The 144,179-nt window shown below is 35.8% G+C and overlaps 9 protein-coding genes, 1 long non-coding RNA gene and 1 pseudogene across 16 annotated transcripts; 7 read left to right on the top strand and 4 right to left on the bottom strand.

Annotated features, from left to right (window-relative positions):
- Window positions 1–48,477: 48,477 nt before the first annotated feature.
- LOC110710586 lies at window positions 48,478–53,661 on the top strand. Of its 6 annotated transcripts, XM_021888916.1 has the most exons (10): window positions 48,478–49,334; window positions 50,809–50,945; window positions 51,060–51,161; window positions 51,652–51,757; window positions 51,853–52,447; window positions 52,525–52,698; window positions 52,790–52,894; window positions 53,130–53,228; window positions 53,332–53,412; window positions 53,443–53,661. In XM_021888916.1, exons 5-9 carry the CDS (start codon window positions 52,095–52,097, stop codon window positions 53,369–53,371), a joined length of 771 nt encoding a protein of 256 aa, XP_021744608.1. In that variant the 5' UTR covers window positions 48,478–49,334; window positions 50,809–50,945; window positions 51,060–51,161; window positions 51,652–51,757; window positions 51,853–52,094; the 3' UTR covers window positions 53,372–53,412; window positions 53,443–53,661. The 6 variants fall into 6 exon arrangements, with proteins under 6 accessions (XP_021744608.1, XP_021744604.1, XP_021744603.1 ...); XM_021888912.1 differs by having other exon boundaries at window positions 48,480–49,334; window positions 50,809–50,885; window positions 53,332–53,661; XM_021888911.1 differs by having other exon boundaries at window positions 48,480–49,334; window positions 53,332–53,661.
- Window positions 53,662–57,997: 4,336 nt separating this feature from the next.
- Window positions 57,998–63,063, bottom strand: LOC110710616. Its single transcript, XM_021888942.1, has 10 exons — window positions 62,806–63,063; window positions 61,851–61,906; window positions 61,678–61,755; window positions 60,903–61,592; window positions 60,681–60,821; window positions 60,282–60,574; window positions 60,155–60,203; window positions 59,991–60,053; window positions 59,728–59,838; window positions 57,998–59,650 (listed from the first exon to the last, which is right to left on the bottom strand). Exons 4-10 carry the CDS (start codon window positions 61,098–61,100, stop codon window positions 59,513–59,515), a joined length of 993 nt encoding a protein of 330 aa, XP_021744634.1. The 5' UTR covers window positions 61,101–61,592; window positions 61,678–61,755; window positions 61,851–61,906; window positions 62,806–63,063; the 3' UTR covers window positions 57,998–59,512.
- A 1,480-nt stretch (window positions 63,064–64,543) lies between these two features.
- LOC110710671 (sulfoquinovosidase-like) lies at window positions 64,544–80,688 on the bottom strand. Its single transcript, XM_021889001.1, has 8 exons — window positions 78,337–80,688; window positions 67,144–67,276; window positions 66,815–67,030; window positions 66,371–66,526; window positions 65,939–66,191; window positions 65,404–65,804; window positions 65,135–65,251; window positions 64,544–65,049 (listed from the first exon to the last, which is right to left on the bottom strand). Exons 1-8 carry the CDS (start codon window positions 79,281–79,283, stop codon window positions 64,708–64,710), a joined length of 2,565 nt encoding a protein of 854 aa, XP_021744693.1. The 5' UTR covers window positions 79,284–80,688; the 3' UTR covers window positions 64,544–64,707.
- Window positions 65,746–66,820, top strand: LOC110710672. Its single transcript, XR_002509190.1, has 3 exons — window positions 65,746–65,836; window positions 66,024–66,101; window positions 66,691–66,820. It is a non-coding gene; the product is annotated as an uncharacterized LOC110710672 (long non-coding RNA).
- A 2,248-nt stretch (window positions 80,689–82,936) lies between the features above and the next one.
- On the bottom strand, window positions 82,937–88,050 carry LOC110710491 (pentatricopeptide repeat-containing protein At1g80270, mitochondrial-like). The gene is made up of 3 exons (XM_021888796.1): window positions 87,809–88,050; window positions 86,436–87,015; window positions 82,937–84,604 (listed from the first exon to the last, which is right to left on the bottom strand). Exons 1-3 carry the CDS (start codon window positions 87,844–87,846, stop codon window positions 83,354–83,356), a joined length of 1,869 nt encoding a protein of 622 aa, XP_021744488.1. The 5' UTR covers window positions 87,847–88,050; the 3' UTR covers window positions 82,937–83,353.
- Window positions 88,051–89,569: 1,519 nt separating this feature from the next.
- LOC110710493 (arginine/serine-rich coiled-coil protein 2-like) lies at window positions 89,570–96,636 on the top strand. 2 transcript variants are annotated; one of them, XM_021888801.1, is made up of 7 exons: window positions 89,570–89,715; window positions 91,707–91,866; window positions 94,028–94,663; window positions 94,748–94,888; window positions 95,397–95,488; window positions 95,988–96,056; window positions 96,211–96,636. In XM_021888801.1, exons 2-7 carry the CDS (start codon window positions 91,734–91,736, stop codon window positions 96,610–96,612), a joined length of 1,473 nt encoding a protein of 490 aa, XP_021744493.1. In that variant the 5' UTR covers window positions 89,570–89,715; window positions 91,707–91,733; the 3' UTR covers window positions 96,613–96,636. The 2 variants fall into 2 exon arrangements, with proteins under 2 accessions (XP_021744493.1, XP_021744494.1); XM_021888802.1 differs by having other exon boundaries at window positions 96,248–96,527.
- Window positions 96,637–101,165: 4,529 nt separating this feature from the next.
- On the top strand, window positions 101,166–104,971 carry LOC110710536 (F-box protein At2g26850-like). Its single transcript, XM_021888859.1, has 5 exons — window positions 101,166–102,699; window positions 102,835–102,914; window positions 103,057–103,229; window positions 103,356–103,430; window positions 104,491–104,971. The coding sequence occupies exons 1-5, from the start codon at window positions 102,049–102,051 to the stop codon at window positions 104,676–104,678; spliced, it is 1,167 nt and encodes a 388-aa protein (XP_021744551.1). The 5' UTR covers window positions 101,166–102,048; the 3' UTR covers window positions 104,679–104,971.
- A 1,403-nt stretch (window positions 104,972–106,374) lies between these two features.
- Window positions 106,375–114,110, top strand: LOC110710670 (rhomboid-like protein 20). The gene is made up of 8 exons (XM_021889000.1): window positions 106,375–106,609; window positions 106,754–106,854; window positions 107,244–107,384; window positions 107,853–107,919; window positions 111,240–111,388; window positions 111,547–111,648; window positions 111,928–112,053; window positions 113,515–114,110. The coding sequence occupies exons 1-8, from the start codon at window positions 106,585–106,587 to the stop codon at window positions 113,680–113,682; spliced, it is 879 nt and encodes a 292-aa protein (XP_021744692.1). The 5' UTR covers window positions 106,375–106,584; the 3' UTR covers window positions 113,683–114,110.
- A 352-nt stretch (window positions 114,111–114,462) lies between these two features.
- LOC110710669 (dual specificity protein phosphatase 12-like) lies at window positions 114,463–121,339 on the bottom strand. Its single transcript, XM_021888998.1, has 7 exons — window positions 121,071–121,339; window positions 120,541–120,975; window positions 117,679–117,731; window positions 117,499–117,563; window positions 117,303–117,381; window positions 115,988–116,296; window positions 114,463–114,980 (listed from the first exon to the last, which is right to left on the bottom strand). The coding sequence occupies exons 2-7, from the start codon at window positions 120,954–120,956 to the stop codon at window positions 114,826–114,828; spliced, it is 1,077 nt and encodes a 358-aa protein (XP_021744690.1). The 5' UTR covers window positions 120,957–120,975; window positions 121,071–121,339; the 3' UTR covers window positions 114,463–114,825.
- A 6,640-nt stretch (window positions 121,340–127,979) lies between these two features.
- On the top strand, window positions 127,980–132,576 carry LOC110710571 (annotated as a pseudogene).
- A 3,919-nt stretch (window positions 132,577–136,495) lies between these two features.
- Window positions 136,496–139,786, top strand: LOC110710555 (probable auxin efflux carrier component 1b). The gene is made up of 6 exons (XM_021888881.1): window positions 136,496–137,614; window positions 137,929–138,202; window positions 138,581–138,666; window positions 138,794–138,951; window positions 139,042–139,118; window positions 139,499–139,786. The coding sequence occupies exons 1-6, from the start codon at window positions 136,555–136,557 to the stop codon at window positions 139,572–139,574; spliced, it is 1,731 nt and encodes a 576-aa protein (XP_021744573.1). The 5' UTR covers window positions 136,496–136,554; the 3' UTR covers window positions 139,575–139,786.
- Window positions 139,787–144,179: the final 4,393 nt, after the last annotated feature.

The following is a 144,179-nucleotide window of genomic DNA, read 5'->3' as shown; positions in this document are numbered from 1 at the left end:
GGTGGCGTCCAAAAGGGAAGAAGATAGGGCAAAAGAGTCGCCAACAAGTTTTTTTAGGAACTTGTAAACCGTTCACGAGGTGAAGGTTACACCCCTTAACGATCCAAGAGATCATCAACTCCATAAGGTCTTGAACCAAATAGGGTTCGGGGATAAAGGTACAAATCCAACCTAAAAGAGATTGAACTTACCCTAATAATAGGCCTCTACTTTATTCTGATCGTATTCATGTGCGCTTTCTGACTGACATGCAATCAATAAGATTACCCTAAACCTGTTTAATCTATGTTGGTTGAATATTAACGCACAAATAAATCTATTATTGGCGATCACTTGAATTATAATCATATTAACCCTAAACAAGATTATTAATTATCTTATTAAGCGTGATTACAAGTACAAATTCCCTTGCTTTAAACATGCATAAAAAGGGTGATCAAGCAATAAATAATAAATATCAAGCAACATAATAATAATCATAATAATAACAACTATAATCATAACAATCATAATTAAAATAATCACATCAACGTTAAAAAATAATACTAGCAAGATCCTAGGCATGATACTAACAATCATAAATATTAGGAAGAACATAGGAAGCATCATAACAATCATACTTGATATTAAAATTGCCCTAGACATGATACTAGGAATTATAATAACAACTTAAGCATGATTTCTATATCATAATATCAATAAAAACCATCAAAATACTTACTTGGATGCCTTGTACCTCTTTCTAATAACAAAATACACACGTTAGTAACTTCAAGAAAAATAATAATTAAAACAATTAAATCAAATAATTGAAAGGACCAAACCCTCAGAAATTAAACCTTTCACGTCTAGGGCGAAGGCAACTTCGAATATGGCTAGGTGTATCTAGATCTAATGAATGCGGAATTTTGTATTTGAGAGAAACTAGTTTAGAAAAGAGAGAGAGAAAAAGAAATCAAGAATATCTTGATGAGAGTTGGTGAGAATAGAGAGAATCGGTGATTGTAGGTGATTGTGGATTGTTGATGAGAATTAGTGAATGAAAACGGAGTTTTTACGACGTTATTTATAAAGAAAATCAGCTAAAAGATAAAATATCAAAACAGAGTTCTGGCGCAGATAAAATTGAATTAGTGCCAACGCTGGCTATTGGCGCCAGACGCCAACATTAGGCCAGGCGCCAATGCTAGCACCAGGCGCTACAGCTGGCGTTTGGCGCTGATTCAGAAATTCACGCGTTTTCTTAAAATCAGATAAAAATTGTCGTACAGGAGGATAAAATCGTATTTTTCCTCAAAAATGCTTTTTGATTTTAATTAAAACTCTGAAAAGTCAACAAAAGTCAATTTATCAATGCTAATTGAATTAGGAATGAAAAGAATCTCCCCTAGATCATTAGGCCGCATATAAGGCTCAAACCGGGCCCAGTTCAGTAAATTGGCCATAACTTCCTCAATATTCATCAGAATTGGGCTTATAATATATCGTTGGAAAGCTCTTTTCAAGCCCCATCGAACTGCAGTACGATTGGACCCATATCATGGACCAACCAAACTGGATTGGCTGTTTTCTTAAAATAAGTTTTCAAAAAAACAGAGAAAAGAGAAAAGAAATTAAAACTATCCGCAACACTAAACCTTCCACACTTTCACTTCATTCGATTATGATTCAACGTGAAAGGTACTCATCACTGGGTTTGGTTTTGGGGAGACACAAATGGGTGTCTACAGAAGCCCCCACTTTGACTGAGTTTGGAGAAACGCAAGTTTCGAAAACAAAAGTCAAAGTATCGATAGGGACAGAGAATGATTCAGAACGTTCTGCGATCCTAAATCATTCTTGTAATGCCGATACCTGCAAAACTAGCGTTAGTTAAACAGATAAAAGAGTTAAGAAACCTGTATCTTGCACCGTCAAGCACACGTCTCTGAAAGTAACCGATTTGTTGCCGTATTGCTGTTGTTTTGATGACCTCCTGCCAAGAGAATGCCATCCCGCTTGAAAACCGCTACGCTTGTAACTGCTTCCAATATTGAAGACTGCTTCGCTTGAAACGATCCTCCTCCGCTTTGATAATATTCCACGTCCAAGGGAATACCATCGAAGATTGCTTCGCTTGTAACAATCCTCTTCCGCATTGATAATATTCCACGTCCAAGGGAATACTATCGAAGATTGCTTCGCTTGGAACAATCCTCTTCCGCTATGATAATACTCCACATCCAAGGGAATATAATTGCTTCGCTTGGAACAATCCCATTCCGCTTTATGACCATCTTCGACGTCTAAGGGAACACGATCGAAGACAACTTCGCCTGAAATCACCTTCGGTTGCTTTTTGACAACTTTCCACAATCTATGGAACGCCATCTTGCTGTTTTGATGTTCACTCGTCTATGAACAAAGAGCTTTTGGATATGTTCACGCGCCTCTGAACAAAAGAGCTTGATGATACGTCCACGCGTCTCTGAACAAAGAGCTTGATAATAGGATGCCCACGCGTCTCTGAACAAAGAGATTTTGATTGATATGTCCCCGCGTCTCTGGAGAAAAAGAGCTTTGAATGATATGTCCACGCGTCTCTGAACAAAGAGCTTTTGATTGATATGCCCACGCGTCTCTGGAGCAAAAGAGCTTGATGATATGTCCACGCGTCTCTGGAGCAAAAGAGCTTGATGATATGTCCACGCGTCTCTAAACAAAGATCTTTTGATTAACATGTCCACGCGTCTCTGAACAATAGAGCTTAAAAATAGGATGCCCACGCGTCTCTGAGCAAAAGAGCTTGAAAGAAATGTCCACGCGTCTCTGAACAAAAGAGCTTTGATACTTGAACGTTTGTTGCGATAATATTCTGAAGAAAAATTTCCGAAGACCAACGCCTGTCGATCCCTAAATCTCGCTTGAACTTTGCTTCCGCTATGCCAGTACGTCGGCGGTTTGCTGCTTGTGAACCATTATGTTCGTGATAAGCCAACGCTTAGGCGCTTTAAGCTAAGTGAGACGATCTTTCATCAGGTCGATCACTTATTGTGACTGTAATCAAACCGACTACTTAATCATGTCAAATTGCTTATAGGGGCTAACTGGCGTACCAAGGAACCCGAAATTGTTGTATGAGGTCGAAATCACCTTTTTGAGAGGCTTCGAGCTCTGTCGCTGCTGAAATATCTCTGGCGCCAAGACTTGACTCTGTCGCCAGACGCTGGGATCTAACGCCAGGCGCTAAAACCTGCTGCCATACGCTAGATGTTGTCATCTGGCGCTGGAGTAGGGTCTTCCCTATTTTGCTGCACCTGTATTTATTTTTTACCATAGAACTTTGCTAATATCTTTAATCATCTTAGGGTTGACCTAAGGTTGCTTAACTCATTGACTTGACACAACTCAAGGCATAAACTTGACTCACTGTGATTGACTCGAGGTTGACTCGACTCAAAGTGTTTTTGACACATGTGTTAGACTCAAATCAAGGTGATATGACACGACATGACTCAATTGTACATGACTCGTGTGTGCATCGTAATGTGATCGTGGGACTCGAAAATGAAAAAAAGCAAAAAAATTCCGTCATTTTTGTGGAGGGTACCGACTTTCTCCCGAAAAATAAAGACGCGAAAAAGAAAGAAGCGAAGTTTTTGAAGGTTCATGTTGAATGAGCTTAATTCGTTAACGTTGTCTCTCACAGTACAAGGATTGTAACATCTTAGACTATCATAGTTGACTCGATAATGAAAGTATTTAGGTAACTTAGGCACGGAGGCTAAGCACTTCATACTTCGATGCAATGATGATTATGATTGATGAGTGATTTTGACATGACAAGGCATGCTTCAGTGTTGTGTTAAGATTCCACGACAAAGGGTTCCTAAGGGGAGTATGCGTGATGTGTGTGAAAGTGATACTAAAGTTAGGCCGCAAAGGCTAAGTGTGTGAAAAATATATTAAAAAGAGTCAAATAATGGTGACTCTTAGGCTGGGTAAGCTAATGATGTAAGGATCAAGCCCCAAAGTCTAGCTCTAAGTGAATAGGGATGAGCACAGGGATCCCTTGATATGATCAATTGTGAATGTAAATATGAATGCATTTTATTATGGCCACACCTCGATGTGAGGTTGCCTACGTATCCGTTAGGAATCAGGCCGAATGTAGCTCTAGCCGAACCTCGCACAAGTATGTGTATACCTCAGAAAGGTCTTTTTAAGGGTTTTAACGTGGTTAGGCTAAAAGGTTATAGAAGAAGGGGATAAAGGCTCAAGACCCTAAATAAGCCCCCAAGGTGTGCAATTTTGCTTTTGAATCTTTATATTTTTATGCTTGAGGTTTCTCACTCTTTTTTATTTCTTTTTGCTTTAGCATTTATTTTATTTTTATAATAAGTGTGGGCAATCTCGATCATGTGGTCTATCACTCACTTGGCATTCATGTTTCTCAGGCACGGTACCGAGCACTCGATAAGAGATGCAATCTGAGACGTGTTCATATCAAAGTCATTTTCATGTCAAAGACATTGGAACACTTACCCTTTTGTACACTTTTATTTATTAATCTTTTTTTTTCTTTTTTGCTATTGCTTTCTATTTATTTTGATCTTTTGAAATCACTCAAGCTTTTTAGAATTGCATAAGTTGCACATTATCCCATCTCAAGGTTAGGTAGATATGGGTTGGAAAATGAAAGGTCTATCGTTAAACGAGGCTCAAAGTGGTTTATGAAGAAAGGATTGTATATTTGAAAGGTGAAAGGAAATATGATGTGGCTACAAGGGGTGCCTCAAATCATTGGTATACCTTGTGTTTAGTTCGACATGGATTTCTTTTTTTTTTTTTATGCAATGCAATGTGATGATCATATGTAATAGAATAAATGCTCATTTTATTAAAAAGGGAAAAAGAAAGAATCTACAAAATTAATCTAAGGGAGAAGAAAGGTGCCTATGCTAGACTTATTGGGGAAAGGATAAATAAAGAAAAAGAAAAAAGATGTCATGAAATCTCGTCGTTTGAAGCTCTCCTTATGTCTTGTATTGTTTGCTTTATCATCACTCGCTCTTCTTGTTAACTGGAGGTATGGGAAGCTTGTTATTATCAATCAAATGTTGCATAGCCTCCTTTAGCTTCCAACAGCTCTCAGTAGCATGACCCTACCTTGATGGTACTTGCAGCGCACATTTGGATTCCAACTAGGCACTCTCTTCTCAAGTGGGGGATCTTTTAGAGGCCCAATAGGAGTAATGATTCCCTTGGCATGGAGTCGATCGAAAGCATCATCGTAGCTAATTCCAATAGGGGTAAAATCCCTTTTTTGTTGCTTTCTAAATCCTCGATTATCCATGGCTAAGATTTCATTAAGGTCGAAAGTACCAACACTGTTACTAGAGTAGGTGTTTTCGGAAGAAGAAGGATAGTCGTTCTTCTTCCCTTTACAGCCACTGTTACCATTGTTACTAATCTTGGCCTTCTTGTCGCGTGGAGGAACATGAAGGAGATTTGAATCAATGAAGTCTTGAACACGATCCTTGAGGGCGAGACACTTTTCAGTAGTGTGACCGCGACCTCTATGGTATCGACAATAGGAATTTGGATCCCAATTGGGAAAACGCTTTTCAGATGGAGGGTCTTGACTGGGACCAATGGAGTGAATATGACCTTGATCGTGAAGACAGTCAAAAGCTTCATTGTAAGTAATTCCTATTGGTGTGTACTCTCAATGGTCCGTTTTTCCAGTGGCTTAGGAGCATTGAGTTCTTCATTAAACCCTTGGCGAGAATTTTATTCGATGACCATCACCCGATTTGCTAATCCTTCTACCATATTCAAGAGCATGGCAATGACATCTTGCAGTTTTCGAACGTCCTCTTTTAGACTTGACGAGTTTTCCCTGGTATTATCTAAGAAAAGACTTTCATCCTCCTCAATCATGGCCACTTCATCAAGAGAGGTTATATAAGCTGTCTCGATCATGGGTTCTCCTACAGGTGTGTTAAGAAGTGATGGATCGAAGGATGTTTGATCTTCTTCGATGGCTAGTGTAGACACCCATTTGTGTCTCCCCAAAACCAAACCCAGTGATGAGTACATTTCACGTCGAATCATAATCGAATGAAGCGAAAGTGTGGACAGTTTAGTGTTGCGGATAGTTTTAATTTCTTTTCTCTTCTCTCTGTTTTTGAAAACTTATTTTAAGAAAACAGCCAATCCAGTTTGGTTGGTCCATAATATGGGTCCAATAGTAGTGTAGTTGGATGGGTATTGACAAGAGCTTTCCAACGATATATTATAAGCCCAATTCCGATGAATATTGAGGAAGTTATGGTCAATGTACTGAACTGGGCCCGATTTGAACCTTATATGCGGCCCAATGATCTAGAGGAGGGCCTAATATGATTTATCATTCCTAATGCAATTAGGAATGGTTTTAGTCTTCTAGATTCTTCTAGAAGGTTCTTTTCATTCCTAATTCAATTAACATTGATAAATTGACTTTTGTTGACTTTTCAGAGTTTTAATTAAAATCAAAGAACATTTTTGAGGAAAATACGATTTTGTCGTCCTGTACGGTAATTTTTATCTGATTTTAGGAAACGCGTGAATTTCTGAAATCAGCGCCAAACACCAGCTGTAGCGCCTGGCGCTACGCTTGGCGCCTGGCGCTACGCTTGGCGCCTGGCGCTACGCTTGGCGCCTGGCGCTACGCTTGGCGCCTGGCGCTACGCTTGGCGCCTGGCGCTACGCTTGGCGCCTGGCGCTACGCTTGGCGCCTGGCGCTACGCTTGGCGCCTGGCGCCAATAGCCAGCGTTGGCGTTGATATTTTATCTTTTGGCTGATTTTCTTTATAAATAACATCGTAAAAACTCCGTTTTCATGTCTAGGGCGAAGGCAACTTCGAATATGGCTAGGTGTATCTAGATCTAATGAATGCGGAATTTTGTATTTGAGAGAAGCTAGTTTAGAAAAGAGAGAGAGAAAAAGAAATCAAGAATATCTTGATGAGAGTTGGTGAGAATAGAGAGAATCGGTGATTGTAGGTGATTGTGGATTGTTGATGAGAATTGGTGAATGAAAACGGAGTTTTTACGATGTTATTTATAAAGAAAATCAGCCAAAAGATAAAATATCAACGCCAACGCTGGCTATTGGCGCCAGACGCCAACATTAGCGCCAGGCGCCAAGCGTAGCGCCAGGCGCTACAGCTGGCGTTTGGCGCTAATTCAGAAATTCACGTGTTTTCTTAAAATCAGATAAAAATTGCCGTACAGGAGGATAAAATCGTATTTTTCCTCAAAAATGCTTTTTGATTTTAATTAAAACTCTCAAAAGTCAACAAAAGTCAATTTATCAATGCTAATTGAATTAGGAATGAAAAGAACCTTCTAGAAGAATCTAGAAGACTAAAACCATTCTTAATTGCATTAGGAATGATAAATCTATATTAGGCCCTCCCCTAGATCATTAGGCCGCATATAAGGCTCAAACCGGGCCCAGTTCAGTAAATTGGCCATAACTTCCTCAATATTCATCGGAATTGGGCTTATAATATATCGTTGGAAAGCTCTTTTCAAGCCCCATACAACTACACTACTATTGGACCCATATCATAGACCAACCAAACTGGATTGGCTGTTTTCTTAAAATAAGTTTTCAAAAAACAGAGAGAAAAGAAAAGAAATTAAAACTATCTGCAACACTAAACCTTCCACACTTTCACTTCATTCGATTATGATTCGACGTGAAAGGTACTCATCACCGGGTTTGGTTTTGGGGAGACACAAATGGGTGTCTACACCCTATATCTTGGAAGACTAAGAAGCAGGACACTGTGGCTAAGTCTTCTGCAGAGGCCGAATTTCGTTCAATGTTTAAAACCACTGATGAGTTGAAGTGGTTGAAGGCTCTCCTTCATAGTTTGGGAGTCTTGCATCCCCGCGCAATGAGTTCTTTTTGTGATAGTCAATCTTCATTGTATATTGCGCGGAATCCGGTCTTCCATGAGCGTACTAAACACATTGAGGTTGACTGTTATTATGTCCGTGATGCGATTCAGGATGGTATCATTAGTCCGTCGTATGTGAAAACGACGGATCAACTTGCGGATATTTTCACTAAGGCATTGAACAAACAACAATTTTTGTATCTTCTTGGCAAGTTGGGCATTTGTGATTTGCTTGCTCCAACTTGAGGGGGGGTGTTAGGCCATATAATATGTATAGCTAATGGGACGTTGTTATGTTACGAGCCCTAATCTCTCTAGGTTGTATATATATACTTGTGCATACGCTAATACGAACACAACACTCTATTCTCTCTAATCTATCTATTATTGACACAACAAAACCAAAGAAATCAGCAATTTCAAGGAGAGACAAGGATTTTGACAGGAATATATGGGTTAAGGCTTCGACCATTTTCATGAGGTCTTTGAAACAAGAACATTTCAAGAAGGATCCTACTTTCAATTTCAAATTTGTAAGTGTTTTTTTTTTTAAATGAATTCAGGGTGTAATTTTGTTTTGTATTTTCCTATTTATCAAAGAATTTGGAGACCTACGATGCCGCATTGCATAAATTTGTGATTATTCGATCTCAATGATGATGTAAGTAATTTTGCGTAACATGATTAGGGCCTGTTCACATTTACTTAATTTCAGTTCAGCTCCAATCAGTTCACACTACAAAAAAACAGCAAACTTGCGACGGAAAAAATTCGTCGGAACTTATGCAATATCCGTCGAAAAGAAGGTTTCCGTCAGAACCGTTCGTCGAAAAACACTTTGTAGGAAATTGGTCATTTTCCGACGGAATTTCCGTCGTAAACCTACTTTCCGACGGAATTTACGACGGAAATAACTTCATCGGAATTGAAATTGACCTTAACTGACGGTCCGTCGCAATTTTCCGACGGAAAAACATCCATCGCAAACTAAAAATTCCGACGAAATTTTCTATTGGAAAATATAATTTCCGACGGAATTTTTCGTCGCAAAATATATTTTCCGACGGAAAATTCCGTCGGAATTTTTTGTTTGCGAGGAAAATTTCCATCGGAAATTATATTTTCCAACAGAAAATTCCGTCGGAATTTTTAGTTTGCGACAAAATATTCCGTCGGAATTTTAAGTTTGTGAGGAACTATTCCGTCGGAATGTTTAGTTTGTGAGGAAATATTCCGTCGGAATTTTTTGTTTGCAAGGAAAAATTCCGTCGGAAAGACCTTCCAGCCCGCCAGAAATTTCTGTAAAAAAAATGCATTTTGATGGGCGTAGGAACGGTCGTACATTCCACACTCAATCAAACACATTTATTAACAAACACCTTACAAACCAAGGATAATGACAAGTAAGAGTTCGGTCCACAAGGAACGGGATATGATTGCCAAAGATCTTTACACTTAAGCTAACTCGAAGTCAATTGGTGAATTGGGGCTCGTCAAGAAGACAAACAAACTATGGTTCTAAATCAATGAATTAAAGATACTAGGGAATGAGATCCACTCAACCAAGGCAAATAGGCAAACGGGGAGTAAAATAGACAAGATATAGCAAGGACTATATGTAAAATCAACCTCATGCAATTAGAAAACAACTCACACTACTAAACTTAGATTCCTCATTAGTTTAGCAATAGATGATACATAATCAAATTACAATAAGTAATGACGTACTCAATTTACACTTCCATGTCAAATTAGGCATATCATACTATCAAGCTCCTTAGTCAAGGGTAGCTAAACCTATCATGAGGAACTAACAAGCAATCTCATATAATCAATTTAATTGCAATTCAAACATCAATGCTTCTCCCACATTTGCATAGTTAACCCAAAAGGTCGAGCTTCACCCAACCCCTAGCAAGAAGACTACTCACAACTCATGTTTATCAACATGCAATCAAGAATTAGGGTTCTAAATACTTCAATATTTGGGGAAAAGTGGTTAACAATTGAAATAACTATCATCCAATAACAAATTACCAAGAACTAGGAAGAATTAAATAACATGCAAATACCAAATAAAATCTGAAATTAAAAGGAAGAAGGTTGGAGAAATTACTAATTGAAGCTTCAAATGTTGAATACAAATTGCCAAACTTTGAGAATAATTCTTGAATTTCACTAATACAATGATTTGATTTGATGAAATTAAGCTAAATTAATCCTAAGGAATGTTTCAAACTAAGAGAGGTTTTTGAAAACTAGGCTAATGTCCCCCTTTTCTAAATGAGCTAAAGGGGAAGTATTTATACTCCCCGAAACACATAGGGAAATCCGTCAAAAGAAAACGGATTCCCAGCGAGGAGCGCCCGCTCCACAATGAGGAGCGCCCGCTCCTAAGCTGGGAGCGCCCGCTCCTTTCGGCTGCACGCCCTCTCCAGAATGCTTCAATGAAGGATCAGATTTGAAAGTGTCAGGGAGGAGCGCCCGCTCCTCACATGATGCACGCCCGCTCCCCTGTTCCAGCAGCATGGGCAGATTCAATCTTCAAAGGGAGGAGCGCCCGCTCCATGAGAGGTGCACGCCCGCTCCTAACAGCACCTGAACTTGGGCAGAATGTAGCTAGAGTCGAGGAGCGCCCGCTCCATGAGAGGGGCACGCCCGCTCCCCTGGAGCGCCCTCTCCAATCTTCAATCCTCTTGTCTTAAACACGATTCATGCACCGAAAGCCTGCCTAATTGAGCTCATAGACCTGCAAAACATGGACAAACACAAACCAAGAGGGGGGGGGAAAGCCGAGAAAAAACATTTTCATTCAAAATTGGGTTAGAAAGGGGGGAAATGATCGCAAAATCGGGTTTAAATTTACACAATAAGTGGTCAAATAAACCACTTATCAAATCCCCCCAAGCTAGCCAAATGCTTGTCCTCAAGCAATTCACATTGCCCAAAAACAAACCCAAAGATCAATTTGCTCAAAGAAAAGCACATGCATAGATATGAGAATCCTTAAGCAATAAAACTCGAGCATGAGGTATATGCCTAAGATCAACCACGGTCATGACTAGCCGAGGCCTAGCTAACATTCCCGAATGTACTCAACTTTGGTCCATTCAACCAATCTTACCGCGTCCCCAACACAAAGTTCAAATTCCCCCTAATGGTAATGTCTCATGACTCCTCGAAGGAGCCGAAAGAAAAATAGACCCAAGAAGGTTTAGAGCACTCGACATCTCAATGATAAATACCCTCTCCATATGCTTGTGAACCAACTCCCTCCACCGTCTATGGCTTCAACTATTCTACTAACATTACAAGACTCAAGGAATACGACACAAAGTTAAGGCATAGAGAAAACTAGAAGTGCTTCGCAATTAAAGTCAAGCTAAGATATATAGCACTAAGAGCAAACCTAAAGAGGTTTCTAACTTTGACCCAAAATACAAACTATGAATAAACTTGAAACAAAAACGCACCCCCAAGCTTGTTTCATCGCTAGGGTGGTGGCTATTCATTACTTCTTTCCTTTTTTTTTTTTTTTTTTTTTTTTTTTTTTTTTTTTTTTTTTTTTTTTTCAAACTTGGGTATTTACATCACAAACTATTATTTATAACAACTTAAAGATTGAACTAAGGAAACAAGAATGACATGCCTTAACTTTGTGCGAATGAACAATACATAACAACTTCATATTACTAAGAGTAGTTTAGGCCGCGATCTTGGGAGTCAGGACTCAAGTTCTCGATCTAGGTACTAAATCAAAGAGGATCCTTGCCACTCATTCAAAATGTAGTAGGCTTGAAAAAATAATATTACAACCTCACTTTTGGGAACAATGTGGGATCAATTACTACCTTTCGGGGTTCAAATTCCTTTGATATGGGCGACTCCATCTTACCACAAACCTAGACTTTAAGTTTCGCACATTCGGGAAGGTTATTCTCACACTAGCCTAAACTAACCAATTCTATGTTCCACCAAGGGCATCTAAACCATGCTCGAAATTTTATTACGAAAAGAAAACAAACATCCACCACATACAATTCAATATCATCATTGCAAACCGATCAAAGGCAAACAAAATCCTTTTTTAATTTTTTTTTTTTTTTTTTTTTTTTTTTTTTTTTTTTTTTTTTTTGGAAAAAGGTTGAAAACGGGGGAAAGAGAGACTAATTAAAGAATTGGATATTAGGGATTTGGATATTAGGGGATTTGGATGTTAGAGGGGTTAGAGGATAAGAAAAAGAAATTTGGATATTAAGGGAAATCATCATCAAAATTCACCATCAAGCAAGACCAAGAACAATGCCAATCAACCATGATACCAACCAACAATCAAACCAACCAAAGTATGATCATATCAAAGCCCTAGATAAGATGCTCCAAATAGCACACACATAAAGAGAAGTGAGACAAAAACATCAATATGCAATTGTTCTAGCCTAGGCATGCCATAAAAACGTGAAAAGGGGTAACAACCAACCTAATATAGGCATGCAAACTAGAACATAATACCTTATGAATCCTACCACAAGTCCTAAAGGCTAGACTAAGCCTTTCATGCCAAACATTCCACATACAATCTCAAATTTCTCCATACATAGCACAAAAGGCATCACAAGAAAGCACATTTCCTACCAAAAACCGAAAACTACCCTAGACACAACGACCCCAAGACTTCCCCCAAGCTAGACATTTGATTACCGTTCCCACGATAGATGGACACAATGAGAAACATCTCCCCCCCAAGCTTGAACTCGACACCGGCCTCGGTGTTACACATGATGGGAAAAGAAGAGAAGGGAACGGTAAAAACAAATGTCTAAAGGCTACTCCCGATCATCCTCCCTAGGCGGTGATGGCATGTAGTTATAGTTGAGGTCTACATCGCCGGAAAAGGAAGGTTGATCCACGTATGGAGGAAGATCATAGTTGGGGCTACTACGATAGTGACCGTAGTCCGGTGCATTACTAGTGCCCCACCCACCATCATACCCGGGTGGAAACCCGAAGTATCCCCTTAAGGGGTGGTTATCGATTTCCTCGGGAGTCATATTACCACATGTCTCGGGGACGTGGTAATAAGATGGGTCCCCCCTAAAATCACAACCCCCGGGTTGTGAATAATCGTAGGGAGGAAAGGATCGTAGCTCCGAAACGGAGCTACGAGGTCCTTGCCAATAAGAGTAGGTGGGTTGGTTGTTGTTCCAACCCGCAACCGGCCCCTCTTGAACGGGGCGGTTAGGATAGTTGACATAGGGGAGAAAGTCTCCCCTCTCAACTTGGCTTTGATATGTCATTTGAGACACATAACTTTGATATTCATTTTCTTGGAGGATTCTTTGGTTGGAAAGATTTAGGCGGTGAAAAGCCGATTCAAGGTCGAAGGAGGAAGAAGGAGAAGAAGAGGAGCCGCCGAAAAACCTAGGAGCGGTAGAAATACTATGGCGACGAGGTTGAGATGGTTGGTCAGGGATGGGAACATTCGCGGGGAGTGGCTCAAATGGCACTTGCCAAGTGTTCCCCACGGTGTTCATTACCGCCGCATTAGGGAGAAAGCAACGGTGCTTACCCTTGACCAACCAAGAGTATGTGGTGACATTGCCACGGACCTCCACAAGCATTTGCATTGAGGCAAGTCCGGCAAGGTCAAGGACATTGGACCCGTTCACCGGGGTTAATTGCTCAACCCAATTAGTGAAACCCAAAGCCTTGGCAATTATTGTGATCATGCCACCACATTTTATCTCCCCTCTAAACTCTGAATTCCTCTTAATCTCAAGGCACCTTTGGATAAACAAGTATCCCATGTTCACATTACCCTCAAGGTCCCCCTCAAATCGGGAAGCTATAAAGAGGCATTTGATCTCCTCTTTTGTTAGCTTCCCGAGATCTTGTTTCGAGAAACAAGCGTACCCCATAATTCTCATGAATATACGGAGTACGGGGTGGACAATGTGGCTAGCGTGGCTAGACCGGGTGGTGAAATTAGGATACTCCGCGATAGTATTCCACCAATTTCGCTCTTCGTAGCTAGAAAGGTAGAAACTATCGGGGTTGTCTATTTGATTATACACGGGCCACTCAAATATTTCATTGAGGCGAGTTAAGGTTAGAGTCTTTTCTTGATTGAAAAGTCTAAACTTAATTTCGCACTCAAGAGGCTCTCCCTCACCATTGATTCGGCGCATGGTTAAGGTTGAAAGGAACTCGAGAGTGATCGATTCGTAGGTTAGCTCCCTCTTCTTGAGGTAGTTTAACCATCCGAAATTATCGGCCACTCGCCGAATTCCTTCATCTATCCCTAAAAGATGGCAAGTTGATTGGTCGTAAAATCTTGTTGGAAGGATTTTTCGTTTTGAAAGCTCGGAGTGATACTTTTTAAATTTTTCGGGGATTCTAATGGGAGGAGGAGCATTGTCTTGGTTTTGAGTTTGGTTTTGGTTTTGGTTTTCGGATATTTGGATGCTGGAAGTCTTTCTTTTCTTTCCTCCCGCACCTCCAAATAATCTTAGCACCATCTTGACAAAATTTGGAAAAAAGAGTAAAAAGGGTTCACTCAAAACTCCTCACACAAGCACCAAAATTCAACAAACACAACCTCCTTAACTTCAAATCCCCCAAATTAAACCAAGGTACCTGCTCACAATTCAATAATAATTCCACACAACCAACCAACAATCTTAACACAACAATTCTCACACAAAAATTCACAAATTCACAAATTATAATTAAGTTTTCATGCACAAGCCATTCCCTTACTCCACAATTATCCACAAAAACCAACAATTTAATTATCAAAGGCAAGAAAATTTGTTTAAATCACCTAATCATGCAACTAATTACACAACAATCATGAAATAAACAAATTGAGAGAAATATTGAAGAAAAACCCTTAGGTTTGAGAGGGAAAGTGAAGTAAGGAAGAAAATTATACCACTTTGAGTATGAAAATACTCTAAAATCCTCCAATTTCCTCAAATTCCTCCTTTACTAGCAAGCTTGCCCCTTTCCCTATTGATTTTCTTCAATTCCCACTTGTGGGTCTTCGAAATTTTTGCCCAAATTTTTGTAAAATTATGGTTTTTGGAGAGAGAATTTGATGTAGATTAAGAATTTGTGAATTTCGGTTGAAGAAAGTTGAGATTTGATAATGAAAATGAAGAGAGAAGTTGGAGAATATGAGGTTTTTAGAGAGGGAAGTAGATGGGAAGGAGGAGAGAGAGTATGAATGTTTGAATGAGTGGTGAGAAATGATGGGTAAAGTGATAAAAAAGAGAGATAAGTTCCACTTTTTTTTTACCCGGACAGGTAGGAGCGGGCGTGCAGTTGGGTAGGAGCGCCCGCTCCTAACTGAGAAAGAGTTTCTGCCTGTTTAAAACCGTTTTGGAGCGGGCGTGCAGAGATGTTGGAGCGCCCGCTCCAAGCCGAAGTTGAGAATCTGACTTTCTGACCCAGCAAGGAGCGGGCGTGCAGGTGAGTTAGAGCGCCCGCTCCTTAAATCAATTTTGGCTACGGCATTTGACAGGAGCGGGCGTGCAATGATGTTGGAGCGCCCGCTCCAAGCCGTAGTTGAGAAACTGAATTTCTGACCCAGCAAGGAGCGGGCGTGCAGTTGAGTTGGAGCGCCCGCTCCTTAAATCAATTTTGGCTACGGCATTTGACAGGAGCGGGCGTGCAATGATAGTGGAGCGCCCGCTCTAATGCTATGATTGAAACCTGTTTGCTAACCCAGACAGGAGCGGGCGTGCAGTTGAGTTGGAGCGCCCGCTCCTACCAGTCTTGAAGCCTACTGTTTCGTACATTGAGCTTGGAGCGGGCTTGCAGTTGTGTTGGAGTGCCCGCTCCTAGCTGTTGACAGCTTCCTGTTTTGTTTTCTTCGGCTCTTTTTGCTTCAAGTACCTATATTAAAACCACAAGAACAAAATTCAACAATATTGGCCAAAATCAGATATTCCCAACACTCATATTCTTTTCTTCTCTCATTCATTGTTTTATTTTTCACTCCTTTTATTTTCTTGACTCTCTCTTCTCTCTCTTTTTTTTTCTTTTTTTTTTACTCGGGTTGCCTCCCGGAAGCGCTTCTTTAACGTCAATAGCTTGACGACCTCCACACTCAGGAGGTAAGATTACATTGAGTTGATTCTAAAACACCCACATGAGCACCCTCGTAGTAAAGCTTGAGGCGATGCCCATTCACCTTGAAAGATCTCTTGCCGTCCATATCCCAAACTTCCACGGCTCCATGAGGAAACACTTCCTTGACAACAAAAGGTCCACTCCACCTTGATAAAAGTTTCCCGGGAAACAATTTCATCCTAGAATTGTAGAGGAGTACCTTATCGCCTTTTAGAAATGCTTTCTTTTCAATGTTCCGGTCGTGGCAATCCTTAGTGCGATTCTTATAGTTGCTAGCACACTCATAGGCTTCCAACCTTAGCTCTTCAAGCTCATGCAAATCAAGCCATCTTTGCTCTCCCGCGCTAGCCAAGTCGAAATTAATCTTCTTGATCGCCCATTGGGTCCGGTGCTCAAGCTCCACCGGTAGATGACAAGATTTTCCATACACTAGACGATATGGAGTTGTGCCTATTGGGGTCTTGTACGCCGTTCTATATGCCCATAGAGCGTCATCAAGCTTTTCTGACCAATCCTTCCTGTTCTTAGCAAGCGTCTTCTCGAGGATTAGCTTTATTTGACGGTTAGACACTTCCGCTTGTCCACTTGTTTGTGGATGATAGGTAAGGCCGAATCTTTGGTGGACCCCGTGCTTTCTTAGCATCTTTTGAAAAGCACTATGAACAAAATGTGAACCATTGTCACTCACCACCGCCCTTGGAATACCGAATCTTGGAAATATGACTTTTTTGAACATCTTCATGACAACCTTGTGGTCATTAGTTGGGGAGGCAATGGCTTCCACCCATTTTGATACATAGTCGACCGCCACAAGGATGTATTGATTCCCATGAGAATTTGGGAATGGCCCCATGAAATCCATACCCCATACATCAAATACCTCAAGCTCAAGAATCGGTTGTTGGGGCATCTCATTGCGCTTGGATATGTTGCCGGTTCGTTGACACCGGTCACAAGTCTTCACAAATCCCCAAGCGTCCTTGAAGATGTGAGGCCACCACAAACCGCTATGCAAGATTTTCAATGCAGTTTTGTTGGCTCCCATATGCCCTCCACATGGATCGGAATGGCACATCTTGAGCACTCCTTGCACTTGTTCATCCGGGACACACCTACGGAGCAAACCGTCTACTCCTCGTTTGTAGAGAATGGGATCATCCCATACATAATGTCTTGCTTCCCTTTTTAGCTTCTTCCTTTGATTCTTGGAGAAATTGGGTGGGCATTCTCCACAAGCCAAGTAGTTTACCAAGTCGGCGAACCAAGGAAGCTCCTTTTCATTCAAGATGTAAAGCATATCATCTCTCAATTCATCACATATAGGGATTTCATCATCACTAGCTTGCACATTCTCTAGTCGGGAAAGATGGTCCGCAACCACATTCTCGGCCCCCTTTTTATCACGGATTTCAACATCAAATTGTTGGAGAGATAGGACCCACCGAAGAAGACGTGGCTTGGATTCTTTCTTTGCAATAAGGTACCTAATGGCTGCGTGATCGGTATAAACAATAGTTTTGGAACCAATGAGGTAGTTCCAAAACTTCTCAAAAGCATGAACCACGGCAAGAAACTCTTTCTCCGTTGTGGTGTAGTTCCGTTGAGCTTCATTCAAAGTCTTAGACATGTAGTAAATCACGTGAAGCCTCTTCTCTATCCTTTGCCCCAATACTCCTCCAATCGCAACATCACTTGCATCGCACATAAGTTCAAATGGCAAATCCCATCTTGGCCCTTGCACAATTGGAGTTGAGATTAAAGCCTCCTTTAATTTGTTGAAAGCTTGGAGACACTCTTCATCGAAAATAAAGATGGCATCTTTTTGAAGAAGAGCATTTAGGGGTCTAGCAATTTGTGAGAAATCCTTGATGAATCTCCTATAGAACCCGGCATGCCCCAAAAATGACCTTACTCCTCTCACATTGATTGGTGGCGGAAGCTTTTCTATCACTTCAACCTTGGCCTTGTCAACCTCAATCCCTTTGCTTGAAATCTTATGACCAAGGACAATTCCCTCTTCCACCATAAAGTGACATTTCTCCCAATTCAAAACCAAATTGACCTTCTCACATCTTGTCAAGCACTTGCCCAAGTTGGACAAACAATCCTCGAACGAAAGGCCCCCTACCGAGAAATCATCCATGAAAACTTCCATTTCGGCTTCAAGCATGTCCCCAAAAATACTCATCATGCATCTTTGGAAGGTTGCCGGTGCGTTGCAAAGCCCGAAGGGCATCCTCCTATATGCAAAAGTTCCATAGGGACAAGTAAAAGTTGTTTTCTCTTGGTCATCCGGGTTTATAGGGATTTGAAAGAAACCCGAATAACCATCAAGAAAGCAATAATACTTGTGCTTGGTTAGTCTTTCAAGCATTTGGTCGATAAAAGGGAGAGGAAAATGATCCTTGTTGGTGGATGCATTTAGACGTCTATAGTCTATGCACATCCTCCAACCGGTCACCGTTCTAGTTGAAATGAGATTACCATTCTCATTTTCAACTACGGTCATTCCTCCCTTTTTAGGGACCACATGAACGGGGGAAACCCATCTAGAACTCGAAATGGGGAAGATGATGCCGGCATCAAGGAGTTTGGTGATTTCTTTCTTCACCACCTCCCCCATTTGAGGATTGAGTTTCCTTTGCCTCTCAATGGAAGGCTTAGCACCCTCCTCAAGTGTTATGTGGTGCATACATAAAGCGGGGCTAATACCTTTGAGGTTATCTATGGTATATCCTAAAGCACCTTGGTGATCTCTCAAAACACCACATAACATTTGAGTTTGGCACTCGTTCAAAGAAGAATTCACAATAACCGGAAAAGTTGAATTGGGGCCCAAAAACTCATACCTTAGGTGTGATGGTAGAGGTTTCAACTCTACCATTGGAACACCCTTACCTTCTCTTGAGGTAGCTACTTCTAATGCATCATGTGTTGTGATTCCCATGCACACTTGCTCATTGCTTGGTTCCGTACTTCCTTCAAGCATCTCTTCATACAATGCCATCTCTTTGCTTTGGTCACCTATCTTTTCCTTGTTCAAAAGGACATTCTCAAAGGCATCGTTAGTAGTGAGCAAGTGCTCATGCATAGAAGTTACAATAGAATCAATAGTATCAATCATCATGCAATTATCAAGACTAGAGCTTGGATATTTCATGCTCTCATTCAAATCAAATTCTATCACCTCATCTCCTACTTTTAGTGAAATTTTAGCACTTTGAACATCTATCAAAGCACCCGAAGTAGCAAGAAAAGGTCTTCCTAGAATTATTGGAATGTTAACATCTTCATCCATCTCTAACACAACAAAATCCACCGGGATTACAAACTTCCCCACCCTTAGAGGAACATCCTCTACCTTACCCTTTGGGAATTTAATAGAGCGATCGGCCAATTGTAGGGTGATGTTGGTGGGTAGAAGTTCCCCTATCCCAAGTCTTTGGTATACCGAGTATGGCATTAGGCTAACACTAGCCCCTAGGTCACACAAAGCATTATCAATTTGCATCTTGTATATTGCACATGGGATAGAAAAGTTACCGGGGTCTTTTAATTTGGGTGGCATCTTGTTCATGATAATTGCACTACAATTCTCGGTGAGACTCACCGTTTCAACCAATTCACACTTTCTCCTTCCACTCAAAATATCTTTCAAAAACCTAGCATAGTTAGGCATTTGCTTAATAGCATCGGTAAAAGGAATTGAAAGGTGAATTTGTTTCAATGTTTCAAGAAATTTTCCAAATTGCACATCTAATTTGTTTCTAACAAATTTGTGAGGATATGGTAGTTTTTGCAATTGTTTTGTTTCTCTCTCTTTTTCTCTTCTCTCTTCACTCTCTTTTTCAAAATCTTTCTCTTTCTCAAATTCTTTTTCTTTCTCACATTCTTTCTCCTTTTCATTCTCATGGTTTTGCTCTCTCTCTTGTTTAGAATCACTTTTAAAGGGAGGCTCACTCATGTTTATTCTCTCATTGCTTTTTTTAGGAACACTTTCTTCCAAAACTTTACCACTCCTTGTTGATATAACATTTACAGGCCTCTTAGGATCTAGTCCTTGGGGTGGTAGTTTAGAAGTGCTAGTCCCTTCCTTCAAAGCATTGGCCAATTGTGAAATTTGTGTCTCTAGCATTTTATTATGGGTCATCACTTCACTAAATTTCTTTTCACTTGAGGCCATGAAAGAATTGAACATTTTAGTTTGATTTTCCATCATTTCCTCCAAGCTAGACCTACTATGTGGTGCTTGTGCATAGTGGTTGTCTTGGGAAGCCCTATTACCTCTAACATTCGAATTGGACGCATTTTGATTTGAAGAACCTCTATTATTATTGTTGTTCCAATTGTTCCGATTATTAGAGTTTCCTCCTTGGTGAAATTGCCCTTGATTCCCATAGTTTCCTTGATTATTATGATTATGGTTACCATAACCACCTTGTTGGTTGTAGTTACCTTGGGGATTTTGGTCCCTTTGGTTCCTATTTCCACATTGATTTTGATTATGGTAATCGTAATCATTTCCTCTTTGGTTATAGGAATTCCCCCCTTGTTCTCTTCTATTTGGTGGTAAGTATCTTTGATTATCATTCCTATGTCTATTATCATAAGACAAGGCATTGACTTGTTCATTTTCATTTTCATTTTCATTACCATCTTCGTATTGGGGTTGGGGTTGGAAATCATAATTACAAGAAGAGGTATCATGGTCATAAGACCCACAATTTTCACAAAACAAACATCCATGAGGCATGTTATTAGAAGTAGAGGGAGAAGAGTTAGAATTCATACCTCTCCCCTTAGATTGGGAGGGATGCTCTTGTGTTGAACTAGAGGTCTCTAGTTTTGCCTTAATGGACGTCATCTCCTTTCCAAGGTTGGCGATTTGGGAGGTCAAATTGTTGATGGCATTAAGGTGATCAACGGAGTAAACCGCATTTCCTCCCTTGTTTAGAGAATCTCTCTCTCCTTCTTGCCAATCCATGTGGTGCCTCACCACATCCTCAATTATCTCTATGACTTGCTCCTCCGTCTTGTTCATAATCGGGCCACCCGCTCCTGCATCCAAGCTAGTCTTTCCTTGTGGGCTCAAGCCCCCATAGAAAATTTGAAGCACTTGATATGACGGAATGCCATGATGAGGGCACTCCCTTTGATATTCCTTGTATCGTTCCCATGCTTCATAAATGGTTTCACTAGCTTTTTGACGGAAACCTTGGATCAAAGCTCTTGCCTCGGCCGTCTTCTTTTGGGAATAGAATCTTCCTAAGAAAGCCGTGGTGACCTCGTCCCAAGTTCTCAAGGAGTTAGGCCTCACCTCCTTCTCAAGCCATTCAAGAGCCCTTCCTATCAAAGAAAAAGGAAACAACTTTAGTCTCACAAACTCTTGAGTTACCCCATTTACCTTGATCGTGTTGCAATATTTTTCGAACTCGTTCAAGTGTGCAAGAGGGCTCTCATGTTTTGCTCCACTATATTGCCTCCTTTCAATCAAATTAATCATTGCGGGCCGAATCTCGAAGTCATTGGCTTGAGTAACGGGTGGAGCAATGCCGCTTGAAGCTCTATAAGCTCCCGGAGTTCCCAACTCCTTTAAAGGTCTTTGAGGTGGTGGTTCCGCGTCACCCATTTGATCTCGATCCTCCTCGAAATTGGTCTCTCTAGCTGGGGGAGTAGTAAACGGCCTAAAACCGGCTCTTTTTCTCCTTCTATAAGTTTGCTCAATCTCGGGATCGTAAGGTACCAAGATCCTGTTATGAGTTCTGCGCATACACTCTCAACAAACGCAATTAGTACCAAGGCTACAAGTGTAGCCAAAAAGAAACAATCTTTTTGAAATTTTTTTTATGGTGAACTAGACTCAAGTAATCAATTAGCTATCAACAACACCGTTCCCCGGCAACGGCGCCATTTTGATGGGCGTAGGAACGGTCGTACATTCCACACTCAATCAAACACATTTATTAACAAACACCTTACAAACCAAGCATAATGACAAGTAAGAGTTCGGTCCACAAGGAACGGGATATGATTGCCAAAGATCTTTACACTTAAGCTAACTCGAAGTCAATTGGTGAATTGGGGCTCGTCAAGAAGACAAACAAACTATGGTTCTAAATCAATGAATTAAAGATACTAGGGAATGAGATCCACTCAACCAAGGCAAATAGGCAAACGGGGAGTAAAATAGACAAGATATAGCAAGGACTATATGTAAAATCAACCTCATGCAATTAGAAAACAACTCACACTACTAAACTTAGATTCCTCATTAGTTTAGCAATAGATGATACATAATCAAATTACAATAAGTAATGACGTACTCAATTTACACTTCCATGTCAAATTAGGCATATCATACTATCAAGCTCCTTAGTCAAGGGTAGCTAAACCTATCATGAGGAACTAACAAGCAATCTCATATAATCAATTTAATTGCAATTCAAACATCAATGCTTCTCCCACATTTGCATAGTTAACCCAAAAGGTCGAGCTTCACCCAACCCCTAGCAAGAAGACTACTCACAACTCATGTTTATCAACATGCAATCAAGAATTAGGGTTCTAAATACTTCAATATTTGGGGAAAAGTGGTTAACAATTGAAATAACTATCATCCAATAACAAATTACCAAGAACTAGGAAGAATTAAATAACATGCAAATACCAAATAAAATCTGAAATTAAAAGGAAGAAGGTTGGAGAAATTACTAATTGAAGCTTCAAATGTTGAATACAAATTGCCAAACTTTGAGAATAATTCTTGAATTTCACTAATACAATGATTTGATTTGATGAAATTAAGCTAAATTAATCCTAAGGAATGTTTCAAACTAAGAGAGGTTTTTGAAAACTAGGCTAATGTCCCCCTTTTCTAAATGAGCTAAAGGGGAAGTATTTATACTCCCCGAAACACATAGGGAAATCCGTCAAAAGAAAACGGATTCCCAGCGAGGAGCGCCCGCTCCACAATGAGGAGCGCCCGCTCCTTTCGGCTGCACGCCCTCTCCAGAATGCTTCAATGAAGGATCAGATTTGAAAGTGTCAGGGAGGAGCGCCCGCTCCTCACATGATGCACGCCCGCTCCCCTGTTCCAGCAGCATGGGCAGATTCAATCTTCAAAGGGAGGAGCGCCCGCTCCATGAGAGGTGCACGCCCGCTCCTAACAGCACCTGAACTTGGGCAGAATGTAGCTAGAGTCGAGGAGCGCCCGCTCCATGAGAGGGGCACTCCCGCTCCCCTGGAGCGCCCTCTCCAATCTTCAATCCTCTTGTCTTAAACACGATTCATGCACCGAAAGCCTGCCTAATTGAGCTCATAGACCTGCAAAACATGGACAAACACAAACCAAGAGGGGGGGGAAAGCCGAGAAAAAAACATTTTCATTCAAAATTGGGTTAGAAAGGGGGGAAATGATCGCAAAATCGGGTTTAAATTTACACAATAAGTGGTCAAATAAACCACTTATCACATTTCCAAACCTGAATTTTGTTTATAATAAATCGACAAAAAAAAAATGCATTTCAAAACCTGAAATTGTTATTTTAAAAAAATTAATTACCGACCTACGAAATTATATTTATTTACATATATATAATAATTATGTCCTAGTACAAAAGATAGTCCATATTTTCGTATCTATACCAAACAAAAGCTATGTTAGAGTGAATCTTTGCTAGACTAAAGCTAAGCTACGCAATCGCCATTAATCACATTAGTCACAAAGCACAATATATATTCATTACATATCAAAGTGTTATGGAAATGCAAATGAGAAGAGAAATGATTTCCAAGGGTCCTTATCACTCCAACCTAACCCATCCTTGGACGTTCAATCTCACTAGTGAATGTATGCCAGGATTTCAATTCTATGGAAAATCCGGCAGCATTTCCCTACAGTTCTCCAAGTGCACAATATAGGCGATTAGAAACACCTATATATGTACCTAGAGAACATTGTAGAGAAATGACAAGCAAGGATCTTCCTTAGAATTAAAAAAAAGGAATACATTCACCACCTAAGTGAGAATAAACGTACAAGGACAATCCCAACCGAGGACTATTCAAGACATACTCCTAATGTGTATGCTTTGAACGGGTATCTAGGCATATGATTATGCAAATGATTTATTTAAAGATATTAAAACTAAACTAACATACAAAATATTATACAAATATATAATAATTAAACTTAACATAAACAAACATATCATAAAACCATAACATTAATATAAACAAATCAAACCAAACAAAACCAAACTAAACTAACATATCATAATATTAAATCTAGTAACATGCATTATATAAAATTAAACTTAAGTAAGAAACATTATATTAAACTAAACAAAACTAAACTAGATTATAATGAACTAAAGTAATCTAACATACATCATATTAAACAAAACGAACAAAACCTAACTAAAGTTTCATAATATTAAACTAATCTAATATACTTTAGTAAAACTAAACTAAATTAAACCACATTATATTAAAATAAACTATATAAACTAAACTAACATACTTACAAAAAAGTAAACTAAACTAAACTAACATACTTACAAAAAAAAAAAGTAACTAAACTAAACTAAAACACATTATATTAGAATAAACTTAACTAAACTAAGTTATGTTAAACAAAACCAAACCAAACTAACATACATACATTATATTAGGGTTTGTAATGTGACTAACCTTTAGATCTGCACTTCTTTTTGACAATAAAACCATCTAATTGTACAAATCCTACATACAAAATATTAAAAAAAAATAATTAAACTAAATAAATAAGGTTTTATTATTAAAAATAAAAAAAATAAAAAAAGTGGGGGAAAGGACACCTTACCAGAAAGAGATGAAAACTGCCTTCCTATACTGCTTTAGCCACGGCGAGGGAAGGGAGGAGGCCAGAGGCCGGAGGCTGCAGTTGTGGTGGTCAAGGATGAAAGTCATATTTGAATGTCATTAAAAAAAACGAAAACAAAAAAAAAGTTGTTAACTGACCTAGACGCGGCGTCGGCAACAACCAGCAGCATCAACGGAGGCTCGACGGAAAACAAGCCTCCCCTTCAACCGTCGTTGTCTTTCTCTTTCTCCTTCTCGTCTTCTTTCTCTTTCTCCTTTTCGTCCTCTTTCTCTATTACATTGTCTGCGGTGTTTTGGTCTTCGTCAGAGGCGGATGCGTGACGAACGGCGGCGAAAGCGTGACAGACGGCGGCGGTATGTGTAGACACCCATTTGTGTCTCCCCAAAACCAAACCCAGTGATGAGTGCCTTTCACGTCGAATCATAATCGAATGAAACAAAAGTGTGGAAAGGTCTAGTGTTGCGGAAAGTTTTATTTCTTTTCTCTTATCCCTGTTTTTGAAAACTTTATTTTAAGAAAACAGCCAATCCAGTTTGGTTGGTCCATGATATGGGTCCAATAGTGGTGTAGTTGGATGGGGCTTGCAAAGACATTTCCAACGATATATTATAAGCCCAATTCCGATGAATATTGAGGAAGTTATGGCCAATTTACTAAACTGGGCCCGGTTTGAGCTTTATGTACGGCCTAATGATCTAGGGGAGGGCCTAATATAATTTATCATTCCTAATGTAATTAGGAATGGTTTTAGTCTTCTAGAACATTCTATAAGGTTCTCATCATTTCTAATTCAATTAGGACTCTTCAGAGTTTTAATTAAGATCAAATAGCATTTTCGATGGAATTATATTATTTTATCTTCCAGTATGGGAAATTTATCAGATTTTCGAAAACGCGTTGAAAACCACTTTGGCGTCCAACCCCAGGCCTTGGCGCCTGAAACCAGGCTTGGCGCCAGGCGCTAGCCATTGGCGCCTGGCGCTAGCCACTAGTGCCTGGCGCCAGTTAGCCAGGGTTGGCGCCAATGTGTTTCTTGATCTTCAGACTCTGTTTTGTTAAATTATCTTTTTTGGATGATTTTCTCTATAAATATCATATCAAAAACTCCGTTTTCATCATCAATTACCATTCATTAATTCTCTTCATTCATCATCTACATATATCATTCACCAATTCTCTTTATTCTTAAGTTTTAATCAACTCTCTTCATTCATCAACAAGCATCAATCATTCATCAAATTCTTTTCATTCATTCTTCATCTTTCTTTCATCAACTTTCAATAATATTAATTCTTTAATATTTCTTTCTAAACTTTGCTTTTTCACACAAAATTCCTCATTCGCAAGATCTTGAAACACCTAGCCATATTCGAAGTTGCCTTCGCCCTAGACGTGAAAGGTTTTAATTTCTGAGGGTTTGGTCCCAAATCTCTCTTTCAATTATTTAATTTAATTGATTTGATTATTATTTTCCTTGAAGTTACTAACGTGTGTATTTTGTTATTAGAAAGAGGTATGAGGCATCCAAGTAAGTACTTTATTGATTAATTGATATTATGATGTAGAAATCATGTTTAGATTGTTATTATGATTCCTAGTATCATGTCTAGGGTAATCTTAATATTAAATATGATTGTTAAGATGCTTCCTATGTTCTTCCTAATATTTATGATTGTTAGTATCATGTTAGGGCTAAAGATTTGATTTTTATTGCTTAGTGACATGCTAGGATTTGTTATTAATCTTGTTAGTATCATGCCTAGGGTCTTGCTATGCTTTAACATGATTATGATTATGATGATTATAATTATTATTCATGATATTGATTATTTATTATGTTGCTTGACATTTATTTTATTGCTTGATCACACCTTTTTATGCATGTTTAAAGGGAATTGGTACTTGTAATCACGCTTAATAAGATAATTAATAATCTTGTTAGGTTAATTATGATTATAATTCAAGTGATCGCCAATAATAGTTTATGTGTGCATTAATATTCAACCAACATAGATTAAACAGGTTTAGGGTTAATCCTATTGATTGCATGTTAATTAAAAAGCGCACATGAATACGAGCAGAATAAAGTAGAGGCCTATTATTAGGGCAGGTTCAATCTCTTTTAGGTTGGATTTGTACCATCATCCCCGAACCCTTATTTGGTTCATGACCTTATGGAGTTGACGATCTCTTGGATCGTTAAGGGGTGTAACCTTCACCTCATGAACGGTTTACAAGTTCCTTAAAAATTTGTTGGAGACTCTTTTGCTCTCTCTTTTTCCCTTTTGGACGCCACCGTACTTTAGTGTATGATCACAGTGGGGTTCAAGCTAGTGGGATTTAAAGGCTTGAAATTATTCCCTACAGTATGTGGTCCCCTTTTTCTCTTTCCCTCTCTCTTTCTCTCTCCTTCTCTATCTTTTGTGCGTTGCAACGTCCTTTCACCTTCTTTTTTTAGGTTAAATCAATTTGGGTATTTTTTTAAAAAAGGCTTTTATTTTCCGACGGAAATTATTTCCGTCGTATTTCCCTTTTCCGACGGAATTTTTCGTCGCAAAACTATTTTCGACGATGTCGGAAAAAGAAAATCACGACGGAAAATATTTCCGTCGGAATAATTATGACGGAAAATTCGTCAAAACAAGTTAAATCCGTCGATATATTGCGACGAAATATATTACGTCGGAATTTTTTAATTTTGCGACGGAAAATAAGGTCCGTCGGAACCGATCCGTCGCTATTTAGCCTATTTCTAGTAGTGTCAGTTCAGCTCCTAATCTTCATTTCTCATAAAATATTCATTTCATCTCAGTTCAATTCAGCTCCAATCAGTTCAGTTCAATTCCAATCAGTTCAGTTCAACATATAAATGTGAACAGACCCTTAGTTGAGTTTTATTTAGTTAAGTTGAGATGTCATATGTTGTTATTATTTCAATATTTTTCATGACAAAGCTCCATATATTGGCGAGGCCATGAGAATCTACCTGGATGATTGTGCCAAGAATTTGAAAATATTTAAAGAGGGAATTTATTAGACAATTTGATTTGGTTTGATTTCTTAGTTTTTCTCCACTTTGAATCTTGTAGACTTTGTAGCTCAAAACTGTCAAAAAGACTTTATGTTGTGTTTAGTCTTTGTGTGCGTGCGTGTGCTCGTATATATTTGTTTCTGTTAAAATTCAATACTTAGTTTTTCTCCACTAGTGTTGGTTGTTTTTGCTGAACTGATGGCAAACTAGGAATAGGTAAGGTATGGTTCAAAAAAAAGGAACAGGTAAGGTAAACTAGCATCAGTGTAATATTGGATATTTTAGCTAAACTCATGTATTAGCACTTTGATTAAGTAATGCTATTTTTACTTTTATTTTGTAGTTTCTCGAAAATATACTATTTGAATTGTAGAAATTAGAATACTAATTGTGTCCAATTTATAATGTGTAAAAATGAATACCTCATATTATTTATCATTAAAATAATAAGGTAGTCATATTTCAAACGACCGTTATAGAAACATTCGTGTAGTGTTGGTTGTTTTTGCCGAACTGATGGTAAACTAGGAACAGGGAAGGTAAACAAGCAACATTGTAATAATTAATATTTTAGCTGAACTTATGTATTAGTACTTTGATTAAGTAATGCTATTTTTCCTTTAAAAAAAAAAAGAACACTTGGACAAGACCTAATATCCTATATAATTGTTGATCTCCCTTTGATTTTTTTTATCAAGTAAATAAATGAAAGTCTAACTGGCTAATACAAGAGGGGGGGTGAATTGTATTTGAGGTGAAATCTAAAAACTTTTTGCGGAATTTAACTAAATGAAATAATGACGAGAGAAGATATAGGCTTTTCTAAATTTCCACTATGTAATCAAACTCTGTACAAGTGAAGATTCAAACCCGTTAACAAGTTCCCCAAATTAGGAACTTGTTCCCAACTCTCACAGAAGACTTCAGCAACGAAGCTTCCTTAACCTCACCTTACAAACTCACAATCCCAACCCCAAAGTACTTGTATACAATCTGTGATTACAAATACCTATTGCACTCAAGAATATATGAAGGAAAATAACTCTCTTTATGTTATTAGATGGCTACTGGAATTTTTATGCTTAAGAGTTATATTTTGCTGAGATAGTTTGCATGAGTATTTATAGAGAAGGCTTAGTCATTAACCTCCACTATAATCACGTCCACATGCCAACAACCCACTAACAACTTGTGGAGTTATCTTGACAGATGGTAATCATGAAGAGGTTTCCTAGCCTTATCTAATTAGTCCACTATCTTAATCAACTTGATAATCATTAGCCGTATAAAGATTTTCACACAGAAAAACCGCTTGCTATCCTTATCAAATATTTGTTTAAAAAGATTATCAAAAGTTTGTTTAAAAAGATTTTATTTGAAAAGATAAATTTATTATTTATTAAAACAACTAGATAATTATCTTCGATAATTATCTTTATTAAAACTTTTACAAATTATCTTTTCTTTAAGAAATTATCTTTTAAAACTAACTTTTATTCCAGTAGTCTTTTTAACATAAGTCATTGAGTTCCTTTCCGACTTTATAATATTGAGTGCTCACAATTAAAACTAGAACGTGAGATTTGCACGAGGCTTTTTAGAGAATGCTACTCCGCATCCAAGTTCCTACTCCGGAACGAACTTTGCTTGAATCCTTTATTCACCAAAGACTCAAAACATTCATTAGTCGAGTTTGTCAATTTGTCCATCAAAACCAAAAGGCTCAACAAATTCCCCCTTTTTGATGATGACAAACATTGACAAACTTAGGTAAATAAAATCATCCAGGCATGCAACAAAAATTTAAAGTAAGACATGAAAACAAAAAAAGAGTAATTAAAGAACTTAGAAAAATACTAAAAAATATTTATTTAAAAAAAAACTGAGCAAAAGAAAAATTAACAAAGACTTTAACAACTTAGATTACTAGGACTGAACTTAGCAAAAGTTTGTACCTTCGATGTGTGAGTTCCTTGGTAAACACCTTAGCCGCCATGAAGTTTGTCTTTTCCCCCTTTTGGCATTATCAAAAGATTGAAAAAAAACATTTTGCTATACTCCCACTAGACTACGTAGGGAATAGTGAGCTCAAATAATGCAAGGAAAAAATAAGTTAGGTACTAAATCATCAGCAAACACACACAATCATATGAAAAATACGAGCCAAGTTCCCATAGACGAAAATCAAAAGCAGGAAAGAGTAGCAAAAGTTATGAGGTACAAACTGAAATCCGAATGGAACAAGCAAAAACAAAAGAAGGAAAAGTGACAAGTTTGAAATTGCAATTATGGTGAGTAAGTAGGTTCATCAGCTGGGGTTTTGGGGTCATTGGAAGCTTCCTCCACCTCTTCAAAAGCCACCCTGTTAATCGTCTCCAATATCTCCTGAGTGCTGTGCAGTATGTTCTTCTCAGCAGCATCAACTTTGTTCTCCATCCCAGTAAAACTGGTTGCCTGAGCATCTGCCACAGCCTGCACTTGGCGTTGAAGAGAAGCCAGCTGCTTTGCCATGTCCTCCAGCTTTGTGCACACCATCTTTATCAGCTTCTCCATATCTGCTTTCACCTGTTGAATATCAAAAACAGAAGCATTTGTTCCAGAGAAGGCAGCAAAGCCTGTAGGCTGTGATGTAGGAAAAGCTGGGGAGGGAGAGGGAGAAGTCTGTTTTGGGGAAACAGGAGGGGAAGAGTGTTTAGCTTGGTTTGTGGGAGAGGCAGGAACAGAAGATGGCTCGGAGGCAAAAGGAACTTGTGTAGGGGTGAAATCAGGGTCTGAGTGATCAGAAGAGCTAATGTCTTCAATGATCACAGGCTTTAGAGTAGAAGTAGCAGGTTTGACAATTTTCCTCTTACTCCGCCTTAGTCCTCCTGTATAAGGGAGGTCGAGACTCTCACTTTCTGAGCTAGATTCCCCCTCACTCTGAGTCTCCTCTTCTTCCTCAGAATCTGCCTCCTGAGGTTCCCCCTCAGAAATTGCTTCCTCTCCTTTTTCTTCCTCTCCTTTTTCTTTATTTTCCTCTTTTTCAGACTCACTTTCCTCCTCTTCTGACTCACTTGTATCTCCCTCTACAACCTGTGTTTTCCCTTTTCCACGATTTTTCTCCTCACTTCCTCTCGTCAAGAAAGTAAGTATCCCACTCTCAAGTTTAAGGCTCAGGCGAAGCAAAGATTGCTCCGAGAGAATGTTCTCAGGTTTAATATAAGTGGGTGACTCACTTTCAACATCAATCCCAAAAGACTTAAACAACACAGTGAGGAGAGATCCATATGGAATAGTAGATTTATTTGCATAGAAAGCCAAATGTTCAATCATCAATTTTGGAAAGTTTATTTTTATTTTTCGAGCAAGACAAAAGATGATGGTTGCATCTAGTAGGGATACTGTGCTACGTTTTTGCAAACGAGGAACAATGCCTCTCCATGTGAAATTGAACAATAATTTGTGAAGAGGGGTGAGTATGTTATGATGTGAAGTCTTGCTTTTCGGGTTTCCACCGATAAATTTAATAACCCTATTCTCATCATAATGCCCAATTTGCACAATTTGCTTGTGTTTTAGGTATGAACTATAGCCAGAGGTGGGGACTTGAAACAAGTTCCCTAAATATGCAATATCAAAATGAATGTGAGTATCTTTGACCGTAGCCGTGCAAACACCATTGTTGTGTTTGAAAGTATTTTTGAATTCAAACAAAAGCTTAGGGTAAATTGGATAGTGAGAACAATTTTGGAACAAATGCACCCATTCTTGATAATCAATTAAGGATATGAATTCGGAGAACTTACTTGCCGTACACCAGTCATAATTGATGTGATAACCGTGAGTGTAATTCCAAGATGGAGACGTTTGAGAGCTTCGCCTCTTTCTGTCACCTCCTTTCACGGTTGTAGCCTTTCTCTTTGTCGAAGCTTGAGGGTGAACAACGGCAAGTGGGACTGGTTCAGGGGAGCCGCCAGCAGAGGAAGGCTTCCGGGTTTTTGGTTGTTTCGGGGTTGAGGTTAGGTTGGTTTTCATGGTTATGAGGATGAATTGAAAGGAAGGAGAAGATGAATAGTGTGAATAGGGAGGAGAGAGAGTGAGGCCGGTTATGGAAGTTTATGGGGAGTTTAATTGATTTGATGGGTGAAGGTGGAGTGTTAAAGAAAAAATTTAATTGGGAAGGGTGAGAAAAAGTGACGGTTTGTATGGTAAGGTAGTAGGGTAGTTTTAGGGGTAGTATGGGTTTAATTGGGTGTAATAATTGCATCTTTCAAACGTATCACAATAATAAGATAGATAAAAATACGGAAGTTAAGGAGTAGTGAATATGTTAGCTCCTTATCTTACGTGAAAAAAAAAAATCTTTTTGTATTTTTGAATTTTATGAGGAATAGAAAAATTGATCATGGAAAAATAAGGAAGGAAAAAGAGAAGAATAAAAAATAAGATAGAAATAAAAGATAAGAAAGAAAATAACAAGAAGAAAAACAGATAAATAAAAAATGAAAAAGATAAATAAGAGCAAATTGATTGTAAATTATGATGATAATTTACGTGATCATGATACAGAGAGTAAAGAATGATGAAAAGGGAACTTGAAACAACATGGCTCAATATTTTTAACATATTAAAAGTATGTATACGTGACTTTTCAATACTTCACAAATCTTTCCCCTGGGTAATTTCAGCTGTGTTATGCACACAAGATTGAGCATAGCATCGTTAGTTACATCCGATTTTACCTTAGGGGTTCCAAACAAAAATCACTTGAGCCGTAGCATCCCCAATTCCACACGCATCTTTTCAAACTTGTCTCTGCTTAAAGGCTTAGTTAAAATGTCAGCAATTTGAAATTCAGTAGAAATAAAATCTAGCTTAATTAAGCCCTTTTCAACATTATCTTTCAAAAAGTGATGCCTTACATGTATATGCTTAACTTTAGAGTGTTGTACTGGATCTTTAGAAATGCAAATGGCACTTGTGTTATCACAATGAATAGGAACGCACTCTAAAATAATGCCATAGTCATGCAACTGTTGTTTTATCCATAGCAATTGAGAGCAGCATGCAGCAGCAGCCACATATTCTGCTTCGGCAGTGGATAGAGCAACAGTGTTTTGTTTCTTGGAACTCCAAGAAACCATGCAAGAGCCTAAGAATTGGACCATACCTGACGTGCTTTTACGATTTACCAAATCTCCTGCATAGTCAGCATCAGCATATCCTCTTAGGTCAAACGAGTCACTTTTTGGATAGAACAGACACAAGTCTTCCGTCCCTTTTAAGTATCGTAGAATCCTTTTGACGGCTGTTAGATGCGATTCCTTTGGATCCGATTGAAATCTTGCACAAAGACCTACACTAAACGAAATGTCAGGTCTGCTAGCAGTTAAATATAACAAGGAACCAATCATACCTCTGTATTTTGTTTGATCCACACGAGTTCCCTTGGGGTCTTGGTCCAACCTTGTGGTTGTTCCCATGGGAGTGTGGTTTATCTTTGTGCTTTCCATACTGTATTTTTTTAATAACTCCTTCACATATTTCTGCTGATGGATCATTATTCCTTCGTTAGTTTGCTTAATTTGGAGCCCAAGGAAGAAGTTGAGTTCCCCCATCATGCTCATCTCAAACTCACTGCTCATTAAATCAGCAAAGTACTTGCACAAGGATTCATTAGTTGCACCAAAAATAATATCATCAACATAAATTTGTACAATTAATAAATGAGTTCCTTTTGATTTTAAGAACAAAGTTTTGTCAACTTTTCCTCTTTTAAAATCATTTTGTAAAAGGAATTTTGAAAGTCTTTCATACCATGCTCTTGGAGCTTGTTTTAATCCATACAGTGCTTTATCGAGCTTAAAAACATGGTTAGGAAAGTTTGGATCCTCAAATCCAGGTGGTTGTTCAACATAGACGTCTTCCTTTAAAAAACCATTTAAAAAAGCACATTTGACGTCCATTTGATAAAGTTTAAAACCCATAAATGCAGCAAATGCAATTAAAATACGAATTGCTTCTAATCTAGCTACAGGAGCAAAAGTCTCCTCAAAATCGATACCTTCCTGCTGATTGTAGCCTTTAACAACCAATCTTGCCTTGTTCCTTACAATTGTGCCATGTTCATCTAGCTTATTCCTGTATACCCATTTGAGACCAATAACCTTTTGATTCTTTGGTTTAGGTTCAAGGTGCCACACTTTGTTTCTTTCGAATTCATTTAATTCCTCTTGCATGGCAACAATCCAATCAGCATCTTCCAAAGCTTCTTTGTGATTTCGAGGTTCCAGTGTTGATAGGAAGGCATTGAATGCACAAAAGTTTCTCAGTTGGGATCTCGTCTGAGTTCCCTTGCTTAGGTCACTTATAATTTTATCCAGGGGGTGTGACCTTTGATGTTTCCATGGCTTTGGTTGGAATGATTGAGCTGGTATAAAAGTGTTATTTTGAGTTGCTCTTTCTTCCATTTCTTCATGGTGTTCTCCTTCTGCATTTGCTTCGCCTTCTGTATTTTCTGTTTCTTCTGTATTTTGATCAGAGGCTTCAGTATTGTTTGGAACTTCAGTAGGTTCCTTATCAGCATTTTCAGTAATTCGAACAGGCTGCTTTTTGGGAGTTAATTCTTCATCCTGGTCTGTTGAACGAGTGAGACCAATTTCGAAATCTCCATCTTCATATTCCTGTACACATTCATAATTATTAGTTTCATCAAAAATCACATGTATACTTTCTTCTACACACATAGTCCTCTTATTGTAAACTCTATAAGCTTTACTATTAGATGCATATCCTAAAAAGACTGCTTCATCACTCCTTTCATCAAATTTTCCAAGATTTCTTTTATCATTATTGTGAACAAAACATTTGCATCCAAAAGCTCTTAAATGAGCAATATTAGGTTTTCTCCCTTTTAACAGTTCATAAGGTGTCTTGTCCAACATTGGTCTGAGCATGGCTCGGTTGACGATATAGCATGCTGTGTTGACGGCTTCAGCCCAAAAATTCCTTGGAAGCCCACTTGCTATTAGCATTGTTCTTGCCATGTCTTCCAATGTTCGGTTCTTCCTCTCAACCACACCATTTTGTTGTGGTGTTCTTGGCGCTGAGAAATTGTGACTTATTCCCTGTTCTCTGCAAAATTCATCAAACTTGGAATTTTCGAATTCCGTACCATGGTCAGTTCTCATATGAATAAGTTGATTACCTATTGATTTTTGTGTCTTTTTCAAGAAAGTCATAAACATATCAAAAGTTTCATCTTTACTATGTAAGAATATGACCCATGTAAATCTAGAATAATCATCCACAAGAACTAAGACATATCTTTTTCCACTTCTACTTTGAATTCTAACGGGGCCACACAAATCCATATGAATGAGTTCCAATGGTTTTGTGGTGCTTACCATTTTCTTTGATTTAAATGATGATCGAACATGCTTTCCTTTGATGCAGGCTTCACAAATTTTGTCATTTAGGAATTTGATAGAAGGTAATCCGATTACCAAGTCCTTTGACCTTAATTTATCAAGCAATGAAAGACTAGCATGTCCAAAACGTTTATGCCATAGAAGTGGATCATCCTCAATAACACTTAAACAAGATAGATTGGATTTTGGAACTTTGTTAAGGTCCACGGTATATGTGTTCCCTTTACGAGTTCCTTCCAAAACGATTTTACCAGTGTTATTGTTGATGATTTTGCATTTTTCAGAAGAAAATCTTACAGAATTTCCTTTATCACAAAACTGAGAAATACTGAGTAGATTATGCTTCAAACCCTCGACTAAAAATACATTGTCAATTGCATGGGAACTTGACCTTCCTACTTTGCCAACAGCAACAATGTTGCCTTTCTTATTGTCTCCAAAGGTCACTGTTCCCCCTGTATAGGCCGTCAGTGAGAGAAATCTGGATTCATCTCCTGTCATGTGCTTAGAACAACCGCTATCGAGGTACCACTGGTTGTTCCCCCTCACTGCGACCTGCAAAAGAAATTAAGGGTTAGTAGCAGGAACCCTTTCATTCATGGGTTCCTGTGTTGACACATTTAAATCAGATTTCTTCTGCCAAACATAGTTCACATTCTTATTGTACAGATTTGCTTTCTTAGTACATTCTTCACTGCGATGTTCCTTTTTACCACAAAAAGAACAAACGGTCTCACTAGGTAAGTTCACATATTTCTTTTTCTTTCCAGTGGACTTCTTCTTATGAACATAGCCTAGACCTTCTGTTCTTTTTGTCTGAGCTTCCTTTACCCACTTGGGAACACCCGTGCTTGCTGTATTTTTACTTTTTCTTGCAATTTCTAGGTCCTTTTCTAGTTTCTCATTTTTATCATTGGTTTCCTTTATCTCTTTCTTAACATGCTCTAGTTCATTATTAAACATGATTAAAGGAACTTCAGTAGACCTGCAAGAATCAATGTTAGTACACAACATTTTATATTGAGTCAATTCAATATTCAGCATGATATTCTCACTCTTGACTCTTTCAAGGGATTCTTTTAGCATAATATTTTTATCTAACAATTCAAAGAATCTGCCTTGAACATCATTTCTTAAGCTATTCAAATACTTAACATGATCTCTACAAATTCCAGTTACCTTTTCGGCTTGCCTTAGTTTTGCACATAATTCTTTATATTCATCTAAGGTTTCTAACAATAAAGAGATTAATTTATCCTTTGAGAGAGATTTCAAATAACTAGGTTGAATGACTACCTCATCATCATGCTTTGCCATTAGACAGAGATTGGCTACTTCATCGTCTGTGTGTTCCTGTTCCTCTTCTTCGGAACTTGATTCTCCCCATGTGGAAATCATTGCTTTCCTGAAATTTGTTTTAGAAAAGTTAGGCTTGGAATTTCTGCTTTGATCAGCTTCTTTTCCCTTGCCTTTCTCAGATTCCCATAATGGACACTCTTTGATGAAGTGGTTGGTGCTTCCACATTTGTGACAAGAAGACTTGGCTTTGGGTTCCTGATTTCTTTTACTGTATCCTTTCTTCTTGTCTAAAAACTTGTTGTTACGGTAGAATTTTTTCAGCCTTCTCACCAACATTGCAGCTTCTTCTTCATCGATGTCAGACTTCTCTTCGGATTCTTCATTAGCTCTTAATGCTAGCCCTTGACTTTTGACAGTCTCCTGAGTCCGATTGTTCGACTGGATCTCGTGAGTAATGAGGGAACCCGCAAGCTGTTCCAGATTGAACTTGGTGAAGTCTTTTGATTCCTGCACCGCTGCAACCTTTGCTCTCCATCTGTCATTGTCTGGAAGACTTCTTAAGACTTTTCTGACCTGCTCATCTATAGGAATTATCTTGCCAAGACACGTTAGTTCGTTAGTAATACTTTTAAATCGAGTAAACATGTCTTTAATGGATTCTTTGTTTCCCATTTCAAAGCGCTCATACTGAGACAAAAGAATGTCTATTTTGGAACGTTTAACATCTGACGTTCCTTCATGTGTAACTTCCAGAAGATCCCAAATTTCCTTTGCGGACTTGCACCCTTTGACACGAGTATGTTCATCGGGTCCAAGTCCCCAAATTAAAAACTTTTTGGCAGTAGCATTCATTTCAAGTTTTTCAAAATCAGTTTTTTCATACTCATCCATAGGTTTAGGGATTACCTCATTATTAGCATTCGTTTTCGTAATTTCGTAATCTCCTACTTGTATAATCCGCCATACCTGATAATTCTCTGCTTGGATAAAGATTTCCATCTTATCCTTCCAATAAGGATAAAATTTGCCGTTGAAGTATGGAGGCCTTTGAATGGATGTACTCCCGAATTCCTTTTCCTCTGTGTAAGCCATTTTCCAGGAACTTACTCAACAGGGTTGCCTGCGTGTTCTGAGTTCCCGCTCTGATACCAACTGAAAGTCTAACTGGCTAATACAAGAGGGGGGGTGAATTGTATTTGAGGTGAAATCTAAAAACTTTTTGCGGAATTTAACTAAATGAAATAATGACGAGAGAAGATATAGGCTTTTCTAAATTTCCACTATGTAATCAAACTCTGTACAAGTGAAGATTCAAACCCGTTAACAAGTTCCCCAAATTAGGAACTTGTTCCCAACTCTCACAGAAGACTTCAGCAACGAAGCTTCCTTAACCTCACCTTACAAACTCACAATCCCAACCCCAAAGTACTTGTATACAATCTGTGATTACAAATACCTATTGCACTCAAGAATATATGAAGGAAAATAACTCTCTTTATGTTATTAGATGGCTACTGGAATTTTTATGCTTAAGAGTTATATTTTGCTGAGATAGTTTGCATGAGTATTTATAGAGAAGGCTTAGTCATTAACCTCCACTATAATCACGTCCACATGCCAACAACCCACTAACAACTTGTGGAGTTATCTTGACAGATGGTAATCATGAAGAGGTTTCCTAGCCTTATCTAATTAGTCCACTATCTTAATCAACTTGATAATCATTAGCCGTATAAAGATTTTCACACAGAAAAACCGCTTGCTATCCTTATCAAATATTTGTTTAAAAAGATTATCAAAAGTTTGTTTAAAAAGATTTTATTTGAAAAGATAAATTTATTATTTATTAAAACAACTAGATAATTATCTTCGATAATTATCTTTATTAAAACTTTTACAAATTATCTTTTCTTTAAGAAATTATCTTTTAAAACTAACTTTTATTCCAGTAGTCTTTTTAACATAAGTCATTGAGTTCCTTTCCGACTTTATAATATTGAGTGCTCACAATTAAAACTAGAACGTGAGATTTGCACGAGGCTTTTTAGAGAATGCTACTCCGCATCCAAGTTCCTACTCCGGAACGAACTTTGCTTGAATCCTTTATTCACCAAAGACTCAAAACATTCATTAGTCGAGTTTGTCAATTTGTCCAACAAAACCAAAAGGCTCAACAATAAATATTTGAAGCATTTTCCACATCTTTGATTTTCGTCTTTTCAGGCAGGTTTCAAGTGAAATTTTGCTAGCATATTATGTTCAAGCAGCATATGATTATAGTCCCTCTCAATTAGTGTAACCTTGCTGTTAATTAAAGAGGAGCTTGTCCAACGTCACATTGTCCATAATGCCTCATGCTCGATTTGTGGGGCTGCTAGGGAGTCAATTATACATTTGTTCAATGCCTGTGAAGCTGCCACTGCCATCTTGGATCATAGCGCGCTTAGAGAGAATTTTGTAATTTGTATGTGCTCCAACCGAGTCATTTGCTGATCTTTGGGGTTGGCTGAATAGGAAGTGCAACCCTGGGGATCTTAGTGCTATGGCTGCTCTATTTTGAGCTGCTTGGCGCTGCAGAAATCTGATCATTTTTGTGAATAGCAGACCCAACGAACTTTGTGATGCTTGCTGCTGGGTATAGAAAGCTGGTCCTAACTCCCAAGACTACTATATATCTGTACTCTGCTCGGGTCTTCAAAGGTGCAGCAGCAACACAAAGCTATAGCAGCTGCAATTTATGGATCGATGTGGATGCTCATGTGCCAGAGGTAGACAATGCAGGGCTTAGTGTGGTCTTTTGAGATACAAGCGGGAAGATTTCTGACCTGAGTGCATAGAGGCCCTAGCTCTCAAGTATGCTAGCTATGCAATTGGCTCGTAGAATGGGGAACATGAATGTTTGAATCGAATCAGATGCATCGAATGTAATCAAGAATGTGACTGCAAACGTGAATGGCTTCTCCCGTATCTTCGCTATCTATGATAATATATTGTGTGATAGACCGATAGAGAATGGTTTAATAATGTTTGCTTATTTTCCCATGAGAGAGCGTGTAATACCATTGCACATCTTGTTGCAAGTTATAATACCATTTGTATGATAACATGAATGGATCTAGTTCGTCCCTGTCCTTCAGTCCTACACATATGAAAAAACGATCGGCGGTGAAGAACAGCTACAGGTTCGTTCTCCGTCTTTTCCTGTTAGCTGAACTTTCGTCTCCGGGGCTTTGCTCATTATGATGGTAAGTGAATTCCTTACTACCTTATCTTCAGATCTGTAATTTGTTCTTTTTTTTCTTTTCCGGTAATAGTATAATTGTTTATATTATGTATAATTAACTTTGTTTTTATTCAAAAAACAAGCAATTGTTTACAATTCAGCTTAATTTTGCTGCTTTCCACATATGTTTTGGTCTTGTGAAATAGGAAAACTGTGTTTAAGGAATTGTGTTAAAATTCGTATTGGCTAAATTTATCCTCCCAGGTGTTACTGATTCACTAGGGCTCAAGGATACCTATCGAAGAAAGATAAGCAGAGGCGGGGGACAACATGGAGGTGCGAATGTTGGGGACTTCCTGATATGAGAGCTAGAAGGGAGGAGAAGAAACGGGCCAAGGTTATGGATGTTAGTGGTACAGGTGGCAAAGTTGATGGTGTAATCGGTGATGATGAACTTGCGCGTGGGAAGAGGACTTCAAAGAAATGTGATTGTGGGGCCAAGTTATATGCTAGTGTGAATGCAGAGGGGCTTTGGGTGTTGAGGAAGGATATAGTGGAGCATAACCACAAAGTGTCTCCAAGTAAGGCTAAGTTAGTGAAAGAATACCGTATGAAGAATTACACAACCCAATGTGAAAAAGAAGTTGATTAATTATTTTGAAGAGGGGGTCCCGTTTTCTCAGATTCATGGTTGCCTTGGAATGGACAAGGGTGTTGAAGAGAACATGCCTACTGTCAAGGATCTACAGCACGAGATCTACAAAGAAAGGAAGGTGCGTTTGCAGCTAGCGGGTGGTGATTCAGCTTCGATGATGGAGTACTTTGCGAAGATGCAAGCTGATAATTATAATTTTTTATCACACACACCGGCTTGATGCGGACGGTTGCCTGAAAGATGTCATGTGGGTAGATGCTCGTAGTAGGGCAGCTTATGAGAATACAAACGGTATCATTCATACGGTATCATTCAGTTCCCCCATTAGAGTAAATAGTATAAAACACCTTTCCAAATTATTCATCAAGTACACCTATTGCAATAGAAATAAAGTAACATTCTACATTTCCAGATATTTAAACAACAAGTACACCTATTGCAATAGAAATCAAGTCAGTACAATATCACCAAGTAAGCAGAGCATACAAGTGTATATGGGAATACAAAAAAAATTAAGCATATGATTCCCAAAATTGTTCAATTTTTGGACACATCATTTGTGCAAGATGGTTTTGCAGGAACTTAAGGATTTGATTTCCCTATCTGTCTGTTAAACAGCAGCATACATGGTTTTCTGCAATTTGAAGATGATTCCCCTATATGTCTCATAATTAGGAGTACACAAGGTTTTTTTTTACGTTTAGGATATGATTCCCCCTGGTAACAAATTGGTTGAATAATGTGGACAACTAATACCCTTTATGCTACAATGGGGAATTAATTGTTAAAGTACACACTGGCCTATTTGTGTGGTAGTCAGTATATACATACAATTTGCTGAGTGCTCACGTATGATGTATGTTAATCAGAGGGGTGAGCGCATGGTTGGAGATAATGTAATTGAATACACGTTGGAGGATAGGGTTTGGATAATTCCAGAAGGAACTAGTGAAGAAAAACTTACTGAAAGGCGCAGGAACTACTGTCACCTTCAACTCAATGACAAACGAAGTGACGTGCGATTGTCGGAAATTTGAAACTTTTGGTATCCTTTGCAAGCACAGCAATCGGGTACTTGACCAGAACCGTGTGACTAAGATTCCAGAATTAAGTATGTTTGTTGTATTGTATTAGTTGTATCATCTGTATCGTTTGAGGGTTGACATTGTGTTTGTTGACATTTATCGTTTCAGAATTAAGTATGTTTGTTTCACCCTATTGACTTGTGATTCATTGCGTTAATTTGTATACTACCTGCACTAATTTTCCCATAACTTTGTTTTGGTATCGTTTCCCGATCCCTTTATGATCCCATTTTTCAAACATATTTGTTTTTGTTTTGTGTGGCATGACTTGAATAGTATGCTGTAAATTATTGTAGATGACAACCATTTTTTATAAGCTTTTAGAGCAGCAATAATCGTTAGGGTCAATACTGTGTACTAGTAATAGTATACCGTTCTTCATTCTATTTAAATCATTCGGTATGATAAATTGGCAGATAACAGCTATTTTAAATAATTTTCTAATTAAAAGGAAGTGCTTGACTATTTTTAATAATATAATATATATAAATAAAGTAAGCATTTTTGAAAGCGCCACATAAGAACCAAGATATATTTTCGACCAATTAAAAATTAGATTTCTATTTTATTTTAGAATTAAAAAAATCACTCGCCACCTAAACAAAAGTGACGAATGAAATTTTAAATTTCTGCCACGTAGGTAAAAACGACAAATAGTACTTTATTAGGATTTTAATTATTTAAGAACACTAAATTTATCATTTTTATTTGTTACAAAACTAAAAAATATCTTTAGATATTAGGATTTATATTATTTAAAAACTAAAAATTAACTTTTGATATTTTAAAAATATAAATTATCAATTGATGTTAATGGTTTTAGGTAAATATATGATGATATGATACTTTCATACAAAATTTTAAAACTTATAATGCAAGAAAAAAATTAAGAGATCACCAAAAAAATATTTATATACAAAAGGTATATAAAAATTCGTGCATCGCACGCCACATAAGCAAAAGTAATATTTTGACCAATGAAAATTTAGATTTATATATTAATTTAGAATTTTAATTTTCAGTCGCCATTTAAGAAAAAATTAACAAATGAAATTTGAGAATTGAAAACGAAAAATAGTAATTTAAGATTTAAATTATGAAGAAAAAAACAAAAATTATCTTTTACATTAGGATTTATATTATTTTAACAATAAACTGTTAACTATACGGCCCAAGTTGAATAGTACCCACACTGTAAATTTATGGACTAATGTTGCTATCGGTCCAAACTAAAATATTTCCGACAATGGGCATTATTAAAAAATGTGTAATGGACCTTCCACATTCACATATTTGTTAAAATAAAAGGACACATGTTTTTAAATGCACAGAGTATCAAATAATCCAACTTCATTATAATTGAAAATTTTGATTGGGCCTGGCCCAATAGATAACACAGTCGATACATAAGTCGAATACAAATACAATTGGGCTAGCCCAAATTGCATAATTTCAGTGCAGCCCACTGTTTGCCACAATATAACCCAGTCGTAAATTACAGAGGCTACTACCTTAATACTACCATCATTAGCCGTCTAGATACAAAACCCACTATACCATACAACAAAAGCCAGTGGGTTATGTACATTTTACATGAAAATCCTTACGAAAAAGTAGTGCATAACATATAATTGAAGTCCAACATCATAAACTAAATTATACTAATCAAACATTTAATCGTCCAAAATGTTCCTAACACCAAGCTGGTAAGCACAACTAAGGGATGTTGACAAAGTCAACCACCTCGTCTCCATTTTGCAATTTTGCACCTGCGATTGTGTCAATCGGAGTTAAGTACTTACGCTCATGCATAAAAACCACCTTGATCGGATCTGCACCTGCTGCTTCTTCCCATTTGTGAAACAAACCGACTAAGTGAGTGTCCAATGCTCCCGAAACCTTCACAGTGATAGGATCCCTTGCAACCTCAGTAATGTAGAAGCATTTAACCCATGAGTTTAGATTGAGCACACTAGGCTGTAAAATTTGGTTATCAGAGTGAAGTTGAAAATCAGCTTGGCAAGAAAATCAAAGCCCTTCGATCGGATCGAGGTGGTGAATACTTGAGCCAAGAATTCGATGACCATCTGAAAGAAAAGGGTATACTTTCAGAATTGACACCTCCAGGAACTCCACAATGGAACGGAGTATCCGAAAGGAGAAATCGAACCTTGTTAGACATGGTACGATCAACAATGGGTCTTAGTGATCTTCCTATCTCTTTCTGGGGACACGCACTTCTAACTGCGGCACTAACACTGAACCGTGCTCCATCAAAAGCTGTAGAAAAGACTCCATATGAATTATGGACGAAGAAACCTCCTAGGTTATCTTTTCTAAAGATATGGGGATGCGAAGCATATGTCAAGAAATTGATTTCTGACAAATTTCATCCCAAATCTGACAAGGTTTACTTTGTGGGCTACCCAAAATAAACCAAAGGGTATTACTTCTACAACAAATCGGAGAACAAAGTGTTTGTTGCTCACGATGGTGTCTTTTTGGAGAAGGATCACCTTTCCAAAATGACAAGTGGGAAGGAAATCGAACTCGACGAAGTTCGTGAGGATGAGCAACAAAATCATAATGACAGTCAAAGTGTTCAAACAGCATCTGTTGACGCAGGTCAAAATGATCAAAATGTGCAAAGTCGAACCGACAATGCAAATGCTCAATCCATTACCCTACGTAGGTCTCAGAGGCCGAGATCTCAACCTCATAGATATCTTGGTTTAGTATTAACCGAGAATCAGGACATCCTGATTATGGATGGAGATGAACCGGCAACCTACAAGCAAGCGATGGCAAGCACCGACTCTGCTAAATGGCAAGAGGCCATGAGATCTAAAATGGATTCCAGTTTGAAAATCAAGTCTGGGACTTGGTTGACTTACCCGAAGGTTATACACCTATTGGATGTAAGTCGATTTTCAAGTTGAAAACCGACAAAGATGGAAATGTATTCATTTACAAAGCTAGATTGGTGGCAAAAGGTTACAGACAAGTTCATGGTATTGATTACGATGAAACATTTTCACCAGTCGCAATGCTTAAATCCGTTTGGATCCTCCTAGCGATTGCTGCATATTACAATTATGAAATATGGCAGATGGACGTCAAAACCTCCTTCCTTAATGGTTATTTGGAAGAAATTGTGTATATGACACAGCCTGAAGGTTTTGTCGACCAAAACAATGCTAGGAAAGTTTGTAAGCTTAAGAAGTCCATTTATGGATTAAAGCAAGCAAGCAGAAGTTGGAATCTGCGATTCGATGAAGCCATCAGTAAGTTTGGTTTTATCAAGAATCCAGATGAATCTTGTGTTTACAAGAAGGACAGTGGGAGTGACATCGCCTTCCTAGTCTTATATGTCGATGACATATTGCTCATTGGAAACAACATTCCGTTGTTAGAGTATGTAAAGGCCTGGCTTGGAAAGTGCTTCTCAATGACAGACTTGGGAGAAGCTCTGTACATACTAGGCATCAAGATCTATAGGGATAGATCGAAAAGGATGATTGGATTGAGTCAGAGTACTTATATTGATAAGGTACTTGCTCGATTTGGCATGGAGGAGGCCAAGAGAGGTCACCTGCCCATGTCACATGGCATAACCCTAAGCAAGAAGCAGTGTCCACAGACACCTGATGAGCGGGTAAGAATGAATCAGATTCCATATGCTTCGCTTATTGGATCGATCATGTATGCCATGATATGTACTAGGCCAGATGTATCGTATGCCTTAAGTGCTACGAGCCGTTACCAATCAGACCCAGGAGAGGCGCATTGGACTGCGGCCAAAAATATCCTAAAGTACCTGAAAAGGAACAAGGATAAATTCCTGGTGTATGGTGATGCAGAGGATTTAGTTGTGGAAGGTTATACCGACGCAAGCTTCCAGACAGACAGAGACGATTTCAAATCGCAATCTGGATATGTGTTCTGTCTAAATGGAGGGGCATTTAGTTGGAAGAGCGCAAAGCAGAGTACAACTGCAGATTCTACAACTGAAGCCGAATACTTAGCAGCTGCTGAAGCAGCTAAGGAGGTTGTTTGGATTCGTAAGTTCGTTGGTGAACTTGATGTTGTACCCTCTATAAAGGGTCCAATAGCCCTCTATTGTGACAAAAATGGAGCTATTGCTCAGGCCAGAGAGCCTAGGGAACATCAGAAGGTCAAACATGTCAAGCGGCGATTTCACATGATTTGAGAATGGAAATCAGAGGGTGAAATCAGAATTTGCAAAGTTGGAACGGATGACAATGTAGCCGATCCACTTACTAAACCTTTGCCTCAAGTGAAGCACAACAAGCACGTTGAAGCAATGGGAATCAAGCATATAGGATACTGGCTTTGATTTCCTTGTTTAGTGTTTTAGTTAATTTTGAGAAAAATTAATGTAAGACGCTAAGGAAAACCATTCAAGTTTTGGAGTTATATAAAATTTCATGCAATATTTTATTACTCCGTTATGCTATTTAATTGTGGTTTAGGATTAAATAATGAGTCCATTCGATTCTGAGAATATTCAAAATAAGGTATCAAGACCAGTCTTGGTAAGGAAACACCTATTAAGTGAACATTGAATATTATAATCGAAAATTATCCCTAATCAAGGTTATTTAAACGATGGACGATTAATGACCGATTGAGATTAGTGTGTAGTTTTATTTATAGCACCGTTTCATGTGCTACAAGGACATGATTGTCATAAATCATTTGCACAGGTATTGGTTTAGAACCATACTGGATCGACCTATGAGAATACTTAAGAAATTAAAAAAAATTTGTCATAAGTATACTTCTCATTATGGCTATCGGAACCTATTTCCTCGACCATGAGTATTGTGAGTTCTCTTGTTTGAGTACTAGTTCGCTTTGATGTTGTCAAACGTCTGCCGTAATAGGGGATTATAACGGCAACACTCGGGCGACTAGGTCCTCTCAGTAAGAGGAGCTAAATTACAAGACTGGGAATGTCCCCCTACTAAAATAGGGAAGATGTCTTTGTTGTATACAAGGCCTCTCGTAGAGCGAGACTGTAAAATGAATGGTCGTGCTCGGATGGATTTTAGAAATCATCTGTTTATTGACAGTCGGACTCGGAATCGGGAAACACTTCTGGACGTAATAAGGATGACAAAATAAATCTTACCTTATAGTTCATGAAGAGACATTAAGCGACATAGGAAAAAGGTTGTACACAAAATGCGCACTTGTCCGGAAGGACAAGTGGGAGATTGAAAGGAATGGTGTCCTTCGAACAAGTGTACTATTCCGTTAGTGGGTTCAGAATTATTAGAAAGCTAATATATTCAGTGAGGTCAAGTGATCGGAATGCCTGGGTGGAGGCCGCTTCCGATTAGTAATATTAATGAATAATTAATATTACAGCTTAATCTTGACTGACCCCTTTGGGTCACACCCAAGCATTCAACAAACCGAACCGACGAATTAATTCGGAAGGAATTAATGAGTCGACCGAGTAATATTTATTTAGACGTCGGAAATTCGAGCTTAGAGCGTCGAAACCGAGCGTCGGAAGTCGAGTCGAAAAATAGTGAAAGACGAGACGAGAAATAGTAATAAATCAACAAAAGACCAAAATACCCCTAACATCGGAATGCCCAAGCAAACCGAGTGCTAAGGGCGTATGTCCTAGCATGGTGGCTAGCATGCGCACCAAGCCGAGCGTAGGCTGGCTGGTGCGTGCTAGCGCACCCATGCTACCATTGCAAGGTTAGGCGCTGCCTAGTGTGTGCTAGCATGCTAGGCACAGCCTTGTGCGCGCAATGGCTAGCAAGCCATGCCGCAACAAGCTGCAGCAGCTAGCACGCTAGGCGTGCCAGCTCGCCACAGCTAGCAGCAGCATGGCTAGGCCATTGCTTGCTGCCTAGAAGCGCTGGCCAAGGCACAAGGCCAGCAGCAGCCCGCACAAGCATGTTGGGCTTGCTGGCCAGCAGCGCCTGGCAGCACGCATGCGAGTCCTAGGCCTGCTGGGCTTGCTGGGCGTGGCTGCCACGGACAGCAGCACATGGCAGCCCACCTTGGCTGCCTTGGTGCCCAAGGGTGGGTGCCATGTGGCTAGTGGTCCTTGAGTGTGTGTGGAGTGAGGTGGCCGATTATGGGAGAGGGAGTGGGGAGCAAGTTTGGTCCCCCCCTTCTCCAAGTGGTCCTCACCTAACCACTCACATGAGCTTGCCACTTGTTGATTTATTACTAGCTTGATTATTAATTTTATTTTAGCTTTAAAATAAAATGGAAAAATCATACTATCCCACATTGATGGGAGAGTAAATGATACTCCCATCATTTCCTATAAATACCCAAGTATGGGCATTTAGAATGACGCTTGAGTAAGAGTTGAAAAAGGCATCACAATTAGTGAAAACCTTTGAACTCAATATAATTACTCGGGTTTTATTGGTCGGGTCTTTCTAACCCCAAGACATTGGACCTAGTCGGTTTTGTTGGTGCGGGTGGACTTCGTTGGAGGTCTCCGTGTGAGCGGGACTTGAAGCTTTCAAGTAAGAGCTCATTTTGGAGCGAAGCACGCGTCAAAGGTAATTAGCACTAGTAGAAAAATGTACATTTGCGTCGCCATATTTGCGTCACTCATTCTAAGGAGCGAAGCAAATGTTTATTTTTACCTTCCTTTTAAATTATTTGCGTCGCATATTATTTAAGAAGCGACGCAAAACTCAAGTGCATTTCAGCTTTCTATCATTTGTGTCGCTCCTATTTATTAAAGCGACGCAATTAATAAACTTATTTGCGTCACACATTAGTTAGCAAGCGACGCAAATAAGTGATTAAGTAAATTGCGTCACTCTTTTACTAATGAGCGACGCATATGTACATTGTACAACATTATAAACAAGGTTATTTGCGTCGCTTTTTTATAATAAAGTGACGCAAATAACTCTTTTGGCTTTAGGTTTTTCTGCGTTTTTTTACCTTAGTTTTTCATCAGGTACCTACATTCACTATACAAAAAGAAAAAAAAACAAGAGTTCTTAAATTCCAGCGAATTTCTACAGCAAAACACCCACAAATTTGTCTCTGAAATCCAACAAATACGGCCAAAAAATTGCGTTTCCCCAGCAAATTTAACATCTAAAATCGCAGTGAAGTCGAAGACCCATAATCGGCTGCAAATCCGAGCAATTTCGAGCAAAAATTTAGACCAAAAACCTTAAGAAATTCGAAGCCTTAAACCCAGAAAAATTGATTGTTTCCGACCAAAAATCCCCCATTTCGAGCACAAAATCAACTCAAAAGCATACAAATTCGAACCCTAAAAACCCCAAAAAAATTCAATTTCGGTCTTCAAGTTCGATTGGGGGATTTCGTGGGGGGATTTCTAGGGTTTTTGGCAGCGACGCAATATACCCTAAGAAATTCGTCCCATTTCAGTCATTAATAATTTTTGTTCGAATTTCAGTCAAGAAATTACAACAACAATAGGTTAAGTCAAGAAATTACAGCAACAATAATTGTTTGAATTACGTCTTTTTCTGGGTTCAAGTCAAGAAATTACAGCAACAAAAATTCGAGCAATAACTGAAATTTTTGAGTGGAAAAATCGCTTAATTTCGCCCCAAAAAACCCGAGGAAGTTCAAGCAAATTACAGCAACAACAATTGAAGTTCGATTTCAGCTCGACATTGTTGAATTTTTGAAGTCAATTCCACCTATGGTAAGATTACTTCTATTTATGTTCAATCTTTTCTTGGTTTAAGGCTTCGAATTCCGGGAAGATTAATGAGTGTGCTGAGTAAGCTTAATTTGCAAACTTTGGCTATTCTTACATGATTCATAATTATTGTGTTTCTGCTTGGTAATTTTGCAAACTTTGATTTAAGTTATTACTGCCTTAATCTATTCTAGTCTAGTACAAATGTACATTACTTGATGATTTAAGTTATTACTGCCTTAATTGCAACTAAAAAGTCCATTATAATCTGGGGTTTATTCATTGAAGCATGCTGAACGAGCACTTCAGTCGAGCGATACATTGTTATGTCTATCTTAGTTGTAATTAGCCTAACAGATGATTAAGGTTTACGTGCTCGCATTTGTAAGCATCGAAAAGTCGATATCCATCATACATACTGTCATGCAGCTTGATTATTGCTGGCATGCTGTTCAACATACCTTAAGAGCATGGTTCAACCCCTGGCCTAAGATCTGCCTTTTGGTCCAAACTTAACTTTTCCGGCAGTTGGAAATTGAACCTTTTCTGAACTTGGACCACAACAAGCAATTCAAGAATTAACATGAAAATATAAATATAAATATAAATATAAATATAAATGGAAGTATAAAATGTCAGTGTAATCATTGAAGTGTAGCAAACTTAAAATTTACTGTAATGAAGCTTTAGGTGTGGGCTCCTGTAATGGTCTTCACATATTCATCAGTTCTGTAAGACCTTTTTGTTTTGCTGGTATTAGAAATTTAGTTTAAACCTTTATTGAAAAGGAGGCAATGTCAATATTTCTTACTCAACTAATGTTATGACTATTTGGCTAATAATGAAAAATAGTGTAAATATACTTTTTAACTAGTTGTTTTTAGTGATGATGGTTTTTAACTTGTTTTTAAACCTAGTATCAAGTTTTCTTATCTGTTAAGCTACTTTTGAAGGCCTAAATCTGGAGGAAAAAACCCAGAATTATTATTATTGTTATTATTATTATTATTATTATTATTATTATTATTATTTTCAATTTTTTTTTTGTAAGTCTCAAGCATGAACAATTGTCATCTCCGATTCATTAAAATGGAGAATCCGTATGTTCCCTTGTAAATGGTTGAATAAAAGGAAGTTATTGTGAATCAAATGATCATTGATAAAACAATTAATACATATGAAATTATATAAGGGAATGGTGTTGTATGCATTGCTTTTTATCTTAGTCTAGGGCTACCGGGGTAGATTCTAAAACATTGCTAATTGCAGATCATTTGATCCTTACGCTTAAGTAAAAATTGATATGTACTGTAATACACTTTGGTTATGCATGACATATTCATCCTTTGTTACATTAATTCACTTATGATTCTAGTCTATTAGCCGCTTCATCTATATATACTGCTTGGTTAGTTCTCATCTGGAAATATTTTTTTCTTATTGATTTCTAAATTTTGGTTGGTTTGAATCTTGGCAGTACTTGGATGAAAACAAGTCTTTGATTCTGAAGATTGTGGAAAGCCAGAATTCGGGGAAGATTAATGAGTGTGCTGAGTAAGCTTTATTTGCAAACTTTGGCTATTCTTACATGATTCATAATTGTGTCTCTGCTTGGTAATTTTGCAAACTTTGGCTATTTCTCTCGTGCTCACTCTTGTTCTATGAGATTTAGGATCACGAGCACACACGCAACTATGTTGGTTTAATATATGTAATTTTTTATGGCAGATTCTTAATTATGCGGAAGTGAATTCCACAAGTTGCTCGAGGTTCTGGTTGTGGAAAAACGATTAAGGCGGTAGTACGCATACGAGATTGTCTTCACTTGTGGTATATATATCTGAACCATTCTTTGCAATATTAACTTATTTGTTCTGGTTGGTATAATGATTGTGAATTGTATGAGATTTTTAATTGTGATATAATTGATTGGAATTGCAATAATACTTGCATCATTGACTTAGATACCCGTTCAGGGCTTACTCATTAGGAGTAAGTCTTGAATAGTCCCCGGTTTGGGACTGTTCTTGAATGTTCTATCTCATTTAGGTGATAACTACTTGAATGGTTTTGGATCTAAGAAGATCATGGCTCACTATTTCCCGATTGTTCTCTGGGTACATATGTTGATAGCCGATTATCTACATTGTGTGCTTGGAGAACTATAGGGAAATGCTGCCGGATTTTCTTTAGAACCAAACTTTACAAGTAGTTATTAGTGGGTTAGGACATTCAAGAATATTGTATGGCGTAGAAAAGGGTATATTCCCACGGCATCTTCAGCATCCAGTACTTCATCTTGTTCTTCGGTTGTGTCTAGTTTGCCGGATAGGACATATGCTTGGCTTCTAGCAAGATCAATAGAAGATGATAAGAGAAATCCTTATTTGCCGGATGAGAAAACAAGAGAGGTGAAAGAATCCATTGTAAGTATGTAATAAGTCTTTATTTCAATTTTGAATATATTTTGTTAAGTTTATGTATTGCAACCAAAGTTTTCTAACTTGAAGTCATTGTGTAGGATAATTGAGAAAGCAACAAGCTGAAGGAAACTTTGTTCCTAATAGGCATGATGATATCTTATCTCGTGCCCTTGGGAAAAAAGATCGTAATGGTCGGGCAATAGCATTTGGCAGTGGAATTGGCATTAAAGCTGTATGGGGATCCGGAGAGAGGCGTAGTGGCCGACGCGGTAGGGAATTCGGAGATGATGAGCTGGAAGAATTAGAGGCAAGAGTAGCCCGGAGGGTACGAGAGGAGACTATGCAGGAGATGGATTCTAAAATGGATTCCATGGTTCAAGAGAAGTTTATGTTATTTGCTAAACAGATTGGTATTCAAATTCCAACTGAAATGATAGAAATGAATAACATAGGCCGGACGACTCAACAAAATCCTAGTAGTTGCCAATCAGTGGGTGATGATCCATTTGCAAACATACAGGTATCCAATAGTTTGTTATCTTCATTACCCGAAGGTGAAACTATTAAGGTTAAGGCTGATGCTTGGACCTTTAGTTATGAAGACAGTAAGGACATCATTATCAAACGTGAAGATGTCAATCAACTTCTCACAGGAGCTTGGCTGAATATTTCAGTTTTGCAAGTTTTTATGATGTAAGATATTCAAATTTCACTCTTCCCATATACTTATTTATTACCATTTATAATGTTATTACATGATATTTATGTAGGGCCTTGAGTGACTTACTCGATACGGAGGAAGTGGCTTCCATTGGATTCATGTGTCCGGAAATGATTTCAGAAACCTATTTGCATAGTGATGCTGATCGTATCCTACTATACATGACACATGTGATGGAAAAACAAAAATCTAAGCAGTTCATCTTATGCCCATACCATGAAAAGTATAAACTTTGAACTTGTATTTATTTGAACTTTGCAAATTGTTGATATTATTTTACTCTTTTACAAATGTGTGTCTAATTTATTATGTAGGAATCATTGGGTTCTTTTGGTCTTATGCATGGCTAAGCGTGAAGTCATCATCTTTGATTCTTTGAGGCAGAAGCGAAATTTAGCAATTAAGTTTGCAATGACAAAGTAAGTCTAGTTTGTTATTAATGTCATGATTTTATGTGTGTAAGGGTAATATATATGTTATTTGTTTCAAATGTCTAGTGCTTTTCGAAGTTTTAAGGCATTAAGTGAAAAATCTAGGGGAAGTAAATTGACATGGCATTTGGGACAGGTTACCTTAATTTCTTACCCTAACTTTTAGTTTCTTAATAATTGAAGTATAGCAATTTAATTCAACTTACAAATATATTACATGTAGTGTCCTCAACAATTGGGTGGACGTGAGTGTGGCTACTACGTCATGCGTTATATGTACGAAATACTTGAACATCACCATAGCAGTGAAGATCTTATTCAGGTATGAGTTGTCAAATATTTCATTTTTGTTTGATAAATACAATTTGATGTTAGCTACAATCTTGAATTAAAACTTGCCTCTTGTATATTCGTTGTGTTGATAGGATTTTTCAAGAACTACACCGTACACCGAGGAGGAGATAAATGAGATCCGAGATATTTGGGCAGAGTATTTTATATGTAATGTTGAACTTTAGATTTACCACTTAGCGCATGTTTGACTCTTGTTTTGGATTATAGGCTTGAAATGAAGTAATTTGGTTAATTGGTGTTGGGATGATGAGTATAATGTCTAAGATATTGAGATGTAAATTATTGGACAGGTTGTTAATATAATGTCGTCATTCCCAATTTTATGGGTAGGCCAAATTACAAAGGAGACTCTGGCGAAATTTACATTTGCATTATTCAATAATATTGCATTTTAATTTCAATTATATTAGCGTTAGCATATTACTTTATACCTAGGAAAACAGGTACTACAAACATATACAAGGCAATTATTATATTATAATTAAAAAAAAAAAATTCACCTCATTTGTGTCACTCATTAAACAAACAAGTGACGCAAATACAGCAGTTTTGTATTGTCTATTCAGTCATTTGCGTCACTCCTATATAAACAAGTGACGCAAATAACAAAAAATAATTTTATTGGAAGAGTCATTTGCGTCGCTTGTTTATAAAGGAGCGACGCAAATAACAAAAAAAGTTTATCTGAAGAGTCATTTGCGTCGCTTGTTTATAAAGGGACGACGCAAATGACTAAAAATAAGTTTATCAGAAAAGTCATTTGCGCCGCTCTTTTATAAAGGAGTAACGCAAATAACAAAAAATAAGTTTATCTGAAGAGTTATTTGCGTCGCTCCTTTATAAAAGAGTGATGCAAATAACAAAAAATAAGTTTGTCAGAAGAGTCATTTGCGTCGCTTATTTATAAAGAAGCGACGCAAATGACAAAAAATAAGTTTATCAAAAAAGTCATTTGTGTCGCTCTTTTATAAAGGAGCGACGCAAATGACTCTTATTCTAGGCGCGACGCAAATGACTTAAAATTCATTTGCGTCGCGAGCAGTTGCGTCGCTCATAGAAGCGACGCAAATACACTATAAATGAGCGACGCAAATAAGCCTTTTTCTACTAGTGTAGCTTATCTTAATCTTGTGATTAATTAAATTATGTTTATGGCTTTATTTATTGCGAGTGCGGTCTTGTTTTTGGGTTTGTTTCCGCGGTGAGTCAGACTCACCAAACCCCAACAATAGTACCTATAGGTGTCAATTCGTATAACCGGATGGAGTTTGGATCGGGTCTATTCGGGTTGGGTCTGTTCGGGTCGGAAATGTTCGGATCAAAATTATCCTTTTAACTCGGATCGATTCGGCTCAGGTCAAATTCGGGTCTGGTCAAATACGAGTGTCGGTCTATCGAGTCCAGATCGGATACGGGTCGGGTCAACTTCAGATCGATTCACTTTATGTTCAGATATATTTGGATCGGGTTTAAAACGGGTTTAGCCGTATGATTTCGGTTCGGTCAATTTCGGTTTAATTCCTGTTTGTGTTTGGCTAGATTTTGGTCGAGTTGACCAAATTCATATCCAAATAAGGTTATTTTTAAACTAGAGATATTGTTTAGTTTATACCTTATTATTGAGTCAATATGATTATTAATTACGAAGCACGAAGTTTTAGATTTCTCATATGATCAAGTTATGTGTAATTTTTATCTTTCGAGAAAAATGAGATTGAATAATTATCGATGACTTTTCATACCTATATAAGTGAGAAGTCATACCGAGCTAGTGATATATTGACAAATAATAGTTACATATGGTGATAAATACAAAAAACTATGTCCTTTTTCGGGTAAATTATGGATCGGATTGACTTTGGGACGGGTCTAATCGGTTCAGTTTGAGTTCATGTCGGATCAAATTGGAATCGGGTTGAGTTTAGGTAGGATCAAATCGGTGCCGATTAAGTTCATAACGGGTCAAGTTCGGATTCGGGTTGTGTTCTATTCAGTTACGGATCGGGTTTGATTCTTGAATTTCTCGGATCAAATCGGATCGGTTAGATTCGAAACGGATAATTTTTTTCGGGCCGGTTCGGTTTTGACACCTCTAATAGTACCACCATAGTCACTACTTGTTTTATATATATGAATATCAACCACAAGCACTCCCCACCCTTCACCCCTTTAACCAAACGCCATTTGATCCTATCCAATTCACAAGGTAGTCATCTTATCACCACCATGCCTATCCCTAGAATTGCCTACACCAAGAATTTTAACCGTTGCTTCCTATATTTCAACCCACCCGAAGCTACCCAAACCGAGCCCGATTTCAATTGCATGATTTACCTTTGTCATGATGAGGCCAACAATCCCGAGTTTGTGTACAGACAAACTATAGCCCAGATGATCCTAAACCCAAATGTTTTCAACCCTCAATACTCCACTCTAAAGATGCGGCCTAACCACCTTCGAACGGTGACTAAACCAGCCCACATCCCCAGCTTTTACGATTGTTACGCTTTACCTGATGAAGCAAAAGCAATCATCAAGTGGTACTTGGAATACCAGAGCATGATCCCTCAAAATTTACAACACCTGATCGATCCAAAGCCAGTCTACCTCTGCATGGGAACATTCACCGATGCCTTCCAGGTGATTGATGTTCCCTTGTTTGAGTGTTTGATTATGGTGAAAATTTATAGGGCTACAAAATCTACAAAGAGAGGGCCATTCCATGTTGTATCCTTTGATCCAGTTGTGTGCCCAAATTGGGTTCCTCATTTAGAGAATATACCCAAAGACACTAGAATAGTTTGTTGGGAGGGATTCCTTTTTAGAAAATTTTAATTTAATGTATGGTGCAGTTAATCCATCGGTTGTTGTACTCTTAGAAACAAGACATTTCGATGAAAATGTTAGAGAAGTAACTTCTCAGCTGCCCGTTAACTTCAGAGTACACACAAGTAATGACTATTCTCTACAAGGAGGAATTCATCAAGATGGTGGAAAATCCCATGTTCTCTCATTATGCATTGACTGATGTTGTGTTACAGGTAACGCTTATGTAATACTTTAAGTTAGTTATTAACGATGGAAAAGTACTTATAAAAATTTTCGTATTGGCAGGGGAAACAAACAAGTCCGCCGAACCTGAAATTTCTTTGCCCAAAAAAGCTCGAGGCCATCAAAGAGTGATGATGGTTATGGTTGGGTGCTGTTGTGAAGGGGTAAAAGGTCTATGAAGTGGGTTGGTTTTGCTTTTCATTAGATTATTAATAAGTTCCATGAAAGGTGTTACCAAATTACTAACATTCACTTGTAAGTCATTATGTGAAATGCTCGTTTTATAATTGCTATTAGTATAAGTATAAGTAGTGGGACTTTTAAATTTTCATGTAATATGTAAGTCCTACAATTAGTGGTATTTGCGGAAGTAATTTATGCGGATAGGACTTACAAATTTTCAGTTAATATGTAAGATGTGTAACATTGTGTTCTTACGGAAAAGTTGATCTTTATTTCTTAAGCAAATGTATTTCTTCAGGTTGCTAAACCTCTACAATTTTACTGTATAAGTACAACATGAAAAGATAATTAATAGTTCTAGTTTAATTTTATTTTTGGGATTATTAAAATGAAAATGGAACATTGAATATATCGAGGAATTAGATAATATAATGTTTAGGCTTTAATTGTTTTAATTTTATAAAAAAAATAAATAAGCAACAACAAAGCAAAATTGGGTAAACAAAAGAACTAAATAAAAAAAAATATTTACATACCAAATAAATTTTGGGTTGAAGGATGAATAACTTCATTTAATATAATATTAAATGCAGTTGATAGAGTAAGTGAAATGAATTAGATTTAAATGTTTAAAATTATTAGGAATAACTTAATGGAATTTTAAGTTAACCAGAGACTGAAAAAACACGCAAAGAATACTTCCTCTGTTCTATTAATATTGCAACAATGGACTTTTTACACTATTCATCACTCTTGTTTGACCATATAATATAGATTTAACTAGGATAAGCAAAATATAGTCATGTGGGATCTTATTGGATTCGTCTCATAAAATACTTTCACAATATCAACTTTTAATAATTTTTACTCTTTCACAATTATATATATTTAGCATATAAATTGTGTTTTGGGGTGCGTAATTTTCTCATTGTTGCAATATTAATAGAACGGAGAAAGTACTTAACAATGTGTATTTCAACTATTACAAAAATGATTTTTTGTAGGCCCAAAACTAGTGGATATTATAAATATTTCAACAACAGGACAGCCATTTGATGATATTAATCAGTATATCATATCAGTAGTTTCCAGTAATTAAGAAACTTGAATTGGCTATCAAATAATAACAACTATATGATTAACTACAATCCCGTAACACTAAAAATCTTTTCGCAAAAAAATTAAAATTCTAGTAAAACTAATGTGAGGTTAACAACTCTCCAGACTACGTATGTTTTTAATAAGGTAAATCATCATAATTTGGGAATTGTATTACAAATGATGTGATGGTACTTAGTTTGTTATTTTTGGGTTAAATAATCACAGTTTGTATTAGATTAATAATATAACTCTGATGAATAAAATTACATAATAAAATTATATAGGATGGAACTTACGCTATTGTAAGTTTCAATACATTTCATCTTCGTTTTATTAATTATGGTTTTCCAACGTACAAAGATAGTTATATTAATAATGAACAATTTAAATATTCCTAAATTTAAAAGTAGGTACTCGTCTGTTAGTTCTTCCTCCTCGTCCAGTTCAAAAATTTAAAAGTGAACTACTTAAAATATTTTTTGTTGCTAGAAAATGGCTCCAAATTTTCCCGCCAACATTTGGCATTTTGGCGGATTATTTATTGCATAGTTAGCTACAAAAGGTGGGCAACAACACCTGGAACTAACAGCACCTAATCAACTCTACTAAAAACACCATGACTCCCAACGAAAAACTTAAAAAAAAAAAAAAAAAAAAAAAAACAAAAGAAATACTTATACCAGCTACCATCATTAAACCCCTAAAATATATCCAACCAAAAATGAAGAGGAAGAGGTTCAGCGCCACAAGTTCAACCCAACCTAAAGGTCTCCTTACAATGGTAAAAAGTTGTGTTTTAAACAGTAAGGGGGAAGTTCCAATCAAGCTTGTAGATGCAAAATCAGCTGCGACCACTGTCTCCCAAGGTGGTCAATTTGGGGGTGATATTGTGGTTATTCACCATAATAACCAAGTGAATCCGGGATATTTACCAGAGTTGTCAGATCTTGCTCTTTTACCTGCAACTTTAAAAGTTGCGAACCATGGGGGTGAGGGTGGTATTGGATGTGAAAAAATCATCCCAGAAAGCATTACCAGTTTACTCGCTGCTTCTGCTACCCCAACAATTCAGACGCACATTCTTACAAAGGGAACTAATTCCATTCACTTCAACAGTTACAATGACTACAACCACTTATTTTTAACACCCAAATGTTGTAAGATTAAACAAATGTCTATTTCTTCAATTTTACACAATAGTGAGATATTAGACGGAAAAAAAAAATCAAAATTAATTTGAGTGTAGAGAGCAATGCTGATGTTAAAGCAGGATCGATACAAGGCCGCAATAAGTGGGTGGTGTGGAACTGCAAAAGCATGGCCAAAAATACATTTGTGCAAGAATTCCATACCATGGTGGAATTAAATATGACAGACGTGGTTGTCTTAACCGAAACAAGAGTTTCAATACACATGGCCCGTGTGATTAGCCATGGAATATTTCCTTATGCTATTGTGGTTTTCAGGAAGGAAAACAGTCTGGAGTTAATTGATAGCTTTAACAACTCAAAGATGTGGCGATCTTTGAATTGATATCAAAAGCACTACATACTTTTATATTTAAGTGCAGGTCATCTTTTGTCAAAGTTGAATGTAAAAGTTTACTACTTGATGTCCTGTAGCAACCTTAATGTGTAGATGAGAATGAAAACGCCTTTGTATTTTGCAATATGATGTAAGGTCGAGGTTGTAATCGAAGTGCATGGGCCTTATAGCCCTATAAATTATTCTGGATTCTATAACTCAAAATATTAAGGAGCTTTGGATTAACTGAAAAGTATTCGAAAAGGCCCATAACATCTTTTGCCCCATCTGAATATTAGGCCATATGTTTGTTGGGCCATATTTGTGTTCCTACGGGATTCTATCTGGCCATATTTATGGACTTATAATTATTGTCCTAAAGGTAATTGATTGTTAAACCAAGTTAATGTCCTTTGTTATTGAATCAGCAGATAGCAACATCATCTCAGACCCCGCAATAGTCTTTAGCGCAATACAAATCCGGTGCATAACAGGAGCACAGCTTGAGGACCTTCTGTCCGAGAGATGAACCTACAACCAAAAAGTTGTAAGAATAAACGATGACCACATTATACAAAAACTCTAACACCACGACATACAATACTCACCTTTGACACAACCACTAACACTGGACATCTAGGGTTGCCAATGAATGCCGACAGTGAAGGGAGCATAACAATATTGTAATCTGATGCCGCATCAAAGGATTTTACCTCAAGCTAAAACAAAATAAAATTAATTAAATTCAGACACAAAGGAAATAACTTTACCCACAACAACATAATCAATGGAATAAATAGATCAACAAATTTAACAAACAAAAAACAATAATACTTAATTGTTAATGAAATGTGCATGGACTTAGACTCACAAATGCACGAGATAACAAATGTGGCCAATCTCGAATGAAGAACCAGTTAGACCCTCTGAGTAACTGTCAAGAAAAAAATTTATTTGAACATATAAATATAGTCAGTGCAAACAACAATATGAAAATACCTGAAACCAGAGTGTATTAGCCAAGGTTAATCTAACCAATGAAATCATATTTCTTAGCAGGGACAGGGATCCGACAGATAGAAACCTACAGAAAACACCAAAAAGAGGTGGCTTACTGTAATGAAGCATAAACCATTCATATAGACCATATATTATTCATTACCTTCTACAGTTATCTACATTACCAACAAACGGCAAATCAACAAACCCAACTTCTATTTTGCCTTCTGTTGGTTTCACTCCTTCAGAAACTACTGTAACACCACTTCGACTCTCTATTACGTCTGTAAATTCAATCCCTTGGCGAGGCAACTTAGACGATGACGCCCCTCTACGTCGTTTAGGACCAGATGTGCAATCAATATCATCTTCGATAACGACATTACTTACAACACCCGGTCCATTTGTATCTCTAGCTTGCCTTGGGTGAACCTCCCCATACGCAACATCCAGAGTCTAAAAACAAAACACAAAAAATGTAACAAATGAATACTTACAATTATTACCGTAGTTAAAAAAAAGTAACTGCAGATGTAAGTTGAAAATTAACAACATAACATACCCCTAAACATCCATAATCACCTCCATTTGGTGATCTGTCCTCCTTGCTAGCAATTGTTATCTCTTTCATGGTCCACACCTTCAACCTAGGGAAAACACCCCATTGAACAGCCTCCCTATCAAGCCGGTCCAAGTAAAAAATCTGTCAAAAGAACAAAATCAATATACTTTTCCCATTAAAAACCACACTCAAACAAAGACATACACATTACACTTATCGTACCACAGCAAACAAAATGCAGCCTCCACATCCACCAGCATTCCCGCAAGAATAAAATCTTCGAGCAAAGGACCGGACACTAGAAAGCAACTTAGATAGCACCAGAGTGCACCAATCATATTCAGCGGCTACCATAGCACATGACAGAGCAGGTACCAAATCAGGAGCCAATGTAGGTGACAGAGTAGGACACAACAACATTTCCAATGCAATCAACAAGAACAGTGTCTTAAATTCCTCCTCCTGGTTCTCTTCCTAGATACTCTCAAGCCTCTCCAGCAACTTAGGGTACACCCTAATTCCTACAATATTGTAAACCGTAGATTGTCCATTCTGAGAATGGCTCTTTCGAGTTGTGCCATATTGTCCTAGTATTTTTCTAACCTTTTCACGCTGTAGTCTGTTTAATGTTTTGCAAGATGGAAGTACCTTTGGCCCATTAGGGATGCCAAGAACCCAATTGACTTGATTTTTAGACAGCCTTAAGCACCTTCCGTCTGGTGTTATTACCATCTTACTGATCGGATCGATTCGGGTCATTAGCCAGTACCCAAGCTGCCTGGGAAGATGCATGTCACCGGACAAATACAGCAGCCCTCCAAATCCCATTTCAGCTACCCAACGCCTCCTACGTGAGTCAAAGGTTTGACAAATCCTAGCAAAACTCTCCACCCGACAATTTGTGTTCGGTGGCTGTTACAAATAATTAAGCAATGTTTAAAGCTTACTTAAATGCAACATATGGAAAAACCTTTACTTAATTTACATAAAACATTACCTTAGATCTCGCCTTAAAAAACTCCTTCAGAACTTCTCCTTTAGCTTTCACTTGCCCACCACAAGTCAAACTATCGTCCTAAATGTTGATTATTAAAAATCAGCAAAAATGAAGAAAAGCCACACAAACAATCAATGTTCCCAGATAGGATAAGTATGTGGTTACATAATTACCTTGAACATTGCCTGAAAAACATGTTTGCTACTACCTTCCCGTTGCATGGTTTCCCCTAAATCAACACCAATAAAAATTATATAACATTGAACAGGATGGATTTAACTTATAAATATTGCATTTTTAAAAAGCAAAACCACTAACTATTTGTTCTTATACCCACAAAAAAGGCATGAAAATTTCCAACTGAATTTAACTAATACAACAAGCAGAGATTCACGACAACTGCAATAAATCACAATTATTGATCTAACACAAACAAAAATGGGTCTTAAACACTACACAAGCAATGATAATTCATATTGGCATCTAGTCACATTTTTCGGATTTTACAATTGATAACACTACCCGCTGCATTTTGCAATTCAATGCAGCCTTGCATTGAACAAATCAAATCAAAACAACTAACTTATTCATATTGTTGTTAAGGCCACACAAAAGACAGGAACAATTCCAATTGCAGTTATTGCAGACCTACAAATCAACTAAAATAAATCACATATATTGTTCTTTACACAAACAAAAATGGGTCTTACAGAATAAGCAATCAATGTTGCATTTGCAATTTAAAACAAACCTGGTTCATTTTGCAATTCAAAACAAACCCGATGCATTTTGCCGGCTAGTCCAAGTTTTCAAAATTAGCAATTGAAAAGAAACACGATGATGCATTTTGCAATTCATTGAAGCCATACTTGTCCAATTTTTGACGTATTTCGTCCACCACCCCAATACTTACATAAACACAATCGATCTTCTTTAATTACAATTTAAAATACACTACAAACGACACATTATGAAATCAAATTGCGATTCCATCTAAAGTAGAAAAATTAAAACAAAAAACAATGAGAACGCAAATACCAATTCCATCCAAACTACATACCAATTAAAATGAATCACTCTTCAATTGAAGCCAAATATTACATTTATTACGAATTACAATCAGCTAACCTGATTTCGTTCTCCACGATTCACTGGGGGGGACTGAGGGTGGAGCGGAATGTCAGATAATCCTATAACACTGCCAAAACCCAATTGGGACTACCTCAATTACAGTTTCAGCTACTACTGTCGATTACCCTCATAATTCAAGGATCTCTGATAACTTTACTGCACTCCCGATTCGGAGAGAAGGTTGAATTAGGGTTTCTGAGAAATTTACTCCACGATTTCAAGCAGACGGACGTTAACGTCTGAGTTGGAACAACGTTGACGTTCACGTCTGAGCTGGAACATCGTTTGCCAATTCATTTGAATAACTTGGTGGTAATGACTTAAATACCCCTAACTTTATTCGAGAAAAGACATTTTTGCCCGCTAATTTACAATTCTTGCAAATCAGCCTGATGAACATGAATTTACTATATATATATATATATATATATATATATATAGGTATAGGCGTATAGATATAGGTCGTTGGAGATTAAAGATTTAATATTTGAATTTGAATTAATCGGTAAAACAAGAAATTTTTGAATTCACAAGTATAACCCCTCGATTATAAGATTCAAATCTTTTTTTTTTCTTTTTTTTAAGAAATATAATATTCAAATCTTTATTATTATAGAATGGAATGTTATTATAGAAATATTTCTTTTTTGAATTTAAGTAATTTCTTTTTTTATACCAATTTCAGTACTTGAGAATGGAATATTATTATAGACTGAACATTTGAATTGCGTTTGCATCAATGTAGTGTTGGCTGTTTTTGCTGAAATGATGAAAAACTAGGAACAGGGAAGGTAAAATAGCATTAGTGTAATATTGGTTATTTTAGTTGAACTCATGTATTAGCACTTTGATTAGCATTTGTAATAAAAATAACCCTTAACGACAATTTGGTATTAAAAAAAAAAAAAAAAAAACTCTAGCTACATTTAAGCCATTTTTTTTTTTCTATAATTTCTGGTTTGGTCCATTCCTTCCCTTTACCTGATTTTGTTTTAATTTGTGTAAATACATGTATAGCAAAAAAAATGGATTCAATTAGATAAAAAGCACAAGAGGGAGAATATACGAGAGAAAAAAATGCGAATATGCCAAAAGCATTAGAATCTTACTAACTACAGAACAAACATTGTTAAACAGCACCCTTTGATAAAACTGCACTATCCTTGTTTCAGAATTTCTGAACTAAGCTAATCATCACCCTAATCTCTTCTTCCTCTTTTAATCAGGTAATCAATCTGCTAAATTCAATTTCAATTTATAATACTTATTGGTCTTTTACTTCATTAATTTATATATTTACTTGTTTTATTGCTCCATATTATAGTTTTTTTTGTCATCAACTTTTCCATTTTAGTTGTATTGAATGATCATATTTATATGGTAGACTTTGTAGCTCAAAACTATCAAAAACCTTAAATTCTGTTTAGTGTTTGTGTCATTGTGTGTGTGCGTGTGAGCCTGTATATGTTTGCTCCTTCACATCTCTGTTAAATGGACTATTCATTTCGCCTCAATTACCCTACTTGAACCCCCGACACTCGAACATGGGTTCACACTAGGTCATTTTGACATTTTTAGTTCAAAATATTATTTTTTTTTTCGAAAAAAAATAGCCGGGTCATCATATGCTTAGACAAGTACCCGTGTACATTGAACATTGGTCACGTAGTTGTATACTTTAATTAGGGCTATATATAAGCATTAAATATACTTTCTAAAATGGAATTAAGTTGGAAATTCATGACAAAATTACACGCAAATCGGTGTGATTAATGTAAATCTATCCTTAATATTTCCTTCTTTAGCTCCTTATATATAACCCTAAGGGCTATGTTTATCATTTTCCTTTTTTTATACACTTGTTACAGTTGATAAAAAAATTTACATATAAGACTAGTATCATAGAATATCTAAATCCCTCAAATTTTGAAGGAAAGTTTGAGCAATAAAAGATCCAGACTTGACAAATACTGCTGGATAACCTAAAGGAGCATCTATCTTAGCTTCAGTACCCAAGCAGTTGTACACTTTTCCTGTCCAAATATGAATCCAAGAACAACTTTCTTTATTTTCTAAGGGAAAATAAACCTTTGCTTCTCTTTTGCCTTTGTCTAGTACAGGTGCCACCAGAATCTCTGATCCAACTAGGAACTGCTGGTATGTTAGTGTCTGCACGTATTCATCTTCAGGGTAGTGCAGAAATAAGTGCCGGCACACAGGGAGTCCCTTCTCTGAAGCTTCCTGTTATAGCAAATAGCAGTTCAGAGAATGACATGATATGTAGGTGATTAAAAATAGTTGGTCTTTGGCTAATATAGGTAGTTACCTTAACAAGTTGGATTCTGTAGAATTTCCAGGCCTTGTACACCTTTGCAAGGCGGGCGAAATGTGATAATGTTTTGTGATTGGAGTAGAATTGAGAGTTGCAGGATGGTTTGTTTCCCTGTATGAGATTAATGTAACAGGTTGGTAAGTTTGTTGAATATTATGTCAGTCGAAAATAGCATATAATATGTTCATTTGACAGTGACTAATACTGATACTTTCTGCTCAATTAGTTTCAAGAAAAGGTTAAGATTGGAAGAACAAACGTACCTCATGAGTCCGGAATACTGTTGTGAAAGCACTAAACTCCATCCATCTGAACAGCAGTTCCTCGCTTCTATGATACTTGATTAGAGGTAAGTTTACTGCACAATACCCTCCAATATCACTGTGGTTAAGAGCATAACCAGAAATTCCACTGCTAAGCAGACCGACAACAGCACTTTTAATCCCATCATTTGCTTGCCAACTGACCATTTGATCTCCCTCCCAGAACAGCATTGCCCATTTCGGACTATCTCTGAAACCGGCCCTCATGAAGAACACCAATGCCTCTTCAGGGTCTTCCTTTTGCTTGCCTGAACAACTTGATTTCCACTCGTCGACAAACTCCCTGTTTATCTGAGCCCATAACTCTGGATATCTGTTGTGAGCAGCTATAGGATCTTCACCTGAGCAATGAATGCATTCAGATTTATCCGAGGTTAGTGTGTTTTATTTAAAGCAGTAATTTTAGACTTCAGATGATGCAGAAGAGTTATATAAGTCCATCCTTCCCTTTATTACTCGAAGTATGGTAAAGTACCTGAATAGAGGGTTGCATCAACAGGGAGGCCTTCACCAAAATCAGCCATCCAACCCCTAACTCCGTCATCTACCATTTCTTGTAGGATGTTTTTGAACCATGGTGCAGTTTCTGGGTGCGTTAAATCCAGCATCCCCACATCAAAGGCCGTGTTAGGAACCATGTATGGCTCTCCATCCTTGTCTTTCACTAGTATGTCCAACTTCTTTGCTTCTTCGAACATGTTTCTTCTCCTGTTTGGCTTCTCATCAGTCTGGTAAGAACGTCATGTAACCAATCATTAATCATATTAAATAAGCAATTGACAGAACTCGAGTGATCATGGGGAAGACAGGTGCACCCAACACGCGGGTGTTTGATGCATATCAACTAGGAACTTGTGCTCCAGAAAATAGCAAATGTATAGGATAAACTAATGAGCAAACTACTTACTGGTGCTAAACAAGGGTTGCAATAACTCATGACTTTGATGTGCTGATTGTTTAGATCTTTAACAAGTTGCTGCCATCCTTTATACCGCGTTGTGTCTACTTCCCAATTCCACCATAGTTGTGATCCTACTAGTGTTTCTCTTTGTCCAACCCAATCCTGTAGTTTCAGAATTTCATTTCTTGTCATTATTATTATGCATCAAGGTACATAAGCAACATTCGCAATGTTGATAAAAAATTCATTAGTAATGACACAAGTTTCTAAGATTTCAAACAAAGTTTGTCATGGCACAACTTTCTCATGTTCATTTATTTTTGTAGGGCTGATCATGGGCCAAGCTGAGGTAACTGCCCTTTCAATCCCCGGTAAACACAGGCCAGGCCGAGCAGGGCAAGGACTATAAAATGAAGTGTATCCGGGATATATATATGCATTTGAAATTACCTGCAGCCAGAATGAAGAAATGGGAACATCATAAGTCTTAAGAATGTCCCAAGTATTGCGGACAGTCCCGGTGCCTCCCTGCATTCCAACAACAGCCCCTGATATAATCCAATGAGGAAGTTCAGGAGGTCTTCCTATAGATTCAGTGAATGTTTCAATGATCTCAGTAGGTGAGTTTCCGTGCAATATTGCTCCTGCAACCGAGTTTCCATGTACCTATACAGCCAGTGTTAACATTCAGAAGGGTATGACTATCCTAACTTTTCGATTTGTTCATATTCTGAAAAGGTTGTACACTTGTACCTAGTAAATTATATAGGATGCTTTACCTGAATCTGAACTCTATCTTGCATAGTTAAGTCGAATATGGTGTGATCGTACCCTTCTAAGTAAAGAGACCTCATCTTTGATGTCATATAGAAAGGAGAGGGTGCATAGGTGGTACTCCAATCACCAGCTGCCCTGATAGAAGAGATCAAAATATTAATTTCAAGATTCTATGTTAAGCGGACTAATGCAGGTATGTGTTCAAGGGTCGAACTTGTTTATTTTATACAAAAGTTTACATGATTAAGAGTCAAGTTTTCATAAATGGATTAAAGTGCTTGAGTGAAACAAAGAGTTCAAATAACATAGATTAAAAAAAATCGGTCATCTCATCACTTTTAGAGATCAAGGTGATTATGAATACACAAAGGAAATTTGGATGGGGTAGCTTAGATTAGATATGATTTACAAGTGTTGTCTACTCAATAATGAGAGTTGATGTTCTTAGGTGGAGCGTGTTTTCGTTGTTTAAGATAAGGTGAGATGAAAATGGAAGTGTTATTTCGGATGATATACTACAAGAGGGGGGGTGAATTGTAGTATGTTCCTAGTGCCTACTTTTCGCGGAACTTATGCGGAAATTAAAAACAAAACGTAAAGGAACTTAAAGCACACAACAAGTTTTACGAGGAAACCATCCAGTGCCTAACTGGAAGTAAAACCTCGGCCCTATTGGGACTTATAAACAAATTCCACTATAATAGGCAACTCTCCTAGTACAACCTATTACACTGACCTTTGCTTTGAAAGTTCCACCACGGACACTTGACTATATGATAGGACACCTCCTACCAGACCTAAGACACCTCTCAGGACCCTTTTTCTCCCTTTACCCAGGACACTTCCTAGGTGACCCAAGACACCTCTCAGGTTCCTTTCACTCACTGTGCAATCCAAGACACACCCACTCAGGGTGACTAACTACCACTCGAATTTTACGAGATTTCAAACTCATACACAAGCGTGAATTTAAGATAATTCACAATCTCACCCCAAAATACAAAACACTCAAAACCCTTTTTCCCATTACAAGATCTCATTGAATATCCCTAAATACATATCTATGAATAAAGAGATAAAACTAATATGTTGGACACTCGAGACCTGTCTGGAACTCACTGGACGTACTGTAACCAAAACCTGATAGGAACTTTGACCAGGAGGACTGACTTAGCTTCGTGGTGAAGGACAAAACCATTAAGCACGACCACTACACTTCGTCAGCCTCAACTTTGAATGAATGCATATGAGCATATTTATAGTACACTCGAATTATTCATTTCATCTTGAAAAAGATAGATTTTCTGAAAAGATAAGTTTAAAAGATATTTTCTAAAAATCAGTTTTCCGAAAATATACCTTTTTGTTAAGAATAAAAACTGTCAATAATAATAAGATAAACTTAGCATAAAATCAGATTTTATTCAAAACTTATCTTTTTGTTTAAAATACTTTTTAAACAATCTTATCTTTTTCCAAAAGGGATTTATTAGAAGATAAATATCTTTATTCAGTAAAACCAAATCCCTAAAAGATATGCACGTATAAGGTAAATATATATATCATTAAAACCGACTTTTAACGACGTTCATACTTAAGTTCCTATTAGGTTCCTGAACTCTGACAGTCTCTGAGTTCCTGACAAGTCAGTTACTCTAATTTCATTGACTGTTTGGAATTCACCTTGGTTCTATATAGACTTGTTCCAGACCGACTTTTATGTCCAACATACTTACATGAATCCTAGAGCAATATACTTCTATTTCTCTGTCTTCATGTTGCTTCTCTGAAACTCTTGTTCTGGAATCCTGTAGTCTTGATATATTCTGGATCTTAGGGTTTTCCCCAGCATTACACCGAAACCAGGTCGTTACAACCCGTTTTGAAGTTCCTGTTAAGAAACTTCTGGAAGTTCCATTTCTGGAACTCTTCTTCTAAATTTACTTGTATCCTCATGGATCCTCTAAAGTTCCTCTGTTTCAATTCCTACTTCAGCCCTCAACGCTTACTGAACCTGCAAACATCACAACACTAGAAAATCCTTATTAAATGGAAGTTTGCTCAATTCTTAACATCATCATCAAAACCTCATAAGGATCAACAAGTTGTCCCTTTTTGATGATGACGAACTGAGCAAACTTCTGAGAATAACAAAGTAAAACAGAAGGTTAGTTTTTTATTTATAAAAACAATAAAGAAAACTAAACTAAATTAAAAGACTCCTACACATACATAACCTATATATGTATAGGATACTTACCTTATGAAGCTAACATATGTAAACACATGTTTACATAGTTACCTTCATGGTCCCTTAGCCATCATCATGCTTATCAACCATAACACTTATCGTTGTTCTTGTTCCTCTATTGCTTATCCTATATTGCTCAAGTTCCTTACATATATACCTGTCATTACTCAGGTTCCTTGTATCCTGTTCCAAGCATAATTTGCTTTTTCTATGCACAACTTAACATACACGTTAGATAGATAATCATCATTAGTTTATAATCATCAAAACCTAATTGCTCAACAATTTCCCCCTTTTTGATGATGACAAACTATTGATGCTCATCACATATTAAAGGATAATCGTTGTACATTTATTCCCCCTTAGTTTTTCAAGGAAATAACATTTAAACAAGTTAAGAACATACACAAGAACTTAATAGTTAGGAACTTAGCAATACACATCATTTATCAATATATAAATACTTTCAACAATCATGATGTAATAACTTTAGACTTAATTACTGCATACCATAAGCATCATACATATTCTTCCCCCTTTTGTCATTATCAAAAAGGGTATTGTTCCACACGTTTGTTTTTCGTAAATTATATGCACTTAAAGTCATATGTCACACCTACCACCATATAATAAGTAAGTATATACTAGTTAAACACTTGTTGTTCCTAAAAGCCTCAAGGTACTCACTTTTCAAACACGGATACCATTTCCACACTAACTTCCAACTCACAATCCAAAGGCCCAACTTCAAAACCCTTAATTGAACTTGACAAATAAGAAGTTAAAATTCAAGTAAAGATCAGAGCTAAAAAGTTAGAAATGGATTGCATGAATAGACCAATTAAAGCGCAAGCTTAAAGGATATATAAAGAAGCATATGGAACAAAATAAGTAGAGGGAACGTGAAGTGGAATTTGTGCTCTTCGTTTAAACCTTTTGAGATGAGAACCGCCACATTGTACTTTATCTCAAACTCTTGAATCTCCTATTGAACACAACACATATTCATCTTGCCAATTGATAACCAAGTTCCCTTACCTTAACCACCAACTTCTTTGAGGAACATTCTCCATACTGGAACTTAAATAGATTTCAGTTTCATCATAATCAAGTTCCTTCGTCGTTTATTATTGTTCCTTCACTAGCTCACCAAGTATACGAGTACACGACATCAACATAGTCAACATTCTTCATATATAGATACCCAGGAAATTAAATATTTGACCACCCTTTTTCCTTTTCTTTCTCTTTTTTTTTTTTCAAAGGGTGTCATTACACAAATTTTGCATGATTTCCTAGTATAACACATTTTAAATTAATGAAGAGAATATTTACTCATACACTTGAGTTCCACAACCAGATCTGAACCATTTTGAATTCTTGGTTCCTACCTTATTCCCCCTGAGTCCCTTACCATTCTTCTTCCTTTTCAAGTACTTACTTCTTTCTTTTTCTTCAACTTCCCCCTCAACATGTAATCACCCTTTTTCACGTTTCATTGAACCATAAAAAGATGGTGAACAAACTTAGAGCACATGGGAATTAAGAATAAAAAGTAAAAGTGTGTGAACGGAAAGAGGAAATTGAATTGGGTTAATAAGAATCTTCGATTTTCTAAATATGGGACAATTAAAGTATATGCAACACGGACACACAACTTAGAGTTGTAGAATAATGTTGCGATCGAAGATATATGGCGTAGATGCTTGAAAGTTGGCTAAAAGATAGGTTAGTTCCCTCTGAAATTTAAACAAGTGAGTTACAAACGGTCTGGGAACTTACCTGTCTTGTTCCATCAAAGTTTCTTCCATTGTTCCTTTGACAACTTAGGAACTTCGTGTTTGACAGCACCCATAGTTCTATTATGAGACCTCTAATACTCTTAGGCAAGTGAGTATGTCTTTTACAACACAAGAACTAAGTGTGACACATAAAAAATAAGCGCATATTCTTTACTTTAAGTATAACATAGGAACCCCAGCTTGACATAACTTATGGGAAAAAATACTTTATACTCGTGTTATGTTTCATCAAGTCTTGTTCCATTAAGCAATAAACAAGAATATGACAAATCAAGACAAGACCATAAGAGAATCAATTCACAAATTCACATATTGCATTCATACCAAAAAAATATCAATTCAATTCATCTAATGCCGACATGTGAAAAGGAACTTATATCTTATGTAGTCTCTTACCAGTAAAAATATAACTTTAAAGCATTGGTTGAGTATGATGGCTTACCTTGGAGTTCTTGAAGTGGTTGTTATGTTCCTTGATGATCTCGAATCTAATATGAACTTCCACTTCTAACTCAAGTTCCATTGTCAGTGGTTAATCTTACAAATATATTTTCTTATCATAAATTAGCAAAAACCAATTCACAATGGCTCGTTAGTAGTACCAGAGATATATCAATGTAAACAAGTACTAATAATAACTCAGTTAATCTTGAAAACAAAAATTGATACTTTTAAAACTCAATTTTCAAGAAGGAACTTGGATAGGATTCTATCCTAGAGTATGTTCCACATAGACGTCTACAAAAATTCATATCAAGACATACATGACATCCATGTGGTACAACTCTAATCCCATATAAACAGCAAGAACAAATATTATTCAATTTGCTTCAAGTCTAGCTACACACGCAACAAGTTCCTTAAAGACAATACATACCTTTGTATTGGTTGTTTCTTTTAAGAACCAACCTGGCCTTGTTCCATTCACGTGCCTTACTCAACAAGCTTTTGCCAGAACACCTTTTTTAATCTCCGACCCTTTTTAGGTGTTCTAGAATAGGTTCAGGATGTGACATGCATCTTCTTCTTTTTAAGCTTATTAAGTTCCTGCTGCACATCTAACCTGATAACAACCAATTACATGTTTACATCAACCTTAAAAACAGACTTATCTTTTATACAACTATGAGTTATAAAGTCCATCCTTTTCGATTGATATCTCGGGCTCTTCTCAGATCCTTGGTTGTTGAGGTTTTCCCTTTGGTTATATATATGCATGAAAAACACTTTAGTTCCATAGTTTGTTGAGATATTGCTGGTCGGAACAAATATTATCTTAGCTCTGGAACTTTGTTGGAACTTGCTTTCTTGTATTGAGTTCATTGACCTTTGTTGCATGAGTTTGAACTTAACATCTCAAAGTTCCTCAACATATGTAGCTAGCCCTTGCTGTTATCCTTAGTGACATATTTCTTTATTAGGAACTCCGTTAGTTCTTCAAGAACACATGAGTTCATCTTTTATAACCTGTTTGATGGGAACAAACCTGTCAGTCTCAAAATATGTTCATTTATTGCACATTAACCATGATAGTGTAGACTCTTTATGTTTTACTAGTCTAGGCGTTTATGGATAAATCGCCTTGGAACTTATATCATCAAACATCCCTAAGTGGAACATAGGGTGTCTTGTTCATCAAAGATCTATTGCTTCAGTGTTGATGATGTAGCAAGAGACATTGAAAACTATTCCAAAGAACCTGCAAAGACCATTAGCATATAACTTTGTTTTCTCCGTGTCTTTCATGATTCAAAGTTGGAAACTTGTTGTCAATCCTGTGTTCCTGCAACAAACATCAACAATTACTGGAACTAGGTTCCATTTTTAGATCTATACCTTCATAAATGATGAACGCTTAGCCACATACCCTGTGATAGAAAAGACTTTCAACAAACAGTTCATCATCTCTTCTGTTAAGAAAATTAACCAAGTATTCATTTGCTTTCATTACTTATAAACAAGACATATCTTTCAATTAGTCTCTACATATCACATGGTAAACATATTCATATCACTAAGATCCAATGGATTAGTGTTGCTTACCATATACCTGATGTTGAAAGAGAATGTAACATGTGTTTGATTCTCATGCTTCTCGATCTTAACCTGTTTGGAACTTACATATACATATACCTATTATCGAGTTCCTACTAGGTTTATCAAGCATGAAAAGGTTTACATGTTCACAGTTTGAAGCATAGAAGTATCTCATCTTCAATAAAACCTAGAAATGTCAGGTTGTTGTTAGGAATCACCTTGAGATCCACAAATGATGTGTTCCCTTTTTGATTCCCTTCATATGTGACATTTCCACTCTTTATTGATGATGTCTTATTGAAGCCATGAAACAACTAGAGTTACAAGCAATTGAAAACCAGAATGTGCATTAAAAACTCGACAAGAAAGATATTCACAATGGGATAGGAACTTGACTTACTAACTTCCTGTTCTGTAGAAATTTTACCTTTCGTGTTAGTATTATAAGTCAAAGTTCTTCCATTGTAGGTTTATAGAAAGAGATACCTTGATTTGGCTATCATCATCTCTTTTGGAACCTCGCTGTCGAGATAATGCGAGTTCCCTCCTATTATAAACCTTCGACTCTTCCATGTTCCTTTTGACATAAAGTTGGAACATGTCCTTCTGGTCCTTTAGACCATTGTATCTTGGGTAGAGGAACGTGTTGATTAAATCTCAAATTCTTCAACACCTTGTCAAAGTCCCTCATATTATCATTCAAAAGATATAACATGAAAGTTCACAACCCAAGAGATTCCTTTGTGCCTTTAAAATGTCAGTAGGTTAGTCAAAAGAGGTAGATAAAACCTAAAGCATAAAAGTGTTAAAACATAAAGTTCCTGTAAGAATACTCCCTTTTAGATGTCGTTCCATCAACGAAATGATGAATTTCTAACACGAAGTCAAATATAATCATCTTAGCTCATCATCCTTCATAAGAGTCTGCTACAGGAATTAATGCTTTGTTCCAAGGAACTTTGAATAATAAGAACTTAACTGGAACTTGAACAAGAATCTTTACAGGAACGTATACGCTAACTCCTATAGCACCTTGATATAGAAGCTTTGTTATTCCTGTATCCCTAATTCGTTTTATCATTCCAAGTTTACCAAGTTCCAACCAATTTAAGCACTGAGCTCCTAATGGAACAAACTTTTGCGCACCAATTTGTCTCAATGGACAAACCTACAAAACAATCATTAATAACTTGCACAAAGCTAGAAGAGAAGTTAGTTTGTCATGATATACATTATAAACATCCAAACAACTTCTCTTTTCATCCATTCACAAATAACCTTCATAATATTAGGGAATTGAATTTCAATAGGACTTTGTGAAGGATTAATACATACTAAAAGCACATGACCAATATTTACAGAGAGATGTATAGGCGACTTACACACTTATCCACTGTCGCTTCACCTACTACAAACCTCTTATAAAGGCTTTCTAGTGAGAGGAATTTGCACATAATTGCTTATATACAAACAACCAAAGATCATCATTATTAATAAGTTGTCTCCACTCACTTAGCCTGCAAAATCGGTCATCTTTTGGCTTTGGTTACCCAATTTATATTAGGTACCTTCATGTTAGTAATAGACATCAATAATCCATAATTAAAACAACTACGGTTAAACCAACTATCTTTACTAACAATAAACACCATGTGTCTACATAATAAATATTCAGAAAAACACATACACATGATAAGGTCATTCTTTGGCAAATATTCAAAATATACGTTCATTACCTTGCCCAAAGAATTAAGTTTCCATACAGGGGTAATCTAGGTTCCAAGAGACCAAATATGCATAATTCTACATAATACGTTCCTTGAACTATTTCCAGTAAACCGATTCTTTAAAAATAAATCAATTTGTAAATTTGACAAATACTTTTCACTCTATAAATCAGATTTGAGGTTACACAAAATTGATTTGCAAACTTTCAAAACAAAATCCAAAATTTAACTAGAAATACTACAAGGAACTTGTACACATATATAATCAAGACTTCAAAGACGAGACACTTACCTCAAAGATGTTCATCTTTGAATCAAATCTGCTTCACAAGCAGACTTTGGTCTTCACGTGGTATTGGGAACGTTCTAGGGTTGAGTTCCATTCGCTGCATTCCTTGTAGGTATCCATCCTAGCCTGGAACTTGCTCCTCGGGGTTGCCCGGTTTATCAAGAGCACCTGCTCTGATACCAATTGTTATTTCGGATGATATACTACAAGAGGGGGGGTGAATTGTAGTATGTTCCTAGTGCCTACTTTTCGCGGAACTTATGCGGAAATTAAAAACAAAACGTAAAGGAACTTAAAGCACACAACAAGTTTTACGAGGAAACCATCCAGTGCCTAACTGGAAGTAAAACCTCGGCCCTATTGGGACTTATAAACAAATTCCACTATAATAGGCAACTCTCCTAGTACAACCTATTACACTGACCTTTGCTTTGAAAGTTCCACCACGGACACTTGACTATATGATAGGACACCTCCTACCAGACCTAAGACACCTCTCAGGACCCTTTTTCTCCCTTTACCCAGGACACTTCCTAGGTGACCCAAGACACCTCTCAGGTTCCTTTCACTCACTGTGCAATCCAAGACACACCCACTCAGGGTGACTAACTACCACTCGAATTTTACGAGATTTCAAACTCATACACAAGCGTGAATTTAAGATAATTCACAATCTCACCCCAAAATACAAAACACTCAAAACCCTTTTTCCCATTACAAGATCTCATTGAATATCCCTAAATACATATCTATGAATAAAGAGATAAAACTAATATGTTGGACACTCGAGACCTGTCTGGAACTCACTGGACGTACTGTAACCAAAACCTGATAGGAACTTTGACCAGGAGGACTGACTTAGCTTCGTGGTGAAGGACAAAACCATTAAGCACGACCACTACACTTCGTCAGCCTCAACTTTGAATGAATGCATATGAGCATATTTATAGTACACTCGAATTATTCATTTCATCTTGAAAAAGATAGATTTTCTGAAAAGATAAGTTTAAAAGATATTTTCTAAAAATCAGTTTTCCGAAAATATACCTTTTTGTTAAGAATAAAAACTGTCAATAATAATAAGATAAACTTAGCATAAAATCAGATTTTATTCAAAACTTATCTTTTTGTTTAAAATACTTTTTAAACAATCTTATCTTTTTCCAAAAGGGATTTATTAGAAGATAAATATCTTTATTCAGTAAAACCAAATCCCTAAAAGATATGCACGTATAAGGTAAATATATATATCATTAAAACCGACTTTTAACGACGTTCATACTTAAGTTCCTATTAGGTTCCTGAACTCTGACAGTCTCTGAGTTCCTGACAAGTCAGTTACTCTAATTTCATTGACTGTTTGGAATTCACCTTGGTTCTATATAGACTTGTTCCAGACCGACTTTTATGTCCAACATACTTACATGAATCCTAGAGCAATATACTTCTATTTCTCTGTCTTCATGTTGCTTCTCTGAAACTCTTGTTCTGGAATCCTGTAGTCTTGATATATTCTGGATCTTAGGGTTTTCCCCAGCATTACACCGAAACCAGGTCGTTACAACCCGTTTTGAAGTTCCTGTTAAGAAACTTCTGGAAGTTCCATTTCTGGAACTCTTCTTCTAAATTTACTTGTATCCTCATGGATCCTCTAAAGTTCCTCTGTTTCAATTCCTACTTCAGCCCTCAACGCTTACTGAACCTGCAAACATCACAACACTAGAAAATCCTTATTAAATGGAAGTTTGCTCAATTCTTAACATCATCATCAAAACCTCATAAGGATCAACAAGTTGTCCCTTTTTGATGATGACGAACTGAGCAAACTTCTGAGAATAACAAAGTAAAACAGAAGGTTAGTTTTTTATTTATAAAAACAATAAAGAAAACTAAACTAAATTAAAAGACTCCTACACATACATAACCTATATATGTATAGGATACTTACCTTATGAAGCTAACATATGTAAACACATGTTTACATAGTTACCTTCATGGTCCCTTAGCCATCATCATGCTTATCAACCATAACACTTATCGTTGTTCTTGTTCCTCTATTGCTTATCCTATATTGCTCAAGTTCCTTACATATATACCTGTCATTACTCAGGTTCCTTGTATCCTGTTCCAAGCATAATTTGCTTTTTCTATGCACAACTTAACATACACGTTAGATAGATAATCATCATTAGTTTATAATCATCAAAACCTAATTGCTCAACAGGAAGATATTAACAAAACGTTAGCAATCACAATCACTCAAAATACTAATAAAGTTTTGCAATAATTATTAAATGGAACTCTGAAAATATCAGGGATTCTGCAGGGTTCAAGTGTGAAACCTTTACCCTGTTTGGTGATTATTATATACTAACTTCGTCCCTAAATAATATAGTTGGCCACGTAAGAATCTTTGACCATAAATTTGTTAATTAATACATAGTACGTAGTATATTGAATTATGATGTTAAAAAATGTAGATATTTCTATAACTTGTAGGTCATACTGTTGAACTATATGAGCTTATGAAGTATGATGTTTTCTTCTTCTTCTTTTTTTCTTTTTTTTTTTTTGGAAAGAAGTATGGTGTTTTCTTGCATATTTGCATTTTTTGGAGAATTGGGGAGAAAATTATTGATTTGTTAATATAGTTTAACCACAAAAAGTTAAATGTTTTTCTTTGGTTAATTTAGTTCAAATAGCATTGCTGATGCACATTGTTGTATACTTGTGTAACTTTGGTAGTGTAAAATGACTTGTATATTGAATATAAAAGGTTAAAATGCCTCAAAGTTTTGAAATATACTACAACAGATAGCTACTTTCTCCTAATCTCTTTGTCCTTTTAGATTTGCCTCATTTTGAGGTTTTGTTTAGTTGAAATGGTTCCACAATAGTTCTCTATTTTATTTCAATATCTACCCTATATAGTGACAAAATTATCCACCATTTCAATATACTATGTAACTCCTAAAAGAGTAAGTTTTAAAAGTATGGGACAAACATTAAGAGCGAATGGAGTATATGTTACGAGTAGTAAATAAAAAATAAAAAAAATAAAAGATTGAAAAGAAAGTGTAATAATTTACCTATAACTAACCAAATTGATTGCTAGAGAAATGGGTTGATCTCCTCTTCCAATCCCTTGTTCTTGAACAAAAATAGGAACCCTTTTGCCTTTAAAATCCATATGTGAAAATTGTTCTCCAAACCCAAAAAATCTCTCATTTTCTTCACTTGAATAAGTCATACAAATCCTGTTAAACTCAATTGATTTTGTTAACCATTTCTTCTCTCTTTCATCATCTTCAACTGATATCACTGCTGCCCTTAATGGTAACCAACTTAACCCGAATTTTCGCCTCCGAATTCGACCCAATTTCTTATTGACACCCTTTGATTTTAGATGAGTAACTTCATAATTTGGTTTATCAATCTTCACTTGGAACCCAATTTGATGGTCATTTTTCTGATAAAAAATAACCCAATATTTAGCATAACAAGAAAATTTTCCAATTTTAATTTTCTTGTTCTTGTTATAAACCCTCCCTGTTATTAGTAAAACAGGGGATTTAGCCCCTTTTAAATCTTGTTTAAGATCAAATCCAATGAACCCAGATGAATGATCTTGATCATTAACCTCAAAATTCCCATCTAAATCAAAATTGATCTCTTTAATCTCTTCAATATACTGGTGTTTACAAACTAAATTGATTTTGCTGTCGCTTATCGCGAATGATCCCCTGCTTTCTTCAACCTCTGTTTCAGCCATTGCAGCAGAAACAAAGGATTTTCCAGGAATTGTAGACCAAATTGATGTTTTAGATTTAGAAAGATGAGAAATTGAAAGATTCCCGCCATTTTTGGAGGTCCAAAAGGCTTGGAAATGGGTTCCAATGGAGTAAAAATGGTGAGAAGGAAGTGAAAGAGGATTGAAAGAAAGGGTACCTTGAATGAGAGGGAGAGATTTTGGGGGTGAAGGAAAAGGATTATTGAAATGTTTATGATGTTTTTTTATTGTTTTGAAAGTTTTCATTTTTAGGGAAATAAAAAAAATTATTAAGAGAGAGAAAATTTGTTGGGCAAAATTGATTTGGTTTGATTCCTTAGTTTTTGTTCAATTTGAATCTTGTGGGTATTTAACCATTTATAGATTCTAAAAGTTGAAGGGTAAGATTCATGACTCATGAGTTGCATCTAGACCACCAATGATATTTAATACATTTGCCCTCCATGTCACCATATATCCTCTAACATCCACAATCACGTCAAATCACATAAAAGTTTCTTCTATTACTCTTTCCGTCCCTTAATTAGATTTCTATTTCTCTCTATTATGTGAGTAATAAATGCCACACATAGGAATTTAATAAAGGTAGAAGAGTACGTATTATTCTTTCCAATAATTATTTACTCGTTTTTTGAGTGAAAAACATATATTGTATACACCTGTATTATAGAAATTTTTGCTAAACTTTGGTCGATTGGTGTAAGAAAGCTTATTTGGATTAGAGAGAAAATACAAGTTTATCTACTCGATTAATTATACATACACATTTGTTAGTTTATTAGCCGGGAAAATTTGTAAATAAATCAATAATTTTCCATTAAATATGGGTTTCATAATTGTTGAACGGCTTATTTACAAAAATACTATGTTAATCTATTCACAATTTTGTCATTTGTTTATTTATTTATTTTACAAAAATGTCATTTGTTAATCGATATGAAGGAGATAAATTGGGACTTCCACTTGAACTAGACGGGTTTGTAAATTTATGCGATTTGTCAATAATACTCTTAGTTTTTTGGTTTTGACTTCTTGCTTTGAATTGGGCAACCTTTGACCGACTTGCCGTCATCAACCGCTGATAAACGAGAGGAAGCTTCTTATATGACAAATGGCCAACCAAAACAAAATACAAGTAAGAAAATAATCAAACTACTCGTATAAGATATGCTGCGTATGCTAGTTCAAGTATGAATGTACTCGTTTTTGTGAAAATTCTAAGTTTGAATTTAGGTAGACAAGGTAGTGGGGTAGTTGAAAATGTCTTTTCTAAATTTTAATTAGGAAAATTTGGAAACATAAATACATAATACATTAACAAAATTGTGTGTATGTGTTAATTTTCTGTAATAAATAGCTAATATAGTTATACGGAGTAACTAATAAATAATGGAGTACCATGTAAGATGTAACATATGCTGACACAACAAATGTTTTCGTGTTTTTTTTTATTTGGATTCAGTCGGTGAGTCAGATCAAATCTAGTTCAGATTTAAGTCGTGCTAAATTATTGTGCTCATACACATCAATTTTGAATAAGATTAGATTAAGTCTAATTGGATTGTTTTTAACACCTCTAATATTAAGCTATCGGATTAACATGATAAAATTATTACGAGGACATACTTTGTAATTAGTAGTTTACAAATTACGCACGTGAATTTACAACGATTACGGAGTACATACACAACAAATGGGATATCGCAAATTTTGCAATAGGGATATTTGGTCCTACCCTTCTCTACAGCCAAAATGCACGTGAAGACATGCTCGATGAACAACGATGCATGCAACTAAATAATGGGTCTAAATTCAATCTTCTACGGAGTACTATCTTGTTCTCGTAATTTTTTAAAGCTTTGATTTTGTACTATACTTTTACTCGGAGTACTTTTGTTTCACAAATCACAATGTTTATGCATTAAACTAACTTTAGAGTATAAAACATATTCCTGGACCTAAACCATAAGTTTAAGCTTTTGGTTGAGTTGGTCCTTTAACATGGTATCAGAGCCAGCGTGACACAAAAGTCACGGGTTCAAATCTCATCCGCCCCTCCTTCAAAGTGGAATTAATTCGCACCAGGTATGCGTGAGCCTGTGTTGCATCCACATTTCAAGCCCAAAGGGCCTTTCATGTCAGGGGGAGTGATAGAGTATAAAACATATTCCTGAGCCTCAACCATAAGTTTAAGTTTTTGGTTGAGTTGGTCCTTTAACATACTTTTGTGACTAAATAAAACAAAAATATCTTTATGCTATTCTATCTTTAAAAAAAACTTTTATACTCCGTAAACTATTCGACTATTTCAATAAAATATGAACTTCTAAAGAATATCATTTCATACTATGAGTGTTAGTAACTCTTAATTAGGGCACTAAATCCAAAAGTATTCTTTTCCCAATAAATTAATCATACAAGTATCATGTTAATTCAAAATTAGTAAGGGTAATCCAAAATGTAATAAAGATGTTTAAGACTTTTGTTTATATAGTTGGAATATATTATAAAGATTTGAATTTTGCCACATAAAGTGACTAAATTCATGATGAATGTGGCCATGATATGTAGGATTTTGTACCAACCCAAGATTATGGGGTCATTCAAACCTTCTTTCTTAAATTCAGACATTCATCTATAAAAAAAAAAAAAAAATTGGAGAAAATTTAAGGAATGATGAAGATTATAGATTATACACAAGTACACAACCAAGTGACTCTCCTCCATCTCTCATGGCAGATTTATCCCACCTTATTTCTTTGATGAAAACTTCATATAAAAGAAAAATAATTGCAAATGAAGTATTTTTTAATGTAAATTATCAAGATTTTAACTTTTTTATAAGTTTAACTTAAACACGATTAAAAATCTTTAAAGTGAGATTATAAAGATGAGTATGCTTGGTCTCAAATGTCACAAATTTCAAACAGCAATATTGTTCATGACTTCATCTGTATGTAGCCGTTAAATAAAAATAACGAATGTAGCCTTAATATAAGCATATGGTTCATATCTGCCAAACTATCTCAGTTTTTTTTTTTTTTTTTTTTAAATAAAAAAAAATATTTATTTAAATTTGCTATATTTGAATGGATTAAAAGTCCGAGGCAATTTTGATGACAAACTTACAAACTTTGAACTTATTTTAAGTTCAGTTTAATTCTAAAACTTGTTCTTTTGGACTCATTTTAAGTTCAGTTCAATTCAATTCTAAAATTTGTTCTTTTGAACTGATTTTCAATTTGATTTAATTCAATTTAGTTAAGCTAGTTCATTTATCATATACAGTATGCTATCTATTACGAATATCATATCAAAGTTGATGTGTGAATAGTGTTAACGTCAAACTAATTACATACCATATGAGTTGTGACCTATTTGAACCATATTACCATACTTTCAAATTAAAGGGGCGATATTATCTCAAATCGTTAATAGCCACTGTGCAAAGCTCTACCACACGCACACATTGTACTTGCAACTTAAATTTGACATACAAAACAAAGATCTTAACCCATAGTTACTTTTCTTAGTTGAAAACAAGTTATGATTGGACAAACAAGCCTGTTATCTAGTCTAAATTGAAATTAGGTTCATTTGCCCTACGGCTTAAGTATCAAATTTGATCACCACGTACACCAATCTCGGCAGCAAAAGAACAAACCACGCGGAACATGGATTCAAACGGTGTAGCTCAATCAACTCTATACGAAGGTACCATTTGATGATATCAGTTCACTGCAATCCATTGTGATTAAAAAGACATAGGCTCAGCGAAATGTCCACGAAGATAACCTAATAACAGAGTATGTACTTGTATAACCGGTGGGAGAAAAAAAAATCAGTCGCAAGACTAGTTCATTCAGTTGCAAGACTAAAACATAAATCATCCAGGGAACTGATTAAATAGAATTTATATATTATTCGTTCAAACGATGGAACTGGATAACAGAAGTATTTATTACCAGATAAAGTGAACCACACAACAAATAGATGATTCACTCACTAGTACCTTGCTGTCATATGAATCATAAGCAATATATTCACATTGGCAGTATCAAAGGTGATGTTCTTGAATTCCATAAAAAAGGAAAAGAGAGAAAAATGACATCAAGATTTGCTGATGAACTAGCAAAAGCATACTTCTACAGTGGTCTAAAGCCTACGCAGAATATTCTAACATTAACAACAGAACTTACAATTCGAAGCTGTATATTAGATACCAGAGATGGAATAGTTACCAACTTTAGGAATTCAACAAAAGCAGATATGCAGTTCCTACTGCAAGAATGCAAATGGATCATTCAGCAAAATCTTCAATCGAGCAAATCAGACACGGCATTTTTGCTAAATGCATCAACCTGAGCTAACTGTCCAGCAAGTCCTTTATTTGGGAATATATTGTCTGCCTTCATCCTCTCTCTAAACCCATATGCTGGAACCTTGGCATTTATGTACGCTTGGAGCAGCGCACTGAATGGCCTTGCACGGGAAACATAGCCAGCCTGCTTCATCCGAAGGAACATTTTCTCAGCATTATGGATATCACCCCTTTTAGCATACTGGTCTAAGATGGAAATATAAGAACTAAACAACGGCCTCTTCTGCTGATTCTGTGAGGTTGCTTTCAGCAATATAGAGTCTGCTTTCTCCACTTCCCCAGCATCCACGTAGAGCTTCACAACAGCATCCCAAGCAACTGGCCCAATTTGGCAGCCACTGTTTCCCATCTGCTTTAGTAGCTGCTTTCCCTTGCCCAGCATCTTGTTTTCTGCATATACTTTCAGCATGCAAGAATAATGCCGAGTAGAAAGCTTTTTGATTGATTTCTCCATCTTATGGTACACAGCTTCTGCTTGTTCGACGTTCTTCAGCTTCCCAAAAGCTTCAATAGCAGCCAGGTAATCTCCTTCTCGGGGCTTTGGCTCGCAAACTTTCCACAATCTTTCAACATCATCAGCCTTGCCTAGATTTGCATAAATTAAGAGCAAAATGGGGCAGACTCCGCGATTAGAGTTTAAGTCATCCCCTTCCATCTCCTGCAGAATTGCTTCCGCCTTTTCTTTGAGTCCACCAAAGGCATAATGACGAGCAAGAGTGGCTTGGACACGGAAGTTGGGTTTGACGCCTTCAGCTCGCATTGTCTCAACAATTTGTTCCATACCAATAATGTCATTTGATAGCCCTTTTGTGTCTATCAAGAGTTGGTAAGTAAAAAGAGTGGGCTTAATATCATCTTTCTCCATCATTAAAAGTACATCTGCAATTTTTTTCTTATCAGTTCTCTTGTAAAGAACAAGCAACTGGTTGCAAGTAAAGGGAGAAATTGGAAAGCCAAGGTCCTTCATTTTATTAAATATCTCTTCAGATTTAGCCACATTGGTGAGGGACACACAGTTGGCAAGCAAAGTTCTATAGACCACTTCTTGTCTGTGGGATTTAGGGATAGTGTCGATAAAAGTCTCCGCCTTGTGAAGACCACGCACCTTGGCAATCAGATCCACTCTAGATGCATAATCCCGCTCGGTCAACTCAAAATCCTCTCTTTTATCTAGCCACTCCGACAGCTGACATTATATTTAAAAGAGTAAGAACAGCATTAATATGAGCACAATATCAACATTATCATATACACATATAAGTCCATATATCCAGAATTATGTGGAAGACATAAGCATATAATGATACAAGTACCATTGCAGTTGACTTCCTTGTACACAGAGTAACAGACTCCTAAATTATGGACTACAACAACAACAAAGCCTTAGTCCCAAAATTATTTTGGGGTCGGCTAACATGAATCGCCATAAGGATCCGTCCAAAAAGGAAATATTAATTATGGATAAAAGCCAAATTAAAATATCACCATATAGATATTCATAACTTGAACAACTAAAACAAAACAAAAAGGCCCTAAAGTTGCTTCTAATACACAATCCACTTCCCTCCCAAATTAAACTGTTTCCTTAACAAACCTACAGCAGACTACACAAAATTCAGTCCAATAAGCAAATAAAGCATATAAAGTAAAGTTGTAAAAATCTGACAAATGCATTTTGCTTCCAATACAGCAACTCATTTTCCATACAGCAGACTGCAGAAAATGTACTATAATGTGATAAAAAAAATCCAAAAATGCTCTACCTTGTGAAAAAGAAGTGTAAAAAGAAAAAGAAAAAGAAAAAAGAAAGAAAGAACCCACAGCAAAGAGTGCAATACTGCAATCTGCTGCCTTGGACTGTTCTAAACCAGAATATTTGATAACCTAAAAAATCAATTCCATCCTCGAACAATGGCAGACTTGAGAAGATAGAAATATCAGTCCTATGCATAATTTCAAAGTTCAACAACTTTGCCATGGATGGAAGCTAAAACTCCAAAAGCAACATTAATAGCATTAACATACAAGAATTATACTTGTAACCATAACTGTTAAAAAATTGCTTCAGATTTGGACAGATGAGGTAGGGAAAAAAATCCATCACAAAATAATTAATTTGCAAGGATTGAAAAAGTGCATCAGCATCTAGATGAAGAGGCCACCCATCTAAACATTTATTGCTAAAAACAAAAGGAACGAATAATCAGCCACTACGTAGCTACAATTTGACATAGAGGCGATTGGATATTCTTTTTAAACATGCTGCTGCTATGAAGATGCACCATTAAGAAACACAACAAATGAAACACGACAAGAGGATGATCTCAGAATAATATAATACAATCATAAGCACATTGCCACAAACAACAGCGCGAATATGTAAATCATTCATGAAATAGATGAATATTAGAAGAGCAAATGGAGTTTCTATGTGATTTACACTTTACAGTAAACCATATCCTACTAAGAACAGTGTGTTAAAAAATACAATCCAATAGCTTTTTTACCACAAGACAAACTTCATTCTTGACAATTTTCTACACCCATGAATGTAAGTCATATGACCTTACTCGTCTTTAAATTGAATACAAGTTTCTAAGAAGCCACTTCTAAAGTTCTCACCCATCCCATTTTTAGGAGATGACTAATGCCTTGATACCAAAACAAATAGTGGGGCGTTTTGAGCTGGATATTATGAAGCTATGAGTGCATTCTCTTTAATCAAATTTGATTTATCTGAACTTTTCACACTTCTACAAATTTCTCTGAACTTTGCAACTTAGTTGTAATTTGAACTGAACAGCCCTTATTGGAACTTATCCAAATTACTTAAAGTAAATTGGAACTTACTAGAGCTTATTGAAACTAAATTATTTTTTTTAGGTGATGAGAACATAGCCTGAGCACTTGAATTGGAAATGAAGAATAAGTCAAACAAACAAAGGAGTAAATGCACATGCACATGCAGATGCTGCAAATAATTAGCAAAACACATTAGAAGATGCAAGCATGAGCACCTGCAAGGCCTTTGAAAACATCTTACGCCGCCTTAGATTCAAAAGAGCATGATAAACTTCAGCGCGATTTAAATCCTTGCCCTCGGTGGCATAATTATCAAGAGCTTTAGAAAGAGATGAACCAGACTCTTCAAAAAGTAGTTTCAACAGAGGTGAATGGCCCAACTTCTTCGCTGATGACATCTCTCCAGCACCTTTCAACAGCTCAGCTTCCAGGGTCTCTTCTGTATTCTCATCGACACTAGATAAGTCAGACTCAGAATCAGATGAACTGTCACTATCTTCAACACCTCCCCCAGTAGACACAGAGGGATCAGGTGTTTCAAGCTCAGAAAATCCCTCTTCCAAGTCATCCTCTTCCTCTCCACCACTCTTAGCACCAGCTTCTGAGGAAAGACTTCGGCTCCCAGCTGAGAACTTATTTGGAAAATGTACAGTACACTGGCATGCATTTGATGTTATCCACCTATCACGCATCAAACCACGATGCTCACAGTTCTTTGACTTGTCTTCTGTATGGCCACTGAACTGTCCAAGTCCAGCACAAGCTCGAAATGCTGCTACATTTAATCCTTGAGCCCTGAATACACAACGAAAATAACAAAATTTACCAATCATTAAAACAGCGAAAGACAAGGCACAAATCATATAGATCATGTACGGACTCAACAACATATAACAGATGAAAGTGAAAAGGTGTTGAAACAACCACTAATTTAAGGAATCAAGTCCAAACGCACACTTGCCACTCCTAAAATTTCTATTTTTTAACCATTACAACCATTCGAGCTTAATCTAGTAACCAATTCTACTCGCAAAAAAAAAAAAAACCCAACATGTAAAAGATATCATCTTACAATTCTTAATATTGACATTCAGTTTATCCACCCATCCCCAAATCCTTAGGAATGCAATAATGCACCCCAAAACAAAGATAAGGAATGTATTAAAAAAATACCACAAAACTTTATTTCTTTTGTATAACAGCCCGAATTTAAGCTATCCTTTCTTCCTTATATAATAGGGTCATTTCATATCATAAATTGCCCAAAAATAAAGCCACAAAAATTAATACTCAAAATTTGAAAATTTCTCATCTCTGACAATAAAATCACCATCTTTAGAGGAGAAAAGGTGAGAAATTACAAACATTAAACAACCCAAAAATCATTAAACCCAATTTCAAACAACAAGAAATCAGTAATAATTCAATACAAAATAACACATTATTTGATTTAACTGAAAACAAAAATCATATTTTTTTAATGTCAATTACATGCATCAATCATAAAATATTCTGTAAACAAATGCAATCAGCGACTAACAAATCGAAAAAACAGACGTTAATACAGAGAGAAAGAGAAAGAAAATACCTGATAGAATTTGCAGAAGCTCGACGAAGAGCCCACATTATTCGCAGCTTCGAAGATGATTTACTGAGAAAATTGTAGAAGATTGGGGAAGAAATATAGAGAATTTGATCGAAGTTTGAGGGAGAGAGTGATAAACCCTAGAAATGAACAAAGCTTAAACCCTTGAGAAAGACTGAGAGAGTAATGTAATTGAACGAAACGAACTTTCCCCAAATTACACTCTATGGATTTTTTATTTTGGCCCAAATTATACGGGCTTGTTGAATCTTGCCTTTGGAGATTTAGGGTCTAGGGATGGCGGGTGGGTATTAAAAGGGCGAGTATGGATAGTGGATACTACTTTGGCGGATATGGGTATAAAAGTCATACATAGTACTACGTATTCCGATTTCCGAGTATACATCAACGGTAGGGATGGCCCGAATCCGCCCCTAGTTCGATCCAATCCGAAGAAAAAAAGTCTGAGCTGAATCCGAGAAATAATAATCTGAATTCGACTCTGACTCGGAGGAGGGTTGGAGTCGGGGTCTACTTAGAATCTGACTTATCCGATCCGACTCCGACTTTTCTATGTACTTAAATATTCTTTTATTATTCAATTCATGAATTTATAGGTCTTTAAAGTTGATTATATATGGGTTGTTATTGATAATTGGGGTCATTTGTTAATTTAAAGTCGGAGTCAGAGTCGGAGGCTGAAAACTTAAGTTGGATCGGAGGCGAAGGCAGATTAAAAATCCGACATCTTGTAGGGTCGAAGTCAAATTTTGCATAATTCGATCCGACCCATTGTCATCCCTAATCATGGGTAGCAAAGTGGGTGTTGGATTCAAGTCGTACCCGCCTAATACCTTCCTACCCAGCTCCTATCTATCGCAAAAGGGAGTTTAATGGATAATTATTATATTTCCGATGGTTGGTAAATATAAGGAAATGAAGAGAAGAAATTCCTTCAAGTTTGGGAAGAAAGGAGAGTACAATTTTTGTAAAGACTCCTTTCTTCCACTTCATTTCCTTTCTTACCAATTCTCATACTCCGTATCATTTATCATACCAGGAAAGTAATAAAACTCACTTCCTTTCTTTTCTTTTATGACCAAATCTCATCAACCAAACAAAGGCTATCATTATTAAACTCAAATATTAGCAATTTATACTTTATAACTCCATAAGCCCAACTTAAAGTGGTCTTAATATCCTAAGCTCCTACACACTAACTCACCTTTAGTTCTCTACCTCCTTTCTTTCTCCCAAAGCATCACATTTCCAATTTTTTGGGTTGACAAATTTTTATATGTGGCTGGCCACAATGTGTTGGTTGAAATTACTTGATCAGGGGTTGCTTACATGGGTTATGTGAGGGGTTAGGACTCACTCAGGAGTACCTCGAGTAACCCCGACCGAGTAACTTGAGTAACTCCGACCTCATGGCATGGTCAGAAGAAAAATCCTCTTATTAAAAATAAGTAATAGTGTATTAGATTTATTATTATAATGATGTTTACAAGCGTAACTTTTTTATTGACTTTTGGCTTATTAGTCTAATTTTTCACTTAATTTTATCAAACAATTTTGTAAATTGATGGCTTTAACAATTAAAATCATAAGCCAATTCGTACAAAAAGTACTTTCAATTGGTCAAATAACACAGTCAAATCGACCAACAATCCGATGCCAACCGTCGATTACCAAACAACTCAATACTGTTTTACTCATTTGCCAAATGTGAAAATAATGTTTGAAAAGCTTAAAGATATTTTTATCCGAAGTGGATATTTTCGAACACTCATCGTACCTACAATTTCTACATTTGAAGAATAAAAAAAAGGGGGGGGGGAAATAAAAAAACATCAGACGAAAATTAACAAGAGAGAGAAGTATACGCCATTTTTAATCCATCAATTGCTGTAAGTTTTCTTCCATTTCTTCGAATTTGATTTTCGCAGCGTCAATTTGTTGAATCTAGGGTTTTTATAGTTTTATTATTTTGGTGATGATTTTATGGCAAGCTGCAGCTTTTTAGGGTTTATGTAGATTAATTTGATTTTGACAATTTAATGATTAGTTTTTTTGTTTTCTATATCATTTCAAATGATTATAATTCATTTTGGTATCTGCAATTAGTTGAATTTCGTAATTTTCCCTTGAATTTCCTTGTTGTTAATTCGATTTTGGTGTTTTATAGTTAATTTTGAAATTGTTGCTGTGAAAAGCTGTTTGAAAATCTGGACATACTTCATGAAATGCTGATTACCTTGGTGTTGGGTGCTCAAAGCTGTGTATTTTGGCAGTATGGTGTATACTCCTTATCTTGTTTAGCAGGACTAATCTTAATTTGACAGTATTATGTAATAATTTATCCCGGGTGGTGGGCGTGCTCAGCCGGGGGTGGGGTGGTAGCATGATAGAGAGTGGAAGGTTAACTGTCATTTTCTTGAATTGCACCTGGATAGTAAAATTATCTTGAATTCCTAAGTTATGTTGGATTAGGGATGAAAGTGTCAAACAACTAGTTTGCTTAATCTAGTTTTCAGGGTTATACAATGGTTATATGTTTTACAGTTTAGGGTTTGTGATGCTTTTTGACCGAGTGGAGTTTGATTTTTAGAGCTACATCAGTTTTCCATACATCAACGTTCTGTTATTAGCAATTGATAAATTTAGGAGTTACATACACAACAAGGTACTAAACTTTGGCAAATGTATCAATTAAGGTACTGAACTTTCATTTGTATCAAATAGAGTACGATAACCTTGACTGTAGGTAAACTTTTTGTTTGCCACTGATTGTAACCGGTTAAATACAATTTCCTTAAAAAAAAAAATTATTTCTGAAAATAAAAAAAAAAAAAAAAACCTCACACCTAGACATGAACCCAGCTCGTTCAACTTTCTCTTTCTTTCCTTTAATGGTGGACAAGCCATTCCTAATAGTCTAATACCATACTTCATAATCTCACAACCACCCACAATGATCTAAAATTGAAAACATTATATTCGAAAATTAACAAGAAATTACCCACAAAATAAAACATTAGATCTGAAAATAAACCAGATTACAAAGAAAAAAAATCTAAAAATATGCCCATTGCAAACCAGCCCAGCCCCGCCCCCCACCCCCCACCCCACCCAGGCACTCACCGCATGAACTACGTACAACCGTCGGCCCTCCCCTACCCCTGACTTTGTTCTACAGTGGGGGAGGCCGACTTTTTAATTTTATATAAAGGAGAGTGGATTTGAAGTTGATGATGAATGAAGATGAAAACCCAGAAGTTGGAAGAGGGAGAAATTAAAAAGATTTCATTTTTTTAATTTTATTTACAATGTTAAGTGGTTAAAGAGAGAGAAATTAAAAATATTTTGTTTTCTTTTATTTTTGTACAATGTTAACTGGTAATATTAGGTAAAAGGGAGAGTTTACCTGTTTCAGTACTCAAACTGATACAAATGAGCCTTTAGTACCTTATCTGATACATTTGCCAAAGTTTAGTATTCTCTAGTGATATTAACTCATAAATTTAGTGGTGATCGGGGGAGCATATTGATGCAAATATGTGAAATAAGGTGGATGATAGGCTTCTGTTCTCTGTTTAATGGACATCTATGGTTATTTAAGGCTATTAAGAGATGGAACCGTAGAGATTTGTTTAAGCAGCGTTTTTATTTAATTTGCTTGGACTAATACAAAATGTATTTATTATTCATTTTTCCCCCCATACTGATTTACATTCAATTTGGCTGTGGTACACTACTTGTATGAGGTAGAGGGCATTTCACCGTTATAGTAGAATTTTTTGTTTACCTTGGTAGTTAAGTAGTTTGGTACTACGTTGTCTAGTTCTATGGGTTAATTGGATAGCCTGATGACTTTTTACGCTTTCACATTTCTATGTAGGACTAAGATTATATTTGTCTCACCGCTATGGATTCTAACCCGTCCTCGCCAACCCAAGAAAGTAATGAAATGAAGGCTGAATTTCGCAAGATTACCAATGACACTGCCAATCGGAAATATAGGCGTCACTCCCCAGTTTCTGGATCTTCTGATGAAGATGGTTAGTTTTTTTAAAAGTTGCTTTATCATTTGCTCTTGTCTGGGATCATGTTGTTTGAAAGTTATGAAGGAATTATCATGCATTCATGCAGGAGATCCCAACCTAAACAAATACATAATAATTGGTTCCTATCTCTATTTCTTCTTCCCCGATCCTTATACCTATGATTTCTTGTCATGCTTGTTTCTCAGATAACATAGATGCATTCAACCCTATTAGTCCTTCAAGGATTGTGATGGGATAGAATGGACATGTATGGTATTCTTTTGCTTCTGTATTGCTTGATCCATGTTTCCTTTTCCTGTATAAAATCATAATGCAATAACATGCATTAATCCCTTCCGGAGAAAGAAACAGTTCCTTTGGGTTTCTTTTAAAATTTTTATTTTAAACAATTTCCACCATTTTGACTTTTGTATTACTATTCACTTGCGGACATGCAACACATCTACCAATTTTATTTATTTTTTTATACTATCTTTTTTATTTAAAACAAATGTTAATATGTAAATTATTATTGGATTAGTCTTAAGGTACATTTTCAAATCGTAAACTTTTATGATTACTTCCCTTGTTTCTTTCTATTGTTACATTTTGACTTTGGTGGTCAACGTATAAAAAGTTTGACTATATAAAATATAAATTCACTATCATAAAGATCATACCTATATCATGTGTGGTGTTGTTGGATTCGTTTTGAAATGAATTTTCAAAATATCATCTTCCAATTTTTTTCCTCAAAACATATTGAATATATACGTGGTCAAAGATGTGCCTCGGAGACCATAAGGTCAAATTTTAACAGTAGAAAAGAAACATAGGAGTATCTACTTAGATATCTATTATCAAAGCTGCGCGTTGCTGTATTTGAAATTTATGTTGACTTTGACATACCAAAAAAAAAGGAAGTATATTCCGTTCAACAGTGTTTTGGTCTCGAGTGGTGGTTTATCTTGTCCGGAAGAGGAATGTAGTATAGCTGTGTTTGCAACCTTTCACCTACCATGTCACCCATGAGCTTATGCTCTAGATTATACTGATAAGCTAGTTGAGAAGCACTCAAAACTCAAGTTATGTCTGGAGTAGCTTGAAGGAGTTTTTCAGCTAGTTATGAATCTTTTATTATATTAAAAAATACCCTATGAACTTGCCATTTGCCCATTTCAGTTAGCTTGGTCATGCCAATCACACTTAAAAAAAGTGACCTGAGATGCTAAAGGAGCAAGACTCTAAGACTGATTGACTTATAGTCTGGTAGCCTCTCTCTCTCTCTCTCTCTCAAATTAATAATATATCTATATTTCCAAAGTGTGTCCCTATTATTCCAACTGAGCTCCTATGTCATAGAATCTTGCATCATGAAGGAATGAAGGTTTGTTACTTGGTTATGCATTGATATCTGATCCTTATTCCTAGCTTTGTGTATTATGGAGTAAAGTATAAAGATAAAAATTATTGAATTTTTTTAATTGTTATGTAAAAAAGCAGTATATAGCTTTATATTTATAACATACTTATTATATTATTATTATTGTTATTATTAATTTTGGGACTAAGGCTTTATTGTTGTTGTTGTTGTATGCTCTTCATACACTTGGGTCATTTTCTTATGGCAAGAGTTTTCCTTCCTACCATCTCATTGATTTTTTTTGAAACATTGGAGAGGTCAATAAGTCAATGCGTGTAAACTTTTACTATTCTTTGCATTGATGCACAGTATGTGTATTGAACATTTGAACTTGTAAGTGGTGCTCAGTAGGTTATAGTGTAGTTTGTATATGATGTGGAAACTGTCTCTTTTTGTAAATGAACTTTCTAAATGCTGTCCATTGACTGTTTGAACAGTGAGTGCAATTTCTTGATTGTTGCACGTAAGAATTAGTTGTGGACAGCCGTACAGGTGTACACTCTTACCCACTTGTGAGGCTTTGTTTATCCCTCTTTAATTTATGTGCTATGTGTAATGTAGTAGGTCCTTTCTTATCATTCTGGAACATCTTTCTTGATTATGATGTACCCTGCCCTATTTTATGAACTTCAAAGTGCTGCCATGGTAAATGTTGCCTAAGAAGAACATCTTAGTTTAGTTATACCATTGCATGTCTAGCCGGAGTGTGTAATGTAGTTTTATTTTTATCAGTGACCAATTTTAAAATTTCAGGGAGCCCGAAACGTGATCACAGCTCAAGAGCCAATAATGAGAGAAGAAACAATGATAAAGTGGATGACAGAAGATCCAGCCGGAGCCAACATGGTCGTGGCAGTGATTCATATAGACATTCGTCAAGAGGTGATAGACATGATGATCACTCTAGGTATGGGAAGCATGCAGATGAAGACGACAGAAGTCTTGCAAAATCATCTGTTCGGTCAGGACGAGAGTCCAGAGAAGGCACTAATTCTGATTATAGAGATCGAGAAAGTGACTATAATAGGTCTAGAGACCGCTACAAGGATGTGGACAGGTATGCAAGAGGTAGGTCTGATAGGACCAGGTATGATGGGAGGCGTGGAGATAGGTTTGATGACCGTGATAGGCATTCTAGGGATAGAGATTATCACCAAGATGAGAAGAGGGAGTACAGGAGTTCTAGGGGGCACAGCTCAAAGAAGGAAACTAGTGATATGAAGGATTTAGAAGGTTCAAAGTTCAACCAGGAGAAGAGTAATAATGAGGGGCTTGACAGACTTGAAGATAGGCATGTTAGAGCTAGAGGGAGGTCCGAAGAAAGATCTGCTTTTGTGAGTGAAGCTTCTAAAAGGACTAAGTTCAGCTTCGGCAGTGATGACAAGAAAGGTGTGAGTTCTTATATAATTTTCCTCGGCTTAGGCTGTTAGTCCTTGTCATTTGAAGTTTCTTAAAACATTAAAATTGCTGCAGATGAAAGGCAATCATCTGGTTCGAAGCAAAGTGAGGATTTTGCGGCTAAAGTATCACCTGAGCAAGGTCTTGTTTCTGGTGATGAGTCTGCTACAAGCGTGGATGCTGCTAAAGTTGCTGCCATAAAAGCTGCTCAATTAGGTAAGTGCAAATCTTTGAAGCTATTTGTAGAACTTAAAGTTATACCAAGTAACATTAAGGCAGTTTTGTGATAATTTAGGCTTAAATTACAATTAACATTGGCTTGGACTATTTATGGGGCATTTATTTGTTACTAATCCGTAAACCCTTATTCATTGTCTTTGAGCCTCGGCATTTGATTTGGCAGAATAAGGAAATTATGAAATACGGATGAGTCATATTAGGTTGTTTTACATAGCTGGCAACTGTTCCTACTCTCATGGTTGTTCCATGCTTTTCTCCCATTGTCCTAGAGCATTTCTTTTCTAACTGTTAATTTCTAAAGTATGAAACGCTGCATCCATTTTTTATGATAGGTGGATTGTAGTGTAAGTAAACTTTTTCTGGGAAGGGAAGTAGGCTGTTTATGTATGCCAGAAAATATAGCTTATTTTTGTTATATTTGTATACTGCTATAGTGCTATGTGTTTTTTGGAAATTTGGCTGTAAATGGTGTTATTGAATGCAGTTAATCAGAACCTTACAAGTACGGGGTTCATGACTGCTGATCAGAAAAAGAAGCTACTATGGGGAAATAAAAAGAGCACCGCTACTGAAGAGGTACTTCTCAATTTTTCTTTTTTTTTTTTGGTCAAGATTTCTTTTTTCATTGATTGGCTTCTGTTTTTGTAAATTTGGTGCTTGTTATGATATCTAATCGTGGTAGTTGATTAGTTCTACGCCTATCTACTTTTGATAGCAGGAAGATGGAATTGGATTATGATCAAATTTTGGCTGTCTGATTATCATTTGTGTTATTTATTTAAGTTGTACGGTCTTAAAAAAAATCCACTTGCCTTGTAACTTCTCTCGTTTATGCATAGGCAAGTAAGGCAACCCTAATCACATTAGGCTTGTCATATCTTTTTAATTTTTGAGATGGCACTCATATGTTCAATTGAGGATGTTGAATTACTGATAGTGAATAGTGATGAGTACTTCAGCAGTTCACAATCCCAGTTCCCTGATCGAAAGGGGCCATGATATATGCTGTTTATTTATGATTCACCTTCTTTGCTGCTTATATATTGTTTTGGTGAATGCTTTTTTATGAAAACAGCCTAGTCATCACTGGGATACATCTCTTTTTTCTGATCGCGAACGACAAGAGAAGTTCAACAAACTCATGGTAATTCTTCTTTTTGCAATATTCTCGCACCAGGCTACATTTTGGTTATAAAATAATTTAATGGAAAGATAATCTTGGCATAGTAAGTTAGTAGATTGTAGATACTCAAGCATGATGTTTTCTCAATTAGTATTCTTCACTAACACAGTTTTAGAGTCTGAGGTTGCCTTGGTACATATGGCCAATTGTAGGGTGTGAAGGGCGAAGTGAAGGCGGACACGAAACCTCCGAGCAGTCAAGATGCAGAGAAGCAGAGAGAGCAGCTTCAGCTGGATCTAGAGAAGCAATACACTGCTGGACTCCGACGAAGAGATGGTCGCACTGTAGGGTTAGGTCTCTAAAATCTTACTTGGGTGTCTCTCTTACAGCTGAGACATTATTCAGCCAATTAATATTTATCGTTTGTATGAGAGTTTTGTCGAGCGTTGTATTGTGCCGTTTGAAGGTTATGAGAATTCTAGGTTTCTATACAACTATGTCGTATTGCTTTCCTCTGTTTATTAATTGCAGTTCAGTGAATTGTTGTTCTTTTCAGATTTGTGCTTCATTAGGCTGACTGTTTAGATCACAAAGTTGCCGATAATGTTTCTGCTGTAGAGTTTGGACTTGTATAAATCGAAGCAAACTAATTTTGATAGGTCTCTAGGGAAAAAAAAAACACCCTCGTGACTAGAAACGGTTCAGGACTAGGTTATCCTGTGTCAATCTTGGCTGGTTAGAGGTGACTTAGAGCTGTTCTGGACTTCTCTGATACTCTGATTACTCGCTGCAAATAATAGTTATACACTGATTTGACCATGTATGCAGCTTATTAAGTGGATACCTATAGAACTCATCGAGACGTGCAATATAGATGGCTTGGGCTTGTTGTCACCCCTACATCTGATCTTAATACGGAGTACTTAATAATAAGATAATAAGATGTGCAAGTACTCGCATACTTAGATGATTTATAATACTGTATAAAAATTGTTGGATGTAGATGTAGTAGCTCCACTAGTCCAGTGGTTCTGATAGAGGCATTATAATTTATAAGGTTTTGAATCTAAAAGAATATTCTTGTTACATTATAGATGGGAACTTAATAAAATGGCAATACACTAATATGTTCAATTTTAAAAATAACCCTTTATTTTTATTTATTTTTGTGCTTTTATTACTAGGCACCACTTTGTTTACAACAATTTGTCATATAAAACACTTTTGTGATCAGTTGCAACTTGAGTTTGATTCTAAATGATGTATGTATAAAGCTAGAATCTTGAGGGGTTAGGTAGGAATGAAGTTATAATGAATCTTGTTGTCCACACTCCAAGATTGACGAAATTTCAAGTGTTTTTTTTTTTTTTTTAATTTCGAGATTACCCCTTATTAAGTTATCACAACCCGAACGACCTTTAATTATGATCCAATCTCGGAGATAGAATTATCTAGTTAATCATTTCTCTAACAGCTCTATCCCTAAAACGGGTAACAATTTGATTTTAGCATCGTTTTTAAAATTTTTATCAATAGTGTTCATAATAAATCTTCACTATTTGTCTATCTTCATTTTTATATCTCCCACCTTATAATTTTATAGTGTATAATTAAGTGAGCTATATATACTACTACGGAATATTATTTTAAAATGAGTTATAGAAATCTTGCGTGTTAATTTATGAAAGAGCAAGTATCAAATTTAATTTCACAATTTCAAATGTTTTAAGTCAATGATTGAAAGTAGTGATGTTTAAGATTGAAAATGTATTAAATGATAAAACCCAATCTTAGATCCCATTAACCCCAACATTGACACACACAAAGTAGTTTTAGTTTTGTTTAATAAACAAAGGACAACACAAAATTACAATTATTGTAAGAGCATTATAAATCTATAATGCCTAATACTTTTGTGCCTAAAAAACTAAATTAGTGGTAATTAGGGGACAGAATATTCTCTAATCAGCTTATATTTCTCTAATTAAGCATGCAATTTGTAAAGAGACTGATCGAATCAATGGAAACATAAAGCTATTTTGTTGTGCTCCCCAAAAGCTCAAACATGAAAATTTTATTCCCTAAATCAATAAAGAAGCTAGATTCATACATAAATAAACAAAAAATATTTTACTTTAATTGTTGTGGGAATTTTTAATTACAAATGAATATATTGAATGCTCTATATCATAAAGATGCACTAACCAATAAAGTAGTACTAGTAGTTAAGAGCTTAAGATAATTTAATATGGTGGACTAGGGAGCCTACATAACGGGTTTCCAATCTTCAGTCTCGAGTACCACTCTTAAGACTTTAATATAGTTTGTATAGACAAATCGGCATTTGTCATGATTTAAGTCAGAAGAATTTTTTAGGTTTTAGTTTAATTATTGGTGACATCTGACTTGCAATTTTTTTTTCCCTTCAGTTTAATTGGGTGGAATGCTTTGGGTGCTAATGTTATGGCCAACTCTATGTGTTATTTTTCCAGAGTGGATTTCCATGGAATCATGTTGATATCATCACAGCATATTATGTCTAAAGTACTATAATTTGGAGCACCTGAATCCATATATTCCCTTCACTTTATATTATATCTCTTTCTTTTTTGCCAGATATTTTTTGGTGCTAGTAGTAATTATTGTTTTACTTTCTTTGAATTATTTGAATTTGAATAACACATTTTTTATGTGTTTTCATTAATCAAAGCATTTATCCTATATATAAGGCCGGTTACATGAATTAAGATTTTATCTCCTATACGGCTATACTCACTTACCATGATCTTCAGCTTTCATTCCCTTCTAACCAATGTTATATGTTCCTACAAACCTAACTTCTTCATGCCTTTCTTAACTCTTTTCAGCCAAGTCATATTTGATCTTCCTCAGCTTCTTCAAAGATTTATTTCTTTGATCTCAACTCTTCACTTACCTTACGGCTTTTTCCAAAATTTGATTGACATATCCAAACCAATGCAATCAATCATATCTTATTTTGTCCTTAATGTTGCTACTCTTAACTCTCTTTCTAATATCTTCGTTTCCTATTCTATCTTTTAGTTGGGAGTTATACACGGTAAGTATTTATGGTCCAACTTTAATCAAAAGAAGCGGAGAAAGTATTTTGTAGTTCTTATATAATCTGACTATGTACGTAGTTGATTGTAACTGTAGATGACGAAGCATAGGTGATCAAGCACATATATCAACCATGCAATTATGCAAATGAAAAGATAAATGATGTTTTTTTTTTAGTTAGGAATTAATTCATATCATTTGATAATGAAAGCAGTGTTTTCTAGATGAAAAGGGCATTTTCTCAGCATCAAATTAAGGCCAAACGTTTATAATATGCGCACCAAATTTATGATCCAAGAAACCAGACGTCCTAGTCGTACGTCCAACTACATGCCATTGGCCCTTAAGGTATTGAGTAATAGTCTTTCTAAGCAAGTTGTAAGAAATTAATTTCACTATATTATTATTATTATTATAGCTTAACCTTTTGATCTAAACTTGAATTCAAATACCAACTATATATAATTTGAGTTAGTGTTTATTCTTTTCTAGATTAATAAATATTTCTTTATGGTGGTCAAATTTCCAAACTTTGAATATAATTAAATAAAGATTAAGGAATATGTCTTAGGGCCTGTTTTCTTACATTGAAATTCAGTTCAGCTCAATTCAGCTCAGCTCGGTTCAGTTCAATTCAGCTCTTAATTTCCTTCTCTTATAAAATATTCATTTCAGTTCAGCTCTTAATTTCCTTCTCTTATAAAATATTCATTTCAGTTCAGTTCAATTCAGCTCAGTTCAGTCAATGAGAACAGACCCTTATATGTATTTGCAAAATATATACGTATATTTTATCAAAGAGTAACAAAATAAGTCAAACAGCTACGTAGAAAATTGTAACATGTAATTTGTTTTAGTAATAAAAGAATGACAAAGATATAAATAATATTTTTCTTTCAAAAAAAAAAGATATAAATAATATTTTAATTAACGTCTATCAGTAAAAATTACATTAAATGCTAGCTACTCGCATTAGCACAATTAATTATGAATTTATGATGATCGGAGGTTTATAGTGGAGCCTATGTCATAATTAAACAAATACTAAGCTTATATGTAGAGCTAAATTAGAGACCACTAATTTATACAACCTCTTTATTTTCTCCATCATAACAAATGCTAAAATTATGATAAATGGCCACTTAAATTAAAGTTTCTTTAGCAACTAAATCGACAAAGCATTGCTTTAGCACATGGATATGGGTTATGGCTTTCATCCCTCTTTACACAATGAAAATTAAGAAAATGTGGTGGATTCAAAGGATTTGGACTTTTTAAGTCAATTCTCTCTTTGCACATAATTTGATTTATATGTGTTTCCAATAATAGGACTTGTCAGTTGTCACAATTCAAGGACAACAACTAATCCTTGCACTATCTTTTTCTTCTCTAACTTAACTTAGCTTTTTATAACCTATTGCTTACTTTGAATGATTTCCATTTTAGTTATTCATCATTTTGTCTTTGGTTCTATAAAGACGTAAAGTCATTGTTTATCTATTCGAATCTTTTATACTTTATATATCTTTAAATTGTTAAAAACGGTCGTAAAAGCCCGTGAACGAGAACTTTAATGTGTACAACTCCCTTATAACATAAGGAGGGATACATGCATCTCCCGTCTAATGAATCAAGTACACATTTACTTTCTTCATTTTGTTTTAACCACAACATAATTTTGTTTAGAAAGTTACAACATTATTGTAACATTACTTTATTTGACGAATGATTCTACAGTATTTATCTCACGAATGAGTTGTGAATTTTAGCTGACTAAAGTTTCTACATGATGTAATTAAAAAACGACTTTCAATTTAAACTAATGAGTACTACATTATTTGTCCTTCGGTGACTCTTCAGATTGCGGGATACTTTGAGTCCCCACATCGGAACAAAAGGACAGAATGTTAACACAACAAGGTCCCAAGTACACGTCTACACACAGTCACACAGAGTTTTTTTCAGCAAATTTCCACTCTACGACTTTGCGGTGGCTGTTAATTTTGGTGTTTGGTGAGACTCACACTCCAAGTTTCAGGTGACTTTCCTTTTTCACATTTTCTCTTTATAAAAAATTACACCATATAGTACGGAGTATAAACTGACAAAACACAAAATAACCCAATTTCTAGCTCAATTTATCCATCTTCTTCCTTCTTTTTCTGGGTTATTTTTCTGGGTTTCATTCATTTTTGTGATTCTTCTTATACTAGTGTCAAATTTTCCTTATTTATAGCCCTTTTTTTCTCCAAGATTTATGCTTTATTTAATCTAACAGCAGAATTTTACAGATTTGAGCATCTGGGGTTTGCAATTAATTTACCATTATCTTGTTTGATTCATCAAATCTTTGTTTTTGGTCTGTTTCACAAGCTTGAAACAAAATCATCCACATTACTTTTGATTATTTTAGTCATACTTATTGCCCACTATGCTGTGATTGGTGTCCCTATATAATTTCTGTTATTAAAGTTGGTGTCAAATTCACTGTATCCAGATACCCTTTAGCATTTATGCAGCAGCTCACTAATTATTTGTTACATGTCCTGTGTTAATATTCTTTAACTATTACTCTTTTCGTCCTATTATATAGTTGGTGATTCATTTTTCATGTGAGTTAAGAAAAGTCTAATGTCAGTAGATTCTTTAATTTGTAGTTAAATCCGTGTCGGTCAAGGTATCTATAGATTGCCTCTCATTAAAACGACTTTGTTAAGGTTATTCACTAGATAAATTCCTATTATCTAGCTGACCCCTCATCAAATTATTAAGATTGCTTAGATTTTGCTCCCACTTAGAAAGTTGGGAGTATTATATACAAGTATAGTACACTGTGCAATCACTTGGTACAATAAATTCTCAGATCTTGCACAATATTCTTTTATTATTGATTAGTATACTATTATATGATATACTTTTTAATTCAAGTCCAATGCTATTCTTCTTGATATCTTGTTTCTCATTCATCTTTGTTGTCAAGTCTTTGTTAACAATTAAACTAACAAAGATGAGACTACTATCTCCCTTTTTCTGGGTAGAATTATCCAAGTCCCTTATGTGTTATATTAGAAAGAGGGGGCTTGTTTTTGGTGTTTTTGAGGCTACTTATTTGAGTCCAGTGAGAAAAGTTCATACAGTTGAGTTTGTTGAAGTGAAGGATGAGGGAATATCAGTTTTGGATTTGCCAGACTTGACCTTGGATATGATTCTAGACCGGCTTTCGCCGGCTGATTTGTGTAGCTTGTCTGGGGTGTGTAGAGAGTTGAGAGGAAAATGTAGGAGTGATCATATGTGGGAGAAACATATGAAGAGCAAATGGGGAAGAGTGATTGGTAATGCTGCTCTTGTGAAATGGCATGAACATATGGCCCTTAATAAGAGGAGATTTTCCTTAGGTGGTAGCAGCAATGGAGGGATTATTTTGAATATTTTTAGTTTGTGGCCATTTTCATCATTGATTAGGCCAAAATTGATAGGTAGAAGTGAGCTTAAGGGTTCTTTACCACCTGATTCAATCATGGGTTGGTATCTTTCTCTTGAAAGCGGCGAGTTCTGGTTCCCAGCTCAGGTCTATAATCGTGAGGTATACACACAAATTTTGTATAGAATTGCATATAGCATATTGTAGAGGCATGTTTAGCTGTTTTTTGTTCATTTGTTTATATAATCAACTAAATCAAGCATAGATTGTAGACCTAAACAACTTCTGTTATTGCAGAATGGACATGATGGATTTGTGCTGTCATGTTATGATGCTGAACTTAGCTACAACTCCAAATCAGACACTTTCCAAGCTAGGTAAGATATATATATGGTAGAGAGTTATCAAATTCTTACATAACTTGACCTTGAATTTTATATTTTGCGTAAAAAATTGTTGGGTCTGATAAGTTTAATTGGGAGAGTTTGTTAATGGAATTGCTTTTCTTATGTTGTTAAGGTATACCCTGCATGGCCGAAAGACCGTAGAGGAAAACATATCCTGGAGTAGAATCAGAGCTCCACCTGTTGATAATCCTGCATATGAGCTTCATGTGTCTGATTGTTTAGATGATTTGAAGCCAGGAGATCATTTAGAAATTCAGTGGAGAAGAAACAGAGAATATCCATATGGTGTGTTCACCGCGGATTTTGTATCCTGAATGTGTAGTCGAAAGCATTAACATCTTGAAGAATTTACTATTTGCAGACTTTTTCTTTGTTCTTTGATTCTAATCATTTACTGTTAATGTGTTACAGGCTGGTGGTATGGAGTTGTTGGTCACCTGGATTCATGCACCAGGAATGAATATCATTGCATATGTCATGATAGTGGTAAGGAACTCATACAGTCATACCGTACCTTGTTATCTGGTTTTATGATGAATCTTTCTTTTTAATATTGTGATTTGTGATTCTATCATTGGTAGTTGAAGTTTCTAATCTGATTGCCACCTTTATTAGAAACTGAAATAGGACATTTAAGCTAGCAAAGTTGTTCAAGAAAGTCCATTACTTTGAGAATTGGCAACCTTGTCTTGCTTGCTTTGATGTAGTTGACCACTCCTGTTCACTTCACTTATTGGCTATATTCTTATAGGTCTAATTTGTCTAAATTCAGCTGATTGACTTGAGCATGGCTGATAGGCATAACTAAACTTTGAATTTGTTGTAGTTTCTAAGAAAGATAAGTTCGCATTTAAACTTGTTTAAGCCACCAAGCGTGCGACTTGGGAGCATATAGGTGGTAGTGGTCCAACATGGTGGGCATCCATGTTTTCTACTGTAGGTGACACTCTCCCTCTCTAGAGACTGCTACCAGCAACGACTTATGGGTCAAGGGCTGATCATTTTCTAAACAGATTAAGGCATATGTGCTTATAAATTTTGTTTAAGCTCTTTGCTCTATTTTTTTTTTTTTTTTTTTTTTTTTGTAAATTTAGTGGCAGTTGCCCTATACTGGGATTTAAGTGTAGATGTCGTAGTGTCACACTATGCTATTAGCACATCTACTGCAAAGTCATTTTTGGCGGAATACTTTTGGGTCATGTGAACTCTATCTGTACACGAGGTCTTTAAAATGACCAAATTCTTGGAGACTATACTTCCTACCTTCTACTCCTATTTAGATCTTAGTGATGGAAAATTTTAGGTTGTGGCCAATGTAATCCTAAGGCTGTGATACTGTAGTCTCTTCAGTCTTCACGTTCTTTATAATAGCACGAACTGTTTTTTACTGTTTGGTTTCCCCTTTGTTGGAGAGAACAGAATTGCTTTTTTTCTTTTTTTATCATCACTTGTATGTGCTATGCAGCAGTCATCACTTAAGAATCGGTTGAATATCTCCTGTCATTTCTTGGATAGTTGATTTAACTTCATTCTTTTATGCTAACAGACACAGTGACACTAGAGTTTAATCAATACGCCCCTGACTCAAGATGGAGGAGAATGAATGTCAATAGGAAGAATCATCGAGAAGAAGGAAACGAGGGTGATGGCTTCTATGGAGGAATCAGAAAAATATACAGTGAAGAAGAGATCACCATTTGGAAAAGCTTATGGCCGACCAAGGTCCTAAACTAGCAGACAGCTTTTTTACTCTTTAATACCAGTTACCTTTAGAAGTGTAAGTACCACATTCTTCAGATGGTAACAATGTCAGATGAAAATGCAAAAGTTGGCCTTTGTTTCTCTATTTGATATGTGCAAAGGCGTTGTACAGATTGATTTATACTGTATTTGTACCATACATCCCAAAAACAAACTTTTGAGTGTGCTGTGTGCATCTAGTTACAATTTGGTGTTGTATTTCCGTTTTGTATAAACTGAAATGATCAAGAATTCTCGTTGATCAGAGGTTCCAAAATTTTCCTGCACGTTATGCTAGTCTGTGCATATGCACGCGCGCACACACGCAAACACAGCACTCTCGTGCTGTTTGGAGCCTAAAACTAAGGCTGAAAGATCATAATATTAGTTAATGGTAAATGATGGAGCATTTTCAACTGAAGTAGACAGAACAATAACATGGTATGATGATAGGCAATTAGGTACTATTACTAGGAAAAACTAGAATTAAAATGAACAGAGTTCTCAAGTAAATTCTGGAAACTGGGAAAATTTGTTGAAGATTCCAAATCTTTGTTGTTTTGTTTTGTGCAAATAAATTGTTGGTTTGTTATTGGGGACCCAAGAAAAGGTCTCTTCATCCACTTTCCATCCAGTTTCCTTACATTTTTGTCAAAATTAATGTGGTTGTATATGTTTTACAATTAATCATTCGTTATTTATCAAACCGCCTTACTACGGAGTATATATGAATTTACCTACACTTGACCAATTTTTTTAGTTACAAGAATAACACAATCTATAATATTATTATGAATAAAGATATATGCAGCCCTTACACCGATTTACTCGTGAATTGCCGAAAAATTCCAAACTTAATACTTAAAAAAGAAGTATATTAAATGCTTATATACAGTCCTTAGGGCTGCCTATAGCATTACCCTATTATTAATTCTTATAGGGAAAACATGTTGACGACATATGTCACTCCATGTCATAATGAGATTTACTACATGACACCACATGGATGATGATATGACACTACGTATAATTATTTAGACCATATTTAATTTAATCCCTCATCATCCTTGGAATTTCTAACTTCTATGACCAATATTATTCTATCAATCAAGTAGACAACCACATTGATTTCCCATAAATAAATTCTTTTTTACTCTATTGTATTTGTTTTCATATTTCACAATTAATGTCTCTCTATCACTTTATTTATAAGTTGTAATTTTTCATTAACTTGGATCCTAAAAGTTTTTAAGCATATTATGCAATGTCCTACTTAATTGTAAAACATATACAACTGCATCTCTCTTTCTATCCTCTTTTTTTTTTTAACTTTTATTTTTTATTATTTAAAGTTAAGATAATGTTTTCAAGATATTATTAAAAGTCAAGGTAGATTTTACATGTTTTATTTAAATAAACCCCGAGGCATCGCTCGGGCCTTAAACTAGTTTTAATAACAAACTCAATTTATCTCTATACTTGACAATGGATGACAATTGACTCACTCAATTAGCATTTTAGAGTTGTATTCAAAGTGTGGATCAAATCACGACCAGGGTGACTATAGCCATTTTTTTTTCTTTGTTAAATGGTCTTATTATGAATGTTAACTATCTTAGCCAGTACCGTTTTTTCATCTCCGAAGTATATCCCTTTGGTTTAGGAGTCTATAGTCTTTAACTCTTTATGTGACTATTGGTGGGTTAATTCCAATTCCTAACATTCACCAATCACCTAACAACTTGTATTGCGTGAGAAGAAAAACCCAGGAAAAGCAACAGTTTTTTCTGGGAAAAATTAAGACCAACAAAACAAACCCAGATTTCCCAGAATCACTGCTCAGACAACCAAGAGGAGAGAGAAAGAGAAGCGCAGAAGAGGGTGCCCTTTGAACTCGAAGATGAACGGCGGTCCATCTGGATTCAGTGAGTTAATTCGTTCTTTCTCTTCAAAAATTGCTTCTTTTTCCGATTTGAGGCATACCCTTTTCATAGATTCAGCAAATTTAGATACCCTTTTCGAAATTCTATGTGATTTTCAAATATTGATCGAATTTTTGGTAATTGCAGATAATGCCCCTGTAACTAGAGGTGTCATTGTTGCTTCCGCCCTTTTCACCGTTTTCTTTGGACTTCAAGGCCGTTCTAATAAGCTTGGATTCTCATATCTGGTAAATCCAACATTTTCTGTGATAATTTGTTCTTAATTTTTGTTGATTTTGTGTAATTTGTACTTTGATGCTAGGTTTTTGTAAATTCATTTCTGCCAATTTGTTGATCTTTTCCTAGTTTTCTACCTGAATTTTGCTTTTTGATGTTTTAATTTTGATTAGTATTTTATCTATGGTAAAGAGTATTTTTTATTTAGTGAATTAGTCATATTTATTGTATTTCATGCTTAATTTTGAGGGACATTCTTTGCTGTATTAAGTAATTATCATCGTTCAAACCAATGTTGCAAAATATATACTGCCTGGTTTTCAGTTTCTGTTATAAAATCGTGTTGATAGATGGCTTGAAATGGGCTTACTTTTACCTAATAATTTAGCTCTTTTAATAGGATATATTCCAGAAGCCTCAGTTATGGAAGATCATTGTCTCAACTTATGCATTTACATCAACACCAGAGATGATGTTTGGACTCTATCTGCTGTACTATTTCCGGGTTTTCGAGAGACAGATAGGATCAAATAAGTACACAGTGAGTATTCATTGATGATTTACTTATGTGACTTTTTCTGTTGTTCATACTATATAGCTTAATTTGGAGTGCAATCTAAATGACATTTATGAAAATGTTACCCATGATAAGACTATATTATTGATCAACCATGATTATTAATATATAGTCTTTTATCTGCCTGATGTTACAATATTGTGTCATTAGCATTAAGACCAATTTTATGTTATTGCTTCTCACCTTCTCTCCATTATAGGTTATGAGAATATTGATAAGAATGTGTTGTTGATGTATCTTTTCTTTTCTTTTTTTTTCCTTTTTTTTTTTTTTTTTTGTCTTTGGAACTTTTGTAAGGCGTTCAGTGGATTACCTCCATCGAAACCCTTCCAATAGAAGATAAGGAAGAAGGCATAAAAGGAAAAATGTTGAGCATTTTTTGTGCAACTTTTTCTAGAATTTTCATTTATTGACTTGTCTAATCTTTTGCAGGTGTTCATTTTATTCTCTTTGATAGTTTCTTTCTTCCTAGGCAGTGCCACACTAGCCCTCCTTAAAGGTATGTGGTGTAAATACTCAAGTCAAGGCTGCCTTTTAAGTTATGATTATCTGTGGTTATAGACTTGTAAAACTCCTGTTAAAAATGAACATGTATGACTCAACAAGATCTCAATTGAGTCTTTTTCTGCTGGAATGACTAGTAAACTGAATTTAGCTGCATTAGATTCACATTTCTAACATTGGTATAACTTTTTACCACAAAACTAAGGATGCCTCTATTGGATCTCTGTGGCAAGCCAAGTAACCCCAATTTCTAAATCTGGGGTTATTTTTGAAAATAATTGCGCTGGAAATAATGTTATTAAGTTTAAAAATTGAGCCGTCAAGTGACTAGGAGGAAGAGACAAAAGTTAGAGCACTTTCAATACTGTGATTGGAGTGATCAGGGTCCTAACATTTTTGTGTTGATGTCGGGTGGTGACAAAAAAGAGAGGAAATAAAGACTTTTGATTTTAAAGATTAATCTTAGTTGGGTAGAGAATATTAGTGAGGCAGGGAGAGCGTGAGACAACTAAGGTGGAGTAAAAAAAAAAAGCTAGGATAGTAGGACAAGAGTCCAAAGGGTATTATTATTTACTCCCTCTAACTATTAGTTTTGGATTTCCATTACTTTATTGGTGTCCTATGATTTTCAATTTATATGCTCTTAAAAAATAAAAAATATAAAAAAAAATTAGAAATAAAAACTTCTCTGTAAATAAACCTTCAGAAGAATTTTGTAGTCATACTCAATTTAATTTAGACACCCGTTACCCATGTATCTTAAGATTGTTAGTTTTACATGACAGGCTCTGATCCATTTTTAAATTAAACCTGTGTTTGAGTTTAGCCTAAATGATGATAAGTGTTATAGTGCCAGTTATTGCTCCTGGCTTCTTGTAGCTTGGCCTGATTTTTGGAGTTAGCTGTTGAATTTTAGGGCTGTGCATGATGGATATAATGTAAGCTAGGTTTCCTAACATTGTTCCTGCATATGAATTCAACTATTTAAGATTTAGCTTGGGGCTGCAGCTTATTTTTACTGTACAGTATATCAAGAAGCATGAGAGGAAAAAGCTGCACCCTGTTTTTCTTGTCCTGTTATGGTGGGCCAATTATGGGTTTAGACCGTTTGTTTTTTATATGGAAGTTCATAGCATTTTTTTTAGCCTTACTAGATAGTGTAGATACTTTCATTTAAATTTCAATAAATTAATAAAGAGTAGTTCAACTGAGTACCAAACTTGTTTTGGATCCAAATATGTGGAAATTCTGTTTCCCATTACTCTAATTCAAAACCAAACCTGTCTGTATCAGGTGGTTTCTGAGTGGTTTCAAGTCTAGAATTCCCTTTCAAGTGACGAAATCTTGGTGGAAATTTCAGGCAAAAGGTACCTTTGTGTTGCCTCATGGGTCCGTGGCCATAGATAACAGACTAACACAATTGATAAAATAATATCTTCTAGGGTTCAAATTTGTAATCAAGAATTCAAGATTGTGAATGACAAACTAAGTTAAATCATCCTTGCCTTCCGACATAAAAGGCAAAATCATCCATGAGAAGTGTATTTCAATTACAAAAAGCTCTGTGGCCCTACAAATCTTGACAGGTACTTTAGGAAATAGGTCAGATACTTTAGGAAATAGGTACCTTGGGTTGCCCACTCTCCTCAGCCATTGATGATGCACTCACACTAGTTACAGGACAAAGATTGCTTCTCCTCATCAAAGGTCATTGTCAATATGTTATTTCCTTTATACCCTTCTAAAACATTAATTGAAAGTCTTAGTAGATAGATATTGGAGTGGATTATGTTTGATTTTCAAGCATCCTTCCAAAATCCAAAAGCTCCTTTTTACTTGGAATTCATGTTAAAGTTTATTGCCTTGATGAATGAAGAATCTAATGAAGAACTGTAGGAGTCCACGGTTCTAGGTACCCTTTGTTCTAAATTGCTCTTTTGTGCAATGAAGATTGATTTAATTGAGTAATATCACTTTGGTGCCCTTGTCTCACTAATTCCATTGTGGTTCCCTAACCTTAAACATTGCTCATTCTAGGGACCTGCCCTTCCATTTAAGTAGTATTCTTCTTTTGTGTATTGATTTCGCACTGGATCAAAGCAAAGTATAATCCTTTTTATATTTTTTATTTATTTTGGTGTGTTTGATGAATTGGTCAAAGATTTTCCTACTTTTTAAGTATTTTAGGAAAAGAATATGGAAGTTTTTTTTTTTGGTTGAATTTTTTAGCAAGTGAGGGTGTCAAATATACCTGTTGGCTTTTCAATTAGCATTTAAATAGAGCTCTTAATGACTTACAGGTTATTTGTGGAAAACTGAAGTTATAAAAAAATGTTAAAACATTAGGGCACTAGAATGGAATTAGTGAAAACATAGGGCACTGCGTGAATTTATCCCAATCCTCAGTACACCAAAGTGAAAACTGTCCTCAAAATTAAATGATAAAGAAAAGCTTGAATGCTTGAGAAATGTATGATAATTATTTTCTTGATAGTTTGTGTCTCGTCGCTCTATTTACTGTTCTGCATGTGGGACCGCACCCCTGCTTCATAAACGCTTTGCTTGATTCATATCTCTTCCAATTAGAACCATAATAGTGGCTTGATTACTGGGTATTCCCTGTTCCTATACTCATTTAAAGAGCCTAGTCCTTTATTGCCTCTCAATCATGTTAAAGGGTAAATATTCTGCTACTTTTCCTTGCTGTGCTTTTACCTTTTATATGGATTTGTGGATTCTGTACCTTCCCATTAGAGGTTCAATTGCATATCTCTGCAATTGAAAGGGTAGATTGTGTACTGATCTGCTATCTTCAATTAGATTTTAGAAGCAATATGGTGCATTAGGAATGGCACGGGGAATGTGAAGTCTTTATTTGGATTTTGAACACCAAATTGTAGGTCACAACAGATTTAGACCTTATCTAAACATATGGCAGAAAGCTATGCAAATTCACTCTTTTATTTTTTGGAAAGACTGCCTGGGGATTTGGAGCAATTTCTATTGCACTGCACAATTTTGCTTGTGGACGTCAACAAGCTTAGTTTGTTAGTTAATGTCTTGGGAGGTAATACACTATGGACAGGGATCAATGCCTGTCTACAACATTGCCTTTTATGGCTTCCTATACGCACAAAATAAAATAAAAATGGAACATTTTATTACATTCTGGGTTGTTAGAAAGGTCTGTTTGCAGTTTTCCATGTTATGTTTTTGAAAACTATTGTTATGTCATTTTGCACTTCTGCATGAATAAAAAAATTTCTTGAGCAGTGCTGTGATTTCTGATGGTGGTCATGTACTGTGTTGCTGCAGATCCAAGCTCCTTAATCACGGCTGGACCTTATGGCCTGATCTTTTCTTCATTTGTACCATTCTTCTTTGATATTCCCGTGTCAACACGATTCCGGTTGTTTGGTTTTAACTTCTCTGACAAATCTTTCATATATCTGGCTGGTCTTCAGGTAATGCATTATTTGGTTTTCTTCAACCCTCATACTTTGTATGATATGTGGCCCCTTTGCTGGTGTCATTATTCCATCTGCACCTTTGACTTCATTGATTTCCCATGTCTCCCATATCTTTTTCTATCCTTGTCCTTACTTTGGTGTTTATTTTGCAGTTGCTTCTATCATCTTGGAAAAGATCGATTTTGCCAGGAATATGCGGCATCATTGCTGGTTCCTTATACAGAATGAACATTTTTTACATCCGCAGAGCAAAGGTTATAATTTTATAATTACACCCACCTCCCTTCCTTCCAGGGGAAGTGGGTCAGAGACTCTTGCTGTGGTTCTTTTTTTTTTTTTTCCTTTACTCCTCTTGTCTGCTCATAAGAATAGTCCTCATGAACCTAGGATATGAGCTAGGTTCTGATCTACATAAACCTCTTTACACAACTGACCAATATCTCTCTCTCTCTCTCTATCTCCCTCTTTCTCTCTTCCAAATATAAACATTCTCATGTTGGCTAACTTTATCAACTTGGTTTTCATGTTTGCAGTTGCCTGATTTCATTGCGTCTCTATTTTCGCGGGTATCTTGGCCATCTACGGGAAGCCCATCAGCTGCAACTGGGATTAGGAGTGTACCAGCTACTGCACCTTCTTATGCGGGGCGTCAAGTTGAGGCAAGTACATCTGCTTCATGATTTTATCTATTTTGTCCCTCTTCCCCCTGATAAAAAAAGGAACAAAAAACCCTTGAGCTATGATGCACGTAAACATTCTTCCTGAGTTCCCCCTGAACCTCCCTGTATGTGAAACGCAAAATATTTCTGAACGCCGGAATAAGACAAGACATGTCCCAAACATGAGAGGCATCTTTCAAACTGGAACGTGACTCATGCATTAAGCATGGTATATCACGTATATGTATTGACTATTACCCTTGCATATTAAATATGTTGCACCATCCATCCTTTCACTCTGTTAAAAGTACATTATAAAATTTTTGCAATGCAAATGGTATATTGCTCCCAATCAATCAAATTATTAAATGATTTATGTTTCTTTGAAATTGCAATTGCACATCTTCACTAAATCACTAGAGGTTCTGGATAAGGCATGGACTTTTAAAGCTTAAAGCACATAATTATGTAAAAAAATTCCTCGTATATAATTTATTACCTTAATAAAAGACCACTAATGTACACTGATTCCTTTCTAAGCTTCTCAATAGTAATCTATTGAATTATTTGAAGGTGAAAAGTTCATTGGTTGTAATTCGGAGAAGAGGCCTTTTTTTTTATATATGTTTTGAGGGAAGAAAGTGAGTTGAAGCTGGGAAGGTATCGTCAAAACTAGGAAGGGGGGGGGGGTTAGCAAAGCAGGGTGAGGAATTGAGCACATGGTTGTTGAGGTGAACAGAACAAAGAGTATTCAAAGGGTTTTGAGTTTGTGACACGTGATGGATGAAAGAAGATCAGCTCAGCCTTCTTTCAGATAGTGTTGCTTTACACTTACTTTTGATGGAGTGGATTTATGTGTAGTTGGCAGGTTTGGGTTATTAGTTTCCAACATTTCATCATGTATATCTTGAGACAAGTAGTCAAGTATCACAGTAGATTTGTGACCTGGTGTTGTAAATATTAACTACTAGGCCAGTCCAGCATTTTTCTGTTCAGTATACATGGTGGATATTATGGATGTGGAGTGTTAGTGGGTGGCCTTGGCTTGATATTATTCGAGGGTCAAAATTGGTGTCACTAAATTGCTCATATTGCCTACAAATTATGTTCTAGAATGTGAAAATTGTTGCATAGTTTAGCTGTGCAGTTCAGTAGTGTAACGAAATCAAGGAGCAAATTACACTCCCTTTCCACGTACTAGAACATCTGTTTTCTAGGTAACACTGGTCAAATATATTAGAAAAAAAAAAAAAAAAAAAAAAAAAAGCACGTATCCAGTTGCACATTGTAATAATATAAGCACTGGCCAGCGTGCTAAGCTTCTAGCTTTATTACACATCACAACTGCCTCTCATTTAGGAGGAAATTGTAGTCAAGTAACCTACATTTGCCATCTGCATTAATGCATTGCGGCATGCCCTTGTTGGATTTCATTAACTTTTTTTTTTTTTTTAATTGTAGAGAAACTACCCTACTCCAGTTGTCGGCTCTGTGGAACCATCAGATGACTCCGTTGCAATGCTAGTATCCATGGGTTTTGACCAAGATTCCGCTAGGCAAGCACTTGTGCAAGCTAGAAATGACGTCAATGTTGCCACAAATATCCTTCTTGAAGCACAATCCCATTGAAGAAGACAAGTGCAGTTGCTATGGTAAATTGGCTCTTGTTCGTTTTGTATCATCCAAATAGGGTTGTGAACAAGATAATTGATTTCCATAACTATCAGGAATGATAAGAAAACAAGGCTCGGTCGTTTTCCATGATTAAGGGGTTCCTTGTAGCAAACCTAGAACTCATTGGCATATAATTCTTCCTTGATTCCCTTTATTCCTTAAGAATGGGGGACTCACATTTAGTAACAAAGCATATAAGCTGACAAACTTTTTGACTTTAGAAGCCTTGTGCATTTTATTTGCAGCTTGTTAGGAGTTACTCTGATGTAAATTGTTTGTTTCAGGAATGTAGCAGTGTAATTTATACTTAGTATATTTTATGCAATTTTCTTATACTGTCCTTACATTTATTATAATAAAGGAAATTTCATTGGCTATTGTTACTAAGAATTGCTTTGATTTAGGGAGGTTTTTTGGAAGCAATTAACCAAACTACTTCTGGGAAGTTATTGTATTTTTTAACTCACATTTTTTGGCATCAACCCAATAGATTCAAGTTTCTTTAGAGGCATTGGGGCAACGTCGATGTTTGATTGAGCTGTTGTAATTTCTTCTGTCATTCCAACATCGATGTTTGATTGATCCGCTGTAATTTCTTCTGTCATTCCAAATCAGATGCGAGGTGCTGTTATTCCAAATTAGATGTGAGTAAACGCCAATCTTTAAGGTTGTGTTTTGGTACATCTTTAGACAAGCTTAAAAGCAGAGAAGTCCACTGTGGTAGGGGATGCATCAAGTTGGTAATCTCTTCTATTGCAAAATTTCCAACACATTTAACTAATACAGAGTACATACAGTTTTTGTGTTAAGGCCAAACTTTTCATCATTATCAATTAATACTTGTATATCTGTTTTCAAAAACAATTCAATACTAGAGTTCTCTGAGAAACTGGTACACATATTTCATGTAGACTAGAATAACAGAAGGAAAAAAGAAAAAAAAGATGAGGTATACAAAATCAAACTTAAGTAGCGTATTCTGTGTTGCAAGGAAGCACTTCTTTATTGGGTCCAAACCAAAGAACAAGTTTCTTGATGATCATTTGAAACCCCAGAGCCTCTTGCAATAAAGATAGACTGATTCAAAGGCCTGGGTAACTATATGGTGCTGAGATCTATTCGACTCTTGTGAAGTTGAAATGCAGGGGTGATCCAACTCCCACAATTGCATTGAATACCTGACCAGTTGAAATAGCCTAAGCGAGCATCACAGTGGACACATAACAGCTTCCCCTCAATCGCCCCTTCTTCAACTGTATGACATTGATAGTATTGTTAATGAGACAAACCTTAAAAGCAAATGCAGCATCATGTGGACTTTTTAAACAGAAGTATGATCTCCAGAGCATGAGTGGACAAGAAAAGTTGAGAAGCGAGGGGTTGGGGGTTGCAATCTTAAGCCAGCTTTCCACTCCCTCAGTTTAATTTAGTTGTTCTGGCATATCATAATGTAAAAAATTTTAAACATGACACAACTTACAAGATACAAGTTATAATAGTTGTAACTAATAAAGTCTCCAATTCTCCATCACTCCAATCCATTTTGCGTAAAAAAAAAAAAAAAAGAAAAAGAAAAAGAAAAAAATTCCAATCAAATCAAGAAAAATCACAGTTTTTTAGGGTAATCCTAAAAACATACTTCTTCTGTTTTCCGAAGTTTTATTCACTTTTGCCTTATACCTTATTTGGTCATTAGTTTACCTTCCAACACCCCACATGAAATCAATTTTACCATTTCCTCCCCAATACCCCAAAAATACACAGGGTAAGGTAACTGAGTAGGACGTGAAAACCAGAGAGTATATACGACTATATGCTAGACAGGCAGACAGTGAGAATATACTTTTATTGTAGCACCACAGTAAAAGTAACTAAACAAAACCTAGAGTCAGATCAGCGTCAGTAAACCAAAGTTATTAGTCAAGGTGGCAAATAACACCCCCATCAGCCTTTTTTTTTTTTTTTGTTTGGAGGGGGGGGGGGGGTTGTTACGAAGCGAGAAATTTGCATTGCAGGAATATACTATACTTAATCGTTCTGTAGCATCATGCTGAAAAAGTGAACCATGGGGTGTCAGTCGTTCTCTGCCTACGATGAACTTTCTTATGCATTATTTAAGTAAAAAAGAAGAAGGAAATTTCATATTTGATCTATTTCTCAATAGGAGCCCTTTGCTGCAATGTCATTTGCTTGAACTGCCTTTTCATCTCTAAAAGAAAAAGGGAATAGGGACTTGGATAGAAAGAAATTTTGAAATTACCTGCTTTCATCCACTTTAATGGCTCAACAAAAATGGAGGAGCATCCAAAATCATCAGATTTGTCATATGGGTTTCCACTTCTCCTTTTGTGCCACTGAAAGGCTGACATGCCTTCACCTGGAACGTGATCCACAATATTCTCTTGCAAAGCAACAACTCTCCGGCACTTCTTACAACGATATGCAACATTAGAATTTTTATCACCATCTGGCAATCCATCTGGCCTAGGAGACTCAACTCCTTGTGGCAAGCCAGGATCTGCTCCAAACTTAGAGCCGTCTATTTTATGCCCACGATTATATGAATCACCTGAAATCAAGAGACTGGTGACTCAGCTTTGAAGCCTAAAATGAGGTTTCACTTTCAAGACTAGGAAAAAGTTATACCCTAAAAGGCCTCATAATATACCACGTCAAACATAGCAAGATTTATCTTACTGCTAATGCCCTTCAGCTGTTTTTTGTAAGGGACTCCAGGCCAGAAGTTTAGCACAAATATGAAACATGGCTATTTAGAGTAATTAAGCTTGCTGGATAGCTATTTCGACCTAAGAGATGTTGACTTGCCAAAAACATTTTCATTGTTTAGACACCTTTATGGACAAGGGTGTTTACGACTGTCTGCATCCACATACCAACCAAATGCAGTTAAAAAAAAAAATAAAAAATAAAAAATAAAAAAAAAATCTATGATTTTCACAGACAATTCTCTAACCTATGTTGCCTCTATAGATGTTCTAATGGAATCTATTCTGAATGTTGTATGGGTAGATCTGTTTGTATTGCTTCAAAACTTTATGGCTTCAAAAGGCATCTCTACAGGTCCCTCGTGCAATGAGCAAATAACAGACGCAAGAAACAGATCAATGAAGGTCAAAACTAGAAGAATAATTGATTCTTGAAGAAAGTGACTCTTACACAAGTTCTTTCCACCTCTTGATTGTTTAGCAGTAAAAGTCTCAACAGGAGTGAATATAACCTCTCTATTTCAATGAAAAGCCAGAATTTGGAAGATGAAGCCCAACATGGATACATAAACTGGATCTAGCCACATGCAAGATATGTTAAGGAACTCCATCAAATCCTCCCAAGCAGCAGCAAAATCCCAAGTTATACACACACCACAACGGATAACAATTTAGAACCAACGTGCTATTATTTAGATCATCAAGCCGTACATGGTAAAAAGCTTCAATAAAAAAAGATAGATAGATCTAGCTTAGGCAAAATGGACATCAATAATCAATTCAATAATACCAAATTATCAATCAGAAATGGAGAATGTAAATATGAAAAGGCTAAACGGAAAGGCATACCCAATATTTTCAAACGAAATCGCTTATATTGGGTGTTACCGCGATCAACTTTAAAACCCATCTCCTCAAACATTTTCAACTGCAGATGAGCAGAAGAAATTTAGTTATGTTTATGAAAGGCACTTGAGGTTTGAGAGCATTAACACTACATAAAATACACAATGCATTAAGCATCAATTTTGAAAGCACTTCTAACCTGTTCTAGAAAATTATCATTGGGTGAAACAAACTCACAACTTTGACGTAAGGATTCAAGCTCAGCTGCATAACGTGCCGCAGCATGACCAATGAAGGTAGGAGAAAATCATTAAACAAGTGAGAACATAATTCACAGATAAGCGCAATAGAAGCTTCGAATAGCATTAAACTCTCAGACCTTCCTGAGATAGTTGCTCTGATCTCATCAAATACGCTGTGACAATAGCTGCACTGCAATGAACATATGCAAAGAAGAGTGTTAAGTTTGTAAACCCACTAGGACTTGATAAAGCAGAAAACTGGAAAAGCAATTGCAATGTACATTTCTGAAATTTTGGGAAAACTTTTAACACATTGTAAATAAAGCTGAACAGATTATTTGAAATTAAAAATTAAAATTAAAAAATTAAAAACAAAAAGGTAACGGGTTATACAAATAACCTATTTTAAGTCTACCATAAGTCCACAACTACCAAAAACACTCTTCTCCAAACCAAAGATATCATAAAATAAAGGCAAATTAAGTGGAATACATAAAATGAACACCCAGCATCATTCTTCTCAAGGTATCATCAGTGTAATTCTATTATTCTTATACTTCCTCTATTTCTTTTTAGTTGACATGTTTCTTTAGTCAAAAATTCAACCATTGATACCTTTAAATACCAATAGGCAAAAAATATAAAAAGTTGATATTTTGAAAATATGTATCGTGACGAATCTAACAAGATTTCACATGACTATTTTTCTTACGTATAAATCACAAAACAAGGTCAAAGGGAAGTGTGTGAATAGTGCTAAAATCAAAACGTGTCAATTAAAAAAAACAGAGATAGTACAAGACAATGACAAAAAGCAAAAAAAAAAAAAGCTTTTGGATAGAATTTGTTATTGATGACTAAATCTACGGTAAAAAATCAGTATCATTCTGCTAGTGTATTTCTCATAAATTAAGACAGTGACAAAAGAACATAGAAGAGAAAATTGCATAAAATTCCCACTTTGCTTTAAGTTAATCTAATTTCCTAGATTAAAGGTCTAAGACAATATGTTTCAAAACCACAGAATTTATTTTTTTCACCACAAACATGGGAAGACTGCTTTGCCTGGTTACTCAATAAGTCACCATCTTCACATGGACCACATCTATCACTCTGTGACAAATTAAGTCTTTCCAGTTTTTCAGCCTTAACTTTCTAGCATTTTTAAGAATGTACATCAATTAAAAAACAACAGACTCTACAATCTATATCATCTGGCCGTCAGGTTTCAACCTTATGCATGACTTTCACTTCCTACAGATTCAAAGTTCTAATGTTCTGTAAGTATTGCTTTGCATCCCAAATTTCGGATCTAATCTAAGAGGAGACAAATTCTCTCAAAGCTAAATCAAAATCTACCAGAACAAGCCCACACACACACACACACACACACACACACACAAGAATGATGGTTCATATCAACTTAGGCTAACATAATTCCAAGTCTACATTCTAATAAACCACAAGCAACAATCATGACTGGATTACAAGTTACAACACTTAAAGCAGCATGTGAGTCATCTCACATAGTAGTATATGGTATTCACTATTAAGTGCTTCTGTTCTTTATCCATTCCAGGAAGTAAGTTTGATTGAATTCAATGATAATGCATCAGAAAGAAAAAGATAGAAACACTTGTGAGATAGGCATAGGAACACTATTTGTGGCTATCTATCTGAAACTCAATATTCACTCCATAACCATCTAGAAAACAGCTGCTTAACAAATCAGACCCTCAGGAACCAGGATACAAAGTAATCACCAACTTCTTTATCAGAAATGTGTCTCCCTCACACTTTGTTTGGATTGAAGGAAATGTAGGGAAAGGAAGGGAAGGGATGGATTATCTTTCATTTGGATAACAAAGGAGGAAGGTTGGGAATTGGAAGGGAGAGAAATTGAGGGATTAAATTATAAGAAATTAATCTCTCCGTATAAGGAAAACTCATCATTTTTCACTTCCCTCCGCTTCCCTTCCCACCCCTTCCCCTCACTCCCCTTCTTTTACTACCCAATTATCTATCCAAACACACTGTTAGTAGCATCTTAAGGGTCCAAAATTATTAACAAAGCTGAAACCTATAAGCAATAACTTCCATCCAAGGAAGCATAATAGCATTCGTGCTACACGTGATTCAAAATCAATAGTAACAGAAAAATCATCTAGAGAAACCCTCTCCCAAACCAATGTCCATGTCAAAACGTAAACTCTTTCAGTAAATGCCTTTACAATCTATCCTGCTGGCTGCAATGCTGGCATACACCAAGCTCTACATGACCGTCATTGGGGCGTCAGTTTTCCACAGACACTAAACAACAGTTAAACACATGTAGTTCAGCAATTTAGTCCAAAAATATCTGTCTGCAGACAAATCGGACATCTACATCCAAGTAAACTCTCCAAAACTGTTAATCAAGTAGTGTAATTACTTCTAACCCAAAAATCATCTTCAAAGTTTGTTTTCTATTTTTGACCACTAATTATGATAGAACCAACTTGCTAATTTGGACAGGTAAGCCAAAGATATACGTCTATTCTACAAAATTAGGATAGTAATGAAACAAAATTAAACATGGCTCATATAATTGCCTGCACTTTCTTATCTATTACTCCATATGAAGTAGCAAAACCGTCGTTGAGTATCGAATTAGAGGTCAATAAGCAACTTCCTTTCTACCATCACAGCAATAAGACAACAGCCGCTACATGAGCAACATGGCCTACACGCCACTTGCCTGCCCATCAAAACCTTAGCTCAAAAAAGCATCAAAGAACAACATCTAAGTTTTCAAATTAGATAATCGCGGTAAATTCCAAGACTGCCAACTAGGCTGAACTAGCTTTTAGTTCATTCAAGCGGGTGATACCTAATACCTAAACCCGGGATCAAATTCCGTCTACATCACTACGTGCTGGGTAAAGATTTCTAACTTAGCACTAGCAATATCAACAATCAACAAAACAAAATTAATTCAAACAATCAAGAACAAGAATTACCTTCTTGAAACACCAGCAAAACAATGCACTAAAACAGCTCCATTTTTCCTTCCATCTTCAATGAAATCCAAACAAACCTCCAAATAATCCAACAAATTCTCATCCTCAGTATCTTTAAGTGGAACCGCCATTCTCACAATCTTCAAATCCTTTCCAGCATACTCCATATTATAAACCTCCTTCTCCGGCGAAAGCGCGCTCTTCGAACCATCAACAAACTCCGAATCTCCGGCAAAAACTCGCCGGATTTCCTTCGCCGGAATCACAAGCGAACTCCTCCATTCACTGAAAAACGAAATCGACGATGAACTCAACACTGACAATACATGAGTAATCTCGTCGCTTCCTTTCTCGAGAATTTCCGCAGCATCTCCAATGTTACTGATGAACAGATTCTCCCTTACTAAATACGGCATTTCACAAATTCACAATCACCTGCAAAATCGAAAATCGATGAGAAATCGTAAAATTAGGGTTTAGGAAGAACCCTAGGAGAGAGAAAATAGGATTAAAAGTGGCGGAAGAATTACGGAAGTTCGCCGTATACGGTGGAGGAAGGGAATAACCCGGCGAGTTTAGTGTGTGTGAGATAAGTGAAGAACGGTGAAGTGTAAAGAGCGGTCAGTGTTTAAGTAAGAGAGAAGAGTGGCACGTGCGAAAATGGGTGCAATGCAAATTGAGGAGGTGGCACGTGTGAGAGTATTGGACCTATTATGGGTGGATTAAGTGGATATCGTTTTAGATGCTAGCTTTGTGAGAGGCCCAAGGGGTTCAAGTTTCGATGTTGATTTTTTTTTTTTTTTTAATATGCGAAAGGAATCAAATTATTAAGGGTTTGTTTGACATCATTTTGATTTTCAGTTTTCTTTTTATAAAAAACCAAAAACTGGAAACAAGAAAAAGGTATTTCCACTTTTCTGTTGTCAGTTTTCAAAATTATCATGATTTTAATAAGTCTATGGCCCTGTTTGGCAGAAAGCTGAAAGCTGAAAGCTAAAACTGATTAAGTTAGCTGATTTTGACTAGCTGATTGTATTAACTGATTTGACTAACATATTTTATTAGTTGATTGTATAAAAGTGTTTGGTAAATAGCTGATAGCTTAAAGGTGATTGAGTATGTGAAATGACCAATAAGCTAATTGTGGGGTAGGTAGTTTAGATAGGATTTTAAATTAAATGAGGTTATAAGTGTCATTTCACAATAATTAATGAATAAGCTAATTGAAAAAACTCCTAAAATGAGCTTTTTCAAAAAGATCTTATTTAGTGGAATAAGGTCTTTCAATAAGCTTACTACCAAACACTTGTATTAGCTTGTTTGACTAGTCAATCAGCTAAAGTTAGTCAAATAAGCTAATATACCCCCAATAAGCTTTCTACCAAACAGGGCTTATATATTTTCTGATTCATTATGTGACATATATAATACACTTTTAAAAAACAAAAAACCAAAAAACGGAAAACCACAGCAATGTCAAACGAACCCTAAGGGCTTATTTGGCATTGTTTTTTGTTTCAGTTTTTTGTTTTTTTTTTAAACAAAAAACCAAAAACAGGTAACAAGAAAAAAATGTTTCTACTTTTCTGTTGTCAGTTTTCAATATTATCATGATTTTAATGGGTTTGTCTAATTTTTGTTTTATTATATGACATATATCGTATGAGTTTGAAAACCAAAAAACTTAAAACCACAACGATGCCAAACAAACCCTAAGGTCTTAGCTAGCAATTTTGTAATACGACTATGCTATCTAAGCATAGCCGTATTACATAGGAAATCAATTGTTAAATAAAATATTTATGGTTTTGTACAATTAAACACAACAAGACAAGAAAAACCTTTTCTAAAATCACTATCACGTAATCTGAGTTAAATTCACACAAAATTAACCAAATTCTTCAAATATTTTCCAACCAACACATGCTCTAACATTTATTTAATCAAAACAAACAAAAAAAACAAGCACAAGAATACACCTTCTTCAGAGTACAACCTTCGAACTTTCTAGGATGGGAGCTCAGAAGTACTAGGCCACGACCAGTGGCGGAGCCAGGGGCTGGTGTGGGCCATGGCTGTAAATAATTATTAGAAGTAACAATAATTTTCATATGTTAAGTTGTATAGGAAATAGTTTAATTAAGGGTTTGTTCTCTTACGTTGAAATTCAATTCAGTTCAATTCAGTTCAGTTCAGCTCATTTCAGTTCAGTTCATGAGTTCAGTCAATGAAAACAGGCCCTAAGTTGCATTATTCATTTTGTCTTCCTCATCTTGGGTTTGAATCCTATGTCTTGCATATTTTTTGTTCAATTTTGCTTTAGTGCTTGTAGCTACAGTAAATAAGAGTAGTATCTAGTTTGTCTTTGGGCACTTGTCTCCCTAAGCTATTTCCAAAATATACTCAACTCAGCTTAAAGTTTTACTTTATTAAAAATAATTGGGGTTTTCTCATTAATTTATATTGTTCTAGAATACAAAATTATTGTTTCTTTAATTATTAAATTTTAAATCCTAAGGAAGTATACATAAAAAAAATTTTACTTATTTTTTGTGTATGAGAATGAGTTATGAGTACATAACTACATACATAAGATTTGGCCTCCCTAACAAAAATTTTTTGGCTCCGCCACTGACCACGACATTATACTCCTTGTTCGTCTCCAAAGGGAAAGCTTCAAAGTTTTTTTTTTTCTTTGGGGGCTCTGTTTTTTGGCGAAATAAGGAAAGATGAAGAAAGCTTTTGTTGGATGCTTTATTATAAAGCCCTTTAGCTTTCCCGCGCTTCGGCTATTGTGAGAGGTTATGATGGCTTCTCGTTTACCAAGATTGTCTACCATTGGTCCATCAGTTTTGATTAAATTGTAGAATTTAAAAAAAAAAAATTAAAAATATTACAAACTTTAGGGAGTTACCTAGCATAAACGGTTATAGCCAGTTAAATTACCTCCGACAATCGGATAAGTGAGTGATTTGCAACATTTGTAAGTTTAGGGAGTGAATTGCAACTTTGTTGTAAGTTTAGGGAGTGATTGTATAGTTTACTCCATTGAAGAGTGTAGAAAGTGTTGGGAAGTGTATTCCACATTGCAGAAATAAGAAAGTTGTGTCCATTTTATAAGGTTAAGGGGCTACCCCCCTCATTGCCATATGATTTTGAGGTGGAACCTCCTTAATCGTATAAAGTGGACAGTTGTGAAATGTGTGGCCCAAGAATTTTTTCTTTCAGGTTTCCTCTTAAAATTTTACACAGTACATCCAACATATTTTGTTTTGTTCAAATTTTACTTGATATAAACATTTTGGGTTTTTCTACGTTGTAACACTTTAACCCCCCCTTTTTGAAAAATCTACATTGTAATCCCAAAATACATTTAGTGTCTATACCGACATACCGCTATACAATAACATTGCCGTTAGTAGGACCCACCACTTAATAATATTTTTTTTTATTGATTTGCGTGTTGAAAATGGTTTTGTTAAAGGTTTTGAGGGCTATTATGTCCTTTAAAGATTCAAATTGAGCTCAGATTTAGTAAAAAGAAATTAACATAAATGCCTCGTTTTGCATATTAAAAAATATCTCGATTTGCGTGTTTACGTAATTAATACGCAAAACGAGACATTGACGTCATTTTTTTTGCCAAATGCGAGCTCAATTTGGAACCTTAAGGAACAAAATAGCCTCCAAAACCTTTAACGAAACAATTTTTAACACGCAAATTAATAAAAAAAAATAATTATTATTAAGTGGAAAGTGGGTCCTACTAACAGAATTTGTTAACAACGGAATAACGACAAGATTACTGTATAAAAACTAAATGTATTTTGGGGTTACAATGTGGATTTCTCAAAAAGGGGGGCACATCGTAGAAAACAGAAAGTTAAAGGGTTATAATGTAGAAAAATCCAACATTTTATAAGAAACCTGAGTGAGTAATTTGTGGGATTTCTTGGTCTCTACCTACTTGAGACCAATCAAGTTGGTCTCAAGTAAGGGTAAGAAGGTAATTACACCTAAAAGTTGCCTATACAAAAAAAAAATAAAAAAAAAAATAAAAAAAACGCAGAGTATGTGGGCCCACTTGTCTTCAGTACAAGTTATGAATTTTAAAGTGTAAAAAGTAGCGTGAATCTTTTTTAGAGAAGAGAGAAAGCAATTTGAGGGTCTGACTAAGGAGTGAGAAATTGAAAGAGAGATATTCAAGGGTTTTTTTGTACGCGAGACGAAGAAATTCTTAAGAATTCAAGGGGACGATTGAACGCTTTGTGGTTCAGTGAAGTTTTCGCGATACCGAAGTAGCTTTTTCAAACGATTTAATTAATATGTTTTTAGAATGGAGTATGTGATAAGGTCGTACATTGTCAAATTTGTGTAGTAGTCGATAATGGTACTTTAATATGCAGTGTTGGTATTGTATTAATACCATCAAGTGGTTGGTATTGGTTTGTAATAATATATATGCAGTATTGTATACCATCATGTTGTGGTTGTTTTGGTGGGTGTTTGATTTTGATTATCTTTCAAAGAAAGCTTGAGTTTATGTTGTTAGATGTCTTTGTCTTTGATGCAGTATTTATGGCTTAAGTATATATATTTGTGAAGAAAATATATATGTATGTTTTTGTTTTAATGAATTGATCTATATAATCAATTGCGCATCACCGACTTGCTGGAGGTCTCTGAAAAAATTATTATGCTACCCGGTTAAGGGGAAGAAGACTTTAAAAAATATCTAAGACCAAGACCTTTTTCTTTGTCTAATATAAGTTGTTAGTTGGATGCTAATACCATACAGAAGGCAATTGGTACCATCCTGATGCATGGTGGTATTCTTGTTGATTACAAAGGTTTTTAACTATCATTGGTTAGCTTGAGTATGGTACCATCCTGATGCATGGTGGTATAGTAGTTGTGTTAGTATTGGGAAAACCTTCTGCATAAATTTTATGTTCTTGTTTATGTTATATCCATTACGAGATACAAACTATGAACTAGTTGTATAATTTACAACTAAAATTTGAAAAGATACAACAGTAAGGTCTTTCTGAAAAGGCTAAGATTTGGGATTGGAATATGAGGTACAGAGGAAAAAGAAAGGGTCCCCTACTGTTGTACTGTTCTTTTAGTTATTTTGTTTGTATTATGCTTTTTTTATTTTATGGCTATTTTTTTTTTTTTTTTAAAAAAAAAGAATTGGTTGAGACCAACTTGCTCTCAAGTAGGTAGAGACCAAGAAATCACCATGTCTCCATTAAATAACTTCGTTTCTAAAGACACTTAAATTATGCGAACTCAAAGGAATGAATACATTTTTTTTTTGAGTAAAGGGAATGAATACATTATACATGTACATATACATATGTACTATATACTCCATAATTCATTTGAGCTGACCTTCTAATCTTATAAATTATGAATATCTCAGTTTTTGGGGGTTCATTTAAGGATACAGTAGACCAGTAGTATTCAAATTCAACTATAGGCCAAAAAAAGGCAAAAACCATGTATCTTACACATTTCATGTGCGTGTGGTCACTGGTCAGGTATTGTATTTGACTTGTAGTTGTATTGGACTTGGCAGAAGATTTCATGGAAGAAGTCCCTAAATTAAGTGAAGATTTCATGGAAGAAGTCCCTAAATTGGCAGAAGATTTCATGGAAGAAGTCCCTAAACTTCAGGGAAAATGAAGTGGAAGTTTACTTTTTTTAAGAAAATTTGATCTTGGGTCAATGCTTAATTTAAATTAAATTGGGTCAATGCTTAATTTAAATTAAATTGGGTCAATGCTTACTTAAAGACTTTAAGCTAGCAGTCTAACCTCTAACACATAGTCACACACCCAAACAAAAAAGGTACAGTAGCTCAATTAAATACTGCTCGTAATATACTACGTAATTACTGTACACTTAAAGATACTCATAAATACTCCAACTTCTAGGTGGAGAATGTGTCCACTTGCTGAATGTTTGCAGAAACATCATCAGCTCCTTTGGTAGTAATATTAGTATTTTTCATTGTTATAGGGAGGGAAATAAAGTATCCGATAGATTGGCTAATGTAGGAATAGTCCGTGCTAAGGGAACCATGTATTTCGATGACCCCCCAATCGAAATACGTGAGACTCTTAGGGAGGACTGTTTAGGAGTTACTACTCCTCGCTTTGTTCTTTAATTTTATTTGTATTGGGCATGGCCCTCCTTTGCATAAAATAAATAAATAAATAAATAAATACTCCATATTATAATAATAATTATTATTATTATTGTTATTATTTCTCCGTATTACTCCCTCCGTCCCCGATTGATAGTCACTTTTGCCATTTTTTGTGACTCAAAATTTTAGTCACATTTGCTTTTTTCAAGTATCATTAATATAATTTTTTTAACCAAAATTCTCTTACATTTGCAAAAATATTTGTGCAAATTTAACTTTTCCATGTACTTTCATTACTTTTCTCTCTACTTTTTTGCATACCCAATGTAAATTTGTTTTTTCAATGTACTTTCTTTAATTCTCCTTAACCCGTGATTTTTCTTCAAAAGTGACTATCAATCGAGGACGGAGGGAGTATTATCAATATTTTAAGCAAAGTCCATAATTATTAAATCAAGATTATTCAATTATACATACTCCATTCATTCCTGAAATTTGAATTTGCACTTGATAATAGTAGTATTACCGGCAAGGTTGTGACACTTGCAAGATTAGATAATGTATTCTTCAATAAAGGATTAAAGTAAAAGTGAATCCAATTTTTTGAGATGAAAAGTGATATCATTTTGTTGCTACTCAATACCTCAAAGCTCAAACTCATATTAAGGGGTTTAGGTGGTCACTATGACATCAGAAAGAAATGTAGTACTCCATATTAAAATAAATAAATAAATAAAACTCAACCACACTTTAAAAACATAATGAGAGTACATAATCTATAAATATAAAAAAAAATTCCGATGACATCATTTTTTTTCAACATAAATGAAAATTTGATAATGATAAATTAAGTTTACATTTTCCTAACAAATTTTTCAACATAAACTCCGTATTTATTTATTTTTGGTGAAATAATAAATACTCCCTCCGTGTTTTAATAAATTTTACAGTTTGACCAAACACATATGTCGAGACACGACTTTGACTCTTAATATGAAATTTTAAATCATATGAAATTTTATAATATGAAAGTATTCATTATAACGAATCCAATAGAGTCTTATGCACTAACAATTGTTTGTAATATATTGGTAAAATAATCAAGTCAAAGTCATTAAGTGAATAAGTGAAAAAAGTCAAAATGTAACACTTATTAAAGCACGGAGGGAATATTAAATATTAATACTCCGTAATACATGATCATAATTCATAAATACGTACAGTGGTACTGTATAATACAGTAATTAGTACCGTATAAATTAATAGCAACGGTTGTGAAGATAGCTCAAATCAAAAATTATAAATGGCAACATCATCATAATATAAATTCATTACCGATTCACACCAACCAACTCAATCAACCAATCATCTTCTCTTAAATCCTCCCTATTTAAAACCCTTAACAAACACCAATCTTCTCTCACAATAAAAATGGCGGAAATTCAGAATAAACCCCAAAACTCAAGCTCTCAACAATGGCGGAAACTTCCAGGATTGGAAGGCAAAGTAGTTATGGTTACAGGTGCATCATCTGGTCTCGGCAGAGAATTCTGCCTCGATCTTGCTAAATCAGGTTGCAAAATCATTGCCGCTGCTCGTCGTATTGATCGCCTTCAATCTCTTTGCGATCAGATCAATTCTATCTCCTCTTCTTCGTCTTCATCTTCATCTTCATCTTCATCTTCATCTTCTTCCTCTGCCATTGATGGTGGTGTGAGAGCGGTGGCGGTTGAGCTTGATGTTGCCGCCGACGGAAATACGATTGATGCGTCGGTGCAGAAAGCGTGGGAGGCGTTTGGTTGTATTCATGCTCTTATTAATAATGCCGGTGTTCGCGGTAATTTTCTCTCTCCTAAATCATGGAATTCATTGTTGAGTTTTGGTTGTTATTGTTTGATTTAGCTTGATAATTTGATTATACATTGATGTTGTTGGTAGATTTAAGCAAGGAATTGTTTTATTAATGTTTATGGTATGAAATTTAATTGAATGAAATTATTGCTTTGTCTTCATGTTTATGGAATCTGTTTGTTTTTACTTGTAATAAAATTTGTTTGTATGTGCAATTTGTCTGTGTTATGCTTGGATTTATTATAGTAAGACTAATACATTTATTTTATAGCTGATTTTTTAGGAATTTGGAAGTTAAATTATATAGTATTATGATCTCTTTTGGAGTTAATTATCCACAACTGTAGCTTGTAAAGTTTTTTGTGTGATCCCTTCCAATGATTGGTTCCTCACTTCCTCCAATTGAGATTCCGAATTTTGCACCTCCCGAGAATTTTTTACATACACCCAGGTGTAACGTACACCCATAAGTATTTTGTTCTCATCTTGAAGATGATTTTTCATTTAATCATCAAATGAAGAGCAAAACTAACCTTGGGTTAGTTGGGTGTACTGTACACCCGAGAGTATATAACAATCTCTCGCACCTCCCTACCACCTAATTACTTTAAGCATTGCTAAAGCCATTTGAGTTACCGGGTGAACCTAGCTCTAACCAAGACCATTTTTTAGCTCATATGAAGAGCTCACATTTAGCTCTTCTCTTTTGATGAGTGAAAATTTATCTTCATATAATCATAGTGGTGAGACCACGTCCATCCAAGATACAACATTAGGTCCACGGCCACTTTGAAAATGGGGGTTCGTTTATTTAAATCTCTCTTATAAAAGTCTTGATCCATAACAAGAGTGAAATTTTGAGATTCTTAGCATGTGAGGGGAGGAGATTGCATTAGTTGGAGCTTTCCAGCCTGTTGGATGATGAAGAATCTATGTAACCAAGCAATTGAGGGACCAAGGTTGTCCATTTCCCTCCTCCCCCCAAAAAGAAGGAAAAAAAGGCTTAGGATATAAGATAGTGTCCCAGTCTCCCCTGTCAATGATACTTTGTATTAAGTCATACAAATTCTAGTGATCATACATGATCACTAGTGATATTTCACCAAGGTTTTGTTAAAAGTTTGTATTGCCTGTTTATGCTAATCTGGTCATCTTGAGCCTGTATAGTCTTTCCTTCATACCTTGTTGATGTAAAACATATTTTCCTGTTTATATGGGTGCATAATTTTTTGTCACAGATTACTTTCTCGATTAAGTGTATAAAGTTGTTGTCATGGTATGCATCTGGTTGTGGATTTGTGGTAATTCTTAAGAAATCTTATCTTAATTGACTGCCTGATCTTATAATAATTCTTGTCACTGTATCCTGGGCTACATGAACAATATTCTAACTTTTTTTCTTTATTTTCAGGTAATGTGAGAACTTCATTAGAGTTATCTGAGGAGGAATGGAATAATAACTTCAAAACTAATTTGACCGGGGCATGGTTGGTTTCGAAAGCTGTATGCATACGCATGCGTGATGCTAAGATAGAAGGATCAGTCATCAATATTCTTCAATTGCTAGTCTGAACAGGGGCCAACTACCTGGATCCTCAGCCTATTCTGCATCAAAGGCTGGCTTGAATACACTGACTAAGGTATTTCTACTTGACAAGAGTCAACCTTAAGTGATTACCACACTGACTAAGGATGCTTATCCTTCATTCTTGTATCCTTCCAATTGCTTTTATTATAAGAGTATCTTCAATATTTAGATATGTTATCATTTTCAATTTACAAAGTAGTATGCACTTTGAATATTCATGGCCATTGTTTGATCTGATATCTAACCAAGTTCTATTAGTTCTCAGAATTCTAAAGACTAAGAATTTGGTCATTGATAAATTAAATTTAGGCGTAATTAATTTGTGTAATACTTGTATTTATATAGTGTTTCAGAAATGTTCCCCCCTTTTGAGTACTTAATATACTTATGAGTGACAAGGGGTACAAGTAGAGGGTAAACACAGTAAACTTTACATGAAAGAGGTGTGGCCGTGTGGGATTGGTTATGCCAGCAGTCATACTTTGAAAAATAATTGTGCATCACGTCAAATAATCATGCCAGCAGTCCCTGAGAAGGGCGCAAAATTTTGTCATTGTTAGCTATCTAATGGTGAGTGATGGTGCAGATGATGGCCCTGGAACTCGGCATGTATAAGATTCGAGTTAATTCCATATCTCCTGGACTATTCAGGTCTGAGATCACCGAGAATCTCATGGAAAAGGACTGGCTTAACAAGGTTGCTGTGAATACTGTACCTCTACGAACATTTGGAACATCTGATCCAGCCTTAACATCTCTTGTCCGATACTTGCTCTTCGACTCCTCAGAGTATGTAACAGGCAATTTTTTCATCGTCGATGCTGGTGCCACTCTACCCGGTGTGCCTATTTTCTCTTCCCTCTAGGTATGTCCCTATTTTCTGTGCAATATGCCAATTTATATATCTGTAACTGGGACAAATATGTCTATTTTGCTGTATATCTGACTAATTGTTCAACTGAAAAGTTTCATTTGGAAAATAAAAATTGAAGCACATTTAATGTAGTATGAAATTCTTGATATACTATACAAGATTACAAGCAATTTGACTAATGAATTGAAAAGCTGATTTTGATTCAAACTGAACCTAATCTTGGTTTTGATCTCATCTTTGAATATGTTGCCCTATTAAAGTTGCAATCTTGTTTGATCGTTTTAACTTTTAACAATATTTTTTTTTTTTATTGGCTGCTAAAATTTATGTCATTTGTTTAGTGTAATTGACTATCTCGAAAAGGAAAAGGAGATTGTTTTCTCTGGTTCACCCTTTTAAATGTCAGTGACTAATTAAACTGCTTGAGGTGGTTTGGTTAATGGGTTTCACTGAACACACAAAGTTAGCACCACGCTCATCTGAAGATTTATACTTTTATATGTCTAACCATGTTGTCCATTTAGTTTAGAGTTCGGCTAAAAAGGAATTTACTTCACTAATGAGCCAAGAAAGGAAGGCAGGGACAAAAAATTGGTAATTCTAATTTTTGTGGGGTCTGCACTCTTCCTTCTATCTGGTTCAAGTTGTTCACTAGTGAACTACTCCATGGTTCAGTGTTTACTCATTATATTTAGAATGAACCTACTTTCCCCTCTCCATTTATACAGTTAAGATCATTAATTTAGAATAGAGTCACAAATTACAGTCAAATAACTTATCGGAGTTTATGGAGAAATTTATAAGTGGTAGAGAGAAATCAAATCCTTAGCCGAGTTAGTCCCACAGTCGGTGTACCATTGCATATATGTGCTGTTTATTTTGGCTGGCTCATAAAAAAAGTGTCGTGCTGTTGTAATAGTATCAAGCAATCAAAATGTGTCACACATGAACATACATGTCACTTGTATACAATGTGGGATAGAGGATTCTATTCATCAGAAATTCAGTCATTGAAGGGGATAACATGTGTATCATTAAATCTATCTAGCATACACGAAAGATCCTTTGAGGGGTTGCTAATTATATAATCAATGCAGATATGGACCGTACGAAGATGGATTGCTACAATTTCATCCTTTGTTTTAGAGAAGCTAACACGGCAGGAACCTCATGGAAGCGCAAAAAATGGCATCAGCGCACCTCCTTAACAGCATTGCTACGGTCTGATTGATGTTAACTTTGCCTCTATTATCGGAAAGGATGTTTTAAGTTAATCTTTTCCTATAAGTTGTATTCTAGTATTCACTCTATATAAACAAATGGAGATCTTTTTCATAATATATATACCCCCATTGTAATTTATGTGGCCAAGTTTAGCCACCAATGCATGTAATACTAAAGTATATTTAATTTCTGTTTTTTTTTTTTTTTAATTTTTTTTTAGGAACATAAAAATTTAAATTTAAAGTACTCTATTTTTGTACCAATATGTATAGTAAAAACGTATTGAAAATTTGAATATATGTTGCTATATATGCATGCTCCTGTAAGAGTATAAGTCCTATTGCTCCATGTGTTTCACTTTCGCACCATTTTCTTTGGAAACTTTTTCTTCAATGCAATATGCAAACTTACTCTCTCTTTCAAAACCAACATCTTACTGAGTATCCTATAATTCTTTGTTAGCAATCTTGACAATTTGCAATTTCGATCATAAATATCTTTGATTGAATATATAAAAAAGCTAATTTTATGAAAATATAAAATGAAACTAATTCGACAACAATTTTTTTACTCAATGACATTCAATATAATTAAATACATGTATGCGGTGACACTAGACAATTAGTACATAAATTGTGCAAAGCTAAACGTGTTAAAATTGTTACATAAGTAATTTATTAACCTCTAAATAGGTAAAATCTTGGTACTTATTAGTTATTACATTCTAACTTATATAGTTACATATTATGTGGTTCAGTTAGAGGTACCCTAGGGTGCTTAATACTCTGTAGTCAGTGTCACCAACGACTTTTAGTATGTTCGTTACAGTAACCAATAACGGAAAAAATTGGCACACGTATGATAAACAAATTGTGGATCAACAGGTTTAATTTGGAATCATATTCTTCAATTAGCTTATTTCACGGGTAAAAAGCTTTCAATCAACCAACGCAGGTATTTGTTTATTACAAGATTATACTAATCGCCACGCATGAGCTCTTTCTATCCATGCTCTAATCTAATCACTTTAAAATCGTTTCAATCTTTAATTGTTTTCTCATGGCAATCAATCTCATACCCTCTCTTCTAAACAAGTTGATTGTAAACACATCACTCATTGATCAACCTCATTATTCAATCTCCATTGGTGGATTTTCTACCAATTAATGCATTCATTTGCTCTTATGAACACACTATTAATCCACATTAATTCAAAACTCATTTAATATCAATATAAACTTAATTAATTAGTAAATAAGTTCATTAGTGAATATCAAACTAAACTCACCCTTTATCTTTAGAAAAATAACAACTTATATGGTGCACATATTATGTGGTTTAGTTAGAGAAAACCCTAGGGTGCTTAATACTATGTAGTCAATGTCACCAACTACTTTTAATATATTCGTTACAGTAACCAATAACGAAAAACTGGCACATGTATGATAAACAAATAACTGTGGATCAACAGTTTTAATTTGGAATCATATTCTTCAATGAGCTTATATATTTTACAGGTAAAAAGTTTTCAATTAATCAACTTAGGTACTTTTTATTATTACAAGATTATACTATTTGTCACGTATGAACTCCTTTTATCCATGCTCTAATCTAATCTCTTTAAAATCGTTTCAATCTTTATTTTCTAGTGGCAAATAATCCCATACCCTCTCTTCTAAACAAGTTGTAAACACGTCACTCATTGATCAACTACTTCATTATTCAATCTCCATTGGTGTTTAATGCATTTCATTTGCTATTATGAACACACTATTTATCAACATTAATAGGAAATTCGTTTAATTTCGATATAAGCTTAATTAATTAGTAAATAAGCTCATTGATGAATCTCAAACTAAACTCACCCTTATTTTTCCCAATCCATGGCATGTTCTTGCATGGAAGTAGAAAAATATCATTAAAATTGATGAACTCAAGAAGTCAAAGGGTAGCTCATTAGGTAGTCAACGATGGTTGTAAATGATAGTTTTGGTTGTATCCATTGAAACATCACGCACGTGCATCACACTTGGAATTTAGCCAAGATAAAATGGCAGGGTAACAAGAAGATCTGCAACACTGAATTTTGTTTGTACAGAAAGAAGCATCTAATTAATATTTTTAAAAGTTTGGCATAACATTTTTTACAAGTGTTAGAAATTAGCAAAGTTTAGGTGTGTTTTTTCATTACAAGTGTTTTTATGTGTCGGTATAATTTTGCAATTGATTGACAAGTTTCAAAATGTTGATGCTATGTTTTCAGAACTGTTGCTTCCCAATTCCTATGCATTTTGACTTCCTTATCATCCAACACTTAGGTATGTACATACATACATAAACTTAACTAACTCACCACTTCTCTCTCTTCGTCCTCGTCATCACCCAAAACTCTTTGATATCTCTATATACTTCCCCTGTTTCTATATACTTACGACAATACGAGCCAATGCATAATTTTGACCACAAATACAGTCATATACCTGCATTGAAACTAATCGAACCTTACAACATCATGTATACTACTATAGTGTCAAAGTTAAATTTGCATTAGTGACGAATGATGTATATATCTTGTCCTTACTCAGTTATTATGTGAATTTAAAAGTGTCAAAGTCAAATTGAAATCAGTAACGAATGGTAAATGTATCTTGTCCTTAGTAACTTATTATGTGAATTCAAAGTGTCAAAGTCAAATTACAATCAATAATGAATGATGTATATATCTTGCCCTTACTAAGTTGTAGGAATTTAAATACTTATTCCCGTTTCAAATGCTCTACTTAGCAAATTGAGTTTCCAAATTCACTTTTATTATTTCTTTTTTGGTAAACTTTGATTTCTTACTACTATCGCCTCTTATCCCACACTATTCTCAATTCTTTTCCTCATTCTCTTTCTTTAAATTCCTATAATCAAAGAGGATTCTTTTTCATTTTCTGTGTGCTATCTACATATACCCCACCATATACTCTCAATTTAGTCTTTTTATTTTCTTTTATTTAAACATACAAACAATCCACTTTTATTTTTTGACAAACAAAAATCCACTTTAATGCAAGAGGATCCTCTCATACTCCACAACATTTATGAGGATCCTTTTAATTCGATCCTTAAAGAAAGCTAAAAAATTAGGAATTCTTCTTTGATGTTGTTGCTCGTATACTTTCAATTCCTTTCGTGTTTTTTTTAAGTGTTACACGATCATAGTTTTTGAATTTAGTAATATTTTATCTTTCTCCTCTTATGGTGTCGTCCAAATCCGCTTCTACTTTTTATATTTCTACTCCCTCAGTCCCCAAAATTTCGACCCTTTTGGGTTGATTTTGCGGTTATTAAGAAACTTAAATAAAAAGAAATAAAAACATATTGGAAAGATAAATTTACATGGGGTTTGTAAAAAAATTAAAGCGATAAAGTATTAAAAATTCATGAAAAAACAAAATTTATATGGGAAAACTAATTTTGCACAAATATTGTTGTAAATTGGTGGGTATTTTAATGCAAATGGATCGATCATTTTGGAACTAAAATTAGGCCAAAAGGGTCGAAGTTTTAGGGACGGAGGGAGTAGTATTTTTTCCCTCTTTACATCACATTCATTAATAATCAATAATTATTATTTATTAACCATATTATCTTTTATTATCATTTTTTTTTAATATTCCAACTATCTCATTTATTGTTGTACCTCATTATTTAAGTTACTTAAATTGCTTAAAATTATGTTCCTAACATTCAAGTCAATTTAATTGTGTGCCTAAACCTGCGTGCCAGTCAATTTAATTCCTTATAACTATGTGCTGGTCAATGTAACACTTTTAAAAAAAAAACAAAGGAAGTATAAGTCATTTATAGAGTACCTCATATGTACTCCCTCCGTCCCAAAAAGAACGACCCATTTGGGTTGATTACGCGGGTATTAAGGAAGTTAAGTAAAAAGAAGTAAAAGTATATTGGAAAGATAAATTTACTTGGGGTTTGTAAAAAAATAGAGAGAGAAAGTAATAAAATAACATGGAAAATCAAATTTTTATATAGGGAAGCTAATTTTGCACAAATATTGTTGCAAATTGGTGGTATTTTAATGCAAATGGGTCATTCTTTTTGGGACAAAGTTTTGGCCAAATGGGTCATTCTTTTTGGGACGGAGGGAGTAATAAGATTTAACCTTCAAGCCAAAAAAAATATTTTAACATTTTAACAACTCGAGAACAAAACTAGTATATATATATATATATCGCCCTCAGAAAGGTGTAATATCCTTTATATCTCCAACTCTCTCTAGGTGTATATCTCCTTAAAGAAAAGGATTTTAAAAAAATGATATCATTACAAGATTTGTTTAATGTGTTATCAAATATAGTACCCCTTTATGTAGCAATGATAGTAGCATATGGTTCCGTGAAATGGTGGAAAATATTTACACCAGACCAATGTTCAGGAATCAATAGATTTGTTGCTCTTTTTGCTGTTCCTCTTCTTTCATTTCATTTCATCTCAAAAAACAATCCTTATGCAATGAACTACCGCTTCATTGCGGCGGATACTCTCCAAAAACTCATTGTCTTATTTGTCCTTTTTCTTTGGTGTATGCTTAGTCGTAGAGCCGGTAGTGGTGGTGGTGGTGGTGCTGGTGCTGGCTCGCTCGAGTCGTCTATCACCTTGTTTTCACTTTCCACACTACCCAACACTCTTGTGATGGGTATTCCTTTGTTAAAGGGGATGTATGGAGATTCTTCAGGGGAATTGATTATGCAAATTGTTGTGTTACAGTGTATTATATGGTATACTATATTGTTGGTTATGTTTGAGTTTAGGAGTGCAAGGTTATTAATTTCAGAAAGATTTCCTGATAATTCGGAATTAATTACATCAGTTAAGGTTGATTCTGATGTTGTATCACTTGATGGGAAAGAGGGTTTGGAAACTGAGGCCAAAATTGGGGATGATGGGAAAATTCATGTTAAAGTTAGAAAATCAATGAGTTTTAGATCAGAGGGTTTTAGGGTTCCTTCTAACTTGACTAATGTAGATATTTATTCACTTCAATCTTCTAAGAGGGTTTCTAGTTTTAATGAGATTGATACTTTTTACTCTTTTGTGAATGATAATAGAAAGGGTGGTGGTAGTAGCAGTAGTAGAAGTCTAGGGGTTTCGAGTTTTCGAAATTTTGGGTTTGATGAGGAGAAACAATGTGGTGGTGGTGGGGAATATCGAAAGCCTTCAACGGGAGGGATATTTGCACCGGTCGAGGAGCCGACACCGAGGAAGGAGGAGATGATGAATAAGGGTGATGATAGTGGTGGGAGAGGTTTGCATGTGTTCAAAGGGAGTGATGAAAACTATCATGTTCATGAAGGGAAAAATGCTAACCCTAAAGGTATGCATGCTTTCCTACTATTTTTTTGGTTGTATGGCAAAGTGTTAATTTGTCAACAAGCCTAAGATATATATCCGTATCATCAAAGAATCTAATCACGTAATTCGTATAATTTTATTCTTTAAAATCATCTGATAATGAGTAACTCACCGGACTTATATGTTAATAATCCATGAAATTTATACATGCAATTTTGGAATTTGGAGAAGAAATAATCCATAGTAAATGACTACAGTTTTTTCTTCTCTTTTTTGACAACATTTTCAGTGGAGCTAATATCATATTAATTTTATTTGTTTTTTTTAATGATGTAGATTATGATAATTATGGAAAGGATGGGCTCGAAGTTGAGAACAAATGTGGCAAGAATGGGCAAGAAGTTGAAGGCCCAATGTTAAATCACTGTTCAATAAAAGTTGATAAGGCCGAGCCCAAAACTGCTGCTCTATGTGAGCCCAAGCCCACTTCAATGCCACCTGCTACAGTGATGACTAAGCTCATTTTGATCATGGTTTCAAGAAAACTTACAAGGAATCCTAACACTTACGCTAGTATTATAGGCCTTGTTTGGGCCTTGATCTCATTCAGGTGGGTGACATTAAACACGTTATTTGACCCTGTTTACTTCACTTTAAAATAACATGAGTACAGTATTCACATTTCACAAAAATACAATTTAAGTTTTAAAAAATAACAAGTTTATGACTTAACTAAAGTAAGGTTCAATTTGTATAGATAAAAAAAGGTTTAAATTAGTAAAAATAAATTTTAATCATTAAAATTCGGTAATTTTTACTAACAAACATAATTGCGTAAAAAACAAGTTTTAGTTGGTAAAATAATTGAAGTTCAAGAAAAATAATTAAATTTCAATTAATTTATCTTAAGTTTATTAAATATAATTTAATTTTAATATAATAATTTAATTTCAGCAAAAATAATTTAATTTTGGGAGGAATTTTGCAGGTGGCAAGTTGAAATGCCTGTAATTGTGGCTAATTCCGTCAAAATTCTTTCTGATGGAGGGCTTGGGATGGCAATATTTAGTCTAGGTACGGTAATTTACTTCTAGTTGATCAAATCATACGAGAAAAAGTAGTGTTGTTATGTTACTTGTTAGTTTGTTACATTTCATATATAATAATTAATTAAGTTTGATGTTATACGTCGAATTTGTAGGTTTGTTCATGGCATTGCAGCCAAAAATAATTGCCGGTGGGCATGCAATGGCCGCCTACGCGGCGGTGGTGAGGTTCTTCATAGGCCCTGCTATAATGGCAACTGCTTCGGCTATTGTTGGGTTGAAAGGAGTTCTCTTAAAGGTTGCTATTCTACAGGTAAAATTGATCAACCAAAAATAACTTAAAACTGTGTTTTTGGTCAAATACAATTCTGACCATATATTATTTTGGTAATTTGATTTTCAGGCTACTCTACCACAAGCGATTTTACCTTTTGTCTTTGCCAAAGAATACAATCTTCATCCTGAAATTCTTAGTACCGCGTAATAACTCTCTCTCGATCTTGTTCTTTTTAACTCTAGATTCACATAATCCTATCAAATGAAAACTTGTTGATTATTTCATAATTACAAGAATATTAAAGCATAAGGATTCATGCATGTTAAATGTAACGTACTATTCCCTTCGTTTCTTTCCTGACTCGGAACTATATATACTTCATATTTTTTTTTTTTTTAAAAAAATAAAGTGTTATTCAGTTTAAAATGAAAAAGTTTTTTTTTTTTTTGACAACAAAAGTATAATGTTTATAGTATAAGAAAGAAGCATAATATTGTGGAAAAATAAAATATGCTTATCATTTCTAAAACTGTATTTGACTGAATTTTATGTAGCTAATAAAATGTTCTGAATTTGGATGCAGGGTTATCTTTGGAATGTTGATAGCTTTACCAATTTCACTGGTTTATTACATCTTATTGGGCCTTATTATTAAGTGAGGGAACTAGCAGCATGCACAAAAAAAAAAAAAAAAAAAAATAAAAAGCTAGAAAAAGCAACTGGAGTACTTGGAATTGTTCTTAGAATTTACTCCTATTTTGGGTGGTATATTAATAAAAGAAATTTAATTTTATCTCTTTTTTTGGGTGGTACATTAATAAAAATATTATTAATTCTAAAGGGTGCGTTCTATTCACCGGATTTTTACTTATCTTAACTTATCTTAACTTATTTGAACTTATCTTAACTTATTTGAACTTATCTGAACTTATTAGTGTAAGATGGGAGAATTCTCCTTGGAGGCATATTATTGCTATACGCCAGTATATATACCCATTGGGTATTAGGGTTTACAAATATACAATGCTAATTATGTTCAATATAAATATTTACATATTTATATAGTCTAACACACTCCCGCAATCGAAGCGGGAGGAGGACGGACGGTTAGACTGGAGCGAAAATCTTTAAATAAGGGAATAGGAAGACCCTTGGTGAAAATATCCGCGTACTGATAGGAGGAAGGAACATGAAGTACCCGTATATGACCCAACGCGACCTTTTCTCTAACAAAGTGAATGTCCATTTCCACATGTTTGGTACGTTGATGTTGAACGGGATTATGGGACATGTATATGGCACTAATGTTGTCACAATAGACCACTGTCGCACGTCGTAGGGGGCAATGAAGCTCAAGAAGTAGGTTACAAATCCATGCGGTTTCAGCCACCACATTTGCAACCCCGCGGTACTCGGCCTCAGCACTAGACTTTGACAATGTCGGTTGTCGTTTGGAAGACCATGAGATAAGATTGTCACCCAAAAATACACAATAACCTGACGTGGAACGTCGAGTGTCGGGGCAACCTCCCCAGTCGGCATCTGTATAAGAGACTAGACCTGTAGCAGGAGTAGTAGAGAAATGCATCCCATAATCAAGTGTGCCCTTTATATAACGAATAATACGTTTCAGAGCATGAAAATGTGGCTCTTTAGGGTCATGCATAAATAAACATATCTGCTGAACGACATAAGATATGTCGGGTCTAGTGAATGTGAGATACTGTAGTGCCCCTGCAAGTTTACGATATAATGTAGCATCATCGTTGGTAGCACTAAGCTTGGACTTCGTGTCCACAGGAGTAGAGGCTGGTTTGCAATCAGACATGTTAGCTCTGGCAAGAATTTCTTGTGCATACTTTCGTTGACAAAGGAACATACCTTGCTTGGAACGAGAGACAGAAATACCCAGAAAATATGAGAGAGGTCCAAGGTCCTTCATAGCAAACTCAGCACTTAAGAGAGAAGTGATTTTCTGCCGAAGAGTGTCGGATGAGCAAGTCAGAATTATATCATCAACATACAACAAGAGATAAGCTGTATCGGCACCTCGACGGAAGATGAAAAGAGAAGTGTCACTCCTGCTATTCACGAACCCAAGAGAACAAATATGAGAAGCAAACCGTTGGTACCAAGCACGAGGAGCCTGTTTCAAACCATATATTGACCGACGGAGAAGGCATACATGTTTTGGCTTTTTAGGATCAACAAATCCCGGAGTTTGGTGCATATACACTGTTTCCTGCCAATTCCCATGAAGAAATGCATTTTTCACATCAAGTTGATGAATGCACCATTCTTTAGACACAGCCAAGCTTAGATCAGTACGAATGGTAGTTAGTTTGACAACCGGATTAAATGTCTCATCACAATCAACCCCGACCTCTTGTCCTTTTCCATTAGCCACAAAACGGGCCTTATATCGCTCAAAAGAACAATCTGATTTTTCCTTGTGCCGAAATATCCACATACCACGGATGACATTTGCATTGGGAGGACGAGGTACTAAGTCCCATGTATGTGTTTGAACCATGGCATTATACTCTTCGCACATTGCTTTATACCAGTTAGGATCTTTGAGGGCGGAAAGATGAGAGCGAGGTAAGGGTGATATTGCTGGGGTAGGAGAAGAAATGAGAGCATAGTCATCATAATTTTTGTTTGGTTTAAATATTCCATGCTTAGCTCTAGTAATCATCGAGTGACTTTGAAAAATAGAAGTTGGGGGTTGATTAGAAGAAGAAACGGGCCCAGTAAGAGGAAGCCCAGTCCGTGTAAGAGAAGAAGGAGAGGATCCACTTGCTTGGGTATCCCTCGAATGGGCCGTGGCTGATTGAATGAGCCCACAGTCCATTTGAGGCTATTCTGCCCAAGCAAAGGAGTGGATGTGTGTGCTGGTGGGCTAGACTTAGGAGGAGATGAGTTTGTGGGCCCAGACAAGGGAGGAGTAATGGGTTGGGCTTGTTGGTTAGCAAATTGAACATTAAGGGGAATAGAAAAAGGTGGAGCATCATCATCAGACCTTAAGAAATCATAATCATCCACTTTAGGTGTGTGAGAAGAAGAATAAGGAAAAACATTTTCATCAAAAATCACATGTCGTGAGATTATGACTTTGTGAGACTGGATGTCATAGCACCTATAACCCCTATGTCACCCAGGATACCCAAGGAATATACATGGGGTAGATCCAGGACTCATCTTATTTTTAGAAGTGGCCGATAAATTTGGATAGCATAAGCACCCAAAAGTACGAAGATGAGTATAAGTTGGAGATTTGTTGAATAGAATGTGGACGGGTGTAAGATAATTTAAAAGACGAGTGGGTCGAATATTTAATAAGTGCGCGGCCACATGTAAAGATTCGACCCAAAAGGAGGGAGGGAATGAAGCATGAAACAAGAGAGAACGACAAATATTATTAATAGTCCGAATCATGCGTTCGGCTTTTCCGTTTTGGGGAGATGTATTAGGACATGAGTGTCTCCAAATCATACCATTATTTTGAGAGAATAGAGTGAAACTATCATTATCATATTCCCGCCCATTATCACATTGTAAAGCTTTGATAGACATCCCAAATTGAGTTTTCATGTAAGCTCTGATACCATGTAAGATGGGAGAATTCTCCTTGGAGGCATATTATTGCTATGCGCCAGTATATATACCCATTGGGTATTAGGGTTTACAAATATACAATGCTTATTATGTTCAATATAAATATTTACATATTTATATAGTCTAACAATTAGCTCTTATTATAACTTATTTTTGTTATAAACTAAATTTAGGTATCCCTGATTAACCCTTATCACAACTTATCTTAACTTATTTTTTCTGAACTGGACTTATTTTGAACTTACTAACCCTAATCTGAACTTAAATAAGTGAAAATAAAGTGAACAGAACATGACCTAATAAATATCATTACCAATCATGAGTTGTCTTGTTAGATCCGTCCCATTATATATTTATTAATATCAAATTCTTATAATTTTTACGTGTATGGATATAAAGATATAAATATTTTAACACGTGTCTTGGAGACCATGCATACTCAAATGAAGTATGATCTTAGCTATCCTTCACAGTAAATTTATTAGGATGTGAAACAAAGTTTGGTTATCATTTTTGAATGAAAAAGTAGATGCGATGATAAACATGAATTTTATTTATTTTTTGAATGACTTTGAGTGTGAGACTCTAGCTTTTACTCCGTAGTAGCTACTAGTAAGAATAAGTATTCCTATGTTTTTTCCTCAAAAATAAAAGTATTCCCAAGTTAATTTTGATACATTGTCAAATTCAAAAATAGGTATAATGGAATATTAAATGGAGATGAATTTTTTTATTATTTATTTATTTATTTTTTTTGAGGAAAATATTAAATGGAGATGATTGAAAAAAAGAAAGGAGAAAAATAAATTGAGAAAGTGGGGCCAAGAATGTCATGCACCAATGAGGAACTAGAACATGACATATGCCATGTTCCATGACAAAGTCATCTCCATGTTCCATGCATCAATTTTATTTTATTTTATTTATTTATTTATTTATTTTGACAGTATCATGCATCAAATCAATTACGAGTTATTTATATATAAATATGTCATATAAATATATAATATATCAAGTCTTATTTACCGAAAAAAAACTCCTTCGAAAGATAGGGCAAAACTCTCTCGAGAGATAGACCGAACCTTCGTCTCGAACGCAAATCTCCGTCACGAACGATTCAACTCCGGCAGTATGGCCGACGAGTTGGCTTCAAAATATTCTGCTCTTCGCCTGGAGGAGGAGGATGGAGACCTGATTGACCTTGGTAATATTGACTGTCCAGATTCGAATGACAACATTGACTTGCTTCTTGTGGGAAAACTCTATACTAATCGTCCGATCAATGTGGAGGCGTTCAAACGAACGATGCTGAAGGTATGGAGTCTTACAAATAATTTAGTGATTAGGTCTATAAGTCCGAATTTGTTTGCGTTCCAATTTTTTCATTGGAAAGATAAAGAAAAAATATTAAGGGGTAGACCTTGGTGTTGGGAAAATCATCTCTTAATCTTGAAAGAAGTGGAGGGGGATGAACAACCTGACCGGGTTAAGCTTAGCCAATCGCCATTCTGGATTAGAGTGCTTAATTTGCCTTTTAATTGTCGTTCGAATGCTTATGTAAAGGCTGTGACATCGAATTTGGGGGAATTTATGGAGATTGAGGATGATGTGCTAGGTTTGGATAGGTATAGAAGGATTCGTGTATT

The sequence above is a fragment of the Chenopodium quinoa genome, unplaced genomic scaffold (assembly GCF_001683475.1).
Source record: "Chenopodium quinoa cultivar QQ74 unplaced genomic scaffold, ASM168347v1, whole genome shotgun sequence".
Taxonomy (NCBI): domain Eukaryota; kingdom Viridiplantae; phylum Streptophyta; class Magnoliopsida; order Caryophyllales; family Amaranthaceae; genus Chenopodium; species Chenopodium quinoa.
This window is presented reverse-complemented; position numbering and strand designations above follow the sequence as displayed.

Coding starts and splice junctions, on each gene's coding strand:
- LOC110710586 (XM_021888916.1), top strand. CDS start 52,095: ATGCAGGAGATGGATTCTAAAATGGATTCCATGGTTCAAGAGAAGTTT. Junction 52,895..53,129: donor ATTAAGTTTGCAATGACAAA/GTAAGTCTAGTT, acceptor TATTACATGTAG/TGTCCTCAACAATTGGGTGG. Junction 53,229..53,331: donor GCAGTGAAGATCTTATTCAG/GTATGAGTTGTC, acceptor TTGTGTTGATAG/GATTTTTCAAGAACTACACC.
- LOC110710616 (XM_021888942.1), bottom strand. CDS start 61,100: ATGTTGTTGTGTCCTACTCTGTCACCTACATTGGCTCCTGATTTGGTA. Junction 60,822..60,902: donor GCTGCATTTTGTTTGCTGTG/GTACGATAAGTG, acceptor TTCTTTTGACAG/ATTTTTTACTTGGACCGGCT. Junction 60,575..60,680: donor GTGATTATGGATGTTTAGGG/GTATGTTATGTT, acceptor TTTTGTTTTTAG/ACTCTGGATGTTGCGTATGG.
- LOC110710671 (XM_021889001.1), bottom strand. CDS start 79,283: ATGAAAACTTTCAAAACAATAAAAAAACATCATAAACATTTCAATAAT. Junction 67,277..78,336: donor ATCAATTTGGTTAGTTATAG/GTAAATTATTAC, acceptor CTCTTCTATCAG/GGCAGCTGGTGATTGGAGTA. Junction 67,031..67,143: donor AAGATAGAGTTCAGATTCAG/GTAAAGCATCCT, acceptor CTGGCTGTATAG/GTACATGGAAACTCGGTTGC.
- LOC110710491 (XM_021888796.1), bottom strand. CDS start 87,846: ATGTGGGCTCTTCGTCGAGCTTCTGCAAATTCTATCAG. Junction 87,016..87,808: donor GCTTCTGCAAATTCTATCAG/GTATTTTCTTTC, acceptor TTGTGTATTCAG/GGCTCAAGGATTAAATGTAG. Junction 84,605..86,435: donor TGTTTTCAAAGGCCTTGCAG/GTGCTCATGCTT, acceptor ATATAATGTCAG/CTGTCGGAGTGGCTAGATAA.
- LOC110710493 (XM_021888801.1), top strand. CDS start 91,734: ATGGATTCTAACCCGTCCTCGCCAACCCAAGAAAGTAATGAAATGAAG. Junction 91,867..94,027: donor TGGATCTTCTGATGAAGATG/GTTAGTTTTTTT, acceptor TTAAAATTTCAG/GGAGCCCGAAACGTGATCAC. Junction 94,664..94,747: donor CGGCAGTGATGACAAGAAAG/GTGTGAGTTCTT, acceptor AAATTGCTGCAG/ATGAAAGGCAATCATCTGGT.
- LOC110710536 (XM_021888859.1), top strand. CDS start 102,049: ATGCTATTCTTCTTGATATCTTGTTTCTCATTCATCTTTGTTGTCAAG. Junction 102,700..102,834: donor CTCAGGTCTATAATCGTGAG/GTATACACACAA, acceptor CTGTTATTGCAG/AATGGACATGATGGATTTGT. Junction 103,230..103,355: donor AAACAGAGAATATCCATATG/GTGTGTTCACCG, acceptor AATGTGTTACAG/GCTGGTGGTATGGAGTTGTT.
- LOC110710670 (XM_021889000.1), top strand. CDS start 106,585: ATGAACGGCGGTCCATCTGGATTCA. Junction 107,385..107,852: donor TAGGATCAAATAAGTACACA/GTGAGTATTCAT, acceptor AATCTTTTGCAG/GTGTTCATTTTATTCTCTTT. Junction 111,389..111,546: donor TATATCTGGCTGGTCTTCAG/GTAATGCATTAT, acceptor TTTATTTTGCAG/TTGCTTCTATCATCTTGGAA.
- LOC110710669 (XM_021888998.1), bottom strand. CDS start 120,956: ATGCCGTATTTAGTAAGGGAGAATCTGTTCATCAGTAACATTGGAGAT. Junction 116,297..117,302: donor ATTTCGTTTGAAAATATTGG/GTATGCCTTTCC, acceptor TCTTGATTTCAG/GTGATTCATATAATCGTGGG. Junction 114,981..115,987: donor ATTAAAGTGGATGAAAGCAG/GTAATTTCAAAA, acceptor AATGTCATACAG/TTGAAGAAGGGGCGATTGAG.
- LOC110710555 (XM_021888881.1), top strand. CDS start 136,555: ATGATATCATTACAAGATTTGTTTAATGTGTTATCAAATATAGTACCC. Junction 137,615..137,928: donor GAAAAATGCTAACCCTAAAG/GTATGCATGCTT, acceptor TTAATGATGTAG/ATTATGATAATTATGGAAAG. Junction 139,119..139,498: donor CCTGAAATTCTTAGTACCGC/GTAATAACTCTC, acceptor ATTTGGATGCAG/GGTTATCTTTGGAATGTTGA.